Source organism: Dermacentor andersoni, chromosome 2 (assembly GCF_023375885.2).
Source record: "Dermacentor andersoni chromosome 2, qqDerAnde1_hic_scaffold, whole genome shotgun sequence".
Taxonomy (NCBI): domain Eukaryota; kingdom Metazoa; phylum Arthropoda; class Arachnida; order Ixodida; family Ixodidae; genus Dermacentor; species Dermacentor andersoni.
Genome location: NC_092815.1, coordinates 198,621,412 through 198,728,617, shown reverse-complemented (window position 1 = coordinate 198,728,617; position 107,206 = coordinate 198,621,412). Strand labels below are relative to the sequence as shown.

Below are 107,206 nucleotides of genomic sequence, written 5' to 3'. Positions count from 1 at the left end.
GTTGCAGCGTTTCCCACTTGAACTTTGCCGGTTTTGTATTAACCACATCAGCGACGTGGGGACGAGCATTGTTGTAGAGTAAGATGACCCAATTACTCAATTTTCCACGTCGTTTGTTCTTGATTGCGACACGGCAGCCGTTTCGGCGTTTCACCATATCAGAAACAATTGATAGTCTCTGAAGGTTTAGCTTATTCTATCAGTAATGGTCCCTGATGATCAAAAAAAATTCAACAATACTTTTCCTACAAAAATGACCGCCTTGGCTTTCTTTGGGTGGGGTGAATACGAATGTCTCCACTGTAAGCTTTGCCGTCATGTTTCAGGCTCGTAGTAGTGGCACCATGGTTCGTCCACGATCACAGTTGCAGACAAGAAGTCGTCACCCTCATTGTGATACCGGTTCAGATGAGTGAAGGCAGCGCCGAACTTGTCCCTCTTCTGGCGCTGGTTCAAAATCTTGGGCATCCATTGCGCACACAAGAACCGATAACCGAGATGTTCATGAATTATGGCGTGAACCGAGCCGTGACTGATGTTCACACGCTCTGCAAGTTCATCGATGTTTATTCTCCGTTCTTGTCTCATCAGCTGATCAACCTTTGCAATTTTGTTAGGGGTGATTGCACGATGGCTTTGGCTCCATCTTGGATCGTCTTTGCAACTTGCACGTCCTTCTTTGAACCTTTTGCTCCAACGCTTCATAGTGGCCAATCAAGCGCAATGTTCAACGTATACGGCAGCCATACGGCGACTAATTTCTTTTTGGGAAGTACTTTCAGCTGTCAAAAACTTGACGGCACCACGCTGTTCAACTTTCGGAGTGTCATTTATGTTACGAAACCATGTTCAACCCAGTGTATGAGAGCATTAAGGAACCTTTATCGTCAGACCTGCGTGTCACTTTTGTAAATGAGAGATGCCTCTGTGCTACGCGCACGCCTCGCAGGTAATGCATCGAATCATTACTGCGCGGGGCAGGTAGGCTTACTTTCATTTGACTTGCCCTCGTACATTAGAAATGCGAAGATACAGCTTGATAAAGGGCAAAAAAGTGTCACTGGAAACAATGTTCACTGCACGTATACACAAAACCTCGCAACAAGATATTTAAATATACGTATAAGTATACAATAAATCTACGTATCTAAGAAAAAGTCGCTGTAATAATGCGTCAAACAAGGCAAATAAACATGTTGCGCAATCACAGATGCACAGAATCCTAGATCTTGCCCCCATTCCATCCACTCCCCACGATGTATCGCGCGGGACGGAAGGCAGTGCGCTTGCTCCCCACTTTTCCCATTTGCGCACACAAGACTGAGTCACTATCGTCGGCTCGCCCATTCAACCTCCCACCCCCAAGATTTCACTGACACATACAGCTTGCGGCACTCGGTCACGATGTTATCGCCCTTGGACTTTACACTAAACATGAGGGCGACTACCCGCCGTGGTTGCTCAGTGGCTATGGTGTTGGGCTGCTGAGCACGAGGTCGCGGGATCGAATCCCGGCCACGGCGGCCCCATTTCGATGGGGGCGAAATGCGAAAACACCCGTGTACTTAGATTTAGGCGCACGTTAAAGAACCCCAGGTTGTCGAAATTTCCGGAGTCCTCCACTACGGCGTGCCTCATAATCAGAAAGTGGTTTTGGCACGTTAAACCCCATAATTTAATTTTTTTTTAATGAGGGCGACTGCGACGGTAGGAATGCGCCTGGTGTGTCCATATAATTGCTATCGCAATAATATAGTAAGAGTATCCGGCAACTGAAGCGTCCCGTGGCCCATTACTTTCCGCAAAAGAAGAAGTAACAAAATCAAACTTTCAGCAAATCACAATTCACCTCGCCAAAACATTTTATTTATTTTCCTTTGTGGGGCGGAGGCACCGAAATAAAAAAAAACAACGCGAAGGAAAGTACGTTGGCTGCAATCGAATGCCTACTTTGTGCACGTAATGTTGCTACCGAAGGAATATCGAAAAAAAATGTGAGACGCTTCGTCCACCGAGAACCATACGCAAACTGCTCGGTATCCTACACAGGCGAGACAAGACTTTATTTATTTATTTATTTATTTATTTGATACCTGCTTCGCCTTTGCAGGCATTACAGCAGGGGGGTACATAAAAATAACCATCATATTTGACACCAATAAAGAAACTAATTACACAAAGCGCGGTAAAAAGCATCATTCGACACATTGTATACAATCATAGGCGGAAGATCATTCCACTCTCTTATACATCTAACAAAAAATGAATAGCGGAAGACGTCACCTTTAAAGGAAAATTCATTCACTTTGAGACTGTGGTCCCTTCTTTGGGATATATAGGACGGCTCTTGAATGTACTTCTCCTTATTGATTCCCGGAGAGGTTGCGCTCAAGCGAATGGGGTGCAATCCGTCGAGTTCCCACAGTTATGGCAGCGAGCGACTATTGTTTCTTTTTCTCGTCTGCTATCGAGAAAGTGTCCAAAACTCTGCCAGGTGAAAATCCACTGGGCCAGAGCAAACCGAACGCGCATCAAAGTGCGCCGGGCGGTGCTCGGGGCAACACGAGAAAAACGTATGCGTTCAGGCTAATTCTGGCAGCCAGCGGGTAGGGTAGCGAGAACAAAAAAAAAAAAAAGTGAAGAGGTTCAATGTGTCCTCGCGAATAAGTCAAATTAGAAAAAAATAAATAAGAACGTCGTTACCTTGGCTGGCTTTAGTGTGCTGACATGGAGGCCTTGGTGTAGGTGAAAAAAATATTGATATTTTTTTATGTGACATGACGGCACAACTGAACCACCACAGCGCTTCGTCTCATCAAACCTCGCTGCGTGCTTTGTCAGCTTGTCTGATAGTGTGCTGTTTTGGCTTGTTTCGTTGTATGTTCCGAGAAAAGTAAATGCACCATTCGCGTCGAATGTTTAAAACAGCATTAAACCCACAAAGTTTGTCAATTGAACACCTAAAGCACAACCTTGGAAATGTCAGTGCACTTTTCACATCAAAAGCTTAGGAGACTAGTAGCTCAAGTTTCGGAATTGACATCCATGCGCTCCGTAGATTCCGCGGCCTCCGCGAGATGCCGCGGCGAGCCCGTTCGTCATAAAAACGCCATTGAAACTTTGTGCTCGGATGGGGATGCTTGCGTTATGTGACTTCCGGTACATGGGCGTTCCCGCGAAATCCAGCCTGAGTTCGCAATTCGCAACGTTCGCCGTCAAATGTCTTTTGTAGCGAGAAAAAGACATTCTAGACAAAATGCAGAATGATTGCCGGTGCCCGGGGTTGCTGGACAGTGCCGATGGACAGCGCGAAAAAATTTCGGGGGGGGGGGGGGGGGGGCTGATGCCCCATAGCCCCATCACAGACATTTTGGTTGCAGACTGGTGTTCGAAGTTCTCACAGTGCTGGAAAGCGCCACCTGCGTCATTCATTTTCCGCATCAGAAACATTGCTATTGCACCCCCGCCCCCCGCATCTCCACCTCCATACACCAAACAACCAACCATTCCGCCGCTCTTTATCTAAACACAAATTCAATATCCGCGGCGTGTCCTTCACTGTTGCAGGATATGAGCAGGTGGTCTGATTTATATTTATTTAGTTATTTATTTATTTCAAATACTCTCATGGCCCTGCGGGCATTATTGAGGGGAGTGGAACAAGACAAACAATAACACAGATAGCAAGAAATAGAAATATATTCATGGGTCACAGCATTACATATAGCTCACTGCACTGAGTTTTGCAGATTTCATCAAAAATAAAAAAAAACAAACAAGGCAAACTAGAAATCAGCAACACATAGTTCACGAGGGACCACGAAACGAAGGGCACACATGTCATGAAGAAGAAATGCAGACACTTCACGTTTTCTTAATATGCTCGAGATTGTCGGCGAGTGGCACATCTGCGGGCTAGTGATTCCACTCGGATGACGTAGTTGGAATGAAAGAAGTTAAGCGAGCGGTAGTGTGACAAGGTGGAACGCCCACTTTGCGTGGATGGTCAATGGGCGATGAATCATAGGTGGTTGGAAGGAGCAAAGCGTTTTTCAAAACAGGATTCAGATTGTAGATCTTTAAAAAAACACAGAGTCGTGAAATTTTTCTGCGCAATGAAAGTAGTGGTAGTCACAAAGTGTTTTTCATTAGTGTGACACTTGATGTGTGGTCATAGTTGTGGAGGATAAAAAGAGCGGCACGGTTCTGAACAGCTTCCAACACAGATATAAATCCCTTAGCTTGAGGGTCCCATTCGACGTGGCGTATTCAAGCTTTGAACGAACCAGTGTTTTATAAAGAAGGAGTTTGACTGAAATGGGTGCATTAGAAAAGTTTCTTTTTATGTAACCGAGCATGCGGTTCTCGTTTCCAGTAATGTAGGTGATATGCTGGTTCCAGGACAAATTTGATGTCAGATGTACACCGAGGTATTTATACGAGGTAACCGGGGCTAACGAAGCAATTTTGATGCTGTAAGAGGTTGGTGGCGAGACGCCTTGACGTGAAAAGCGCATGGGTTTGCATTTTGATGCGTTTAAAACCATTTTACATTTGTACACCAGTCAGTAACGCAGTTAAGATCTGCTTGCAATGAGTGAACATCATTAGTGTTTTTAATTTCACGGTATAGTATGCAATCATCTGCAAAGAGTTTGATAGAAGATTTTATATTGTTAGGCAGATCATTAATGTACACAAGGAATAACAAGGGTCCGATTACCGATCCTTGTAGTACCCCAGACGTAACCGGCATTGAAGATGATTGAAGACCGTTAACGTGGACAAACTGCGAACGATTAGATAAAAAACAACGAATCCATGCTAGAACATTCGGGTCGATATGGAGATGAGAAAGCTTATAAAACAGCAGCATATGATAGCGAACCAGCCGCACGCTCCGAAGCAGCCGCACGTTCTTGCCGCCAAAGCGTTTTCTTTGTTGACAGTCAGCAAGTCTTCAACCCAACACCCCACCGCTCCAGAGCATTACGTTTAGCAGGCACCATGCCGGCATTCGCATGTCATGGCGAAATCACGGCGAAGTAAATAAGATACGTGCCCGAGGTCAGTGGGCACACTGCCGACGACGAACGATAGTCGAGCCGTGATATTTCTTAGTTTACGTCGCCGATCTGGCGCCTGGTCTTGTAAGGCACTGTGTAGTGCGGGAGCAGTTCTTCAGACAGGCCGGTGCGGACTCATGTCGATAAAACTAGAGACCTAGGGTTGAAGTCGGCATGTAGGGTATACCCCGAATGCGGGACTGCATCCAGGACTCGAGCGAGTCTACGCATGGCGATGTTAATGAGCAACGGGGAAAAGTTTGCTCCTTGCTGTGTTCCCTTGTAGGAATAGAAGGCCGACAAAATATTGCCGTTTATTAAACAGGTGACTGAGTTGATGTCGCTGCTACCATCGTCGAGCTTATATGCCTAATGGCGCTACTCCAGTCTCTCCTTCTTCCACCGCGGGGCTCTATGAGTACTGTCCAGTGCATGGCTCTTCCTCCCACCCCACCCTAGCGATGAAGGCACTGCCGTTGAGCGGTTTAAGTTGTTGAGATGGCACTGCCAGAGTATAGATGAGCTGACTTCAAGCGGTCGATGGAAATCGTCTTTTCGCGCCCATTGAAAAGAAGCGCGAGAAACTTGGCATCCCGCTTGAGGAACTTCAAGGTACCCTCGTAAGGTGCTTGTAAAGGAGCACGAGTAACGTCATGACGGATAAATACGTGACTTCTTTGAAATTGGGCTCACGTAAACATTAGACAACTTTAGTGCGTCCGGTATTCCGGCAAGCGCGGGCGGTTTGCCAGTTGAGCTGGACTGTAAACGTAAGCGGCCAGATTGGCGGTGCGTGCTGGTGGTGCAGCGCGCGCCGCCATTTTGTTTGGCTGCTGGGGTAAATTTTCGACAGCGGCGTAATCGTGTTCCGCTGTCGAAAATTTGCATCAGAAGAGAAGCAGGATATAGTGGGTTACTCCAATTTTAGGTCGGGTTGAACTCTATGCTATCAGGCGGCTGCAGCGCTCCGGCCGCTCACGTTTACGCCCCCGCACATCTGGCAATCCGTCAAGATCGCCCCCGTTTGCTGGAATAGCGGACACGCTAAATGTCTCTATTTCTGCGGGCGTTACGAGCGGCGAGGCTATAACAGTGGCCATGGCAATGCGAAGGCGGTCGGCGTAGGACTGTAGGTCAGAGGATGAATGTTCCGAGGCGAAGAACTCGCCGGCTACGCGAAGTGTCGTGCCGGAAACGAGTTCAGCTTAGGAACACTGTGCATCTACTTTCAGGGCTGTGCGAAGACCTAGTAGAACCAAAGGCAGGCGTTCTGTTCATGGAATCATGGAGTCCTGGGCACGAAGTGCTGCTTTTAGTTGACGATGGAAGCTTTCTATTGAGCCATCGGAATTGAAACTCTGTTCCTATACCCTTATTAGGCATTAAAGGGCCCCTCACCAGGCACCGTAGCAAATGTTGGTTATACGCTGGAAGTTGTTACGTGTCCTATACGCTGACAGCCTATACGCTTACAGCCTATACGCTGCCACGAGCTGCTGACTCACCCCTGAGACCCTTCGATCGCGACCGCCGTTCAGACAGTCGCCATTGTCCTTCTCCACGTCGACGGACGTTGTCACCTATGCGTCGTCGGCCACCAGTTCCGGAGGCAAGAACAACAAACTCATCGAACTATCTGAGGCCTAAATTTTCACCGCAGAATGTTATTGACGTCCATGTCGAGGGAGCGTCCGCCCAAGCGCTTATCGATACCGGGGCCGCCATTTCCGTCATCCACGAGAATCTTTGTCGCAAGCTGAAAAAAGTCATGACCTCTCCATCTGGCATGGCACTCTACACTGGTAGCGCACAACGCATTCATCCTACAGCTGTATGTACGGCCCGCGTAGTCATCCAAGACGTTTTGTACATCATCGAGTTCTTTGTGCAGCCATCCTGTTCTCATGATCTCATTCTCAAGTGGGACTTCCTGTGACGTCATAGTACCATCATCGATTGTTCTCGCACGCAAGTGGCCCTTTCGCCGCTATTTGACTCGCCATCGGTCGGCGCCCACCTCAGCGTTCGTAATGTCTTCGTTGATGATAATACTGATACACCTCCGGAGACGTCGTTGCTTGTGACTTTGTCGTGTACTGCTGCACCAGACTCAACCGTGGCGTCTACGCCATCTGACATGCTTGGTCGCCGCAAGGACTTATTTCTCCCGTTCGCCGTCCAATTACTGTTAGATCTGAATCCGCATTGATCCCCATCTGTAATGCGCACCGGTATCCAATGACCATACTGCGCGGTGAGACCTCAGGATTCGTGCAAGCTGTCACGTGTATTCAAGACCTTAACGTTGACGATGGCGCCACCCGTTTACCTCTGAACGCCATAACTTCCGTCTCATCAACACCGCCTTCGGCAGTTTTCGACAACGCCATCGCAGCAGACCTTTCGCCGTCTCACCGCACCCAACTTCTTACTCTACTGAACGAGGTCGTTTCTTCGTTCGACTGCATCGAACCATCCTTGTGTCGCACGACAAGTGTCTCTCATGCTATCGACACCGGTTCCCGTGCCCCCTTGCGACAGCGTGCGTATCGCGTTTCCGCCGAAGAGCGCCGGGTTATCACGGAACAAGTGGACGACATGCTGCAGCGCGGCGTCATTCAGCCTACACAAAGCCCTCGGTCGTCACCTGTCGTTCGAGTGCGCAAAAAGGATCGCACCATTCGGTTTTGTATCGATTATCGCCGCCTAAACAGCATTACAAGAAAAGACGTCTACCCACTGCCTCGGATCGACGATGCTCTTGACTGTCTGGAAGGTGCCGAATACGTTTTGTCGCTAGATCTCCGCTTTGGCTATTGGCAGGTTTCCATGGTTGAGGCTGACCACCCAAAGACAGCTCTGATCACTCCCGATGGCCTGTACGGGTTTAACGTTATGCATTTCGGGCTCTGCAATGCTCCCACTACCTTCGAGCGCATGATTGATACCACCCTTCGCGGACATAAGTGGAAGAATTGTCTATGTTACCTGGATGACATAGTTCTTTCGTCGCAGGATTTTCCAACACATCTCACCCGTCTACATGACATCCTGACCTGTCTCACTCCAGCTTGTCTACAGCTGAACCTCAAGAAGGGTCGTTTATCTGCCAGAAAATTAGCTATCTTGAGTCACGTTGTCTCTAAAGACGGCATTCTTCGTGATCCCAACAAGCTTCGCGCAATCGCCGAGTTTCCGAAGCCCACATCTATCAAGGCCTTGCAATGTTCCATAGGCTAGTGCTCTTATTTTTGACGCTTCGTGCGGAACTTCGCCTTTATTATCGCCCCCTTGATGAAGCTCCTTACCGCAACCGAAGGCATTTGCGCGCATTCATCAGCATGTGATGAAGTCTTTGAGAAGTTACGTGAGTTGCTGACTTTATCACCGATTCTTCGCCATTACGACCCAACTGCACTGACAGAGGTTCACACCGACGCTAGTGGTGTCGGCCTTGGGGCGGTCCTGGCCCAACGGAAAGCCACGAAGGAAGAGTACGTCGTGGCTTATGCCACCCGTACCCTTAAAAAAGCTGAGCTTAATTACACTGTTACAGAGAAGGAATGCTTAGCCATCATTTGGGCATTGGACAAATTTCGTCCTTATCTCTACGGCCGTCCTTTCAGCATCATCACTGACCATCACGCCCTTTGTGAGTTCTCCTCCTTGAAAGACCCGACACCTCGGCCGTTGTGCGCTTTGCCTGCAGGAATATGATATTCGTGTCCTACACCGCTCTGGTCGAAAGAATTTCGACGCTGACGCGCTCTCCCGCTCGCCGATGACACCTGATGTGGCTTCTCTTTCCGTTCCTTCTCCGACCTCAGACCCGTCACTACTGGCCACTACTGACATGCCGTCCGAGCGACGCAAGGACCCGTCGTTTGCCCTGTTACTCGACTACCTTGCCGCTCCATCGGTCGTTCCTTCAATGAGGACGCTACGCTGTCAAGCAGCCCACTTTGCAGTGCGAGAGAACACCCTATACCGCAGCAACTATATGCCTGACGGTCGGAAATAGCTTCTGGCTGTCCCTCGTTATATGCGCTCCGATATGTGCGCGCAATTTCATGCTGAACCTCAAAGCGCCCACGCCGGCGTCGTAAAAACCTTCACAAGGCTGCGTCAATGATATTACTGGCGCAGAATGTATCGGTTTGTTCAGCAGTACGTTCGATCATGCACCGCCTGCCAACAAAGCTAAACTCCCTCACTGCGTCCTACTGGCCCACTGCAGCCGCTACCGTGCCCTGCTCGACCGTTCACCCGCGTAGGCATCGACTCTATGGCCCGCTACCATACAGCGCATGTGGAAACCGTTGGATTATTGTTGGCGTCCATCACCTGACGCGTTACGCGGAGACCACCGCTCTTCCCACCGCGACCGCGCGCCACATTGCGATGTTCATTCTTCGCAACTTCATCCTTCGCCACGGTGTCAGAAGCGATACAATCCCTCCTTCACGAGTGCCAGATCATTCACCGGAAGTCGTCCGCGTATCACCCCTAAACGAACGGTCCCACGGAGCGCTTCAACCGAACACTGGGCGACATGTTGAGTATGTACGTCTCGTTCAACCACACCAAATGGGACGCCGTACTCTCGTTCGTTACTTTCGCTTATAACACTAGACACAAGTGACCACTGTTATTCCACCTTTTTTACTTTTTTATGGGCGTGAGCCTTCGTCTCCTCTGGATACGATCCTGCCCTACCAACCTGACGCTTCCGAGTGCACAACTTATTCAGAAGTCGCCCAATACGCTGCAGATTGCCGCTAGCTGGCTCGTTCGTTGACCAGCGAAGATCAGGGGCGTCAGAAGACAGGACGCGGCGGTCATCATACCACGCCCACCTTCTTTGCTGACTCGTTGTTTGGCTATGGATACCGCCTCACATGCCCGGCCTTTCTTCTAAACTACTTGCGCGGTTCCACGGTCCGTACCGGATCATCGACGCCTCCTCCCCTGTGAACTATATCGCTGAGCTCGTCACACCATCGCCGGACCTTCGTTGTCGAGGTCACGAGACAGTACATGTTAGCCGGCTCCAGCCTTATTTCGACCCCCTCATCTTCCATTCTCCTTGAGCCGCCCTGCTCCCTGAGTCGTTTTACACCCAGGGCTAATGTAAAGAAGCGGACGCGCCTCGTGTTTGCGATAGCAGCTCGGAGACGACGACGACTACCCGTGCTGTGATTTGCAAGAGAGCTCGGGCTGTTCGTTGATGCTAGGCTGCACTTGATCTGTTGTTTCTTAGCTTTAATTAAACACCATTACAGCGCTATTACCACAGGAGTTGGACTCCTCTGTGTCGCTGTGGCAGGCCTTGTGTTGTATACTATTTTTTGCGGTTGTGGCGTTGGTAATTGCCCTGTTCAATGCTGCTATGGCTCAGTTAACATATTGCATTTGCGCTTGCAGTTCATCATTATTAAATTGCCTCTGAAGCTGCAGCTGTCTTGTTAGCTGAACTTAGATTTCAGAAAGCATTCGTTACATCTGCTGTCTGGTACCTGTAGGTCAATTGGAATCGCATTTCTTGTATTGCAGTTTGTAACTGCGGTTGCAGCTGCTCATAAATTTTGATGGGATTCGTAATAATATCGAAATTAGGTATCTCTATTTTTTATTGTTCCCCCTTCCTCCCAAATGCATTTGGAGAACGCATTCCACTTTCATCAACACTATCAGCTTTCCCCTTTTGTTTCTATGGCGCTAAGCCGCTTTTCCAATTTAGCTTATGAAACTAATACTGCCTTTTCGAACCATCGGCGTTGCTCCATCATTTGACTGCTAAGTTATTTATTCTCTAGGGCTAAGTACCTCTTTTCTTGAATGATTTTCTGACATTCTTGGTTTTAGATATTAGGAGTATTCAGAGGCACAATCCTCGCCAAGCTGAGTTTATTTGTTGTCTGGCGGGCGGCTTCCTCTTTCTGCTCGCTGGGTGGGGTAGAAGCTGTGCTAATCTTCTGCTCTGATCCTTTCTTTGGTTGTTCTTAATTTGTCTTCCCACTGATGGTGGTGGTCGACTGGGTCCCCGCTGTGGCCGGCGTTCGCAATCCTGATCGCTATCTTGATCTTGGCTTTGAGATCGATCTCCAATGTAGTGCAGCTTCCCGGTCCGAGCTGAACCTTGTTTCTTAATCGGTTACGCCGCTCTTGATTTCCTTGGAGGGACGACATCGGGCTTCTTTTTTACACTGTCTCCTGCGATGTGTTCGTCGTTTGAAGTCGCGCACTTCGGGGCACACTTATGTTCCTGTTCAGGTGCACGTGTTCCACATTTGGAGCACACGTTGGCGTTAGCGGTCGGGCATACGTCGGTGTGATGTTCCGTAGAGTGGTACACTTTATGCACTTCTATCGTTGGCTTATGCGGGTAACATATGGTTTCTGAGGCCATGCAGTAGACGCATCTTAACAGAATGCTTCACGTGAATGCGACTATTGCGGTTTTCGACAAACCTAGCATTCTGGATCGTTCCTGTCAAACACTGGGCGCATATGCATAGTTTGGCCATAAGCACCACTTGTAATGTCCCGGATGGTATCCCGTTGATTATTCCCCACAGAACGTTCTCTGGGTCTGCCACATGTGTGTGGAACGGTGGTATTTAGCCCCTGATCTTTAACTGAGTTATCTCTTTCAGCTGACCTGCCACTTGCACTTGGGGCATTGATACTATTACGACGTTTGAGCCCTGATGAACGTGCAGCACGTAGTTGTTTCCGCCGAATTTTTTCTGTCATACCTCCATCCCCGCGACAGAAAATTCCGATCCGAGCGAATGCTTCACTGCAAGGCCCTTGTGCGGTCTCATGGTTATCTTTATGTCATCTGTCGGCAGTGGCGGGAAGTAACGACGTCTTCTGAGGCGGCGTCTCTGCTTCACCTGACGGCTCTGTTTCGTCGGTTGGTCGCTCGCGGACTGGTTGTCGTTTACAGTTTCATTTTTGGTCTCCTGCTTTTTCTCCTATTTCTTCCTCTTTTACCGACGCGTTAGGACTATGTGCCAGCCGTCCTCAGTCCACGTGTAAGCAGCCAGGCGCTCTGTCTCGGCCGAATCGTAGGCTCATCCGGTTGTTTACTGCTGCGTCTTCGCTTGTATGTCCATTGATACTGGATCCGTGGACGGTTCCTCGCATTTTGGCGTTGTCATAATGGCCTAGGAGGGCCCAGGAGTCACTTCAACATTCATATGTCAGCCCGGGGCTAGGCCTTGTTAGACCTCCTCACCACTCTGAGTTGCGGGCGCTTTAGGCCTATAACTCGCTCTTTGATCGTTCCGTCAATTGAAATTTCGCGAGAAGTGTTACTCACCACCGAAAACTTTCTTGCGGGCCTTGCGGGGCCCGTAAAGTCCGACTGACATCTTGTTGAATTCAGACACTTGTTTCGCGCCCCACACGGGCGAAAGTTCGAGCTCGCCGGCGCACCCGCCGATGGCGTTGACTTTAGGGTTAACAGGCTCGCACTTGTGGGCGTTAGTTTTTCGCGCGTGGAAATTCAAGGGTGGCTCGTACCTTCTTTCGGATGATCTCGAAGGGTTCGGTAGTACTTGCAATAGATCATTCAAGCAAAACCTTTAAATGAACTTGCACTTTTTTTCTCGAAGATTTTTGGGGAGCCCACGTAAGCGCGACCTTCCTTGCCGGCGCCCCCTAGCGTCACCCGTTTCACTCAGTCTTTGGATCTGTGAAAAATGCCGCTTCAAGTTTTCTCGTTCAATAATTGCTTCGATTACTTTGCCAAGATTTTAATTTCCTTTAGAGGCGGCTTACAGATGAATTCCTTGAAATGTCATGCCTAATGGGAAACCTTCCTATAGCGACCACTCATGCACTCTTAATCTTTCATTTAAGCATGTTACCTACAGCACACTTAGCAAATATTGCGCGCTTTTTTTCACACCCGGGATTACTGTGATTATAAACGGCCTATGTGCGCTGGTGAGCGAGCGTACGCTGTAACGAAAAAAATTGGCAGAGGCTTAGCTTGGCTAAGCCTAGTGTATTGCGAAAGCAATCTTCTGTTCAGGTTGTAGAGTTCCATACTGCTCATCGAGCGTGTAGATGCAGTCTCGTCGCCATTTAAAGCATCCATAAGGCTTGCTGTCGAACGATCAGGTGTCGCCAATGTCGCGTCAGCATTGAGAGCATGCATGATATTTGTAGATGCACCCAGATTAAGAGATGTTGAACGCATTCGCCTGGCTGCATAATATGGACGCCGTTTAGCTAAACGTTGTTCCCGCTCTTCATCCGTTTCTTCCGCACGCCGCCGCTTCTTAGCTGCAGCACATCGTTGCAGCTTCACCTTATACACATCATCCGACATACCGTGGAGGATTCGCTGGGACGACTGCGACGATCCGAGTTGGGGGGGCCGCTTTTCCATAGCTGGCATGACGTCACGTAGAGCGAGCGCCTCCCCCACGGCAGCGGCGCGTGGAGGATTCGCTGGGACGATCGCGAAGAGCCGAGTTCGGGGGGCCGCTTTTCCACAGGTGGCATGACGTCACACATAGGTCACTCTAAAGGTCAATGGCGGATTCTCCGGGACGACGGCCAAGAGCGGAAACCTTGAGCAGTATTGCTTTCGCAATAAAAGCAATTGGACCGCCGCTGTAAGCGACACTCTAAGCGAATAATCTTTGTCCGGCAGTAAAGGGGGCACAAGTTGTAAAAATATTATCTGTAGCGGCAATGGCGATTAAGTACATTAGAGGTTGGATTGCGCAACATTTTTACGAGACACACAGAAGAGACACACACCACAGAGCGCTACTTGCAACTATCGTTTTATTCCCTTGTCAGTGGAATAAATACAGGAAGATACTCAGGGGGGAGGGCGGTAGGGACCAAAAATTAAACAAGAAACAAAAATAGTTTTGACGAACATTGCGGATGTCGGCCACTCTTTCAGAGTTGTAAGATTGTGAGCAAAGATGTCAGCCAAATCACAAGGGAGATAATCGAAGCCGCTGAGATTGCGCGTTTGGGAAGTATGTGCGTGAGCACGCCTTCAGTATCCCTTAGTGCAAAGGAATTAGATTTCCTCAAGAGCTAATCTTAAATTTCGTATCCTGGTCTTTTTTGTGTGATGTCGAGTGCATCAAAAACGATCACGTGACAAAGCCGGCTTGGCATTGGTAGATGGCAATGTTCGTCAAAACTATTTTTGTTTCTTGTTTAATTTTTGGTCCCTACCGCCCTCCCCCCTGAGTATCTTCCTGTATTTATTCCACTGACAAGGGAATAAAACGATAGTTGCAAGTAGCGCTCTGTGGTGTGTGTCTCTTCTGTGTGTCTCGTAAAAATGTTGCGCAATCCAACCTCTAATATGCTATACCAACACGCCCAGTCGTCAGCCTTGATTAAGTACACCACTTCAGCAACTATAAGGGCGAAACAATAAAATCTTCCTTACCTCAATAAGGAAGCCTTCATTGCGGTGAGGCTATTTTATATCACTCTGAAAGCTTCCTTACTGAGGGGCCCTCGGTGAAGGCTTCCTTGGTGCTTCCTCAGCGTAAGGTAGCTCCGAAGCTACCTTCATGCGTCCTTACGCCGCTACTGGCCATGAACGAGCGCTTCACGTCAACGCATAGCCACGTGACGTTTCCTTGCGCATGCGCGCTGTCGTCCACCTGCGGAGAAGCGCGAGCACGGTACGTCTTGCCAGGCATGTTCGTTTCAGTCACGCGTGCGGCATGAAAGTGTTGCTAGGCGTTGCTAGGCGTTGCACGACGCCGGCGTGCCAGCGTTGCTGGAGCACATCAAGTTTTGCACTGTAATATGGTACTTTTTTACGTTTACTGAACAAAGCTAGAAAAAAAAAACACCCACGCATCTCTATATTGGCTCTTCAATTTAAACATTGTGTAACATACATTTTTTTATTGAATAATGGTGTTCACGTAAAGCTTTTACGAGATCATATCGAATCCAGGCATGCGACAACCGTTCCTTACGTGAGGACGAGCGAAGGGAGCTTTCCAGAGTACGCTTGCTTCCTCCATCGTTCCTTCGCTGTAAGGAGGCCTCACATAAGGTTAGGAAGCACTCGAAGGAAAGGAACGTTTCATTGTTTGGGCCTAAGGTAACAAGAACAGAAAAATTAAGTTACTCGAAATGCCGCCTCGTCAAACAGACCTCTTTACGCCATCAACACAAACAACCGTTCCCCCACCCCGGTCTTTGAACATATCCGACTCGCCTCATCCTGCACTACGTATGTGCGTGTTTTGGTCAAGGTCATTCTTTCCCTTTAGGTGGATAGAGTGAGATGAAGGCTCTCAGGGAAACCATTTGGTACAATGACAAATACAAGTCCCTTTGTTGAAAATTTAGTTCGGCTCTCAGTTCATGCTCATCTACTGCACGGACACACCACGTAGTTCAGATTTCATGTGGTTGCTGTGACGTGCGTGTTCTAAGTGTGTAGAAATCTCTTATAAAGAATCAAAGCACCTCCGGTACAGAAAAAGTGGAGGGCCAACACTGCGCGACCGCTAAAGTCCAGGAAACATTTGCATTTCGTGCTTGCGCAAAATAGCTTTCGTTGTTGAGGCCTTTAAGTTGGCGCCTCAGAGCGATGGCATCTGATAATCTGGCGTCGTCTGCTTTATTTGCTTCCCTGCGCATTTGACGTCACTCTCTCAATCTAACGAGAAAGGTGATCACATTTCGATTCTGCCGCAGGCCTTTTACTCTGTCTCGTCTTACTATGTTTCGGGAAAGAAAGACCTGAGGTTTCACGAATGAATGGGGATTCAGAGTATTTATAATCCTAGAAGCCGGCACAGCGCCCCGGAAATACCTGACACTGTACGTTTCGCGTAAACATGCTAACTTCTCGTTTTAAGATAAACGAAAAGTTATGTAAACATATTAACTTCTCGCTTTCTCTAGCTTAATCAGCAAGATCTTTTCGTTTTACTGATCAAAGCAGACCTGTCCTAGCAAAGCGAGTTCGAGCATGCATTTTGTAGTATGTCCAGGTCCTTCGACTCAGTAGCATAACACGCTTCAAGCATTTCTTCTATTTGTTTAACTTGTTTGACTTCTAATAGACAAGTTCATAAAAAACGTGGAGATAAGCGCTGCAAGTGAAGCACAAAAACAGGGACAGACGGAAGGGGCAACTTATCCGCTCCATCCGGCCGTGTTTCTTGGGTTTCTCTTGCAGTTTGTCGTACACACAAGGCCGAATTCGTAATCGTTTCAAAGAGATAAGATCTGATAAGTTTTAGACAGCCAATATGGTGTTCGCGTTTCCATGTTCTAGTCCGCGCGCTATCGTCGTTATGAGGCCGCTACCGTCACCGCGTACAGCCTAAATTTAAAACACATCAGCTAGACATGTCGAGTCATGTGTTACGTACTCCTTTACGGTATGTTTTTGTTTTATGTGTGATTTTATGTTGCACTGCACAGTTATCATGAACCACTGTTCTGTAACTAAACCACTGTCGTCTTCGTTGTAGTCGAACCGTAGTCACTATACAGCGGCCGGAACCCTGTTAAGTGTTATGCGTGCTGAACAAATGAAAACTATGCTATTGGCACAAGAGTCGCGAAGTGGCAACTGCGCAGTTGCAATTATTGCGGAATGAATGGAATCGGAATGCAGTGGCAACCCAAGACTCTGGAATGGAGTTGAAATTGAACGGGCAGGAAGTGCTGGAGCGATAAGTGCTCATATTGTGGCGGCCCTACGGCCGCACCGCAGTATAACAACGCTACTTAAACGCCCTCTTCCATTTTTCAGGATTGCTCATGCGTCATCCGGAAAGGTAAATGGTGCGAGGCTACGCTACCAAGCTTCCGAGGTTTGACTATGGCAAAAAATTGTCAGTTGTGGTTTGTTCCTGTAGGACGCACGCCTCGCTTCTGTCTGCCTTCTTCAGCCGCGCTCGTGTTCCTCACGCTCTGCGCCCTACACGCTCGGAAGGTGGCCCGCACACGGCCCGTGAACGTCGTAAACTGGCATGGATCCCCCGTTTCACGACAGGCATGCGCCACGTAGAGGGGAGAGGCAACATCGTGGCAGACGGCGCTTCGCGACGCCCCATATATGCTGTCCATGCACCAGAAGGAATTGATTTCGATGCCCTGGCGGCATCCGAGCGTGTAGACGGAGTGCTAAAGAGCCTGATGACGACCAAAGCGGCTCTCAAGCTGCAATGAGTGCAGATTCCCTGATCAGGCGACCATTTTTGCTGCAACACGTCCACAGCCAACCCACGCCCATTCGTGCTCCACAACCTACGTCCCTGTGTCTTCCTCTCTATACACAAACTATCCCATCCAGGAATGAAAGCTACGCAAAAACGTACTAACAGCAAGGTTTTTGTGGCCAGGTATGAAATCCCGACGTTCGCTGCTGGGTAAGAGGATGCATGCCGTGCGGGCGCGTCAAAATCTATCGTGATGCTGTGACTCCGTTGGCAAAGTTCGCGCCTCCTGACGCTTACCACTAACCCCTACTGTGCTAACTGACAACTTAGAGACAATGGAGCACATATTACTAGAATGCCCCGCGTACCGCGACGAGATACATTTTTTTGAGGAACAAATGGACGTCATTTGCCATGATCCTTTCACATTACCCAGCATCCGAGGTCCAGAGCCCGGCCCTTCAATATAGCGGTGGGTTTTGGATTTATTGTTCAAATACCTGTCAGAAATTGGGCTAATGGGAAAAGTTTAAAGATTCTACATTTCATATAGAAAGCCTAAATTTACCCGCCATGTCACCTGCGACTATCATTATCAGGTCCACTTCCACATTTCAGATTTGTTTTTATCTTTTTCTTCCATTCTCTTCTGAAATCTTTCAATCCCATTTCCTATCCCTATACAGAGTAGCATGCCAGCGGTTGCATACGCGCCGGCTAAATTCTGTTTTTCTAATAAAGAATCTCTCTTTCTCTCTCTCTCTCCCGAGGCACGCTTCGACCATGTACATCTCGAAATTGCCGGACCGCTACCGCCTTACTAAGGAAATAACTATATGTTGAGCTGCATCAGCAGGTTCGCGCGCTACGCTGTGGCCATACCTATTATAGACATCACCGCTCGCAGGATTTCCCATGCCTTTCTGCACCATTGGGTTAGTGATTTCGGTACATCCTTCTACAATGACGAAGCGCCGTGGCAGCCGGTTCGAATCGTCACTTTTTGCCAGCATCCCGCGTATTATCGGTGCTTCTTACATAAGAACAACCTCCTACTTCGCCATCAGCAACGGCATGGTGGAGCACTTCCACCGCCTGCTGAAGCCGGCGCTCGCTGCAACAGAAGAGCTCAGCTGAATGGAGTCACTGCCAGTCACTCTCTTTGGAATACGGATGGGCGCCAAGACAGACATCGGTTATGGCACGGCCGAAATGGTCTACGGAACGACAGTCCGCCTTCCAGGAGAATTTTTCACGGGCAGTCCACAGGACGCTTACACGGCCAGCGCAGGCTACGCGCTTTTACTAAGAGACGTAACGAGCAACCTTCGCGCTACCTTCCCGCGGCGGGCAGCGCCACGCGTGGTGCACGTGCCATAAGAACTCTCTTCGCGCGCTCGTGTGCACGTGCGCCACGATGCAGTGCTTCCGTACAACGGCCCGTTCCGAATGTCTACCTCGAGTTCACGATCGACGTGCGCGGTAGCCGCGAAGTAGTGGCACTCGATGGCTTGAAGCCGGCGCAAATTGAGGAGGCAGACCCCATTTCGCCTGCCCCTGCATTTATGGCCCCACCAACTAAACGTACAAAAGTGTAGACACTCTAAGCACCCAGCACACACGCGTACCACACACAATAAACACGCAATCGACGCCTGTCCAGGGCGCCCCGTTGTATAGAGCTTTGATGCTCCGTTTTAAGGACATTTGAACAGCAACCTAATAGTTCTATTATATAGACGTTCGCTAACTCATTAAGCGGGCATCACGGCCGTACCGCAGTTTACAAACGTAGCCAAGACACGCTGTCTCATTCTTCAACACCGATGAAGTGTTATCGCATTGCGTGCGGGAAATGGGGATGCTACGGGGTTACCGAGGTTTTACTACGCCAAAAGTAAAGTCAGCTGGGATTTGTTCTTCAGGGACGTACGCGTCGCTTCTGTCTGCTTTGTTCAACCGGGCTCGCGTCCCTCACAACAATTTTAAGCGAGACCGCAGAGTTTTCAATACTGGTACATCTTCGATTCAGACTTAATTGGATTTAGCCAGTATATTGTATTTTTCGAACCATTTCTTTCAGTAGCTACCTCTGGGTGTCTGCTTCTGCCACAGTAATCATAAACAACACGGTATTCTCGGTTCCCATTCTACACTTCTGAAGACACGAAAACCTTTCCGTGCTTGAAGGTTCAAGTTAGTTTAAAGAAAGCAACTTCTAGTTGTGAAGAATTATTCGGTTTCGCAAAACACGCAAGAACTATGCTACAATTATGGAGGCCAAGAATGACGTCGCAAGACGACGCACCCTGGGCGAGTTCACGTAATTTGGAACGTGCACTACGCTTTTTTCGGATGCTATTGAGTATCCCGAATGCACGATAACAGCGATAACAGGAGGTCTGAGAGACGTCGGGGAAAATGTGCCTGATAATTTGCCACTAGATGTGGCACGAAAAAGAATATGGTCCTGCAGTACACATCGATTAGTTTTGCATGTTAGTCATAAAAGTGACTAAATAATCTAGTTTGACGTGTAGCATGTACACTAGTGAAATATCTTTTTGTCGTTTGCTTGTATAAAAACACTTTTGGAAGACTTGCAGGCTTCTTGCACATAGGGGAATATTTACAAGGGAAGTCCCGCTTATATCGCAGCGTGCGATGAGGTCGTGAACCGCCTAATCCATATGCCGCCAAAAAGAAGCTAACCTTAGCGTTCGAGAAAGCGTATCTCCAGACTTCTTGTGCAGCCACCTTTTGATGTGCATTTGCTTGTTCTTTTTGCTTGGTATGTGCATGTGTGACAAGATGATATTGTCACGTACGAGTTTGTGCCGCTGTGGACAAAATGACCTTCACAGGTGAAGAGGAGATTGAGGTGCCTCGAAGTTCGGCTGATGGTGTTACCTTGGTCACGCGCTCCACCCTTGTAACTGTATGTATTGCAAATACATGTATTTCCTCCCCGTAACATTTTGGTGGACGTGCGGGGTAATCTCGCCACAAGCCGGCCATGGATCTTCGCAGCGGGCGTCTCATCACTCCCGCTGTTACGGCTACTGACGCTGCCACCGCTGCTCAGACACCAGCGGAAGTAGTGCTAACCCAGCTACTTCACCCGGGAATTTTCGTCGGCACTGGCAAGGTCGACGTCGAAGACTGGCTGACGTCGTATGAGCGCGTCGCTAAGCGCAACAATTGGGATGCCACACTTTTGCTGGCCAACGTCATATTTTACTTGGGAGGAGCCGCGAACGTATGGTTCAAGACGCATGAAGGAGAAATTGGAAGCGGGGACTCCTGCAAGTAATAGCTACGCGATCTTTTTGTAAGACCTGTGGGACGTCAAATGGAGGCCAAGCAGGAGCTAGCTTGTCGAGCCCGGACATCAAACGAATCGTACGTCACGTATACTCTAGACGTTTTTGTTGTCTGCCGTAAAGCGGACGCGGACATGCTGGAGACTGATAAAGTCGGACACATATTAAAGGGCATCGAGAACGATGCGTTCAACCTCCTCCTTTGCAGGAACTGCTCAACCGTCGAGTCCATCATTAAGGAATGCCGGAATTTCGAGCACGCGAAGAGCAAACGCATCGTACAACGCTTCGACCGACTTTCGAATACGGCTGCCACTTCCTTCTGTAACGACCCTCCAGCGTCACATCCGCCTACAACGCCAAGCTTCACACAGGTCATCCACCGCGAACTTGAGGCTATGGCTCCAAGTTCTTGCTGCCCCCATACGCATGACAACATGACCATCTCGCTTATTCAAGCTGTTGTCCGCCAAGAAATTGCAAACATGGACATCCAGTCTGCAGTCCGCCCACGTCCCACCACTACCGCTCCTGTCATTGTCTCTGCTGCCCCTCCACAGTCGTTCCCGAATCGATATCGGTACCTCCCTGAGTGGCGAACACCGGATGACAGGCCAATTTGCTTTGCTTGCTCCCGGGTCGGTCACATCTCCCGCCAGTGCCGTAGTAGCCGCTGGCACTTCTCACCTCGACATAATGCTTGCTGATCGCCGCTTCAACCGACACCCTCGGCCTCTGTCGCCCCTCTCTGAACCGTGCCATGGCGGCCTTCCCTCTTGGGGAAACACCCCTAGCCGCTCGCCCTCGCCACAAGGCCGTCAATCCTATTTACCTACACCTCGACGTCCCTCGTTCCCGTCCTACTTAGGCCGCTTCTCGGGAAACTAAAGAATGCAGCCTCCGGAGGTGAGGCTGCATTGACGACTCGGACTGCAAAACATCTGCTGACCTCTGCTGCTCGACCAAACATTGACGAAATTTTTGTTGATGGTGTACCCGTTTAAGCCATCATCGACACTGGCGCTCAGGTGTCGGTTATGCGATCAGATCTTCGCAGCCGTCTCCGTAAAGTCCTGGCACCTGCCGAGTCGCCTGCCGTCCGAGTAGCTATTGGCAGTACAACAGCCGTGATGGGTATGTGCGCTGCCCGTGTTGCTATTACCGGCCGTCCTGTGTTAGTCCTGTTCACTGTACTGGCAGAGTGTCCACACGAAGTGATTCTTGGAATCGGCTTTCTGACTGCTCATTCAGCACTTATTGACTGTGCAACCGGCACCCTTCGCCTTGAACTGTCCCATTACTTTGCAACTCGACCGATGACCACAAATCCAGACTACTGAATTTCTTCGGCTACAACCTGATGCTGCGACTTAAGTCCTCATGTCGCATTCTCCACCACTTCGAGTTGGTCCTTACGTGATGTCCCCGCTTTGCGACGTCCTCCTGGCACCTCAAATGGTACTACCAAGCTCAATTGTAACTCTTGCCAACAACCGAGCGTGGCTTCCTCATCTGAACTTTCGTTCGTGTCTGTAAATGCTTCCTGTGGGTGTATCTCTCGCTGTCCTATCCCCTTTGGAAGGCTGTCGAGTAGCTGCTCTTACGCTCGAACCACGATTCGACACTGATGCAGCTTCTGCCCCGCCTACTTCACGCAAAGACAAGTTTATGCCTATGATTGCTACTGATCTACGACCTGCCTACGCCGACGCCCTTCGCTGCATTCTGATGTCCTCTGAAAACATTTCTGATTTTGGAAATCGTCCGCTAGGTCGAACCCGTGTCGTCACCCATCCAATCCACACTGGTGACGCTCCTCCTATACACCAGAGGCCCTACCGTGTGTCTGCGGCTGAACGCCAGGTGATCCAAAGGTAGGTGGACAAAACGCTCTCCAAAGATGTTATCGGGCCTTCCTGCAGTCTGTGGGCGTCACCTATTGTTCTGGTTAAAAAGAAGGACAACACCTGGATATTTTGTATCGATTACCGTCACCTTAATTAGATTACCAAAAAGGACGTGTATCCGCTTCCGCGTATTGATGACGCGCTGGACTGCTTACACAGCGCCAGTTATTTTTTGTCGATTGATTTGCGCTCTGGCTACTGGCAAATCGCAGTGGATGAACGAGATCGCGAATAGACTACGAATAGACGCCTTCGTCACACCAGACGGTCTATACTAATTTAAAGTGATGCCTTTCGGACTGTGTAATGCCCCTGCTCCCTTCGAGCGCATGATTAACTCTCTTCTGCGCGGACTCAAATGGACCACATGCCTCTGCTACCTTGATGACGTTATTGTTTTTTCACCGACATTTGAGAGCCACTTTCACCGACTCTCAGCTATCCTTGCTGTTTTTCGATGGTCTGGCCTACAACTCAAGTCCGCAAAATGCCATTTCGGCCACCGCCAAATACGAGTACTTGGCCACTTGGTTGCCGACTCTCAGCTATCCTTGCTGTTTTTCGATGATCTGGCCTACAACTCAAGTCCGCAAAATGCCATTTCGGCCACCGCCAAATACGAGTACTTGGCCACTTGGTTGACGCTGCTGGCATCCAGACTGATCCTAATGAAGTTCGTGCCGTCGGTGAATTTCCTCTTCCGCGTTCTTCTACCGATGTCCGAAGTTTCCTAGCGCTGTGTTCCTATTTTCGGTGATTTATTCGGAACTTTGCCGAAATCGCTCGTCCTCTCACAGACCTCCTCAAAAAGGACGCTACTTTTGGTGGGCGCCCGACGACGCTGCAGCACTTTCCACCCTTATCAGTCGTCTTATCAATCCACCCGTGTTGGGTCATTTTGATCCGCATGCCTAAGCTGAAATTCGCACTGATGCCAGCGGCCAAGGCATTGGCGCTATCTTGTCCCAGCGACAGCGGAACATCAATCACGTGATCGCGTTTGCTAGCCGACTTCTTTCAGAACCGGAAGGCAACTACTCCATAACAGAACGTGAATGCTTGGCCCTTCTTTGGTCCGTTGCTAAGTCTCGCCTTTAGCTGTTCGGTCAACATTTCACCGTCGTGACAGATCATCATGCCTTACGTTGGCTATCCTCTCTCGGAGACCCGAGAGGCCGTCTTGGCCGTTGGCCTTACGCCCGCATTAGTACACCGTTTCCGTTTCCTACAAATCTGGGCGGCTACATAAGGACGCCGACGGCCTGTCCCGCTATTCTGTCGACCCACCCCATGGCACCGAAACCTATACAGATACCTGCGTCTCGTCAATCTCCGACTTCTCACGCATCGCCTACGAGCAGGGTCGTGACCAATATTCGCGATCCATCATCGAACGCCTTACCCCGGAGCAAGATGATGTTTCTCTCCATATGTTTGTTCTCCAGGACGGGACTTTATACCGACGCAATCTGCATCCACGTGATGCTGAACTGCTTCTCGTCGCGCCTCGGCATCTGCGTTCGACAATTTTCTCGCAGTTACATGAAGTGCCCACCGCTGGTCACTTGGGTGTCTCCCATACATACGACCGTGTGCGCAGGCGATTTTTCTCGCCTGGGCTGTATCGCTGTGTTCGAAGCTACGCCGCTGCCTGTGAACTTTGCCAACGCCGCAGGAAACCTCCATTGTCTCCCGTTGGGCACCTTCAGCCTATAGATATCCCCAGTGAGCCATTTTTCCGCGTCGGCCTTCACATCCTTTTCCCATTTCCAACTTCATCCTCGGGCAACAAGTGAGTGGCCGTGTGAGGGACTATACCACGCGTTATGCCATAACGCGGGCCCTCCCATGTGCTGTGCAACTGATGTGGCTTATTTTCCCCTCCATGAAGTTATCCTACATCATGGTGCCCCACGTCAGCTACTGACTGATAAAGGCCGCTGTTTTTCTTTCTGAAGTTGTCGACGACCTTCTTCGCTCTTTCTCAACGTCCCACACGTTTATCATGGCTGACCACCCACAGACAAACTGACTTACCGAGCGTCTCATCCGTACACTCACGGACATGCTCTCCATGTACGTGTCCGATGATCACCGGGATTGGGACTGCTCCTTACTCTTCGTGACGTTTGCATACAATTCGTGGCGTCACGATATTACTGGTTATTCTCCATTCTATCTGCTATATGGCTGTGACCTACTCCTGCCTCTTGACTCGCTGCTCTCTTCCGATGCCTACGGTACCACGTTCTACGCTCACGAGGCCATTGTTCGCGCGGCCACAGCACGTCGCATTGCCCGTGATCGTTTGCTGGCGTCTCAAACTATCCAAAAGCATCGTTACCACAGTCGTCGTCGGGACGCTCATTTCAGCCCTGGTTCACTTGTCCTTCTTTGCTTATCCACCCGTCGCGTCGGCATCTTCGAAAAACTGCTGCCGCGATACGTCGGACGATACCAAGTTCTTCGTTAAGTCACCAGCCTCACATATGAGATATCACCTGTGACTTCGACGTCTTCTGCCCCACCGAGAACTGATATCGAGCAGAATGCGAGCCCTATAACTCGCATGCTGATTCACCGCCCTAAAAAGCATCGAGACGATGCTTCTGCCGCCGGGGGTTGATGTCACCTTCAAGTTTGTGCCGCTGTGGACAAAATGACGGTGGCATGTGAAGAGTTGATTGAAGTGTCTCGAAGATCCGCTGATGGTGTTAACCTGGTCGCGAGCTGCACCCTTGTAACTGTATCTATTGTGACTACATATATTTTCTCCCCGTAACAATATATATGTACGATTATATCCTTCTATTAAACAGTTGTGGGTGTAGGGCTTGTCTTTGTCCGCCTTGCTTGTCTCTGTGATTCTTATCGCGCTAAGTTTCTACTTCAATTATGGAAAACCAACTAGCCCAACAATGAACACTTCTGGAATGCATTAGCTCAGCCACTCCAGGAGGGGAAATTCCGAACAGTTAAAGCAAATGAAAGGAAGGGGCACTCCAATCTTCGGAATGGAGTTGGAAAGTGATGGACGGCCCCACTCAGCAACTTTTGTGCTCACCCAGTGGGGCAGCTCAGTGGCTATGGCGTTGTGCTGCTGGGAACGAGGTCACGGGTTCAATCTCGACAGTGGTGCCTTTCTTACAACGCGGGTGGAATGCAAAAACACTCGTGTACCATGCATGAGGTACGGGTTAAAGAACCACAGGGAATCCATACTGCCATGCAGTACTGCGTTTTTCGTCACCCGTGTCATGAGCAACTTTGTTGATATAGTAAAAGCAGCAGAAGAATTCCATACTTAGTTGTGAAGTGCTGCAGAGCAGCCACGCTAGCTTTATTCGATGTAGTTATGAACAGAATGCAGATGCTGCTCCTATAATTAGCGATAAAGTTAGCAGGAACTTGCAAGATATGACCAGGGGAATACTGGCAGCAAAAGATGGAATAACAGTAGATTTACTCAAAGATGGATGCGATATCATGCTTGAAAAACTTGCGCCCCCTTATATGCAATGCGTCACGACTTCAAGTGTACCAGAGAGCTGGAAGAATGGCCAAATTATACTAATCCATAAGAAAGAAGGCGTTAGATAATTGAATTATCGGCCCGGTAACTTGCTTTCACCATTGTATAAAATATGTTCCAAGATTATTTTGAATAGTATGTGAGCAAAACTTGAAATTCAATCAACCAAGAGAACAGACTGGCTTCAGGAAGGGATACCCTTCAATGAATTACATACATGTCATCAGTCAGGTAAACGAGAAATACGCGTAGTACTATAAACCTCTCTCCATGTCCTTCATAGATTGTGAAAAGGAATTTGATTTCGTGAGGATAAGAGTATCCGTTGAGGCATTGCGTAATAAAGGAATACAGGATACACTTTTGAATATCTTTGAAAATATCTACGAAGACTCCACTGCTACCTTAATTTTCCACAGGAAAAATAGGCAGATACCTATAAAAAAAAGTCAGACAAGGAGACAATCTCTCCAATGGTAACCACTACATTCTTAGAAGTACATGTGGAACTCTGGTTGGGCATTACAGGACTGGACTGCACAGTGGGTTTAGAGGGACGGAGTCATAATTATGATGAATATTTTATTTTAGGTCCACACCTTCAGTCTATTTGACTAGCAATAATTAGGACTCAGGATAAACGACCAATATCTCAGCAACCTTCCAATTCCAGATGACAATGGCTTGTTTAGCAACACTGCGGATGAACTACAACGAATGATTGAGGACCTTAATCAGATAGTGTAAGACTGAGGTTGAAGATTAATGTGTAGAAGACAAAGATAATGTTCAATAGCATGGGAAGGGAACAATAATTCAGGATCGCCAGTCCACCTCTCCAATCTCTATAGGAGCAAGTTTACCTAGGTCCATTACTCACAGGGGGCCCTGAAGATAAGAAGGAAATTTACAGAAGAAAAAACAATGAGCTCGATTGTATATAATAGCCATCAGCAATCCTGACTGGGAATTTACCACTGTCGTTGCAAAGAGACGTGTACAATCGCTGGAGTCTAGCGGTGCTAACATTAGGGACGGAAACTTGGACGTCAACACAGAAACTCAAGAACCACTTAAGGGCAGCGCAAGGAGCGATGAAACGAAAAATCTTAGGCGTAATGCAAAAGGATAGACAGTTGGGCGAGTTGGTACGGTAACATGATTTTGGCTTCTAGCGCGAAGTGAAACACGGACACAGAAAGGAGCGCTCGTCCTGTCTGCTCCTTTCTGTGTCCGTGTTTCACTTCGCGCTAGAAGCCAAAATCTTAGGCGTAACTCTAAGAGGCAGTGTTTTTCTCGTTTTTATTTGTCTGTTGTCCCAATTCACGCTGAACTGCACAGCCTCATGGAAAACCAACTAGCCCGAACCTTTGCCCTACTAAGTTATGAGCAGGAAGACAGGGGTATGTATTAAAGAGTAAACGGAGATAGCCGATATTCTAGTTGACATATAGAGAAAATAGCGTAGCTAAGCACCCTTCGTAAGGCGTAGGGTAGATAACCAGTAGACCATTAGAGTTAGGGAATGAGTGCGAAGAGAAGGAAGGTGCAGTCATGAGGGCAGAAAACTAGGCGGAGTGATCAAATTCGTAAACTTGCTGGCAAAAGTTTGAATCAGCTAGCGCATGGCTAGGGTGATTATGGATAGCAAGAGGAGGCCTCGGCCCTGGAGTGGACTTAAAATAAAATATTGATCATAATTATGACTCCGTTGCTCTAAACCTACTGTGCAGTCCAGTCCTGTAATGCCCAACCAGAGTTACACATCAAGAAAAATAAAAACAACCTATCCACATTTATGCCTGGCCAAGAAGAGTACATTTGTACAAGAATAAAGCAATGAAATGTTATTTGAGTAAAAAAATGTTTATTACATTCGTTAATTAATATTTCGTTCTATAAGATATCCCCTATTGACACTTGGCACCACAGAACTATTAAAAACGCCACTATCAAAACGGTACTATCTAAAACGCTAAACGCAAATTTTTGATGGGGCAAGGTTTGCCTTGCCTAAATAAAAAAAAATGCGTTATCAAACTATGCCTGGCGTGAATGTTCTGCGACGGGGCTCTTCCACGTTGGATATTAGAGAGATAACGATACTACACGCCACAATGTATTTTTATGCCTGCCAATGACGTCTAAATTTGTTTCTATCTGCATATTTGTCCAGACCACCCCGCAACCTACGGCTCGTCGCTTCCGACGGAGGACGTGCGCCCTTCGCCTTCAGTGGCGGAGAGTCCCGTCTCGTCGCTGACTTCTGCTACCTCTCTTACGTCACAGTTGTCGGAGGAACGAGAAATTTTCGGCGCCAGCATTTCTGCTGGCGGTCGCTTCTTTTTAGAGTGGCCGCCAGAGCCTCTGCTGCCTTCACCCGTCAATATTTTGGCCAAGGCGTTCGGGAAGCTCCTGCGTGAGTGCAAGCACGGGACGCCAATGAGGTTCGGGGCGGTGCTAGAGGAGATGTGAGTGGGCACTGTTTTTTTTTTTTTTTGCTGATCTACATCCTGGCTAGCATGCGTGGCTGCGACTAATATTATACGCACTTAACCTGTGATCACTAACTGCGCATAAAGCACGCCGGATATTTTTAAAGTTTTTTTTTTGTGCACTTTGTCCCTCTGTCCCTCTTTCTTTCGTCTCCTGGTAGATGTCGGCATCATGACGCACAGCATACTTGGCACCCCTCGTCGTACAATATTTAGAACAGATTTAACAGATGCGGATTAGGAGCTTTTGTTGTGGCCAATGTATATTATAGTGGCGGGGTGCCAATGTTTGGCGGCGGTCACGTTCATTTCGTGTTTGTGGTTGTGGCATGCTAAGTGTGTACCTAAGTTATGTTATCTCTTGTATCGTAGGCCATGGTACTATGCGTTTGTAGCAGAATAATACGCTGGTACGCATTCACAAGTAAGGACCAACGGCACGCAGGAGGTCATATCCTAACGCGACTACCACGTGAAGGCACTCTCGCGAAGGAACATTCTAATAATGGCCTAACTAATGAGATTTACTCGTGTACTTTGTGAAAAGCAGCGCGACTTGTCATACTGATGGACCGTAGAAGCCCAGGAACAGTGCTAGCCCCTACGTTTTTTTTTTGTCCGTCGGTCTTTCAAGACACAGTGCTTGGCATGATGCCCGCAGATAGTCCCGCAGGCGGTAGCCCTTATATAAATGGCTTTTATGAAGACTGAGTCTTTTGCGCAGTTTGTTGTAATCAATTTTACATCATCACCGAATGAGAGTTGGGAGCTGAAGATAATGCTTTGATAATTCATCGATGGCACTTTTTTCTATGCCGATGTCATTCATTTGTAAGGTTCGTAAGTATCCGAAATTTAAGCGAATTTCAAGCACTTTGTGTTATGCCTATTAATTTCCATTTTCCACCTGTTGCACCATTCAGTTAGTTCTCAATCGCATTTTATTTTAATATTATCTATTTTTCTGGTGCTTTTTATAGATGGCAGTATTGCTTGCAAAGATGAGTATTAACGAAGTGGTGCAACTGATTTGTCATTGAGGTATAGTAATAAAGGGGGCCGAACACTGGACCTCGTCGCTCCCCTGATAATCGTCGAACAAAGTTGGATAAGTCATTGGGAAACTTAACTGCTCGAGAACGGTTCGACAGAAAATGTCTCATGCGAATTTTAACCTTTCATGAAGCTCAACGGCGCCGATTTTTTTAATAAGAAGCATTTATTACGTGCTTTATTGAGTGTTATCGAGAACACATCGAGCGTACCCCCAGTGGAGAACACAACCGGTGATTATTGCTTCTTCGCCCGTGGTCTTACGCGTGGCGTTCTGCAGTGGAGTGGACGGCTGTGTCAAGCTGCACGAGAGCGGAGTGTACTCGGAGGTGTTCCGCACGAGCGGCAGCCGCGGCACCGCCGTGCTGAAGGTTCTGCACCCCGTCTATTTGCGCGAACATTGGCCGGAGTTGCTCACCGAAGTGCGCGTAGCAAGGCAAGCACATCGATTGTTCTGCTCACTCGTTTACGCAGCCATATACTTTCACAAAGGGTTGACGTTCACTCTGAAACGATCTCACACGGGCACTGATGCACTCCTTTTATAGGTAAAGTACAGTCTATGTTTCAGGACTCTAACGTGTATCCTAATCGCAAGGTTAGGTACATTTTCGGAGTTATAAGGAAAATAAAGCTACGTCGATTTTGATGTCGCAAGAGATAAACCTGGAGGCAGAAAAAGAAATAACTTGCGCACCCAGAAGTAATTGGCTCTTCAGAAGTATGCTTTATAAATGCGTCTTCGTAAGAATCGTACGACACTGACGACTCTATGTTAAGGCGAAATGTTCCGCGTCAATTGAGCCAATTTCATGTATTAAACGAATTATAAAGAATAAGCTATGCCTACAGTTCTCATGGCCCCAGTGATTTTCATACTGTATTGCGGTCTGCACAGGAGTCTGGTCTTATGTGCTAATATGCTGGTGCGCGCTTTTCCAGAATAATGCGGAAAATGAGCATGAACGTCGACAACAACACCGGGGGATTTTCGGAGCTGCGAGCGTAAGGACGCTGCATGTATTTTCTTAGCTTTCGTTGCTAACTATAGGAAGCGAACAATACGGCGAAATAAGTTGCTGCCATTGTTGATACAGAAACAATGGAGACCACTAAGCTAAAACGGTTCTAGGCAAATTCATGTAGCGTACCAGTCAGTGAACATTAGGCTTCCCACTGTAAAATGTATGTATGTATGTATGTATGTATGTATGTATGTATGTATGTATGTATGTATGTATGTATGTATGTATGTATGTATGTATGCATGTATGTATGCATGCATGTATGCATGCATGTATGTATGTATGTATGTATGTATGTATGTATGTATGTATGTATGTAAGTATGTATGTATGTATGTATGTATGTATGCTTGTATGTATGTATGTAGACAACATACGGGGAATTATTTCTACTAGGGAAATACATATATATATACATATATATATATATATATATATATATATATATATATATATATATATATATATATATATATATATATATATATATATATATATAGCAGCGCGGGTTGTGTTGCGATATCGTTTATGACAAGTTTCCGTGCAATTCTTGTTTTCAGAGTGTACGGCGTATGGGACATGTACCCAAGCATGATGCGGAACGCCTGCATCAACTATCACAGCCGCAAGAAAGCCTCACTCTTCACCGATGGTACGCAGACACAGTATCCGATAGCATATTGTCATCCACGTCCCAAATATGTATACCGACAAGTGAAGGTCTCTAATTTTTCCTTTTCTACTTTTATGCCCCAACCACACCTAGGCTTAGCACTCGGTCTCGCTGTACTCATAATTCCTTCTGTCACTTAACTCTGTGCCATCTTTTGCTGCCTAAATTTGTTTCTCTTGTGTAACTTTTCATGCTTACTTAATTAAAAATAAAACCTTATCTACAAGTGTGTGAAGCATAACATCAGCAAAAAATTACTATATTGGTAAACTTTGCGAAAATTGGGCGGTTCATCGCTTGTTACGTCATCTTTATCTTACGTTTTAAGTTTGCTAGCTTGAAAGCTTGGTCTTCGTAGGTTAGCACAGACAAAACGAAAAGATTAAGTAATTTTTACTTTCAACACAGCATGTAACCTGGATCTGAGGTAATGCAAGGCTTAGTCAAGTACACTGCAACGAGGGTTTTTTGTGGGAAATTGTATTTTGGCTTCAGGTATGCCCTTGCCGAGCTACATTGCTAAATGCATTTGTTTGACGCTCCTAGTTGGTGGGTACCAATAAGGAAGTATTGCTATCTGCAGTATTGCCGGTTTTAGTGTTCAAATCATGGGCTAGACTTGGAAGTTTTTAAGCTAAATAGTTAATCACAAACTTGTGCGTTGTCACCAGCCGGATTTATACTTTGATCTTGCACTATGTAGTATGAAATCAGTGGGAAAGAAAAGAACAGGCAGACGAATGGTGCACGAATCATGCAATTCATTCATCTGTCCGAGTCTTGTCGTACTATATAGCGCAAGATGAAAGTATGGGCTGCCGTGACTTGGCCCTTTTTCTCCCCCCTTCAAACCAGCAAGGTGCACAACACTTACCTAAGCTCAGGAAGGATGGCTTCAGCGGAAATTCAGCAATTTAGGTTTGTGTTCTATTTCCAGAAAGGCTGCTTTTCTAAAAAAGAGTATGTTTGCTTTTCAAAGGCACTAATAAGGCACCGATACGGGCTCCTCGAAAGAAAAGTCTCGCAATTGAAGGAAAATCCGTCCTTGTCGGGTACTCGAACCCGGGACCACCGCCTTTCCGGGGCAGCCACTCTACCATCTGAGCTAACCAAGCGGCTAGCAGATGGCCGGGCGAAGTCGAATTCGTCAACAACTCGCAGCAAAGGGAAGAGTTTGACGATATAGTTCTGCGGAAACCCGTAAGGTGGAGAGAAATAATAAATTAAGGGAAAATGGGACATCCACCGAATTGTGTGGAGGCCACCTTGCTGAATTACGCAAAACACCCCCCCTTCATATCGAGAACATGCTTCGCATATATTTTCAAAATATAGTGTCGTGTCACCGTCAGCAAACTTCGCTTCGGTATACTATGCTACGAATTGATATTTATACATATTCACATGAGTAGGGTTAATATCTTCGCTGTAGTTGCGCTGACGCGATTCTCAAGCATTCTGCACTGCGTAATACGCACGTTCTCTAGCACCCTCTCCAAGTGAACTTATTCAGTGAATGTATTCCTATTTATTATTGCAATACGTTCATCAGATCGTATGATTCCTCCGCTCCCACTGCGCCCATCAGATAGGGCACTGCAATGTTTGCGTCAGTGCACAATTCAATTATTTCTTTATTATTGGTACGTTTAGAAACATCAACAAGCTCTACGTGTGGCTCAGGGCGTCATATATTTGCAGGGTTATATAAACGCCCTTTTTACTTCCGAAACCCTCCTTGCTTTACAGGTACAGATAATTCTTTGCGACAGTCAGCCCCAATGAGGAGAAGAAGTGCTTGCTTAATAAATAGAAATTCAATGAAGACAGAAGGTTACAGGAGGATTGAGTTTTTGTGATGAAGAGTGGTATATGAAGAAATGTGCTTTGAGCAAATGTTTCGACAAGGTGACTTATCCTCATCAGGGCAACAACTGCTTCTCCTTCAATTGCATCTAGTCTTTCAGGGCAGCATTTGCTGCCCTGAAGAAGGCAAGATACAATTGCTGAAGAAGAAGTTGGTGCCCTGACCGAATTAAGTCTTGTTGAGAAGAGGTTGGCTGGAAAGACATCTCTTATGTGATCACTGTTCATTGCTACAATGGTAGCAAATCAGAAAGTGATGTTTCTAAAATCATACTGTATTGTTCAGAACTCATATTACAAGAAATAAAAAATTGGATTTAGTATAAATTATAGCGTAAGACGTACTAAGAGTGCTGAAATAACAAATATAAGACGATTTGAACACGTATACAGTTATTTTACATTCATTTCGACGCTTCCATGAGATATGATGATTATTACACAGTAAAACTGCCCATTAGGAAACGGAAATTCGAAAGCACTGCCAACATGATTTGATGACAATAATGGTCACATGGTTACTGGGACGAGCTCCGCCCGCAAATAAATATATAATATGGGAGATGGTGACCGGAACTATATTGACACGTGTACTTGTCTTTATCGGGCGACACGTTTCACCGCCTAACAAATGTTATCGCACAGCGCAGGACACGTCTCCATGCATCGGAAGTCTCTGGAATGTTATCGGTCATTCCATCCGCTGTCTGTGACCGAACCTTGTGTAATCTGATTGCATGTGTGCGCGACGCGAATAATGTAGAACTTCGTGGAAGGCACGCGGCTCCCAGCGATTACTCTGGATCATACGACGACTGATGTGTAAAAGCCGACGCGCTTGACATGCTCATCAGATTTTCGACGATCGCTGAGTGTATTCGCCGCTATCGTTCTTTGAGTGTAGCCTGCTTTTCAGGCCACAAGATAGCCCAATAAAAGGTTTTGCTTCCATCTTCACCGTCACTACCACGTGACAATATGAATCTGCCACAGGACAAGAAAGCGCATCTTAAGATGCTTAAGGATTTTGAATATTTTGACACCATGTAGCCAATTTTAAAATATAATTTTTCTATGGCACCTGCTAATAGGTTGGATTAAACTTTCCCTATGTTTAGAAAATATGGCAAAGGGCTTTTTGTTACGCACGGGCTTGTTAAGAATGACAACTCGCTGTCTTATACTTTTCTGAACACCTCTGCTCACTCTACAGTTCGCGCTCACGCAAGGAGATTTCGCCGCTTTACTCGGCCCAAAAGAAGCTTGTCTAGACCCCTGTAGCCTTCATATGCCTTCAGGCGGCGTTCGTGAGGCCTTCTTTTCATATGGTGCTGAACTACTTCAACGAACAGGTTGCAGGAGCTACGTTGCGCCGAGAGTTCTTGGTAATAATAGTTCAGGCCCTTCATAGAAAAGTGAAGGGCAAGCACGATTCTGAGCAGCTAGGGCAAAAAAAAAAATACTGCAGGTCGTTGCTTTTGCACACAAAGCGACCGACAACCGGAAGAAAGTGGTTAACAGGCTCAATGTACCTATTGTTTTGTCGGTAACATGGAATCTATCTTGCTGTCGAAATTTGGCTACGGTATCTAACACGGAATTTAGCGCCGTGAAATCTGTTCATGTGTGGGAAGGAGCATGCAAAGGAGCATATTGCCTTGGCCGTTCTTTTGGTTTATGATGTCCCGCCGATTGCTGCTGGGGATATATTGGCGAAGGAAGACACTGCACTAGCGATAGTGCAAGAGAGAAGAAGCCAGGGGTAAATTGCCGCAAATTACCCTATGAATCGTGGTTTATGCATGTATGAACCAAGCATTTTGAACATCTGGATAGGCGGCAAAAGGAAACATGCCTGGGAAGGTGAGGTAATGTGGCATATTACATTCTAAATGCGACGTTTGTCTCAGCGACAAGTTTGTGGATCTGCGCAGCAGTGGACCCTTTTGGTATGTTATAATAAGTATGCTTTCTCGCAATTTCTTTACGGTGGACTGCCTGCGTTGCGCTATTGTGGTAGGGAACTTGGCATGCAGCTTTCTCCTGAGAAGGTGAACATGTCTTCACAGAATCAACTTAGTTGCGAGTTGCGCGCTTTGCTGTCGCCTTCTTATTCCATATTGTTTCGCGTCATACTACAGCATAACAAGTATGAATCAACTAGTCAAGCAACAAGCAGGGACACATAATACTAGTGATACCAAAACTGATTATTCATGCCCTGTATTTTATTGAAGTATAAGCATGTATAGGTAGTTCGCCGAAATTCTCGTTCCTTACAAAATTTTAGAGTGAGAGGTGTGCCCTAGTCACCGTATATGAAAATGCGCCTGTGGCTGCACTTTCTTTAAATTGTTTTGTTTTCCTGATATGAGCACTAGTTGCCAGCGTAGCATTCATTTGGTACGGAATTAAATGCAATGCAACGAAGCACTTGTCTCCTCTACTCCATTTTCTTTGCCCTTCTCTTGGGTGTAAACAGAGCTATGAATTTGTAACCAATGTTCGTGCCATCATTCCTGCTTTCTTTGTCAGGGAGCTGATTGCATCCATAGCTCACCCATGACAATGAAAGAAGCGCGAGCGAAATGCAGTCTGCTATATATTCAACTGCATAAACTGAAGTAACCTCGCTCCATGAAATTGACACATGTTATCAAATATGCTGTGAACAGCGAGAAATAGAAATGGCACGCAGATAAAACAGCTAACCTTCCTATTTCTTCCAGGCATTTACTAAACATACCAATACTGATTTTATGTATTCTACGATTGCTATGACGATATTTGCAACATCAAGCATATAGGAGGAATAAAAGTCAATGCGCAAAATATAATTTTTATGAGTATTTTTTTGCAGAGAGATGGTACGCCTCGAGGCCTTACCTTGTCATGTACATGTCCTACGCCGGGAAGCCACTGAGCAAGGTTCAGGTACGACACATATACGAATGAGCCGTAGCTGAAAATGTCGTGGTGCGGTCACACCTTTTTGTAATATATTGCACTACCACATAGTAATGCAGGGCGAGTCAGCTAAAAGTTCTGGTGGTTTAATTTAGAGATGACTAAAAAACATTTTATGGTTAAGAAGACCCAAGAAAATAACACCTGCAGTGTATTGCTCATTTTTGGCTTTGTTGAATACGAAAAAAGCGATGTCAATGTCTTCGGAAATATAAGTACTTTATCCTTTAGGAGTTTTCTTGCTCATTAATCATATCTGTTGCATAGTAAGAAGTGAAAGCCCTTAAAGGCTCTGGCAGGATAGCTAGACAAAATACAGGAGTCTGGAAAGAAAAAGAGAGAAAAGACATTACAGAATAGGTAAACAACCAATGCAGTATAGATAGAAAAAGATAATTTCGATACATACATTTATTAACGCGCATGCAGAGTAGACTTTCTGTAGAAGGCCTATATTAGGTATTATCAATTTTTGATCATCACCTAATAACAGAACGCGCAGCGTGGGATGTAACATAGAAAAGCCGCTAACAGAGCTGAATATGCAGCTGTATGTATTGACGTTCTGATGCTGGCGCACCTGCCGTTACTCTTCTGAGAGCATGATTTGCAGCACTTTCATGGCATGGCCTACCGAGTCTGCCAACAACGTGGTCTGTATTACAGACTACGCTGAGACTTTATAACTTCCGTAGAACTCGTTTTATGGCGAAACACCAGAATTATCGACGGGTTTATTTTGTATGCCTGCGAATTGTGTCGGTAGTTTAGTATTCAGCCATACAGTGCTATGTTTGAGTAGACATGGTAATAATTTTAAACGTCTGGAATACTTTAGGCCCCGTGACAAGAATAAAAGTGTTCCTTATGTTAGCCACTTTAACATCAAACTGGTTAAGCTCATCAAGAGCGCTAGCAAAATATAAACGACTGAAGCTCACCGAGGAAAGGTTGAAAGCTCTGTCTGGAAAGAATCTTGGACAAGAGGAAGAAATTGTAATGAAAATATGTCGAAATTTTTTCATTATTATTTAATTATCTATAATGCGTATATCTGCTGAGAAAACAATCCGTAATATAACATTCCACTGCACAATATTTTTCGGCCTAGCATGAGGATTCTGGGATTTTTCTTCATTCGCGTTGGAGCCTTATTTCTGTTTTTTTCGTCTTGTTGTTGCTATTATAAATGCTTTGAAATTAACATTAACCAACTCATCTGCCTAGAATTATATTGACCAACAGCTGGTGACCATAAAGCTCGGGTACTAGAGCGAACGTTTAGACGAGGAGGCTAAGTGAGGAGGCTCAAACAAAAAAAAAAAGAAAACCTGTTGCGCAAGCGTTGGCTCAAGTTGTCGTGAAGTCCGCTTCTCAAAATGTTGGCTCCATGATGACGATTCCTTTGTTGGCCACTATTGATTGCTTTAAAGTCAACTACGGCGATTTTTTAACCATGTCAAGGTAATGGATTGTTCAGGTCCCCGAGACCACTTTGTGAGGCATACGGTAGCCGAATTGCACCTCAAATTAGAAAATAAATTCAAATAAGCAAAAAAACTCAAGAACGAAACCGGAACCTGACCAAACAACCGAGCGAACGCCTTCGTGTGTACCCAGCGGGGCAGGCGCGCAAGGCACGCCGGTCTCGCCCGCTGGGCGAAAACCGGCCAAGAGCAGACGCTCATTTGATTCGTTACCACGCTGCACCTTTGGTACCATGTCCTCAGATGGCAGTATGAGCTATACCAGGGGCCCTATAACCTAAAACTATTCCAATATATTTTTATTTCATTCTCCTGACGTCAAATTTGCGTAACCGCCGACGCGAGCATCGGACGGTCACCTGCAAGGTTATCTGAACAGACCAATCAAACGCTCTCCTCGTTCATAGAAGGTCACATTTGTTTCCTTGAAAAACAAATAACATTGACTACACTGAGCGGCTAGTCTTATCTAATTGGCTAACAAGAGGCGAGTAGCACGCTCAAGTGGAGAGGGATTCGATGGGGCCGAGCAACTGCACTAAAAATCGATAACCGGATGAAAGAGGTGGTGCCAGCGCCTGCGATTGGTCCGCTTTCACTTACTTGGCTTGAGGTTGCTGGCCGAAAATCGCGGCAGCGTGCAACGGAAGCTTACGAATGCCGCTAAAACGGAACCTCAGCAAAGAAGAGTTGGCAGAACGAGGTCGTAAAGGTGCCGAAAGAGCTCGAAAACGTTATGCGGCCACCCAAAAAGTTTTATTATACGCAAATAAACCCATGCTCTCCGGCAGGTGCGAGTAGCCAGTGCCTGAGCGATCGGCGGAAGCCATCTTTTATTCATTTCGGAACGGCGCAGCTTGTGGCGATACAGAAGAAAATTCAGTTTTGTTCAGCATATTAGGGCATGTTTAACTCGTGCACGCCACTTAGACGTGGTGAATTCTCGCAGGTTTTGTGACGTCGCGTGACAGGCAGGTGAAGCGGGTGCAGCCCTAAAACTTTTGACCAATAGCCGAGGTCTAACTGCGAAAAGGCGTCGAATCTGAAATAACTATTTTTCTTTTGTTCGGTCCAATCATGCAAAGTAAGTGTGCACGCATCATAAGAAATGGGGAGCTATAGCGGTTTCCGTGACGTTGCGCGACAGACAGGCGAAGTGGGGGTGTTCCAAAAAAGTTTTTGACCAATCGTGGAGGCCTGATTGCTGAATTGGAATAGAAAAGTTTGGAATAGTTTTACAATATAGCGCCCCACCTCCTCGGATTTGTCAAACAGCGACAGCGGCGAATGAGGGGAATACTGCAGCACTGAATCGCCGTTCGCGTTCGATCCGCCAACACGGCTGCCAGCTGCTGGCCCACCGCAGCACGTCCCGCTCCAATGTGAAGAACAAGGGTAAGAATTAGCTTCGAGTGTAATGTGACTGTTCCGAAATCACTCATGCCATCGCGACGCTGTTACAGGGGCACTTGCGGCGAATGCCAGACCGTCCTTAGGGACGAGCAGATATGCTGCCGTGAAATCCCAGCTATTCGGCGCCTTCCCAGTACCGACCAGCGGATCTGGATCGCACAACATCGCCTGTTCCCTTTGTTGTGTTTGGATGGGGAGCTGATTGAGGTAAACCGGCGGAAACTGCATTTCGATAATCCGACGTACCTAGAGCACGCTGACAGAAACAGGTGAGTAATGAATTACATATATTTGGTTACTAAATTGTGCGTCGTTTTTTTCTCTTTTTTAACGTTTAAAATGGCAGTGACTTCACACGTGCACCGGCAAAATAGCACCACGTGAAACGTGACTTTAACGCTTGCCCACGCTTACGCTCGTTGAGATGGGGCGTGCAGCATGCTGCTCGCGGCTACCTGAATCACGCGCTCGCCCAGACGCGAGAACGCACTTCTAGGATAGCAGCGGTGGAAGAGCTAGAAGTAAAGCAATTACGTAGACGTCCTGATAATATCAGTCTCCCGCTTAATTAAACAGCCGAATTGCCGGTTTTGCTGCAATGTATGAATATAAATGAGCTCTTCGCGAATTTTGTTTCGAATTTGGCGTTATGGTTTAACGCGGAAGTATATTTAATTAAACAATACTGTTTTCACCTACATGGGTGAGGCACGTAAGAGTTATGTCCGGCGCCCTGTCCTTTATTTTTGCACAGACAGAATTGTAACGGCATTGTGTTCCCAATGCACACGTGTCGCTCCTGCCACACGTTCAATTCCAATGACATCGCAGCAGGCAAGGAATGTATTTATAAAAATAATTTAAAGCATCAAGGTGGATTCAGAATTTGCAGGCGAGCAAGCACGCGCAGTTTTTCCCACCCTAAATAACAATAGGGGCTGCGTGAGCACCCCACTAGTTCTTAATATTGGTGCTTTCTTTTCTTTACACTACTTCAGATCTGTCAGGTACAAGGCCTAGAGACTGGTTGTTTGGTGGGTGTGCAGTCTGCTTGGGAAAGAAAATCGCCAACCACTGCCTGGTTGTGTGCTCCGAAAAATCAGGAGCGCGTTACCATCAGGCAATTATGAGATGTCTTCCTAGATATAGGTGAGCACTGGTTTTGCAATAAAATGCATGTATGTCTATTTGAGCAAGAAATAAAGAGACCAAGTATTGCACTTCTATTCAAACTAGTCAGTATAACATGCTCGACTATAACAAAACAGAATAATGCCTTTATTTTGAATTTGGAACGCTTTTTTCTTGCTACTGCGGAAGCATTGCCGGTGAAAGCACTGAAAGACAGGAACATGTTTTGTTCCAAGATGCACTTATACAAACAAATGTTAGTGAGAATGAGACACCTTTAAGAGTAGGAATGGTCACGAATATGAGACCATCGTAATGGCCAGGCTGGTGCATATAATTGCTGAAGAAAAGTTCTGCGTACAGATATGAACAACATACAAGACGACACAGAAATGGGACCACAGCACTGTTTTGTGTGAAGCATAGCGTGAAGGCTAGGCCTCTTGCTTTCAGTCTCATATTGGTTTCCATCTCTATAGGTAATTCAATTATCAAATATGTTGATGTATGATTAATCTCAAAGGTTTACCAATTTTTCTTAACAAAGCATTATTTTTGCCAGCAGGTTTCTTTAAAATATGGCTGCATACTTTGATTAATTTTAAAGGAGCAAAGAAACACTTTCTGATCATCGTAAGAAAACATTGAGTTTTAGTTTATTTTTTATAGGCGGAATACATGCTTGCATAAGTATACAGAACCATGGATGATCTGTACAAGAGGGTCCTGTGAGCATGCAAACCGAGTATTATTGCATTGCATGCAGCAGAGCAATAACAGTATTGTGTCGAATACAGCAAATTTGATTGCTCTCACCTCCGCCATGTTGTCATGCATGATGCAGCATCATAGCAAGCAGCTCGACTCACCAACAGCTACTGGCTGATTTCGTGATGACAAGAACATTCTCGGCATTACATAATTCCCAATTTTTAGCTAAATGAATGAAATATACATATGTCTCGTATGTCAAAGAGTCAGAAAAGTCATTTCATCTTTGCTCTGTAGGTTTACGCACAACAGTTACACGTAGCTGCGCCTGCTGCAGCTGTCCTCTGAGATAGAAGCAGCATGCTGCACAGCATAGTCTGCCACTGTTGCCATGTGGTGCCGCGATGAGCCCTTTTGCCACCGAGACGCTCACCTTTTGGGCAGGACTTTGCCCTGTTGACTTGTCTCCTGTGCAGCTTACAGTGCGCTAGTAGAGATGAAAAGAGAGAGAAGGCTGTGTATCTGTGCCATTTTCCCACTTATATTTGAAGGATTTGAAAAAAATGTTTGTCACAGAAGATTCATGAGGCGATGCCCTTCAATAGCAAGACCATTGTATGAGTAGTTAGAAAATGGTTTCATGGCCCCATTAAGTTAACCACTAGTACCCAAGCCACCGTTGCTATAAACACCGGTGCGTTGCCCTCTTCCTGCACTGAAGGTATTGGCTGAAGGGCATGGTGCACCTAAGGAGACAAAAATGTTTAATCGCTAGTGCATGCTTGCACACCACAGTGTACCTATTACTAAAACAAATGTATTCGTCCAGTTTGTGAAGCTAGCGCACTCACTGTAATTTTTGGAAGTGTGCTGATGCAGTTTAAACACAAGAGAATGCGTAAGTAGCATTGCACATAAAGATCACTTTCCTGCCTAGCAAGTTTCGAAATTCAGGAATTGTGAGAAAGCAATGGAGGTTGGCACATGTACACAAATTATATGAGGTAAGACTCTATGTGATTGCCAAAGCTGAACATTAGAGATAAAGAGTTGACTTCTCCAGTATTAAACTATTCACGGTGGCCTCAAAATTACGAATGATATAGTCTGTGAACCAAAATCATTAATTCATTTCTTTATTCTGTGGGCATGTTGCAGTCATAAAATTCAAAACAATCTGTCCACATAATGTAACTATCTGTTTGAGCATGCAGGTGGTCATGAACGAATTCAAGCCACATGGTTCTGATCCATACGTACGGCAGCTGTTGTCAGATTGTTTTTTCTTACTCTGCAACACACTGTTCACAAAGGTGGTGCTGGATGTGCTGCTGTATCAGTTACGCGAACGCAAAACTGTTTGTAGTACTTGATACTAAGTGTATGTTTGAATCCAGTGAGGCTAATGAGAAACATACAGCACAGGAGGGCAGAATGAGATCGTTGATCTCATCACGCCGGCCAAGGCAGCCAATTGGTGGCCCTGAAAAGGGCCGTTTAATAGTGATAGCGTGTCTGTCTGCTGGTTGAGGTGTTATAGTGGGATTCTAAATCACGCTAAAGAGGACAAGGACAGACATAAGAATGACAGCACATGGCACAACATCATGTGTTGTCGTTCTTACGTCTGTCCTTGTCTTTTTTAGCACTATTTAGGATTTCTGCAGGACTGATGCTGCAGTTGTGAGGCGCAAAGCGTGAGTGCTCCTTTGACACTTCCTTTCGTGGTTTTGGGCCATTCTTAGATGAAAGCGTCCCATGATGTCTTCGAACAGGTGCTTGCTCAGCACTTGAGAACGATGGCCACTTCTCAAGACAGTCTATCACGTTGCTTAACAGGACAGATACGTATCCTGAAAAATATACACACGTTGTCTACATGCACACAAATGTTTCTAGGTGGTACTACTGTGTAAGGTTAAACATAACCCTATAAACACGGATGTGGGGGAAGTTAGGGGGGCTTTACTTGGACATGGACATAAATTCAGTATGGTGACAGAACAGTTATGAAACAAGCCAACAGTTCAGCTGTCCTCTCACTGAAGGACTGTATTTAGCACGTATTCTCATTCTTTATTCTGTTAATTTAAATTATGGGGTTTTACGTGCCAAAACCACTTTCTGATCATGAGGCACGCCGTAGTGGGGTTCTTTAACGTGCACCTAAATCTAAGTACACGGGGGTTTTCGCATTTCGCCCCCATGGAAATGCGGCCGCCGAGGCCGGGATTCGATCCCGCGATCTCGTGCTCAGCAGCCTAACACCATAGCCACTGAGCAACCACGGCGGGTTCTCTATTCTGTGTCATCGCTCTTTAGGACATCGAATAACTTTTTGGAATCGGATTACAAAATGCGCATGTTCGCATGCACTTGGCCTGAAGAACCCTTGCAATCTCCTGACGGTACAGTACCAACAACGTAGATATGTTTTTGTCCACACTGCCCTCGAACCCTTAGAGCATGTTAGAAAAATCACCCCCCTTGAAGGAACAAGTGGCAGTCTCTTTGAAAATAGCGGCCCATGCTTAGCTATGGTGATGCCATTACTGGGCAATGGCAGAAGCTCAGCCAAAGAATAACGATTTAATCCTATCAAAAATAGATTGGCAGTTCCCATTTTTAACATATTTACTTTTAAGTTTGTCTTTCTCTTTTCAGCTCCAAGGCATCCGAAAGGCAGTCCCTGCAGCTTCTACCAGCAGGACGCATTTAGCATCACTCCTTTAGGCATTGAAATTTCTTGTGAAAACTTCTTACAGTATAATGCTTGCGCAGTATTTGAGTGCTAAACACTAAAGTACTAAAATAAGTATTACTTTGCTTTTTTGCACCAGTTACTGTAGCATAATTTTTTTAAACAACCTGCTCACCGTAGCCTGCATTCTGTTTCACTGGCACCACAGTCTATTCTTTTTCACCCCGGGAGAATCTCTGTGAAATTCTCTTTGCACCACTGGAGTCGGTGAGTATTTCTCTGCATCTGTTCTCATTGTAATGTAGAGCAGCAATTTTTTTTCTGCAATAAATATAGTCAAAAACAAATATTGTGCAGCTGTTCTTGTTTTATTGCAAACATGCACCTGAACTCTAGAATTCAAAGGGACAGACAACCGCTAACGAGAAGAATTGAGATAGCCTTACTGGTGGAAAGAACATGCTTCATATTGACTGAAGCTAGCACTGTTTTCCTTATTAAACGAGCTTTAATATTTTAAGGCACTGAGAGCGGTTAAGGGGCCTTATACGATTCAGTCGCATATTGGGATAGAAAATTTATTTTGTTCTATCGCACAGACCAGTGAGGTCACTAGGGCAGTTAAGTGCAAAAGGCAACGTTTTCCTTTGTCATCTGCTGATATACTGAAATTTGAAGAATAACTTAGTGATTGTGCGCCATTTCCATAACTCATTTTGCGAAGTTATCAGTACTCTAATAAATGCAGTCTAGCCCTACAGAAGGCAGTCAAATGGTTACGATCTCTCCCGTCACTGTCCAGTGAAACTTGTTTTGTACCAAATGTATCCACCCTTTGACTGCTTCCATTTGTCACGAATCCAGTCCATTGCATTCATCAACCACTGTCTGTCACATGCATTACCTACAAGCACATTCCGACTAGCCGTCTTTTTGCACCCCAACTAAGGTATCTTTTACTCAAATGTGTTCTATGGCCCACGCTGGGAAGTATTTGAGATATATTTATCTGCAATCATACATAATCCTAAAGACTGTTCTGAAGGCTCTCACATTCTCGGATCTTTCTAGCGAAAAATTGTTTACTGAAAGTATGGTTAATTAAGATTTTTATTAGTCCCCTAATTATATTTGTCATGTCATGAGGCTTAGTAAAATGCAAGAATTACCGCTATCATGCAATCAATAAATTTAGGGAAGAAGTTTTTTTATTGCACTTTGAAACTGCTAGTAGTTCGAATACTTGTTAGTGCATTTTTATGCCACCTTTGTCACTACTGTTAGTTGCACTCAAATATCTGTAAAGATTCAACTTGCCCAACAGTGGCACAGACAGAATTGACTTGGTTGAGTAGCAAAGCGTGTTTAATAAAAGATGGGGTCAAATGTCTGGACCTTGTGTGGTGCCCGGGGAAGGCATCGCCTAAGGCGTGGTGCTGCCAAAAGTGCTTTCAGGCGTTGCAATGACTCTGATCCTTCAAAAAAAAAATATGAGTGGTTGCATTGGAGCTTCACAAAGAGCATAGTAACGGCTAGATGTGTGGCCTCTTGCAAAAATAATGCGGCCTGTTGACACGAAATAGTATTTGAATGTAAATGCTCCTGAATACTACATCACATCAATGAACGAGGATACACAAAACATTAATTAGGTCAATATATTTTGCCACTGCAGTAACAATACCATGATCATGGTAACAAGTCATGGAATATAAAGACATTGTTGCCAGGTCTAAGTAGTAAAACGTAGCCGTGAACTGTCAAACAGTAGTCAGTTGGCTACCAATGCTTGAAATTAAAAATGGCAAAAAAGAGAAATGTCTCCCAATACCTTTGTGGTAGTATTTAAGTTCTTACCTTTAACCAACCAGTCACGTTCTCGCATCTCGCCATGAAAAGAGGATGGGTGCAACGGGTCAGGGTGATCATGCATATTCACCATGTGGCGAAGAATAGATAGCCATCTTGCCAGAAACAAATTTTCGTTGCCATGACTGTTTACCGCACACCAATAAAGATGCCGAATTAGTCTTTCGCCACCCTATCACAGTCCCATGTTGTTTGAGCCACCCAAGAGCAATAATCTTCTTTAGGACTACAAGAGATAAGTCATTGGAATATCCAACTTCTATTAACAAAAAGACGAAAGGGATGTACGCTTACCTCCTAAATCAACCAGAAAATACTTTGCGCTTACTGCTGCACACTTGCTACTCAGATTTTGCAGAAACATCTACTTTTGCTGTCTAGATCATTTAAATGCAACATTTGGCGCAGTTACTCATCTAGATATTTAAAAATATGCAGAGGTACCTTCATTTACGGAATGCGAGTTACTGCTAAGGCCTCGAGGCACTAGCATAAACATGTGTCACCACCTGCTGGCAGCTGCAGAAAAGTGTAGTTCAGGAAATGTTTAAGAGTTTTAGGCAGCACGTGGCAACCCCACCTGAATTACTGGTTTTTCAACGCAGTTTGCGCTCCTATAAATAAAGTCAGCTTTGAATTTCTTTTATAACCAGAGAAGTAACATTGCCAAGTGTTTCAATGAGTGAAATTGACAACAGCATGAGGTCTTTCTGCGAAACCTGAGCAAGAACAGCGCAGCAGTAGGCACAAATTATTTTTTTAAGATTTCATGTAACATGTACACATCATCCCTGTGCAATAATAATGCCTACATTAGGAAGTTGTGTGCCCAACCGTATTTGGGCCACCTCGAAATGACACGTGGATCTAACTTTCGTAATATGCCACACGTAAAACAGGTGGTATATTGTTGGGTGCTGCCTTCTCATAAACACCTTAATTTCAGAATGGCTATCCGTCACAAGTGAGTCAATGTGAAGACCCAGCTCAATCACATGATCAAGGGCTCTCTCCAGGCCTTCCTTCTCCATTCTGTTGCTTGAAGTTACTTCTGTTCACTGCAATATCACATAGCAGCTCTTCAGTTTTTCCTGCTGCAGCCAAGTTTCACAAATACACACCTTAAACATAAGCCACTCCATACAGTGATCGTGGAATTTGCACTAACAATTACTTTCCCCTATTTCTCCATAGACTGGCCATTGAAAAGAACTTCATTGCTGACAGTGTGATTACTTCTAACATTGAACAGGTGTTACATAAACATAAGAAGCCAAAGGGATACACGATTTTGACCCAATTGTAGCGTTTATAGCGTATCATGTTATAAATTCAATGTCCTAAAGAAAGGAGTATTTAGGGCTGTATTTTTTAGAAACGCGTTGCTGTGGTGCAGTATGCATGCTTTTGACCATAATACTAAGACTTAAAGACCCTAATAGTGTCACGGACAAGGCAAAAGGTAAAAAAAATGAGCTTTTCACACATGGCAATGAAACATATGTAATCTCAAATATGTAACCACCTGTCATGGGCAATACTATGGGCAATATTAATGCTACCAAATCTCCACAACTGTTTTATGGCCTAAGTTGCAGAAATTGAGAACTAGTAGCAAGGAAGATTTTATACAGTTTCTTTTTCTACTCTCGCTATTTATAATAGAAACAGCAAATTATTACTTCCATTCATGCCTTTCCGTGGTGTTTCTTTGAAGTTTAAGAAAAGGTTGTCAAAAACTCTGAACAATCATTTCTGCTTTACTTGCATTAAAAAACACGAATGATGAATATATATTTCATGTGTCACAATATATGTTACAACTCATAAGTCTTCAAATGATGAAACATAAATGTAGCAAAAATAAGCATGTTTCTAGTGGTGTGGAGAGAATTAAATACCTAATGTGCTTTAAGAACTTGTAGAACACACATTGTCCAGGTATTCATTCTTAGCCGAAGAAGGCATGACGTGCATGTCTAGTTTGCCTTGCACCGCAGTTTTTGCCTTGCACCGTAATAAAATTTAGGAGGAATTGAACTGATAAGGACATGTACAAAAAAATTTTCTTCTTATATCAAAGATACTAACCACTTCCTGTCTGATATCGCTGACTTGCGTGTTTCAAGCGATGCTCTTCTAGTCAAACTAGACGTGACGTCCTTGTACACCAATATTTCCCATACAAATGGGATTCAATCTGTACTCCGGGCATATAACGACTCTGTAGATGACAAACCGATCGACGATTCTGCCCTTGGCATAATTCCAACACTAATCCTTGAACTTAACTTTCAATTGGACGGCGAACATTATGTTCAAACTAGTGGTACCTCCATGGACACAAAAATAGGTTCGAGTTATGCTAAAATTTTTATGGGCATGCTAGAAAAGAATATCCTCGCTATTCGTGACCTCAAACCATTCTATTTCAAACGCTTCATCGATGACATTTTCCTAATTTGGCGCCATGGTGAAGCTGCGTTACTTTGATTCATTACTGATTTTAACAACGACGTACAGTGAATTTCCTTTTCCCATTCCTGTTCATCACTCAGCATAAACGTCCTTGACGTCTCGGTATCTCTGTGCAATGGCAACTTAACGACAAATCGTTACAGAAAGCCCACTGACCGACAACGATATCTGCATTTCAAAAGCAGCCATGTCAAACACTGCAAAACGAACATTCCCTACAGCCAAGCTAGCCGGCTCAAACGAATTTGTTCGGACGACAGTGAACTCACTCGCAACTGTAACCAGCTTCGTAACGCACTATACGTACAGAAATACCTTTCACAAATAATTGACGATGCCCTTAAACGGGTCGACTGTCTCGACCGTAAAGAACTGATCTGCACGGACAAGCGATTGATGCCAATTTCGCGAACTAATCTTATCCTAACACACTATGCGTCTATTCCTAATGTGTCGGACATTCTGAGAAAGCACTATAATTTATTGACACAGAGCGACGGTCTTAAAAACATTTTCATGGAGTCAACAAGAGTGGTCTATCGTCGCTCTAGGAATCTGCGGGACCTAGCAACTTTTTCCAAGACTAAAGCGATTGCTCCTGCTTGTTTTCATCCCTGCAATAAGCCCCGTTATAAATTCTGTACACATATGACCACATCAAAGACTGCTAGAAGCAAAAATCCCATTTTTCTGTTAAAATTAACCGCGAGTTCACTTGCGACAATACTAACATCATCTATCTGTTTGAATGTTCAGTGTGTCATATGCAGTACATCCGTCAGGCCGAAGCATCTTTCCTATCAGATTCAACAACCACAAAGCACACGTTAACAGCTTGCCGCACCTTCAATTATCTAACGATGTTCGACTGCCAGGTCATACGCTTGACAACATCAAAGTAACAGTAATACAATCAGGTTTGAAACCGCACCATGATCAAGGAGTACGAGAACCCTTTCTCATTCATAAATTCAACACTTTCATCTGGTATCAATGAGAGCGCAGGAAAAATGTCGTGCCTTTCTGCCATATCTAGATGTGTACGTTCTTGTACAGAATTGACAAACCATGCCAAATCAATTTCTTCCTAGTTTTGCCATGTCGCAGTTGATATCATTCTGTAACTTCATGTACAATCATCGTGATTCCATAATGATATTTTATACAGATCATTTAATATGATTAAGTTATACTTACTGCTGCACTTTTTCTGTTATTATTTGCAAGTGCACACGTGCATGTACTGCTGATTATGCCCAGGTGCGCATGCCCATATAAGCGGGTGCGCACTTGCATCTGTGTTTATTCTGACGAAGGCAGTGCCACGGCGAGAACGTTAAAATATTAAAAATGCAATTTTCGTAAGTGGGCTCCTCCATTTCTTAACTACCTATACAGCGGACCTACAGAACTTTTCCTTGAAATATATCAGTTCTTTATATCACAATTAGTTCTTTTGGGCGTTTGCTATAGACCCTATCACAATAGCCCAGATTTTGCCTGTCAACTTTGCAATTTACTATGCAAACTAACCTTTCGATACCCCAGAGCTGACCTCCTCCTCTTCGGAGACTTTGGCTTTCCAGATATCGATTGGCACAATATAGCTCCGTCTTTAGTAAATCAGACAGAAGCAAGAAAATTTCTTGATGTTTGTTTTAATTTTAACCTCGCTCAACTTGTATCTGAACCAACGCGCGTCACACAAGACACAGCTAACGTATTACACCTCATACTAACAAGTCGACCAGACAGTTTATCATCAATTACCTATCTGAATAAAATTAGCGACCACAAGGTTATTCACGCTTCCTTTCACTTTGTGCCAATTCTGCGCCACAAACTTCAAGACTATACATCGTTTTAAGAAAAGCAACTACGAGGCCATACGCGATAACCTGTACGATTTCTTTATTTCACTCGAGGCATCCCTTAACAAACACGATATCCATACTAACTGGTAAAAGTTCAAAGAAAAAAATAAATCATCTAGCTGACAGGTTCATTCGAGAGATAACGTTTCGAACGCAACTTCAGAAGCCATGGTTAACCAATTCATTTAAGAGACTTCAAAGTAGAAAAAAAAACATTTGTATCATGCAGCAAACGGCAGGACAAACACATGTGCCTGAGATAAATATTACGTAGGGGAATGCGCATATTTATCAGCTATTCGGGAGGCAAAACAGTCATTCTTTCACGAAGATTTACCAAAAATGTTGGTCACTAATCCAAGAAAGTTTTGGCAGGTGATCAATCCTAGGGAAATAAGCAGTATTGCGTTAGTCAACGAGAATGGTGAAACGGTCGACGATGACGAATGTGCTAATCTTTTTAATACAGCTTTTCTGTCGGTCTTCTTCTATGAACCTAGCTTGTCATTTCCCTATACGGTTAACAACAACTAGTGTCATGGCATCAGTAATATTCTTTGCCGATGGTATTTTGTCTCTGATTGAGAATCTTAAAATAACATCCTCAGCCGGAGTAGACAACATAAACTCAAAAGTATTAAAAAAACGCTGAGGACATCAGTGCTGCTTATTTGTGCTTGCTGTTGTCGCACTCAATCTCAACTGGCATCATACCACATGACTTGAAAGTGGGGAGGGTTGTTCCCATCTACAAATCAGGTGACAAGAACTCTCCACTTAACTATCACCCCATCTCACTAACAAGCAAACCTTGCGAAATCATGAAACATGTCATTTATACAGAAATTATGAAATTTTTAGACACAGGAAACTTTTTTCATTTTTCACAGCACGGGTTTCGCAAGGGAGTTTCCTGAGAAACGCAATTGGCAGTTTTCCTTCATGATCTTCACACTAATCTGGATGCTAACCAGCAGACAGACGCAGTATTCCTAGATTTCGCGAAAGCATTCGATAAGGTGCCATATCGACTATTACTAAAACTCTCTGGCGAACGTGCACCCCGATATATTGCGAGGAATTGAAGCCTTCCTTAGTAACCGCTCACAGTTTGTCCTTATTACCAACAACCCATCTCTTTCCCTACCGGTAACTTCTGGGGTTCCACAAGGATCTGTCCTCCGGCCTCTCCTCTTCTTAATATATATTAACGGCTTACCTCTGCATGTATCCTGCAATATTCGCATGTTTGCAGATGACTGCGTCGTTTACAAAACAATTACTAACAGGTCTGACCAAATCTCCCTTCAAGAGGATATTAACCGCTTGCAACAATGGTGCGATTGCTGGTTAATGACACCTAACCCCAAGAAATGTAAATTAATGGCAGTCTCCCGCCGACGTAACCCTCTAGCTTACCCATACACAATAAATAACGTAGACATAGAAAGTGCGCAGTCTTACAAATACTTTGGTATTACCCTTAGTAATGACTTGACTTGGAGCACACATATTACTAACGTCATCACACCTTCTAATAAATCTCTAGGTTTTTGAAAACGAATCCTAGAGCAAGCGCCCAGGCATGTGAAATTGCTAGCCTATAAAAGCATAATCATACCTAAACTCGAATATGCATGTGCCACATGGAGCCCTCGTCAAGCATATCTAATCAACGAACTTGAATCGGTGCAAAACCGTGCCAGAAGGTTCCTCCATTCAACGTATTCCTATGATGTCAGCGTTTCGTCATTGAAAAAAGAATCCGGTTTGGTCACACTCGCTAATCGCCATCGCATTTGAACTCTCTTTTTCCTAAGTTTTATCATACTTCACTTAATCAAACACCATACATTATTCCCGCTGCCCGTATATCACATCGCACTCGGCACGCGTACCAAGTTGACCGTCCTGGCACTCATACTGCCACTTTTTCAGGCTCATTCTTTTTTCGCGCAGCTACAGATTGGAACAACCTGCCCCACCAAATCGCCGCCATAACCTGTGCACCTACATTCATACAAAAAGTAACAGACCATTTTTATGAATAAAAAGAAATGTATTGGATATGCTATGTGTGTACAAGATGGAATTATGTACCTAATTCTCACGTGTGTTGTATTTAATACTTGTGCTCTGTTATCCTTAAACTGATGCAGAGTACATTTATGTACGCCAACCCCTTATGTATGCCCCTATGGGGCATTTAAGGTAATAAAATGAAATGAAAATGAAAGGAAGGGGAGAAATGGCAGTTGAGTGGAGATCCCCCCCCCCCACCTCCAAAATAAATTTCTGGCTATGCCACAGCTCAGTAGTCCCTCTGCCACCCAAGGATTTTGGGGGAATTTCTACCTTTCTTGCATTTTATCTGTTCTGTGCCAGCCACACAACATTCACTATCAATGTGAAAAAAAAGTTCTAAGAGCTAGTTCAGTGTCGCACCGAGGCGTTAACTGGGACCACTGGGTTTCCAAAGTAACTTTTAAAGCATGCACTCTACGACAGTTTCCATGCCTAAAGCATCTCAAGAAAAATTGGGGTCAATAGCGCACAACAAATATTAGGCAGATGTAATTACAGAGATAGGGCAGCTTTGAGCAACAGCAAGCATCTATGTATTTAGTACTATGTCATAAAAATTTTTCAAGCTCTGAAACAAAACATTGGACAATGTTCACTTACAACGCTGTCTACTGACGCGGTCATGTCCATTTGGTCGGAGAGTGCATCAAGTTTACATTGATGTTCTCAGCAGGCTTACATCTGCTTATCAAGCACAAGTTATGTGTCAAGGAGGTACATTTTGCGAGGCCTAGGTGTGTGTGGAGTGTGAATTACAAAGAAGAATAAATAAATGAGGTATCCTAAGGCTCACATGATATCTTAGTCGGAGTCATCCCAGCTGGACATCTCATGACTGAAGTAGTCAGTCGTAAAAAATTGGTGAAACTGCATACAATGCCTATTGTTATGTGCAACCACTTGTACATTTCATACAAATTATGAATCAGATCGCACAACTGTATAGATTGAGGCCTAGTGCATAGACATCATGTCTCGGCGTAGATCAGAAAGGCACCGATTCTGGTGGTGCCTCTTCACTGTATACCAGCCTGTCTTAAGTTTGAACAGAACTGCCACAAACATATAATGGGCTGGCCGGGAACCCTGTACAATGAAAACATGTTTTTAACGCCCATTGGTTGACTGCTGCTTTTTTTTCTAAGGAAGAACAAATAGCAGTGGTGCTCTCACCAACAGATAGGTTCTTGACGCACGCCTGTAGTCTTTGACTTCTGTGCATGAGGAACTGTTTGCACATAAACATCGCGCATCTGCGGCTCAGCTTCCGGCTCATCACTGTGCTGTGCGGTGGTAGAAGCTTGGCGACTCAAGTCATGCTGATTGCTACTCTCCGCATGGTCGTCCTCCAGCTCGTCGACGCCGAGTGCTTCTTGCACATGATGCTGGCGCACGAAACAATTGTAAGCACTCTAGATGAAATTGTAGGAAAGCTAAACATAATGCCGATAACTGTTTGAGCTGAAATATACCAGCGCGTGCTTAGGCAAGTAGTCTTACTGATTTCAACCATCCGCATATTTTATAAACTGCCTAGAGTAATTTGCTGCAGGTGCACAAGGTATATGGCTTCCTGTGGGACTTCCTGTAAAGACTGGCATTGTGTCGCAAGTTTAATAACTTCACTCAGACATAGATTTCCTTGCTCCATAGCACACCACACTCAAGCGCTGGTATTCAAGTAATCATGTAAATATGGCAAATTTTCAATATTGTGGGCAAAAATCGAAATGGCCCCATTATCGTTTCCTTGGTTTTCTGAGCTGAGAATACAGACCAACACAGCATCACAATAGAGGAACACGGAAGCAATTGTGCAATGGTGGTGAAATGCGCTCCGAGCTTGGACACCTGTTTTGCACAGTGATGATCCTACTGTGCTGCAGCACGTTGTTAAACATTGTGACATACTGCCATACAGCGCAAATTAGCTGTTTTCTGAAGTGATACAGGTGTCACACGATGCACTTTTGATCGCAATAAAGCCCGATGCGGATCGAATTTCTCGGTCGCGATTCGTTCCTTTGCGCAAGCTTCACGAGGGAGCCAATCGGGGTCGAGAATTTGGATCGGCATCGGGCATGATCGCGATTGAAAGTGGCCGTGTGACACCAGTATAAAGCTGCGACTACTACTAGTCGCCTTGACTGGGCTTCGCGAAGTAATGCGACCAAACCACAACGGCAGTGAAACCTGTGGTATTCTATGGTATTGCCGACTAGTTGCGAGGTTGTACATATACCTCTGTGACACGGGCATACAGCTTCGATCACGAAGCAGCTAATGACTTGGATAGAGTACATCTATACGTGCGCACTTTCGATCGCGATTTCGCTAGGCCCGGATCCGCGCAATCGCAATCCGTCGCAATTGTGCGCTGTCTCTACCTTTGAGCTCAGCGAGCTCAACCAAATCGATCACGGCAGTCGCACTGTGTATTATACAGTAGCCATAATTTTCGATTTAAAAAAGATTTCATTCGGATCAAACATCATGGTGAACAAACGAGCGCTAGTGATACCAATGCGAGGAATTATTATATCACATACTCGTGCGTAACTAATAAGATGCGCACTTAGGGCTGCAATGTGCTACCATCTTGTATTTACATGATCGTTTAAAATTTTCTGCACGTACCTCCGCTCTCCTTTTGACGGATTTTCTTGGTGCTGGCAGCTGGCTCCGCTTTGTCTCGTCGAACACTGTCGGCACGGCGTCCACCTTCAAGCACCTATGATAATGTGGTTTTGTTAAACCGAAGGAACAACCGATCAGAACACACGCTCGCGTGTTTGCTCCGCGACCAGTTGCCACACTAATCCAGTGCTCGCGAAGCGCATTGTCGCAAGAAAATATGTGATAGCAAACTATTCTTAGTTGTTGCGACTTGTGTGAGTGATTCGTGCAGCCAACAACGCAATACCACTTGTCACCCCCCATCACTTGCCCGTCCACAGGGAACGCAAATCCTCGTGTCAGCAACTTCTCACGCGAAGTACCAGCTTACGATTGTCAACTCCTCCACGCTCTCGTCACTGTCGTCTGCATGATCCCGGCATGCTCCGAGTGGCACCCCCTTGGCGTCATACACAATGTTGCCTGTAACTGAGGGGCAGGTGAGGTAGGGTGTTCGAGTCACTTTAATAAATTCATTTGTAAAAAATGTGTGCAACTGCCAAACCTGCTTTTTGAGCACATGACGAGAATGTACAGTTTAACGTATCCAGTGAATTTCATCAACATCCGTTGACATCGAAAAATTGCCGGAGTTGCCCTTTAAGTAACTTACTTCCAATGGACAAGCAAAGCTTCTTGTTGCTGAGTTAGTCTGTGTTCAGATGCCATGGTACAATCATTGGTAAGAATTGGGATCAGGACTAAAACAAAGATGACACGAACAAACTCGCATAGCCACTGAAGTTTATTTTGAGCACAAAAGATCATTTATAGAAGAAGGGGACACGTGCCCATCCTACGTACAAAAGGCGCTAGCAAGGACGACGTGACGCGGTGTCAAGTCAGATATCACTTCGGTAAACAAATCGAACTGCATATTGCTATTTCGCAATAAACGCCTTCAGCGTTTTTCTTGCGACATCTTTTCTCCTGCGCAGAATTTGCCGATTCCAAAGTAGCCGCTCACACGAAGGCCGAGTAACATGCGTCGCCAATTGTGCGGTATCAGCCTCATCAAGTTTTGTGCGTTCTCTCTCATTATGTCATTCTCGAAGCTCCCAGTATACCTAAAATAGAATTTTTCGCAGGACAAAACTATGTCATACTGCGCTCTTGCGTAACTTTTTCCGAAGGCTATGCCAAGTTTTGTCGCTTACCCGCTTCTTGCCGCCGTTCGTGCAAATGCGACAGCAATACTTCTCAACCTTGATGGTGCCGGAGAAAACCACATATCGCGTCTGTCCACCGCACTTTTGATATTGTTGCCAATCTTGTGCAAATAAAGCACCCCTTGTGGCCTCATCTTTCTAGCAAAACCTCTACTGTCTCACTCGGCGTTGTTGTTGGTGTTGACGTACGAAAAATTGCTTATCGAGCTGCAGATTCGAACAGTCGACCTCCGGTATGCGAGACCACCACGCTAGCCGATTCAGCCACTGTCGGTTCACCATACGCGCCCTTTAAAGCGGGATTTTATGTGCACGAAGAAGTAGACGTAACGCAAGGCACGAGCCAATCCCAGGCGCAGGAGGGAAAGGGTGTGGTCGCGTGTTCTCTCGCCTCGCGCCTGTCGTTTCCCGCGAGTTCAGCCCCGTTGCGTCGAAGGAACGGCAGCGGCAGCAGGCCTCGCGTCATGCATACGGGCAAAGAACAGGCGGCGTTTCTTAAACGCCTCCGGGAACTCGCTCGAGAGAGGGCTCGTCGTCACCGGTCTGACCTCGCCGTGAGGGAGCGCGAAGACAAGGCGTTACGACGACGAAAAGCCGCGGATCCGGAACTTCGCTTGCACTCCTCTTCACAGTACTGGAAGGGCGATCAATATTTTTTTATAAGGGCAGGGGCCTTTAGTGCTACTCCTGCTTGTTCCAGGTTTTATCATCTGCCGGAGTCTTTTAGCAAGTGACACTATTACAGAACGGGGGAAGCCAGCGGAGAATAAATAGCCTGCATACCAGATTTTGAGAACCGAACGAACTGTGATTTCTGGATGGCAGAATTCAGGCAGTCAGCAGCAATCGCCCTTTTGCCCATATTCGATTATGCATATTGATACCGTGCCATGCCTTATGTCACGCAAAGGTCGTAGACACAACAAATGTGATACCCGGAGAAGCGCATCCAAATGCCTCAAAACTGAATGGAGCTACAGAAAGGCAGTTTACGTGTAACGGCATGCGCCATCTGTGTTGCTGAAAACAGATGTAATACATTTGTTCGCGGGTGCTTTTGTGTTGGTCCTTATCCGCATTCCTTGCACCGGCTAGACCTTGGCCGCGTCTTGTGGACCCTTTGTGTTGTTTGGGGTTGGTCTTCTTGTGCAAGCACGTTAATTTGGGTCTTTGCAGTTTGAGAGTGCCCTCCAGATCCGTTCGGTGGTGCAGCAGCTAGCCCTGACGCTTGCCATAGGTGAGTCAGCACTGGAGTTTGAGCACCGCGCCCTGACGCCTGCCCACGTATTGGTCAATGGGGCAGAAGATCGATTGGCGCCCTTCTGGTTAGACGGACAACGACTGCTCGTTGACATGTTCGACGTCCAAGTGACGGTGGTGGACTTCTCCACAGCGCGCCTGAAGCCTCCCGGTGAAGGTAAGGATCAGAGCTTAGCAAAAGTGACTTTTTTATATTCGTTTCCTTTAGGGTGAGGTACGGTAAAACCTATTTTCGTGAATAAATCTGTGCATTCTTCAATATTGCGAGGCCGCTTGTTACCTTTTTTACATTTTGAACCAACTGAAAGGGACAATGGCGAGAAGGAAAACGTATGGAAAATTCGACTGGGGAAATTACTTGTTCATTTACCTGGACAGCTGGTCAGTTTCATGAGACATTGATACAGGATGTGTATTTGACATTTATTATTTTTTTAATTTTTGGCACATTATGCACACGGGACTGAACAGTACTAAACTGCTTTTTGATAATAAAGAAAGCCATTAGTAAACGGTAAAAACTTGTCAAAGGTCGTCGGGCGGTGGCAATCTTACGAAAGGTGTTTTCTTTGCGACATTGATTAAAGCCATGCAAGTATATTAATACAAATATATTTATTTACACTGCAATTAGAAGTAAAGCAGAATTATCCCGCGGTATTTTGGAGATTCGTAAATAAAGTAACCGTTGTCGAAAATTCTCGAAAATGCTACATTTTTCGAACTTGCATATCTTCCAGAATCTCTTCCTACTTCTCTGTATATCCCAAGTTGTTGCAACTTGCAGCAGCGACAGGCCATTAGGTGGGTAGCAAACCTGTGCATTTTTGTTCTGCTAACTTTTAAAGTAAAGTAATATGTTTACTCAGAACTTCAAAATTAGAAAAATGTTACTTTACTGACAAATGCTTGTGACCCCCTCCCCTTCAACTCTCAATCTCCTTTGATGTCACCCAAATTGTTCTCTGCGGACTGTGCAATAATACGGAGAACGAATATGTTACACCATTTTATGCGAATAATGTTACAAATGTTCGAATAATATTATTTGCCAGAGTGGTCTATAGTGCGGAAATCAGCATTTGTTCGAAAACACAATGCAAGGGCTCGCCGTTTTTCTTCTTAGCCTTATCAACGGCAGGAATGAGGCAGTCAGGGTCGGTGGAAAATTTTTTAGGGAAGGAAAGTCTGAATGAAATCTACTCGCGTAGTTCGGGACTTCAGTACAGCCGCCGCTATTCCTCGTCAGCCGGGAATGAGCGCATTTACAGTCCGCCATTTTTTTTTTCAGAACGGCACCAAAATGAAAGCTGTGGAAGTAGGCAGAGTTCCAACGATATATTTTTCTGCAATATGTCTGTGTGCCCGTACAGTCGCTATCTAAGCGCTGACGACAGTGAAATGCGTATGGGCCGAAATGCGTATTGCCTTGTGGTTGCCGCTTTTCTGTTATGCTTGAGACCTGGTCACCGTCTGCGGCTCTGCTTGGTTTCAGGCATGGTTCGCGTTAGCGGATACAGCCGCCTGAGTTACAGCGGTCAGAGGTAGTGAAAATGTTGTGCGACGCCACGGTAATTGTATAAGCAGAAACCGATGAGGATGTTTGAACGGGGCATAGCACTTAGCTGCGAAAGCAAGCTTGATTTTGGCTCTTTGACAATCATGCGCTCAGAAGGTAGCTATAGCTAGGCCTTAAAGCCGCGACCGAGTTTTTGTGCGAACTACTTTAGGGAAAACAAAAAAGAAATTGTTACAGCTAAATTTCCCTTCCAGTGAAGGTTCCGTAGTGTTGAAGATGATGTCGTGTCTCTACACTGGAAGGCCTTTCGTCGAGGTGCGCGTCCAAATGTGGGTGGAGGTCAGATCTGTGAATACTTCTTCAAGCCGCACAAGGGTCTGTTATCAGCCTTGTCGGACTCTGGTAATACCGGTGACGCTCTCGTACCCCAGGAAGGGGCGGTCGGCGAGTTGAACAGTCACATGAAGTTTACTGGCGTTTAACCCTTGAGGCCCTCAAGTCGTGCTTCTCAAATACAATGAGCCGCTTATGCAAGAATGACACAGGGCAAAATTGAAAGCGCTGTTGCAATGAAAATTAAAACGGAGGTCAGCGCTCTTTGGGCGAAATTTGGTAGCCCTGGACCATCGAGGGCCTATTGCGATGACTGCCTTGAGTGATTGCGAGCTTGAGGAAATCGTACGCAACGGCTACACCTTCTGAGGAGCGTCTACAATTGTTGACATTCCTGACAGCAAATCTTGATTCACGAAAAATCGTTGTCCCCATGCCAATTATCTCAATGTACATGACCTGCAAAGCACGAAAATGGTGTGAGAGCCATGGCCTGTGGACAGCCCCAACTCTGCTGTGGAGGTGTCGTTTAAGCCCTTCGGGATGTGCAGGCTGCCATGGCCTACTACACAAAAGATGAGTATGCGTGCTCAAGCCAGAGCCAAAACAAGAAATACCTGCGTGTTGCTGACGGGGAAAAGCAGCACGTGTTCCCAATATTTCCGACTTGCTCAATACGAGATACGTATCTTGTGTTCAAGGCGGCGAATGCGGACATATAAATGGCGTTGTCGAAGTTTTACTTGCTTCGTCAGAACAGGGTTCTGCTTCCTCCCCACGAAGAAGTGTGCCTTTGTGTGTATTGCACAAATGTCGATCTCAGTGTTCCTGCCCTAAAAATGTTGATTGGTGATGTGTATAACATCGAGGACTTGAAAGAACTGCGTTTTAAACAGTGAAATACCATCTACGTTATTGTGACCCGCGTCCTATAAGCGATGGAACTACAAGAACAATGGCGGTAATATACAAGACTGAGGCCAACATATATATATATATATATATATATATATATATATATATATATATTGTCGTGATGCAGAACAGAATATCTATGCCATTAAAGAAAATGATGAATGGGGTGTTTTGTGCCGCAAGGGCGACATGTCGCCAAAGAGCGCTACGCCGGTGTTGATGACTTCGCAGTTGAGCTATGAATGACGAAGGGCAGATGTTAAGTGGCTGTAAAAGGGCCTAAAACAGTGGCTGTAAAGTGCATAAAGCCTATATGAGATGAAATTATGCCACTGGTTAATGATCTGTACAATGGACACGAAAGATACATTGTAAAATAATGATGATATAGTGAAATATGTCATAGATGAACATTTGCAATAAGCACTACTGCCTTAACATGCTTAACATGTGCTTAACATGTGCTATACGAAACTACCATCACAGCGGCATCCTCTGGAAAGAGTATGCGCTATGAATTTATGGGGCTAAAACTTGCAAGTCGACATCGTTAAAAAAACCTAGAACTGCTTTGGTGTCAAAGAACGGTTCTCCACCAAGAAACATTGCAGGATGGAGAGGGGTGTGCTGGCGATATGCACGAGGAAAAGGTTTCTTTCGCTCAGCTTCGGCTTCCCGACACTGCAGGAGGACATGGAGGATGGTAAACCTCTCGCCGCATCTACCACAGGTTGGAGGCTCATTTCCAGTCAGTAAAAAATTGTAGGTGCCATAGGCGTGACCTATCCTTAGTCGACAGAATAGGACATCACTTTGTCGTATTTTCGCTTTCGCGGGCCAGAAACCAAACTGTGGCTTAATCAATTGAAGCTTATTCTTTGTTTCCAGGTCCCACAAGTGTTGCCAGCGGCTTCGCAGTTTCTTTCGTTAGAAAGGTTTGAGGTCTGTGAACGGTACAGCAGCCGTAGGAATAATAGCTTGCGATGTGAGTGATGTGGCCATTTAGTCAGCTAATACATTACCCTCGATGCCTCTAAGGCCAGGTACCCAGCATATAATGGCATGCCGGTTAGATTATATGCTCTACAGAGAATGGAATTGAGCTCAGTATGTACCAGGTTTTTGTGTCTGCAGGGTGATTTCAAGGCTTTTACGAGGCTTAGCTAGTCTGTAAATATAACAGTTTTTTGAAGTTTTGATTTTCTTATGTGCTTCACAGCCCACAATAGTGCATGAGCCTCAGCCGTAAATATACTAGTTTCCGGGTGTAGTACACCGGATTCTGAGGATGGACCAACGGCTGCATAAGACACTCCGGATGCGACCTAGAAGCGTCTGTCTAAAACTTTGTGCACGAGTACTTGTACTGGAGTTCTATGAAATGCAGTTTAATATGTGCCCATGGCGCATGTTTAGTGACCTCTGCAAAGGTTGCGTCACACTGTATCAGATCCCACTGCCATGGCGGTAACAGTTTCACTGGAGCCGTAAGACAATGTTCAAGCACTTGAACACCCGTTTCTTCGATAAGGTTCCTCGCACGCTCAGTGAATGGCCTTCTCGCTGCAGGTCGGTTATTGAAGAGTATGGCAGCGATAATATTCTTATGCATGAATACGAGGGATATTCGCGGTTTGAATTTATAATAATGAAATATGTAAAACTGTTAAATGGTCGCTGAAGATGGAGTGACCATACATGTGCTTCTGCATAAAAGCTTTGTACGAGGCTTGTCCCGAAGGCTCCGGTCGCGAAGCAGGTTCCCAAATGGTGGACAGGATCCAACATCTTTAAAGCACTTGGTGTAGCGGACTGATATACTATCGCGCCGTAGTCAAGACATGAGCCGACAAGACACCTATACAAGTTCAAAAGACATTTCCTGTCACTGTCCCATGTTGTACTTGATAGACGTTTCAATAAGTTCATTGTTTTGAGGCATTTAACCTTCAAGTATTTGATCTGCGGGATGAATGTGAGTTTCGAGTCCAATGTGCCGAGAAACTTGTGCTTGGCACTTACAGGTAATATGCTACCATAGAGCTCAATAGCAGATCATGGCACTATTGCTCTCTTATTCGTGAAAATAAAGCATGTAATTTTCTGTGGGCTCATCCTGAAACCGTTTTCTTCAGCCCATTTTCCACTTTAGTTAAGGCATGCTGGGCATGTCGTTCGCATATAGCAAAGTTGCGTGATTTAAATCCATTCTGCACATCATCTACATATACCGAGTATAACATGCTTTGCGGGATAACAATGCGCAAAGAATTCATTTTCACAATAAAGGGTCTGCAGCTTAGCACACCACCTTGCGGAAAACCAGTTTCATGGGTGAAAGACCTGGACAAGGCATGGCCCACCCTTACACGAAATGTGTGGTTAGGAAGCTAACTTTCGATGATACTCAACGTACTATCGCAGATACCTATAACGGGTAGGTCTCGGATAATACCAAAGCGGTCATGTGGTGTCATATGCTTTCTCCAAATGAAGAAATACGGAGAGAAAAAACTGTTTGTGTATGAAGGCATCCCTTATAGTTGCTTCAATGCGGACAAAACGGTCTGCGGTCGACCAGCCTTCTCTGAAACCACACTGGTAAGGAACAAGTAGTCCGTTGCTCTCAAGTTTATCATTTTTTGAAAGAGCTCGCAGAGACAGCTTGTCAAACCGATAGGTCTGTAACTACTAGGTAAGGGCGGGTCCTTACTTTGTTTGTGTATTAATATAGCTTCTTTCCAAGAAGACGGAATAGACCCAGCGGCCCACGTGACATCAACAAGTGAGAGGGGCATTTTCTGTGTGGTTCAGGGTGGAGGTACTTAATTATTTCATATATTATACGTTCATCACCTGGTGCTGAGCTGTTGCGACAAGCAAGAGGAGTCTTAAGCTCAGCTAAAGTGAACGGGCGGTTGTAATCTTCATTTTGGGCACATTTCCGATCAAGGCGCTGTCGCTCTGCGTGTTCTTTGAACCTTAGGAATGATTGTGTGTAATGAGATGCACTGGAGATATATTCAAACTGTTCAGCCAGGCAGTCTGCCTGGTCTTCCAAGCCATCTCCTTGGGTACTTGATAAAAGCAGGGGGTTCGTCGCCCAGCCTTTGATTTATTCACCCAATTCAACACTTTGCTTCGTCTTTCTGAGAATTTATCCCAGATACGTACCGCTCCCAGCTAGCTCACTTTGCACGTGGACCTGTTGTCCAGCCTTGTGATTGGACCAGTCTGAAATTAATGAGGTTTTCTGCTGTTGGAGAATTGCCATGCAATCCCAAGCTTTGTTTTGAATATTGCGGGTTTTCCGACATTCGTCATTCCACCATGGGTTGCGACAATTCTTTTCCAGTCAGTTAGTTTGCTTAATACATCTTGTTGCAGCGTCAATAATAAAACCAGTTAGGTATGCCACAGCATCCTTGACATTAAAATCCGAAATCTCGTCCTCGCCTAAATATGTGAGTTCTCGAAACAGTTCTCAGTTCGCAGATTCGGGGTTCCATCGATGTAAATGCGGCGAGCATGCATCTGGTTTTGTAAGCTTTAATGTAACTGGAAAGTGGTCACTCCCATAGGGGTTCTTGAGAACAGACTACTCCAGGTACAAAAATAGTGAGCTCGAAGCTATACTCAAGTCTATGGACGAGTATGTATTATGCGTAACATTGTAGTTCTTCGTTGGTTCTTTTTTGTTCAATAAACATGCACCTGACGAGAACAGAAAATTTTCTATCAGGTGCCTGCGCGCATTTGAACGCAAGTGGTCCCACAGGGGGCTATCTGCGTTTATATCACCAACGACTATATATGGCGGAGGAAGTTCATCGATGGAGCTTTGAAACTCTGCTTTAGAAAGTTGACAGGAAGGGGAGGCGTACATAGGAACTAACTGTGATTAGCTTACCAAATAGCACAGGTCGGACTCCAACTGCTTCGAGGGGAGTTCGGAGTTTTATTTGCTGACATGCAATGCCCTTATGGGCTATTACGGCTACACCCTCCGAGGAGGTGAGTGAATCATCGTGGCCTTTGCGGAAAGTGGCATATTGCCTTCAAAAGTAGGTCTGTGTAAATTTTAGGTGTGTTTCTTGGACACACATTACCTTTGGAGTGAATGTGCGGAGGAGGTCTTTAACATAGTCAAGATTGTGGAGAAGTCCTCTCACGTTCCATTGCAATATTTGGCTATCCATTATGCGAACGAGGTCAGTGATGTGTGTCTAACTAGAAAAGTTAGGTTACACGACCTCTTGCGAGTCCCGTAATGCGATATCTCTCTTTTTCGGAGCGCTTGAGAGATTCTCGCCGCTCCTTAGGCGTTGGTGGCGCCATTTGACTTGGTGTCGCGTCCATCGCCTCCTGCGAAGCGCTGGACATCCGCTCTTGTGAGCGATTTGTTTGTCGAGAAGACCTCTTCTCAAGGGATGGGGCCTTTGAGGCCACCGCTTCGGAGGTCGGTGGCCCTTCTTGGACGGCGGAGCAGCGCCACCCGCAACCGCCGAGGGGGCGGGTGACGTCAGTGCCGGCTTACTGTGTAAGGGCCGGACAGCCGCCGGAGGCCAATGCAGCGCTGGCCCCTGACGCGCCACTTCGGCAAAGCTATTCTTTGACAAGAAGGATACGCACCTGCATGCATGTTTAAACGAAATATATTCCCTTTCTTTTTGATTGCCACTATTTCTTTTTCTTTATTCCAAGATGGGCAGGACCGCGAGTACGCGTGCTGCTTTCTATCACAATTCACACAGTGTGGATCTCCCATGACTCGGACGGATGATCATGGTCGCTACATTTGGCACAGGTTAGTCGGCCACGGTAGTTCTGCGAATTGTGGCCGAACCTTTGACATTTAAAGCATCTGAGGAGATTCGGGATATACGGCCTGACCCTGATCCTCACATAGCTTGCCTCGATTGTTTTGGGCCCAACGCTTGAACTGAATGTGAGAATAAGATGCTTAGTCTGTATTTCTTTACCATCGCGCCTCATTTTGATTCGTTTTACAGTGATCACATTCTGGTCACTCCAGCCTGTCTGATCAATCAGGTCACTATCAGATACAACACCACGGCTGGTGTTCATGGCGCGATCCGGTGTCACATTCACTGGAACGTCCCCAAAAGACGGTAGCCTTTCATATTGGTTTTTATCTCAGAGTTCCAAGAAGCAATTTCCACTTGCAAGTTTGGAACCTTTATAGCCTTGACCAAGAACATCGGTTATCGATTTCGACACCACAAAGGGAGATATCATTCTCGCTGACATTGCGTTTTTTTCGGAGTGTATGACGGCCATAGAACCTAAATACTTCTTCGGTGCGCCTTCCTTTGAGGGCATTCAGGAAGTAGTGGAAAAGAGCTTGCCATAGATATATGCGGAAATTTGGCAGCACCGCCAGCAACTGACCATGGAGGGCACAAGGGCACGTTGCAAGACCGTGAAAAGACACGTCCTGCAGGCGCCAGCTGTACTACACTACTATAAACAAATCTGCTATAAGCAAGGTTGGCTATACCACACAAGGTTAACCCTTGCCGTGTGGAAGTATCTGGAAGTAAAAGGAAGCCAAGAGAAGACAGGAAAGATGGAAAGCAAGAGAAAGACGAAGATTAGAGAGGAGGAGTGGGAAAGGCAACTACCGTTTTCCCCCGGGTGGGTCAGCCCGGGGGTGCCATCTACGTGAAGCCGAGGCGAAAGAGGTGTGTTGCTGCCGCCAAGGGTCGGTGAAGGTCCAAACACCCGGATTTGGCTCAGCCTCCAAGATCCCCTTTTCCCCGGACACGGCTAAGCCACGCGTGGTTAGACGCGGGAGGGTCCAACCCTCGTGTGCTCGAGTACGTGGTCTTGCAACACACCAAACGTGTGCGGACGCAGATATTCCTGTGGGGATTAAAGAAAATCGAGAGTTCAAAAACAATGAAAACACCACCCTGTGACCGATTTCGTTAAGCCGTCCAAGAAGACGCGCTACCCAGCTGGCTTCTGCTTGTCGCGCGGGACTGGGATCATAGCCGGCAGAGGCGGCGTATCACATTGCTCCAAAACAGGGAGCGGTTTCCCCTAGCCTATGCGCGCCGTCGCGCGCTTTTCTGAGAATGCACATTCTGTTGCAAGGTGCCGACCGGCAAACGCCACGTTTTGTACAGCTCGTAATAACCAGTTGCTTCCTTAATAAGACCTGTCAGGTCATATATGCGGCAAAGAAACCATCGCAGCCGACTTCATTTGCGAAGGACCTATAGTCATGTGGATCTCTAACTGGGTTTCCCAATATACACGGACACAATCTGCGACCATTCGTGAAGCAATACACTATGAGTGGCAAGCATCCCTCGTTTTGCATTTTATGAGCGAGATTGACTACTTTAGGGATGAAAAAAGGACGGAGAGGGAACTCGCGACCTGTGTGCTAGGCATCTGTTCATGGCATGTTTGTCTATTCAGATAACACGCGACTCGCTCCCAACGTGTTTAGTCACTGGTCAAAAGTGCTACCACAAAATTTCACATAATCTATACTTTTTAAACGCTGGTTGGTCGCATCTGTTGCGAAAATGAACATGTTAACTAAACCAACACTCTCGCCGACTGGTATTTTGACCGGGAAAATCATTTTCGCCTTCGATAAGGACCTCTTGTATTTTGGAATAACGTGAGATCGCAACACATGCATTGAGTGATTACATTGATTAGCATCCAACACGTAAATCCCGTTCCATGCAGTCAGGGCGTTGGCGTCCCTCGACGTAACCGCGGGAACACTCTCGTGCCACTGCTGGCGTGTTCGTCGCCGTGGTCTTCTACCACAGCTGGCTCCTACGCCATTCATCATGCCAGCGTTTCCATACTGCCCCTCCCTCCGCGTAGGCACTAACGGCACTGGCCTACTGCCAGTCGATGCGGTGATTTCGGTCGCAATTTGTTTGCCATCGTATATAGCGAAATAAAAACACGCATCGAGCCGCGCTCAAATTTCGCATTAGGGAGCATCGTAATCATCGGGCACATTTATTCCTTTTTGCTTTTTTAAAGCGCTTCTCCACCGACCGCTAATACTCCATTCATGACATTGAGCAAGACTCAGAGGAAAAGGAGGCATGTCCTTGTAGTGAATTTTCGCAGGAAATGCTCATTTGCGAACTATGAACCGCTCCCACGAAACAGAATATTCGAACGTTTCTAGCAATGTTCCAGTAAAAAATGATGCCAAATGCTCTGTAATAATGTTATTCCACACTCCCCAAAGAACAATCTGGGTGACCATGAGCTAGATTGAGAGGGAGGTTTTCTGTATAATCATTTTTTCAATGAAATAGAATTTTTCTTATTGTTACATTTTGAGTAAAAAGCATCCTACTGTGAAAATAATAGAAAATAAGAAATGCACACGCTCGCTATACACTCAAAGGGCAATCTCTGCTGTCAATCACAAAAACTTGGGATGTACGGGGAAGTAGCAATAGAGTCCCAAAAACGAACAAGCTTGAAAACAGTAGCATTTTCGTCAAATTTTAAAGAGGTATTTGTTGACAAGTCTGGAAAATGCCGCAGGCTACTTCCGCTTTACTTGTATTTGTGCTGTAAATAAAGATATTTGCTTTATTGTACTTGCATGGGCTTAAGCAATGTCGCAAAATTATAAAGAAACACATTTCCTAACAGTGCCCTCGCCCGACAGCTTTTCATGATTTCTTTCCCATTTACGAGTACCTTTCTGTAAAAGTCAAGTAGCAGTTTAGCATTATTCAATTACGCGTGTGTAATGTGCAAGATTATCGGGGAAAATACTTCAAATGTGCCATCTCTTTTCATCTCTCGTGGAATTCACCACCTATATATTCTCATGTTGTAGATCCTAATAGTGCGACATGTGTATGTTAGGTGCATAACACTGTAATCGGGGTAAACCTGGTCTAAAGGAGGATTATACTTGCTACTTGGACTTCTTGGAGTGGCATTAGTGCGTGTACTGTTTCGCGTAAAATACACGGATGGAAGCAAGGAACGAAGTTACACACAGTGCTACGATTCAAAAATTTCATTGCGAAACCATGGCAACTTTTCATATATCGCTGTACATCGATGCGCGTGCACCTGTCTTACAAATTCGAAATCTGTGCTTCTATAATCAAAAGCGCCGATTTATTTTTGTCTTTTGCAATTACTGTGCACCGGTCGAGCAATGCTTTGCATCCGCACTTTTTGCAATGAAAGATGAATGGCTAAACATTTATTCCAACGAGTGCCGACTAAAAAGAAGTCGCACATTAATTACCCCAACTAATAGTCGACATGCACCAAGGCTGACGCTATGACTCCTAAAATAGCCTACTGCTCTTTAAGAGAGTGTGCGCGCGTACAAAAACAAACACCGACAAGAAAAATATGTTCATTGGCAGCCTTAGCTTCATCAGCTTGTCGTACTGACTAATTTAATAGGTGCGGTTAACGCAAGCAGGCAATCAAAAACAAGCTTGTGAATCGGTCGTAGCACCTAACTTTCTCCCATAGTTGGTGACTGATTTGAAGGGTAACTTGGCGGCAGTGACAAAATTTCTTCGCCGTAGCGTGCGCTAGATACTCGCGTCAAAGCAGCACTCATTTTTTATTGTACTTTGTGTTCATTACGCTTGCCATGGGCAGACAATATTTGTTAAATTGGCGCTTACTCATCGTCGTCTCGTCATCACAATTTCATTTGGCAAGGAAAATTTAGCACCATGGCACATTGGTCGTGCTTTCCGGTAGTAATTTGTGCAGAAGTCATACTTTCTTTTACCTGAAACATAATAGGTACTTGCCTCTGGTGCGATAAGGAGCATCAAATTCCTGCTTGCAGAAGCTATAAGCTGTGGTTCGCATACAAAACAAAAAACAGCGTCTTTCGACGACACTAACGTTTGGAAACATCTTTGTTTATGCGCTTGCCCAAGTTCACAAAGGAGGACGCAAAAGTACGTAACCAGAATATCGCTTTTCTAATTCGCACGTTTCTTCTAACATTCAGAAAGCATAATCACCTACAGAGTACTCTCGATGAGTTACAGGGGATGTGTTTGTGTCTGTTCAAGGCAGTTCTTCAGCTCTTGCAAAGTAATTACCCTGAATACCTCCGCGCTGCTTTCTTTTCAACCATTGCCACCTCGAAAACGATACTTTGGCAGCGCTTTCGTCCATAGATATTACATAATAGGGGTGCAGGGGTGAGGGTAATGTTGACAGCTTAGGTTTCTCTGGAAGGTCTCTTTATTGAATGCGTTGTAAACCAAAGCATAGTTGAGGTCTATAAACCGCTCGCCTGCAGTCCACAGATGCGGGCATTTTTTTGCGCACTGTATCGCAGAAGCAGCTGGAGCAATTACCGTAAAAAAAAAGCTCGCTGACTTTCTCACTTTGCAGCACAAATTTAAAATGTATATGCTCTCGCGTGTTTTGTTGCCGTAAAACGGATCGAGTTTCACGCACAATGTTCACGTCCACCATCGCAAAACCGGCGCAAATGGCGGCAGAGGCTGAAAAGAAAGCAGTGCAGTGCAGACAAAATTTTACAGAAGGTGCCAGCTTTGTCAGCTTGACGTGGACGGTAATATAGTACTCGCGCCCTCTGGCAGCCGTTGGTGTAAACAGCCTTTCCGCCTAAAAAAGTGTTCTCGCTATTGGGTCATCCTTACTTGAGAAAAGCAATCAAATTAAAAGCAGAAGTTGGAATGGCATTTATCCTCTAGTTGAAGCCGGTGAAAGACAATGTCTATCTGAGAGGGTTAAGGGCGAGACTGGGGTGATGTCACTATGCACGGCATTCTATTGTCTCACACCTAGCGTGAGGGAAGTAGGAGGAGCGTCGGACTGGTTCCCGTGTTTTGTTACTGCCCTAAGTTCGGGATTGGCACAAGTTCTTACGTGGCACTTCTCCGGAATCGGCCCCTGCAGAAGGCTAGAAACAGACATACGCAATGCGGAAAAGCAAAGGTAGCTCGCTAAGGCCGACACTCTCTAAATTTTCCCCCTTCCTGTCATATGAATACTCTTTTGAAAATGAAATTTATTTGCAATCTCTTTATGGGGAAGGTCACTACGTCGGGGAGTTTCGTCAATATGTCGGTCTTAAACACATTAACGTGACAACGTTGGTGCGCCTCTTCACTACATCAGTATCAAGCAAAATGAGAAGAGCCGGTGCAATGTAAAAAGAAGTGATGCATTAAGTTAATTAAGCAACCGAAGATATATGTGCCGATAAAAAGAAGTTCCGTTGACCGAGGAAGACGTGCAGGGGTCCAACACTGTATGCTATACGCCCTCTTACCACTTTTGCCAGAAATGAGAAGTATTAAACGTGAAAGAAGCACCCAGTTGAATAAACAACAAACAGACAGCGACAAGGTGCTTAGCATTTATTGCGGAACAATTATTGCTACCGACCTGTTAGGCCGACCTATTGGGACCTAGCAGGGACTTGCTGCGCATCCAAATAAACGAAAGTACCAAATAATCGTTTCAGCAGAAGAGGCATTATTATTCTCCTATTGTCAATAAAAAGAATAGCACAGGAAAAAGGCTGCAAGACAAGTTGCTGCTTGCATGCATATATGTTTCCATGCAAAATAGCCAGTACGAATGTCGGCTATAGAGCTGCCGATACATCTAGACCCAAGTAGAGGGCACTATAACATTGAGGTTGGAAGCATGGTATATTTAATACGCAAAGAAAAGCTTTGAACACCTGACGCACGCCGCGTGTGCAGTGGAATCACCTTATTTACTAAAAACGGTTGTAGCAAAAACAAAACGAAAAAGGTTAGATCCTGATTTTCCCTGAATCAAAAAGAGCTGCTTGAGAATTTGATTCTGCAGTTAAGTTTATAGAAAGCTGCAAAAATGTTGTTTCCCGTTAGAGAAGTTTCTATATATATTGTTCGAATACAGAACCAACCGATTCAGAACCTTTTGTTCCGCTTGATCTGCACTTTCGTTTAAGGAATTCCCGCTTATAGAGCTTCTACTGTATTCATTTAGTAATCTTGAATATGACGCATACCCGTTGTGCACTGCCCATTAATTCGTATCGCAATAATTTTTGATATGGCGCAAATTGGTGGGACCGGCACTAATAAAGCTTTCAAATTCTCTTGGCAACGACCATGTTGATTTATAGATTCGCAGGCTATGTTTGCAGACCTGACTAAGATGCCGGAGGAGAAGCGGGTGTCCCTAGGAGGCACTTTCGCCACAGTGTACAGCATGGTAAGGTAAGGCTTTCTTCAGTGTACTGGGATAATGCCGATTAAGTTACCTGGGACGATGAGTCCGGAATCGTGCTCCAAATATTTCCTCTCTTGGTGTTTCGCGTGTGTGAATTTTTTTCCGTACTTCTCCACTCCACCGATAGCAAAGGACTGGGAGTGCATTTATGAAATAAGTGGGACATAATCGCACCTGATTACATCTGCGATGAATCTGTGGTGCCCGAATGCAGGGCAAATGCAGGGCACATTCATTCGACAGTTCTTAAATTGCCGGGAATATTGTATGGCACCCACCCCTACCGCAATATATGATGATCTTTCGCAGTCGTGACATCTACTTCCTGCATCATTTAGACGGGACGAAGTGCAAAAAGAAAACGCAGTCGTGTACGCCAAAAAACGTTAAGTGGTCAAAATAATCCGGAGCCTTCAATTACGCAGTTTAGCTCCCACTAACCCAGTGTTGCTGTGGGCGGTTGATGTCAAAGATTGCTGTCGCTCCTGCAAGGTGTAATCAGTAACAGTTGGAAAACACAGCAGAAGGCGCCTTGCCAAGGGAACAATGCACATGCGCCATCGGATGACATCATCTTGTATATCATTCTTTCGTTATCGTAATTATGGGCGCTATTCTCGACACGCATGGCGGCTGCACGGCCGCCATGTTGACTCTATGATTGGCTGTGGAGAGCTCACGTGCCTTGAAATTTTTGCCGGGAAACGGATGTTTTGCAAAATGGAATATTGCGTTTTCATCAAGATGATGAAACGGGACGTGGAGCTGCAAATTATATTGGCTAATACATTTTTTTTGGTCCTTGGAAGCTATATTGCGACGTTAGCGCTTCAAAAAGAATGTGAGCGGCAGTGTTCAGAAGCCAGTGCAATGCATCTGCAATTTTGCGAATATGTGGTGGCGATCCAAGATATGCGCCATGCCAGCTTGCTGATTGGCTGAAGGAATATCTCGTGAGGAGCGTCACAGGAAGGGCTGTTCCGTAAACGTCATTTTGACGATGCGTGACGTTGCGCTGGGCCGCCATTGCTGAGATTTTCCGCCATAATTTGTGGTGGGACGAGCCGCGCGAATTATGCTAATGAGCTGCCATATGCCATGGCAGCCGAGAGGAATGCGTATCGCCACATTTTCCCCGTCGTTTGGCGCCATGAAAATCTTTTTCATAACGCGTGCTCATAGTATTTGCATCGCTCTCGGGTGGTATTGGCATTTGTGTTTGGGGCCATCATTCTTTAAGAGAACGCGTTTATAGAAAATAATATTGGTTTAACATAGCAAACTTTCGGCAATATTGTCCAGTTTTCACTACTGCATTTGTATTGTAATCAATATTAATGCCTTTTCGCACCATCAAATAGTATGACAACGGCTTCTTTCTAATTAATAAAAAGACATGTACGCAAGGCGGCTCCTTGAAGGTTCCTCCTTCAGTGCAAGTAACCGGCGAAGTGAACAAGAGATGGCAGCGCCGGCGCTTGCGTCGCGCTAGTGGATATCTCTGGCGCGCGCAACGCTATCGGTTATAATTGGCCGTTTCTCAGCCAGCCGAGTCGGGCTGAGTCAATTGCGTTTCACGAGGTAGCGACAGCGTGGCCTAGAACGTGCGCGCATCAGCACTGGTAGGCCGCGTATGTTGTCTCAAGGTAGAAAACAAGCGCGGAGGCGCCAACGTGCGATGACTCATTCCTTTTTCCGGGTGCACGCATCGTAGCTAATAAAGCAGACGGCGGCTTGTAAGCAGCCCACGACGGAAGCGAGAAGCGTTTTCGACGGAATAATCGTGCGCTTTGAGCTAGCTGCTTTATTTTTATTGCGGAAGAAAACTCTTTACCGAGAACCTTACGTTCAGTGCCTTCAGTTCAGTTTCTTAGGCAAAACGTGAAATAGGCGTCACGTTACGAAAGCAAAATGGGGCCATTAGCACCATTTTATTTGCGTCGCGTCTACGTCACGCATCGAAGAAAATGGCCGAATGTCCAAAATAGCGCCCTATGTTTGTCCTCTCGTGTGCCTGTCACGCTACTGGTGGGAACTTTTGATCGCGATACGAATTATATCGAGACTCAAGGCGGACACTTCGCGGTCGGCATCATCGTGGCTTTGAGGTTCTTTACAACGTCGGAGGGCCATAAGAGTGCGCTCCGCGTGCTGTTCGCTGTGGATGCGAGGCAAAGTGTGAGAGGGGGAGCCGAGAAGGTCAGTGACTTGATGCGCGCCTTCCTTCCGCGTGCCCATTGTTAGAGGTCACAAAATCGAATGCGTTCTATGGCGAGCGAGGAAAGTACAGATGCGTGCGCACCTGTTTACCCCAGCCGTGTTTGCACATGCCTGTCCGCATGGCTGAGCGCATAGGCGGGCTATGCGTCGTGTAGTGGAGGCAATCTGCGGCGAGCGCAAAGCTTGGGTGTGTCGACGTTTGGTCGTTCAACGTGCGCTTTCTTCCCACGTACCTAGTGCTGGGGATTGCGTGTTTCAAGCACCGGACACGCCTTGAATCGCGATGCAACCCGACGTGCTCTGTCCTCGAAGCCGGCGTTCGTCATCACGCCAGAGTTCTGGCAATGAATGTTTGCGGTCGTCGAGTGAAATTTGTTCATGCTTGTCTTAGCAAGCGCCACACCATGGTTTTTAATTTATGGAGTAAGCGAATATTTACTGCGATTTTGCCGGCCGAAAAAACTACGAACCTTACGTTCCTGGCAAATCTGCGACATTCGGTTTGTATAGGGTAAGGGGCAACAGTTACTAAGACATCGCCGTCTTTGACACTTCCATTAGTTATTCAGCGACACTTCAGATCAGTGAAAACGTAATTTGACAAGGATATAACCAAATTCTGTAGTCGTTCCGGTGCCGTTGGGAAGCGCAACCAAAGTTTATTACTCTCAATCTTTAGGTGACGAGCTTATTCCCGGGCCCATCTATCACTCCCTTTACATCCCTCGAGCATTAGGTTTAGTCCACTTGCAGTGGCATCGATTCAGATTTTCCTAATATATTTCTGGCAACTTTATGGAATATCTACGAATTCATTCTACGAATATCGCATCAACATTCGATTAATGTTTGTTGGCAACTCGATGCTTGCCATTTTTGTTGTGATAGGTCTGCCTACTCCAAATTGTATTACCGAATTTGTTCCGGTTCTGCGCCATGTATACGGTGTTTTTAGTTAACCAAGGTATCTTTTCTCCGCATTTTAAAGTTTTCGATGGTGCTTTGGTTATTTTAGGTTAGCTGTCTCACTAAATAGTCCGGTTTTCGCTTCTGTGTCCTTGCGATATCTTATTTCGACAGCATTTATTTAGACACTGCAGGCGTGTTCGCTCCGTTGGCAAGGCTTTCGCATGGCTGTGTTTGTATTGATGGTGCAAGCGCGGCTCCAGCGTGGAGCATCAGAGAAGCCTGGTCTACAAACTAGACCCGCAACGTGTTCGCCGGCGAAAAACAACGAACCCATCTCGGCGCAGCCACCACACGCTCCACTCAATCCTCGGTGCAGTCGAGCCCGGGTACCGTGTGGGTTTCCGACACTAGCACAAGAGTTATACACACGACCACTAGCTTGCTTACTGTGCAACTGTGGGCATACCACGTCCTGGCGCGTTCAGAGGACTGAACCGAATGGATGCACTTGAAGCTGCGAACACTGACGGTTTTCCTTCTGTCTAGTCTCGTACGCCGCTCAGGTGCACCTACAACAGCGGTGGCCGCGCCCCTCATCACACTAGCGTTGCCAGATGCCCAATAGGTGCCAGGGCGTTGTTTTGCGCTGCGTAGCAGGAGGTGCCTTGCGTGCTAGGTAGAGCCAACAGGCGCCGCCCCCGGAATTCTCAGCTACCCTCGGAGGAATTTCAGCTTAACGCTAAACTTTGGTGTCATATTCAATTTTCCGTCCTTCAGCCGAAATTTACAAAATTTTGTATGTAGCTGTACGTTGGTCCTTGGTTTTAGTTTTGGTTGCCTGTTTAACATAGTGTGATGTGGATTTTTCGTTCATGTTCACATGCTCATCTTTTGCTGCATATTTATTATTACACTGACATGCTATTGCCCACTCCCGTCAGTCATGCGCCGATGATTATTTAGGCTATATATATCTCGTGGCTCAGCGAACGCAGTAGCAAGTGCCGGATCCAAAACAAAAGCCGCGTCTTTCTTGAAAAGTTCTGTGAGGGACGTGTAACGTTAGCGAAATTCTGTAGGAACCGGCGGACGCATGAGCAGAGGCCCGCAAAGTTTCGAACGTCGTTGGCACACTCGCCGTGGTTGCTTAAGGCCAATCCACACGACGGACCAAGTCTGCGGGCCGATCAGTCACGTGATGCGACGTCACGGCCCGCGGCGGTCCGGTCCGGCGCAGGGCACATTCACACGGCGGACCGCCATAGCAGACGGCAGAGCAGACCAACCAGCCACACTAACACTTTTTCGCGTTATCATTGTAATCATTCCGGCTCGAGTCCCACAAAGCCGGGAACTGCTCAACGAGGGATGCGAAATAAAAGACCACCTCGTCACTCCGAGAGGACATGGTGTTTAACAAATATATCTGCTGCACGCACGTGTAGGGGGAACGGCGGACGCGAAACGACTGGCTTTTGCTGAGCCGAAACCTAGATTGGATTTCAATGAAGACACTCTGTTGCCGGAAAACATTCGTTGGCTACGCCAACATCACTGCGGTTTGCATGCAGTCCGCCGCCAAAAGTGAAGCAGGAACAGCCTCGGCGATTTGTTGGACCGCGTGGGCCGCGGTCTCGCGCGGGCCTACGGCGGTCCGCACGAACTGGTGACGTCCTATCACGTGATGTGCGGACCGCGGTCCAAAAGAGCAATTTGGTCCGTCGTGTGGATCGGCCTTTAGTGGCTATAGTGTTGGGCCGCTAAGCACAAGATCGCGGCATCGAATCTCGGCCACGGCGGACGCATTTCGATGAGGGCGAAGTGGGAAAAGGCCCGTGTACTTAGATTTAGTAGCACCTTAAGGAACCCTAGATGGTCCGAATTTCCGGAGTCCCCCACTACGGCGTGCCTCATAATCAGATCGTGGTTTCGGCACGTAAAACCCCATAATTTAACGTCGTTTGCAGAGGTCAGCACGGGTAAAGTCTTAACGGCGCGAACTTTCTCGGGATCGGGAAGGGCGCCGGAAGAATCGACGAGGTGTCTGAACACAGTAAGTTTTCAGCTTCCAAATTGAAATTTTGATGAATTGAGCTCAAGCCCAGTTTTCAACAAGAAACAGAAACAGAAAACAGAAATGTCGAAAGGCGGTCGAGGTGCCTGGCAAAAGTTGGTGAATACAGCATAACGTAATCAAGGTAGCACAGGCAGGCGGACGACTTAAAACTGTGAAGTAGAGCGTCCGTCATAAGTTATAATGTAGCCGGGCATTACAAAACCCGAACGGCATGAGTTTAACATGACACATGTCATCAGGTGTCATAAAAGTGGCCATTTCATGGACCATGTCGTCAACTGCAATCTTCCTGTACCCGGAGCGAAGGTCTATCGAAGGAAAATATTTTCCCCCTTATAAACAACCGAGGGCATCGTCTATCCACGGCAGCGGAAACCCGTAATTTTTTTGTTACTCTGATGAGATGGCGATAGTCGACACAGAAGCGCCAGCTGTCATCCTTCTTTCTGGCGAGCATGACCGCAGAAAAGCCAAGGGCTACAAGAAAACTCAATTATACCTCGTGTGAGCATCTTGCACACTTCCATCTGCATGACTTGGCGATGAGTAGGGTAGACGTCGTAGGTCCGCCAATGATTCGGGCTGGCGTCGCCGGTGTGAATGCGATGTTTCACAATGGCGCTTGACCCAATGGCCGGTAATCGGAATCGAAAATGTCCGGGTACGAGGCGAGAAGGCACCAATGTGCGTCCGTATGGTAGGCCGGAAGGTCAGGAGCGATCACTGTCGTGAAAGGTTTTAATGCACAGGTTGTTGAGCGCGTACCAACAGAGGTAGGCGACGGAATATCACTAGTGAGGGTAAAAATATTGTACTCGAAAGCCGGGGCCAAGGTTATGAGACATATGCCCCGAGGTAGCACTTGAGGGCAGAAGGCAAAATTCACCACAGGAAGACAGGTGGCATTGCCTGTCATACGGATGACCGTGTGTGGGAATGGGACGTTCGTTTACAGAAGGACGGCAGCGTTCGGCGATACTATGTAATCACTCTCGACAACAGCTGGATTGGGTGAAACAGCAATATAGGCCACGGCTCGGTGAAGTAGGTGGACCTAATTGGTGGAACATAGGCGTCTCAGTGTAGGATCAGGAGGGTCAACGGCATGCGGTTGGGTGAGTTGGACAACACCGGCAGAGCAGTCAATAACGACCGAATCTCTCGATAGAAAATCAAGGACTACTAAGATTATTTCGTGTGGGCATTGCTCCAAGACGCAAAAGAAAAAAAGTATGGTGTCCGGCTACAGTGAAACGGGCGACATACATCCCTGTGACAGCTGGAGTTCCACCGCCTGCGACGCGGACGGCATGGAGCGGGGAATGATTTAGGACTATCTTTAGGCGTGTACGGAGGTTCGAGTTCATAAGCGACATGTGTGCTCCAGTGTTAATCAGTGCTATTACAGGTGTAACGTCCACGTCCATGTTGATGAGGTTGTGATTACCAGGTACTAAAAGCAGGGGCATTTCGGCTCGGGTCGTCATAGCAGGCTCACCTGTCGAAGCTGCGCCCGTTAGTTTTCCGAGGAGTGACGAGAGTAACAAGCAGATGGATAGCGACGAGGCAAAGGGGAGCGCGGAACACGTGGGCGTGGCATAGGGGAGCGGTTGGGCTGTGCGAGCAAAGATGTTTGAGCGATGCCCTTTTCGATATGTGTGGGTGAGGCAGGCGGGCGCCGGGTATTTCAAAAGCTCGGCGAAGGCTGCGAGTATTAGGAGCTCCGACAATGGCGAAAAATATGACCAACGTGTCCACAACAGAAGTAGGTAGGCGCCATCAGGAGTGCGCCATTCTTCCGGGTTTCGATAACAAAAATGGGCGCACAAACTTCGTGGTAGATCGGGAGCGCCGGGTGAGCGGTAGTCGGGTACGTTAAGTGGGCAAAGTTACTGGAGTCCGACATTGGCTAATTGCCGTAGAACGGGCTGGATGAGCGATTTTGTTCCGTAGGAACCGTCTGGGGCGCGACCATTGGAAGAAACTGAAGGGGCAGCTTCAATTTCCCAACGGACGATGCGCACAATACTGCCAGGTGTAGCCGGCACGGGTCCAAAGCGGAGGTTGTCGCATGTAGATGTTGCAGCCGTGTTAGAAGGCGAGAGAAATGGCAGGCAATGCGACGGCGTTTGGATTCTTCGAAGCGACGGCCTTCAGCAATGATGTCTTGCGATGTAGAAAAATTCTTGAAGTCAAGGAAAGTAAATGAGTCGTGCGGAATTCCTCTGAGTATATGGGTGACCTTTTGCGCTTCCGGCATCTTCTCGGCAATCTTGTGACAAGGCGCAAGGACGTCCTGAATATATGTCACATAGCACTTACTGCGAGTCTTAACTGGGCATGTAAAGTCTCTCTGCGCGGCAAACCGGTGGCCAATTGGTTTGAAAATAAATCAGTGAGCTTTTGCTTGCACAAGTCTCAGCTGGTGCGTTGCTCTTCGCAGGACCTAAACTAGACGCGTCTCGTTCCCACGAGGGAACTGCACGCGCTCTGTCGCCACCTCTGTAATCAGCGGAGTGGCGGCAAAGCAGTTGCAGCATATGGCGTTCGCCGTTACTTCAATTTAAATAAATTAATTTTGTTCTTAGTCGCTGTTTATGAATGCGCATAATTATATGGGAATATTCTTTGTTCATTTAACAAAACTTGAAGAGTCGTTAATGGGTGTTGTGGAAGAGCCTTGGTATTGTCGCGGTACAACGCGGACAGAACACAGGGAGACGTTCTTCACGAACAACAGGACAATCTCTTCAAAAACAATCAGAGCAGAGACACGTCTTCTTCGTCATCACCCAATCTCAGTCTGACTCACTAGGCGGAGTCCGTTAGTGCTTTCATCGTCGTCGTCGTCTGCATAGAATACACGCGTAATTTGTCCCTTCCTACGAGAGCATCGTCCCGATGCTAGACAAAAAATGTCACTTGCGGGAGTAAAGGCCGCTAGCATAGTGATTCCCTCACATACGGCTTCATGCGGACAACGCGCACAAGTTCAGGACGGTGTGTGCGGCACCGCGTACAGTTGGGATTATCGGAAACGACTTCCTAGGTGACATCACTGAGTCGCCGCAATACCCGATATGGTCCGAAGTATCGCCTTAACAGTTTCTCGGAGAGGCCTCGTTTCCGTATGGGTGTTCAAACCCACACTTTGTCGCCGACTTCATAGGTAACTATTCTACGGTAAAGATCGTAGCGGCCTGCGTCGTAGTCTTTCTGCTGGCAGATCCGCAAGCGCGCGAGCTGCCGAGCTTCTTCTGCGCGTTGCGTAAACACATCGGCGTCAGTATCAGTGTCGTCAAAGTCGTGCGGCAGAATTGCATCCAACATCGTTCGTACATCCCGTGCGTGAACAAGGGTGAAATGAGTCATGCGCGTCGTCTCTTGTTTCACCGTGTTATATGCAAAGGTGATGTAAGGTAGGATGTCGTCCCAATTTTTGTGTTCAACATCCACGTACACGGAGAGCATGTCTTCAATGGTTTTGTTTAGGCGCTCTGTTAACCCATTGGTTTGCGGATGGTAGGCGGTGGACTTTCAATGGGCCGTTCCACTTAGTAGCAAGACGTGATATAAAAGTGCAGCCGTAAATGCGGTTCCTCGGTCTGTTATTACGACGGCTGGCGCGCCGTGTCGCAACACCACATGCTCAATGAAAAAGTGCGCTACCTCGGCTGTTGCACTACCCTGGATTGCCTTTGTTTCAGCCAAACGTGTAAAATTGTCGGTTGCGACGATAACAAAGCGATTCCCTGCAGTAGAAGTAGGAAGTGGGCCCAAAATATTCATTCCGATTTGATCAAATGGTCTTCGAGGGACCTCGACGGGTCATAGAAGGCCGGCTGGTTTCTTCGGAGGCGACTTGCGACTCTGGCTGTCGAGACAAGTGTGAACGTAATGTTTCACGGCGGTTGTAAGTCTCGGCCAGTAGTACCTTTGCTGCACTCTGGCTAATGTTCGTGTGTATCCTAAGTGACCAGAAGTCTCCTCGTTGTGGCAAGTTTGAAGTACTCCCGTACGAAGAGCTGCAGGAATGACAAGCATATAGGGGGACCTGGTCGAAGGAAAGTTTTTTGTAAAGGACCTTGGCCCGTAAACAAAACGATAACAATCCTCTTGCGAAAACTCTAGGTGGTTTCGCAGATCTTCCCTCCCAGTAATTGATTAGTTCAAGCAACTCAGGGTCGTCCTGTTGTTGCGCGATGGCGGATGTGTCCATAACACAAAGAAATGCCGAGTCTTCTTCGGGCGGAGCAGGTGACTCTATCCGCGATCGAGAGAAGCAGTCAGCGTCCGTATGTCGTTTCCCCGACTTGTACGTGACAGTCATGTCAAACTCTTGCAGCCTTAGGTTCCAACGTGCCAGCCATCCAGAAGGATCTTTAAGGTTTTTCAACCAGCATAGTGAATGGTGATCGTTGATAACTGTGAAGTGGCGGCCATACAAATATGGGCGAAATTTCATAACCGCCCATATCACGGCGAGGCATTCTTTCTCAGTTGTTGAGTAATTAGCCTCTGTACGTGAGAGTGTTCTGCTTGCATAGGCAAGCACTCGTTCTGTGTCCTCCTGCCGCTGTACAAGAACAGCTCCCAAGCCAACATTGCTGGCATCAGTGTGGAGCAATGTAGGAGCGGTCTCATCAAAATGAGCAAGCACTGGAGGTGTCTGGAGACGTTGCCGCAAGTCGTTGAATGCACTTCCTCTTCGTCGCCCCATACGAAAGCGACGTCGTCTCTCGTCAGACGAGTTAACGGCGACGCAATGGGCGCAAAGTCTGCAATAAACCGCAGGTAATAGGCACAGAGGCCGAGGAAGCGCCTGACAGCCTTTTTATCGGATGGTACGGGAAACTGTGTGACGGCTGCAATTTTTTCAGGATCCGGCCTGACACCTGCGTGGCTGACGACGTGACCGAGAAACTGCAGTTCTGTGAAGCCGAAGTGGCACTTCTGTGGCTTCAGGGTGAGGCCGGCGGACCGTATGGACTGCAAAACCGCTTCAAGCCGTTCGAGGTGTTCTTCAAACGATGCGGAGAACACGATGACGTCGTCGAGATACACTAAGCAGGCTTTCCCCTTCGGACCCGAAAGTACAGTATCCATGAGGCGTTGGAACGTAGCAGGGGCAGAACACAAGCCGAAAGGCAAGACTTTAACTTCGTATAGGCCATCTGGCGTCACGAAAGCAGTTTTTTCACGGTCTCTCCGGTCTACTTCGATTTTCTAATATCCGCTTTTTAAGCCCATTGAAGAGAAGTAACGTGCCTGTCGAAGCCTGTCGAGTGAATAATCTATACGGGGAAGCGGGTATACGTCTTTCTTCGTCACCTTATTTAGATTTCGGTAGTCCACACAGAAACGCAAGCTACCGTCTTTTTTCTCGACGGGAGATGCCCAGGGACTCGTTGATGGTTGGATCACGTCATCTTCAAGCATTTTTGACACTTGTTGTATGGCTTCACGTTTTCTAGGAGCCACACGATATGGATTTTCGTGAATTGGTCTTGCCGTATCCTCTGTAATTATTCGGTGCTTTGTTAGGGGCGTCCGACCGACGCTGGACGTCGACGCAAAGCAGTCGTTGAATTTGGCCAATAGCGTAAGAAGCCATTCTCGTTCGTGCTGCGACAAAGCAGTGCTAACTTCAAGTACAGAAGGTGGCTCTTGCCTAGGCGCTTCTTCGAGTAGTGAACAGCAGCCACGAACATCGGCAACGCCGTCAAAATAAGCCACAGCCATGCCCTTGGGAAGGTGCCGTCGTTCCCTGCTAAAATTTGTTAGCAACAGGTTTGTGCGCCCGTCGGTCGCCTTCACGATTCCTTGTGCGACCGAGAGACCGTGAGCAAACAACAACCTGGTTATTTGGTCGGCAACTCCTTCGCAACGAAATGGTATGTCACATGCTACGGAAACAAGAGCACACGAGCGAGGGGGGATGATGACGTCGTCGTCTGTTAGACGAAAAGAGTTGTGTTGCGGCGATAAACAATGGGCTAAACCGGAGCTCTTATAAAATGTCACCATGCGGTCCGGGATGTTAATCACGGCGCCATATTCTTTTAGGAAGTCCACTCGAATAATCAAATCATTACAGCATACAGGAAGGACGATGAAAGCGGTCACGAAAGAAGAATCCCCGATGTTAACTCTAGCAGTACATCTTCCAGTAGGCATCAGTGATTGGCCGCCTGCCGTCCTTATGTGAGGTCCCGTCTATGGCGTCTTTACTTTCTTCAGGCGGAGGATGAGTTCCTGACTCATTATAGAGAAGTCGGCACCAGTATCGACTAACGCTGTCACCGGCTGCCCATCCACGAAAACATCAATGTCGGCGCTCACAATTTCTTCAGTGTTTATCGGCTTCACATCGTTCTGCAGCGAGAATGTTGGGGGCTTTTTAGTGTCTTGCGGCGGGCCTGCAACCCTGCCCCCAGAGGCCACCGCCTTCAGGTTCTCCGACGGGGGCTGGGCGACCTTCGTCCTCGGAGCTCCGCAAAAGTACGTCCAATAGATGAAGCCATGTGACGTGGAGGGGTTGGAGAGCGCGACCGACGGCTGAAATCGGACCGATCATTGGGCACGGATTCGTCACTCGGGTGCGCTATTGGGGGTCCGTGAAAAGCAGCGTCGTCACGGCGTAGCAAGGCGTCGTCATTTGCACGTCGACCATAGGACCACGGACGAAGAGGTCGAAATGATATGTCATGATGCCAGCAATGACGCGAAATATGGCCGGGGCCTCCGCAGTGAAAACAGATTGGGCGCCTATCGACAGTGCTCCATACGTTGGTTCTCCGAAGTCGCGGCCGTCCCGTAGCGTCGTTTTGCGGCGGTGACCAAGACGCGGCGAACGACGGCTGGCGATATGACTGAAGCGGCATAACGGCTGCGCGCTTCGAAGCCTCCTTTGGCGGCGTCGACCAAGGAGCGGCTGTCGGATGCTGGTGGTAAGGCGATGTTATTGCAACCGGCAGTGTACATCAGACAGCGGCGGCGCAACTCAGGGGTCGCTGGTGGTCTTGAAGATCGGTTACCGAAAACGCCAGCCGGATTTCGTCACGCACCACTTCGGCGATTGACGCGACGGGTCTACCTAGCGTCGGTGTCAGAATCTCTTGAATTTCCTCTCTGATGAGCTCTCTGACCAACTCACGCAAAGAGTTCCGATATTCGGCAGTCACTGCGGCGGCATTGATTGTAGTGCTGGTGGACAGTCGATCGTATTGCCTGCATCTTTGATGAAGGGCCCGCTCAGTAGCCGTAGCCTCTTTGATAAACTCAGCGACAGTGACTGGCGGATTGCGCACAAGCCCCGCGAACAACTGCCCTTTTACACCTCGCATGAGGTAGCGCAACTTCCTATCTTCGGTCATGTTCGGGTCGGCTCTACGAAAGAGACGGGCCATGTCCTCGGCGAAGATTGTGACCGACTCATTTGGTTTTTCACGCGTAGCTCTATCATTTGCTGTGCGCGGCCGCGTCGGTCGGCACTCGCAAAAGTATCCGTGATCTTCTGCCGAAAGTCATGCTGGCTCGTGAGGCTACCTTCACGGTTCTCGAACCAAGTACGGCCAATGTCGTCAAGGGCGAAATAGACGTGGGAGAGCTTTTGCTGCTCAATCCACTGATTAATCTGTGCGACGCGTTCATACTTGTCCAGCCAGTCTTCAATGTCTTCGAAGAATGCACCGCGATAGCGATCGGGAACCAGCGGATGCAGAACGGTTACCTGTTGTGGACTGGGAAACCGACTGCTTTGGGGTGCTTGTGGTGGACTGGTTTCCGCCATTGCGAGGTGTGTGCAGCTCCCGGAGAGAGGTGGTTGAAGAGTGGAGAACTCCGGGGCAAGGCCTAGCAGTCGACGCCTAAAGCGATGCACGGGCGTCGTAACTGGTGACAGTGCGTCCGGGCTAGATGAACGACTCCCAGAAGGACTCTGGCGCATGAGACGCGGTCAGTACCCTGCACCTCCACCAGTGTCGCTGTACAACGTGGACAGAACACAGAGAGACGTTCTTCACGAACAACAGGACAATCTGTTCAAAAACCAACAGAGCAGAGACACGTCTTCTTCGTCATCACCCAATCTCACTCTGACCCACTAGGCGGAGTCCGATAGTGCTCCCATCGTCGACGTCGTCTGCATAGAATACACGCGTCAGTATCAATTTTAGATTGTTGGTTTCAACAAAAAGGTGTTGTCTCGTTAAGTACGCGAACTATCTTATGTCGGTTGCACACAAAGTATTTGCCATGATTGAGCATTGAAGAAATAAATGTCACCCCCGTTATAATATATCCCTTGTGTGTATTAGAACTACCGGCATAATCCATATCAAGTGAATGCCGACGTTAATGCGATTACCATTGAAGCAACGTAGCGGCAAGCGGTACTAACGGTAAACCTAACGGTAGACCTAGCGGCAAACGGTAAACATAACGGCACCGCCGAACCGCGTCCTGTATGAACCGCGTTCCTCCCTCACCCTTTCCATTAATACCACTGTGCCATCTGGCCGCGATGCCATGCGTTAATATATATTCAGACAGGATGACGTGGGTAAGATTGCGGGTGACACCAGAAAAATTATAACGGATTTTCTTTGTCATTGAAGAACGGCACATACCTAGCGGAGCAAATCGCGCGACCCCAGTTGGCGTCAAAGAGGTTCACTGAAGGGCAGCACATATCCAGTTCGCAACTACCGAGTGAATCAAGTTAACAGGAAATACTTTCATTCTAGTGCGGACCGTACCCCACGGAACAAACCCAGCTACCCAAGTTGGGCGTAAAAAAGTTTAGTTGAAGAGCGGCACATACCCATTTACCAAAGTCGACGTCAAGGAGTTTCATTAAAGTGCGGCACATACAGTGTTGGACATAGCAGGAGCGGAAGTTTGTGGTAAGTAGTTTCATTGAAGAGAGGCGCGTACCCACTGACGCTTGCCCAGTGACGCAAGTTGGCGTGAAAAAGTTTCATTGAACGCTGAAGCAAGGTACCATCAGCGCGTTAGCCCGATGCTCTGGCCGTTAGATTATGAACTACTCAGCAATTATGGGGTACTGAAATTGGTGGGTAACCGGTTAGAGACAGAGATACAAAGCCAGCCAGACAAGACCCGGCAATGTGCGTGAAATATCAATAAGAATAACTAATCGCAATAAAAATATCCGAGAGAGATGTTCCTGCGAGATATGAAATGGCATGCACGCTTAGAGTGTGTTTTGTATTTGTAATGATCTGACACGGGAAACAAGCACAGTCGGATAGGATGAGTCTGGTACCGACAGCTTCCGAAGCCCTCGTCATGCGAAATATATTAACTGTTGCTGAAATTTTCTTCTTCTCTACATGAATATATGGAAAAAGGTTGTAGGAATTTGAAGGTGTCAGCACGACCGAGGCGCTACATAAGCGAAGTGCACTCCGATGTGGCAACAAGCTTTACGGCCATATGTGTCTTCCGCGCAGCCGATCAAGGCGTTGTAGCGTGCTTTGGCCTTCCAACGACATCTCGTGGATATTATCGCAAGACCTCACTGGCATGCGCAGGAAAATAAGCAAAATACTATGAGTGAGCAGAAGCGGGCAAGAACAGTATCTATTTACTATATGATTCAACCAAATTAGTCGGAGCACAGAAAACCTTCGGCTAATGAAATTCAGGGGACAAGTGCCGATTGAATTTGTGCGTACTCCGGGGCTACGCGGGAAAAAAACGAAACATATATGCAAGAAAATGCATGAGGTTCCTCTTTTGCTGCAAGCACTGGAAACGTCTCAGATGTGCAATTTCCAACTACGCTAAATTTTCCCGTTGAGTCTGTGCGTGAGCACCTTGCAATGAATGTAACAGGAAAGGCGCAGCAGTGAGTAAGAAGCGACGCCTTTGTTTTGTTGAAATACAGTTTTTGGTTCCGATTCCTGCCTGAAGCGCAGGAAAAGGAGGGGTAGAGGGCCATTTATTTCTGGGCACTCGCTACAACGGCATTGTTCTGGAAAATCTGGAATCTAGCAGGTAGTGAAAAGCTTCTGAGCTAAAAAGGTTTACAATGTAATCCGCAACAGCGTGATTACGTTGTAATATTTTCCGTTACTGTAGCGAGGAAGTTCAGCCCCCTAAATAACCAGTACCTCATAAAAAGATAGGCAAATCAGCACAATATTCCTTCCCTGACCTCGACGCATCATTTCCATTTCTGCGTTAGGTTTGATTAAGGTACAAGCGGCAAATGGTATAATTGTTATTGAAAACATAGGGCTTTTTTTCGTTCTTTACATTTGCTTGCATGGTTGCAGCGAGGACCTGTCCCGGTTCTACCAGTGGACCAACCTGATTTACCTTGAGATGCTCACCAGGATGCTGGTCAAAGCGTACGAAGAACGCTTCGCCGGTGCCACTGACGAGGCCGAACGGCAGGCGTGGAGTGATGTGTGCTTCTGGTTGAACGAGATGCCCCACTGCGGCACCACGTGGAACTTCGCACGCGAGCTCATCGTACCTAGTGCATGGTCCACTACGTCGCTGTCATCGCTGTGATGTCACCTGTCGGCAAAATAACGCGGAGCGAGTCATAGGGCAGCGAGCCACGTCAGTTGGCTAGAATGATGCAGTCCTGAGATTATTAAAAAAAATTCTAAGCAAACGAAGTCGCACATAAGAATATTTATAACTTGTTCGTTATGACATACGGAATTTGTTAGTGCGACAGATTTCGGTAAGTTCGGGATAAAGCTCCTTATACTTATACTTATACGGATAAGCTCGATAATACAAAGCAATTAGGTATTATAATGCGTGCGCATACATCCTACCCCTGGATATATACGAAGGATACGAACAATCAATTCGTGCTAGAGAGTTTGATTTTGTCGTGTTTCAGCTGGGTTTATGACTTGAGCATGCGGGACAGAGACAAATGTCAATAGGCGATTCCTTATAGATTATACCATTTCTTGTGATGTGCCGATGTATGAGTGATGCATGTTTCGTCTTTAGTAAATTGTGTTTTGTACAAGGACGAGTCGATTGAAAATTCAAAATATTAGCTTTATCGTTATTTACTAACTCACCCTAGACGTGTAGCTTACGTTCTGCCGACCCGTTTCATCTTCTACCTTTTGAATAATGCAAGAAAATAAAGTTCGCAGAATTGTCGTCATCGCATAGTGAATAGCCCTAATATTGGACTTGTATCGCTTTACCTTCAGCTACGATTGCTGCAACTCAGTTTTAAAGGTTGTTCACATCCTCAGTGTAGCCGGCAATGCTCGCTGGCGTGCACGCTGCATGGTGCGATGCTTTCTTGCAGCTGGGTAGTGAAGGGAGAGCAGGCAGCAAATTCTGAATGTCTAAGTGTCAACAACTCCCGAGTGGTGTCGATCGTAACGCAGTGCATCAGAAGAGTAATAAGATTAAAGAAACTATGGAAGGCGCTACCGGAAAACGAAAACGAGCATCGCATATTACGGCGACGAAGTTAGAAGAAATTGCTGCATAACTCATTTCACAATCACTGTCGACGCTAATGCAATCAGCATTCCAACAATATAGGCACCGCCGAAACGTGTCATGTATGCACCGCGTGCTAATGCCCGGCTCCTCTCTCGCCGGTTGTCTCCCGACATGGTTGGCCATTTAGTGGCAGGTGCCCCAATTCCCCCGTTCTTCTCCATGGCCTCCTAGATTGCACCGGTAGTGCAGTAATGCTTGCTAATGATGAAAATTATTCGCTCGCTTCCCGCGGGCACTTGGGGCGCAGTGCTTACTCTATGGGCTCCTGCGTTTGATGAACCCGTGTTAAGCGGGTTTGAATTGGCTCACTACTAAAAACATTACGAAGTCTTTTAATGCGTTCACATTCCTAGGGCGTTTCAGGCACCTTCAGGGGGCCAACTGTCTGTTTCTATGTAATCGTCTTCCGGCCTACATGGGTCAGCGTGTTGCCCGTGGTAGAATGGGTAGCGCATCGGGTACCTCTACTGAAGCAACATGATTCTAAACCAGTCATTGAAGAAATAAAACGAAGTACACCGACCAACATAGAAGTGCTAAAAAATGAAAAATCTAAAAGACGTTTCGGCTTCGCTACGGAAAATCGCGTCTGTATCTGGAATCACTGGAGATACAAAAAACACGTCACACGCTTAATCGAAATGAGGGAACCCTCCCCCCGTCATACACGCGCTGCTTACGTCACGTTCTAAAGCATACATAAGCTTCTATGAACCTGCCGTCATCCCATTGTGAACAAGGCTTCCGTAGCGAAGCCGAAGCGTCTTTTAGATTTTTTCATTTTTTAGCACTTCTATGTTGGTCGGTGTCCTTCGTTTTATTTCTTCAATGCTTCATCCCGACCAGACGGGCTTCCGTCGAACCCTCGATTTCATAAACCAGTCATTGGACCAACTTGGGTCACTGAGTACGCGGGAATGTGTATGTACGTGCGACTCTTCAACAAACTTCTTCCACGCCGATATTGGTCACGGTAGATGCGGAACTGGGTACCGCTGATGGAAGAAAGTCTTTAACGGCAACTTGGGTTACAGGGCATGTGCCAGTTGATGTTCCCCGCCGACATATGTCATGGGGCATGTGCGAGTAGAGGTTAGCCGTCGACTAGGTTTACAGAGCTTCTGCCAGTTGATGTTAGCTGCCGAATTATGTTACTGGGCATGTGCCAGTAGAGCTTAGCCGGCGACTTACGTCACTGGGTGTGTGTCAGTCGATGTTAGCCGCCGAATTATGTCACTGGGCATGTGCCAGTAGAGGTTAGCCGCCGACTTGGGTCACAGGGCATGTGTCAGTTGATGTTCCCCGCCGACTTATGTCCCTGGGCATGTGCCAGTAGAGGTTAGCCGGCGACTAGGGTTACAGGTCATGTGCCTGTTGATGTTCCCCGCCGACTTATGTCACTCGGCATGTGCCAGTAGAGGTTAGCCACCGACTAGGGTTACAGAGAATGTGCCAGTAGATGTTAGCCGCCGACTTATGTTGCTGGTCATGTGCCACTAGAGGTTAGCCGGCGACTTGGGTGACAGGGCATGTGTCAGTTGATGTTAGCCGCCGACTTATGTCACTGGACATGCGCTAGTAGAGGTTAGCCGGCGACTTGGGTGACAGGGCATGTGTCAGTTGATGTTACCCGCCGACTTATGTCACTGGGCATGTGGCAGTAGAGGTTAGCCGGCGACTAGGGTTACAGGGCACGTGCCAGTAGATGTTAGCCGCCGACTTATGTCACTGGGCATGCGCTAGTAGAGGTTAGCCGGCGACTTCGTTGACAGGGCATGTGTCAGTTGATGTTACCCGCCGACATATGTCACTGGGCATGTGCCAGTAGAGGTTAGCTGGCGACTAGGGTTACAGGGCACGTGCCAGTAGATGTTAGCCGCCGACTTATGTCACTGGGCATGCGCTAGTAGAGGTTAGCCGGCGACTTGGGTGACAGGGCATGTGTCAGTTGATGTTACCCGCCGACTTATGTCACTGGGCATGTGCTAGTAGAGGTTAGCCGGCGACTAGGGTTACAGGGCACGTGCCAGTAGATGTTAGCCGCCGACTTGTGTCACTGGGCATGCGCTAGTAGAGGTTAGCCGGCGACTTGGGTGACAGGGCATGTGTCAGTTGATGTTCCCGGCCGACTTATGTCACTAAGCATGTGGCAGTAGAGGTTCCCCACCGACTTTTGTGACAGGGCATGTGGCAGTTGATGTTACCCGCCAATTTACCTCACTGGGCATGTGCCAGTAGAGGTTAGCCGGCGACTTGGGTTACAGGGCATGTGCCAGTTCATGTTGCCCGCCGACTTATGTCGCTGGGCATGTGCCTGTAAAGGGTAGCCGGCTACTTGGGTTACAGGGCATGTGCAGATGAAAGTTTGCAGATATTGTATAGCTCATGCACCTTACTTGTAGCAAACTGTCATAAGGACTTGTAATTGTCATCCTGATCTATTAAAAAAACTACACAATTAAGTGTGTGCACGTAGTCAGATTGTCAGCACATTGCGACACGTGTGTAACTTTGGTAATTTCTCCCTTTGGTAAAAGAATGCACCATTCAGAGCAGACAGCGGGACCTCCTAATGTAAGGATTCACAATACCAAAAAGATATCACATTGACGAGATTAGTGTGTTATCACTGTGTCGATATCTTTATTAGAATTATGATTTTTTAGGCATCGGCGTGATAGTTGGCTTGTGGGGATCTCTGTAGTAAATGTGAACAAATCCTTGTATATTAGTGCCGTGTCTCGTCACTTCTGTCTGTTCATTTTTGTGTTTGTTTCATGCTGTACCGTGACTGTACCGTGCTGTACCATTCATGCCTTAACGCTAGCCATGCCAATACATATACCATGGTAGAAAGACTACCCAGCAATTTTACTAACAAGTCAAGATCTTCGTAGCATACAGGTGCTTTGCACGCCGCACCACCAATAAATGCAGCATTAAAGCAGCACACTCGTCTGAGCTTTGTTTTCTTAGCAGCTACCAGCAAACACCAAAGCAACAGACCGTGGAACCATAGACTATGGCTAAAGTTTCGCAAGTGTCTATAAGGTAATCGTAGATGTTTTACGGAGTCACAGAAAACCAAGAAAATCATATTATAAGCCGTAGTGCTAAATTGTTTGCATTGCTCTTCTGAGCGCTATCCTACTCCTGAGTTGGCACCCTCTTAAAGCTGCTCAGCCACCAGCTCACTGAAGTATTGCCATATTAACTGTCTTCTTCTAGGTGTAGATTTCAATCGCCATGCGTTGTCTGAAAAGCAAAGCAAATGTTCAAACCTACGCCAGTTGCCTCGATGAGTTCATTATGCAAAATCAGGTTTACTCGAGTTTTCTGGTTTATTTTTTTATGAAGAAAGAAGATGAAAGGGCAATACAAGCCTCAGCTAATCCAGGGACCAGCACCTTCAACTTTGCGGCCACTCTTTCTCTCTACCCGCCCCTTCTCACCTCGAAACTAGCCGATGCTTCCCCACACATTTCTTTGTACCAAGGAAATGTCAGAAAATGTGGTTAGCTCCCTTAGCTACTGCTGCTATTTACTTCATAAAGAAAAACAGGGCATACTTCCATATGCCATTAAGCATATGGAAACATTGGGGCCTCTCCTGTCTTCTTCCTTCTTCCGTTGGCCCAACACTGTCCATATATATGCATATGTTTACGAAACAGCCAATCTAGGCTGTAGATGCAAACAGTCCCATTTCACAAGATTCGTCGTGGTGCCCCTGCCAAGCTCTAGCCAGCAGTAGGGTTTAAAACAGCAAGTCAAACAAAACTGGTGAAAATCCTATGATTACCAACACATTTCACTTTGTGTTCCTTTATTTTCACGGAAAGGTGTCTCTTTCAATAAGCACCAGATGAATTATGCAAAGAAAACACTGATAAAACAAATTCTTATCACTCTGTAGGCGCTGATATGATATATACTTAATAAAACTGCCAGCATGACAGCCCGTGTATGAATCATAGATATAGAGCAAGCACAGTCACAATGAAGTCGATTGCAGAAGACCTCCCTCCGAGATAGGCCAGAGCAAACCAAAATCGCATATGAACAAGCTTCACAGCCCATTTATTACCGCAGCGATGCTGAGGAACATAATTCTGGACGAAAAACTTATAAAAGGTAATAAACAAACTATAATGCGTGCTACATCACACTTTCTGGAGTGATTGTTTTCGAGTGCTTGACTAAAAAGTGGCAAATCATTTCAGCAGAAATGCAAAAGGGGTGAACATTTTATAGAAGCAAGAAGTCATCCAACCAAAAGTAGCATAAAGCTTCATGCTGAATTCAATTGAATTCTGGGGTTTTACTTGCCAGAACGACGATTTTATTATGAGGCACGCCGTAGTGGGGGATTAATTTTGACCAGCTGGGAATCTGTAGCCGAAGCTTCATGCTACTGGCGGGTGGGCGACTTCTCTCATTATGCAAAAGACATGATGTGGCACTAGTCGGTGTTACAATATGATGAGTGGTTTGGTTCGTATTCTATTCTTGCTAAAAAAGTTATAATACTATTGTCTTGAGTAGAGAAACCCACTAAACACTGATCTCGGAACAAAATTTTCTTCTACATCAATTCTTGCACTTAATGGCGACGTTCAGTTAGCAATATCAGGATTCAAGTGAATAATTCATTCTCAAAAATATGTCTGCTCCTTGAAAATAGTTATTTTACATATTTTTGTGATAAAAGAGACGTTGACATGCACGATGCCTTTTATTATACCTGGTCCTCCTGTACAGTCTTTGAGTGTTCAAAAACTACCTAAATGCATTTCTCTACTGCATCTGGCATACTGCGCAAATCACACAACGAGGTGCAAGGCCTGACTAGGTTTCTGTTGAAGCCATAAATCTACAACCCTGTCAAGCAACACGGCTTTTAAGTTGCCGTTGTGAACGACAGACGGCCAGCCACTGGACACAAGGTCACCTACACCACCGTGCTCTTTATGTTTGGCTCTGTATTTCTAGTGGTCCCCAATCAAATTGCACATGCCCAACTACTGCTGCATGCAGCTATGCAAGCAGTGCACTGCCGTCCTCAGACTTAACACAAACAGGGGGGCAAGCGGCCGGTGTGACATGTCAGCGTGATGAAGCGGAACCAGCTGGAATCGAGACAAGAGTGTCGCTGGGTATACGATTCCTGTTGACAGTAGAGTAAGCTGGCGATAATTCATACTTATATTTCGTACTCTCAGTTCATTCAACCAAATTAATAAATTTTGCTTCGCCCGCTGTGTTTCCCAGTTATTTAAAAGACAGTTATTTCAAGCTGCGCCATTCGGGTAAATGTATTCATTCACACTTCCTGCTTGTCCATGTATGCAATATCAGGTGGTATAGTCACTTCTACTGAAAATGTCCGTATATATATCTTTAATACAGCCCAAAATAAAGCCATGATCCTGCGCTCGTCAAAGCGGCAAAAACCACAATCAAGAAAACTCGCCTTGCGGGAATAGAAAACTTTGTTTTGAAGCCGCATGTTGCAAGAAAGCAGTCACAAATCTTCAATTTACTTTCAAAATATGATTTAATGGATATTTCATTACAGATAAGCTGATATTAGCCTTGAACGGATATAAACCTTCACGCATGATGAAGGCCGTCTTCTCGCGGTTCATTTCATCAACTGAAATCTGCCACTAGCCGGATCGAAGATCAATGGACGAGATGTATTTAGCTTCATACAAGCAGTCCAAGGCGTTGTCGACGCGTAGTAGTGGGTAGACGTATTTTCGAGTAATCGTGTATAAGTGGCGATAATTGACGCAGAAACGCCAGGTACCACGTTTCTTTTTCACAAAGACGACAGGCGAGGCCCAAAGGCTGGCTGATGGCTCGATGACCACTTTGCGGAGCATTTTGTCCACTTCTGACTGGATGACTCTACGTTCAGCGTGCGATACACGACAGAGACGCCGACGAATAGGATTCGTTTCTCCAGTGTTTATACGGTGGTTAACAATAGATGTTTGTCTTAAAGGCCTGTCGCCGAAACCAAAGACGTCACTGTACGATTCGAGCAGCCGACGTATGTCGGTGGCCTATGCAGAGGTGAGGTCAGGTGCAATCATTTTCGTGAAGTCATCTGTTAGGCAACCAGAGCTGTGAGCTGCAATTCGTGCTAAGAAACAACTTTTGCTATTCAGACTCTCAATCTTAAATTCGGAACTACTAGAAACTCTGGCTAAGAACATGCGGCTGGAAGCGCTTGAGGATACAGGCTTAAATTCAGAAGCGCTAGAAACACGTCGTTATTGGTAACAATGACCACCGTATGCAGAATAGCAACATTCCGTTTCAAAAGCGCATCGACAATACGGCGAAGCACATAATCACCGTCAGGAACCTGTGGCGGTGCGGTCAAATTGAGCTAAGCGACTGCCTCGGGTGACAGACGCACATCGTAATGCGAGCACAAGTGCGGTGGGCCTGTGCTCGGAGCATCGGCGAATTGAGGCAGTTCCTACTGAAGAACGCCGGTTTCGCAGTCTATGAGAGCAGAATAATTAGATTAAAAGTCCGATTCAAGGATAACGTCGTGAGGGCAGTTGTTGATAACAGCAAAGAGAAGAAAAGTAGGGAGGCTGGCTATACGTAAACGCATGGTGCACATTCCAAGAACAACCAGCTCGCCCCGTTGGCCACACGAAGCACTCGGGCACCTGCTAGGGTGAGGACCTTCCCTAGACGTCTACGCAGGCTTGCACTCATCACAGATACGTGGGCTCCAGAGTCGACAACTGCTTGGACAGGTGCGCCGTCTATTTTAACGTCAATTACACTGCTCTTTGTGGGCATAGAAAAGCTTATTTGCTGCAGTAATAGGCAATGCAGCACCACCTCGGAGGGCTACATTTTTTAGTTTTCCGAAAGGGTGCGGCAAAAACCCACAGCGGACGAAAAGGGACGTGTGTGCGAAGAGCGGCAAGATGGGCGACATGTTTGCTGCGAACGAGACTGGTGTCCGCACGGCGATGGTGAGCGACTGTACCATGTCTTCCTAGCAAAGATGTCGGCGCTGTTAGACTCGGTGGTGGTAGAAAAAGTCCGGGAATTTTCATCAGCACGGCGCAGCTTGGTCGGCATGCGAAGTGTTCAGGGCTACGAGTTGCGACAGTATCGGGAGACATGACCAATTCGACGATAGGTGAAACATATGGCCTGGTCGTCCGCAGTTCTCCACTCAGTCGGGTTTCGATAACGCGGAGAGAAGCGTAGGGGTAGAGAGGAAACAGTAGAAGGGCGTTCGTTGGCTCTGAAGTTCTCTACAGCATAGACAGAATGTACACCAATGTTTTCATGTTCCTAACGAACGATATCTTGTACGAGGGGAACTGAAAAAGGGCTAGGATCAGGGCTACGCGAACAGAAAGCTGCGGGTGCCATCGAATCCAGCCCACGTCGAACGATTCGGACCACGTCCTCTGATAGCGACGCATGCTGCTGTGCGGGCTGATCTCCACACGTCGACATTGCGGCACTATTGGAAAGTCTGGCGAATGGTTGCAGGATGCGTCGGCTTTTGGCCTGCTCGAATTGGCACTTTTTGATGATAGCATCAAGCGTAAACCAGCTTTTGCACATGAGAATATTAAAGGCGTCGTCAGCAATTCCCTTCAGCACGTGCCCGACCTTCCCAGCTTCTGTCATATCGTGACCGGCTTTATGACAAAGCGTGAGCACGTCCTGGATGTAGGAGACATCCTCTGTGGGGGATTCGGCACGATATGCCAATTCCTGCTTTGCGCTAATCTTACGGCCGGCTGGCTTGCCAAACAGTTCTGTCAGCTTCTCATTACATTGGTCCCAGCTGGTTAGCTCTCCTTCGTGGTTTTTGTACCGTACCTTTGCCGTGCCTCTTAGGTAGAACAACAGCTTAGCTAGCATAAGCGTAGGGTCCCATCTGTTGATTCCACTCACACGTTCCTACATAGCCGCCCACTCTTCAACTTCAGCGTCATTGGTCCCGCAGAACGTTCCAGGGCCCTTGGGTTGTACAAACACAACTGAAGGGGAGAGCGACGTAGCTGGAGACGGTGACGTTAGCGGTGGCAGCGACGTTGATCCCGCAAGCTCACCTATATTATTGGTGGAGGCGGTGATGTGACGTCCATTGTGGAGCTCCGTTTCCAGACGTGGTACCCCACACCTCCACTAACATGTAACAGAGATGTTGGGAGTTATAAAGACTCTATTTAGAATATGTATAGAAGCAGAGTCAGAGTAACTGGAAAGTCTGGCGAATGGTTGCAGGACGCGTCGGCTTTTGGCCTGCTCGAATTGGCACTTTGTGATGATAGCATCAACCGTAGAGCAGACAGAATGTACACCAATGTACACTCTAACAATGTACAGCAATGTACATTGTACATTGTTGCCTGGCCAGCAACAACACGCAGCAGCCAGCGTCTCGCGATCTTCCTTCTTCTTCTATAATCCTTCCGTAACAATATGTTGCCCCAAGACATATTCACACCTGCATCTGATAATTCAAACAAAATTCTGGGGCATCCTCGTGCTTGAATTATCTGAAGTCTACTGTATACGTAAGTTGTCACTCCGTTGATCCACAGACGGATGGCGAAATCTAAATTCGCCAAACGTCTCCACACAAGCTTGCTTGCCCAAGCGAAATCCCTGAGGGCGTTCTATGGTGCGTGCCGAAGAACATATCGGCGGCTGAGTCCTTTGAATGTCCGGCTACTGTGCTGGAGGCCATCTATTCAAACACAGGCAGGTGGAACTATCGTATAAATTTATTTAATGATAGGTATTAATAGGCGCAGTGAATTGTTTAGAACACGAAGTCGCGATAAAGTGTAAAGCAAAAAAAAAAAAAACAAAACGAATGTGTTTACAAATCCAGATAAGCAACTTTCCCACACTAGGGTCTTGGTGCAGCTCCCGCATCCACTACTGTCAATTATAGTCTAGGGTCGCGACAGCCAGTGTGCACTAGCGCGAACGGTCTGATGCAACATGTTCATGCCGCCTCATCAAGAAATCTTGAAGCCATTGGCGAATGTGACGACGAAATGGAGTTGCTCACGGGCAACCGCCTTTGAGTCTGGGCCACGACAACTGACTACGCATACTGTCAACAGGTGTTGGATGCCCGGCCACTCACTCGTGATAATTGCAGCCACACGATGCAGCTTCGTGGCGCTAACGGTCATGCGGGCCACTGGCTCCCGCATTGGAGTTAAGTCTCCCAACGGCTCTACATGCAGTTTCAGCTGCAAGTTGCGTAACAAATGTTCAACATTCAATACGGTGTTGAGAGCATTAATTTATCTGTGAAATCAACCACCGCCTGATTATGGCGATCACATTCTCTGCATTAAAACTAACTGTAACAATAGGTGCTGTAGCTTTGATTTACCAGTCACTAACTATGCTTAAAGGAATGTTTACAGAACACACGACTCGCCAGTGAACTTGGTCGCTGCATGTCAGTGGCAACCGCCTTATCTGTACGTGACACTAATTGTAAGAGTAAAATTCGGTAGCTTTGATTCACCAGTAACTCCCTAGGCGCAAAATCACGTTTACAGAAACGACGACTCGTCAGTGAACTTGGCTGACTTGTGGCCATGCCGACCACCGTCCCTGCACTTCACACTAATAGTTAAAATAAAGCGCGGTAGCTTTCATTCACCACTCACTTCCTATGCTTAAAAGTAGGTTTACCGAACACGCATCACTCGCCAGGGAACTTGGTGGCTGGATCACCATGCCGACGACTTTGTCTGTACTTCACACTAATTGTACCAGTAAGTGCAATATATATATCAAAACGTTTATTTAAAAGAAAAAAAATGCAGAAAGCGAGTGGGTGGAGCCCTTAGTCCAGGGCCCCACTGGCTTGATCGGTCCGCCATGCTTGGTCGAGGAGTGCTAGTTGCATCTCCCGATCCTCGCTGGCGAGCCAAGTCTCCCACTGCTCCCTTCCGGAAAGTTTGCTGGCTATTTTTGGTGTATTAATTTTCGGTGGCCTGTTCTGGCAGTCCCACGTAATGTGGGCGAGAGTTGGCCGGCCTCCGCACCAAGGACAGCGAACGCTGTACAGCGTTGGCTGAATGACATTTTCAAATAAAGGTTTGGAAATGTGTGCGTCTCTATTCGGCGCCAGTCATAACAGTCCTGCCTGGATAGGTCAGGGTGTGGTGGACTGTACTTTCTTCGCTCGCGCCGCTGGTGCTCAAGGATGTCTCGTGGTAAAAAGGGGTTTTCGTCAGAGTGGTCGGCCGCTCGGTTGACAAAAGCACGAGCTGCGCCATCCGCTCTCTCATTGCCCTCGAGTCCTGCGTGACCCGGGTACCAGATGATCATGTGTTTCTGCGTTAGGTTGGATCCTAATAGGTGAGTGGTGCTGTGTGGTAGCCTCCCGGTGAGGAATAGTCTACATGCGACTTGGGAATCTGTAAGAGTTATCGACGATTGTCCCAGAGCGTCCTTAGTTTTAATAGCTAGCGCGTTGGCTGAAGCTTCTGCGGTATTCGCAGATGCAACTCTAGCAGTGGCGCAAGTCACAAGCCCTTGATTTGCGGCCGCTCCTACCACTGCGAGGGCGTATTTGTAAGCACCACATCGAGCGACATCTGTGTAGACTGTATCCGGGTTTCCACCGAATTGCTGCATTAACTTTCGAGCTCGAGCAATTCTACGTCCCCGGTGGTATTTCGGACTCATGTTCTTAGGGATTGGGGCTACTATGATCCTTTCACGAAGGACTCTGGGCAGAGATTCGAGTTCTTCTCCCGCATACTGGGGACGAGTAGAGTAACCCACGCGGCAAAGTAATTTTCTGCCAGAGGAGGTTAAGCTAAGCCGCTCCAGTGGAGAATGAGCGTCGCTGCCCGTAGCTCCTCGTAGTTATTGTGAATCCCGAGGGCCAGCAGGCGTTCAGTAGAGGTTCCCTGTGGTAGGCCGAGAGCCGCTTTGTACGACGTTCTAATCAACGCATCTAGGGCCTTTAGTTCTGTTTTCGTGGGGTCCTGGAAAGGGAAGCTATATGTGAGACGACTTAGCACAAAAGCCTGAACGAGCCGGATCGTCTCTGTTTCCTTGAAACCTTTTCGGTGATAAGTTACTCTACGGATCATACGGAAGATCTGTTTCGCCGTAGTCCTAAGGGTTTTAATGGTGTGGTCTACTCGTTTGTTGCTTTGCAGCCACAGTCCGAGGACTCGCATATTCTGGACCTCCTTTATCTGGCTGTCTCCTAGAAAGAGGTTCACCGGCTCGTGAGTTTGACGGCCTCCACCTCGTATCCTGATAAATTCTGATTTATCGGCAGCGCAGCTCATTCCACTGCTGCGAGGGAAGGTTTCAACAACGGTCGCTGCTTCTTGCAGGATTTCTTCTTTTTGTCCTAACGAGCCGCTGGTTGCCCATAGGGTAATCTCGTCTGCGTATAACGCGTACCCTAGCCCAGGTATGACGTCGAGTGTTTTGGCTAAGCGTCTCATGCCGATATTGAAAAGGGGGGAGAGTATCGCCCCTTGCGGTGGACCTCTATTGGGCATGGGAAAAGGGTCTAAGCGCGTAGTGCCAATGCGTATTGTCGCGATGCGAGAGGTCCGGAAAGAGCGGGCGTAATCATAGATTCTTTATCCACAACCGATGTCATTTAGCTCAGATAAGATAAGTTCATGTGAAATAGTGTCGAATGCGCTTTTTAAATCAAGAGCCAGGACGAGATGCTCCGCACCAACCGTGGTGTTGCAAAGAACTTCTTCGCGAAGTAGCAGGAAAACATCTTGTGTCGACAAATGTTGGCGAAAGCCGAATATGTTTGTGGGAAATAGGTTGCGGTCTTCAATGTAAGACGTGAGACGTGTGTGGATCACCTTCTCAAATAATTTGCCAAGACAGGAGGTTAGTGATATCGGCCTGAGATTTTGTAGATCATGAGGTTTTGCTGCTTTCGGAATAAGCACGATTTTGGCCTCTTTCCACTGTTGTGGAACTACGCCCCTCTTCCATATCTGTTCATTAAAATACCGGGTAAGCTGTTCTAGGTGCTCGTCGCTCAGATTCCGAATCATAGCATTTGTGAGCTGATCTGGTCCTGGAGCAGTATTTCTCTTCGCAGCTTGCGCTGCCGCGAAGAGTTCTGCCTTAGTTATCGGAGCGTCTAGCACCGCTTTTTCTTGCCCTTGGTATGGCAAGGTGCATGGGGCAGTGATTACTGCTCCTACGTATTTTTCTTTAAGCTTAGTGAGGAGGGCCTGATCTGTTCCTGAAAATTCTCCGGCAAGCTTTTGAAGAGTGTGGTTATTGGCCGTTTTTGTTTTTCCTGGTTCCATTAAGCTGCGAAGTGTCGCCCATGTCTTGGAGGTGTGTAACGTTTCGCGAAGTGAGTCGCAGAAGCTCGCCCAACTCGCTGTCTCTAACTGCTGTGCGTAAGCGTTTGCCCGCTCTGATATTTCAGCAATTCTGTGGCGCAGTTTGCGGTTAAGTCGCTGTTTTTTCCATCGTTTAGTTAGCCCCCTTCTGGCTTCCCACATATGTAGCAGATGGTTGTCAACTACCGGCGTTTCCGCTGTGAGCGCTAGCCGCTTAGATGTTGCTTTATGAGCGCCTCGTATGTGTGTTGCCCACTCTTCAGCGTTCTCAGGTGATATCTCCGGCATGGGGATTTTGCGATAATTTACCGAATTCGTGATTACCACATGGCCACAGGGTCGCCGAATTTTCGGGGAGCCTACCGACACGCTGATAATGAATAGGTCACTGCCTGGATTCTCTCCTAGATTGGTCCAGAATACCTCGTTGACATTATTTGTGAATGTGAGATCTGGAAAGGTGTCTGCACTGACGCTGTAACCTAATCTTGTCGGGTTTTGAGGGAGAATGGTGAGTTGGAGATCATATGCTTCGGTTGCTCGCTCGAGCTCCCGGCCTTTGGGGGTGTCTGTTCGGTAACCCCAGCTGGTGTGAGGAGCATTGAAGTCCCCAGGAAGCAGTAGTCTATCCTGGGTGCCGGAGTGACACATGACGTACCGAATGCTGGCCTCAAAATCGGCCCTCCTTTCTTTAGGTGGGCTATACACGTTCGTGATTATGGTTTTTGCCTTGCTACGCTTCTGCGGTAGTATTGTTACAATTTGATGGTTGATGCTGCTAGTCGCCAGATAATCTATACTGATTGCTATGTCCTTGAGCACCATCGTCGCGACCTTAGGGTAGTCTGGGTGGGATATCGTGTAGTAGCCAGTCAATCTGACCGGCTTGTTACCGATCTCTTGCAAACAAATAACATCAGGTTTGACTGGCACCGTGTTAATGTATTGTTGTAGAGCTGCCGCCCGTTTGTGGAAGGTGCGGCAGTTCCATTGCCAAATTTCGAGATATTCGTGATGTACTCGCGTTCTAATCGCCATGAATAGTGCTTTCGCTGTCCGAGGTCGATATGGGTCGCGGACGGCGGTTAGATTGAGCGCTGGGGCTAATGCTGGCTCGCTTACGAGCCGCGCTCTTTGCACTGGCCACAGATGCATCGACGTAAGTTTTTAGGCTTTGAAATTCTGCGTACATCTGCTGCTGAAAATTTTGCATACTTTGTAATTGATGCAGAACTTGTTGGAGTGTGACCTCCACAGAATTCGGCGTTGTTATAACCTCAAGAGGCGTGCCTGCTGCTTTAGTATGTGCTGTTTTGTTCGTTTCGGTACAGCGACTAGCTTTGAGGGAGGCCAACTCTCGCTTAATTTCTGCCAAGCTCTCGCGGAGCAGCTTAACTTTGATTTACCAGTCGCTCTCTGTGCTTAAAGGAATATTTGCCAAATACACGACGTGCCAGTGACCTTGGCCGCGGCGTGGCCGTGCCCACCGCCTTCTTTTATTTCACACTGATAGTAAGAATAAAGTGCCGTAGCTTTTATTCACCAGTCACTTCCTATGCTAAAAAGCATGTTTACAGAATACATATGTCTCGCCAGTGAACATGGTGGCTGCATGGCCCATTCCGACCACTTCCTCTGTACTTCACACTAACTTTATCACTAAGTGAAGTAGCTTTGACTTACCGGCCAATCATTAGGCTTAAAGGGAAACTAACGAACAATATGATTTCTTCTGTATCAGCAAATTACCCTTCTGCCAATACCAACAACACCAGTCTTAGGCGAGATAACGCTTAGTAAGCCAGAAAAGGTACACAAACAAGATAGGTCGCAATGCTGTCCGGAAGTTTTGCCGCCAACACACTGACGACAGGTATTTTGACGGTATATAATAGGGCCTAGTTAATTCTTTATCAGCAAGAAAAATCCTCCATAGTTATTGTTTTTGTCAAAAAGCACAGAAAAGCGAAAAACGCATGCATTACCAAAGATGTGTATATGCGTATTAATAAACACAATCGATTATTCTCTCGGTTCATAAAAACTAAAAAATCTTGATAATCTCGCCGAACTGAAAAAAATTCGCAACAGGCTCAATATTGACCTCAAGAAAGCACGGTTTCATTATTACGAAAACAAGTTTTCATTAGTAATCCACAACCCCAAATTGCTTTGGCAAGTATTTAATAAACGTGTAGCCGGAAGAAAAGACTCTTTGCCTTCTGGGTTCATCATAAATCGAACTGTTTGCTCTGTCCAATTGCTTGCCAACCAGTTTAACAAGCACTTCTTGGATGCCGGCGCTATCAATAACCCTGAATCTGTACAGTCATTGAAGTCTATCCACTCGTATATTTTTCCGACTTACAGTGATTCGTTGTTTCTAACGCTTACATCTGAAGAAGAAATTACAGATCTAATAAAAGCGTTAAAAAACGATTGTTCGCCTGGAGATGACGGCATTAGTACCATTCCGATAAAAGCCGCTATTGCTTTTATTGTCAGTCCACTTACCTATATATGTAACAAAACGCTTCTTACTGGCATATTCGTCACATGCACGTGTTACAGTGATTTTTAAAGGTGTTAACAAAAACGATTTTAGCAATTATAGACCAATTTCTGTATTGCCACTTTTTTCTAAAACTGTTGAGTGAGTAATTTACAAAACAATCGACTGCTTTTTAAAGAATAAAAACATAATTTCTAAGCAGCAGTACGGATATCAAACGGGAGAATAAACTGAAACAGCTCTATTAGATATTAGGGATAACATACTTTCAAACTTTGAAAAGAAGCTGTATACTCTTGGTATTTTTATTGATTTTCGAAAAGCTATTGATTCCATTAAACATGACATACTACTAAAGAAATTAGAAATATACGTCATTCGGGGACTGTCTGGCAAATTTGTAGAATATTACTTGCGTGGAAGAAAACGGTACATAAAACTTCACGAAACTCGGTCTGAGACCGGCAAAATAAAATATGGTGTTCCTCAGGGATCAATTCTTGGTCCTTTGCTCTTTATTGTCTACATAAATGATATTGTAAATGTACCTTTAACCCCAGATATCGTTATTTACGCAGACGATACAAATGTTTTCTTTTCCTTACCTGACCTTGCTTTGCTGTAATCACAAGCTAATGCTTGGCTTAGCGAGTTATATGTGTGGCTGAATAATAACGAAATAGCACTCAATGTAAACACAACAAAATTCGTGATTTTCGCTCTGAAAAATAAACCTATACACCATAATCTCAAATTAAGCATGAACAATTCGGAAATCATGTTAACGAATGGCTGTCGATTCCTTGGGGTTTGCTTCAAATCAGAGTTCAGGCCATGTCGACCATGTACGTTTGAAGGTATCTAGGTCCATAGGCTTCATGTACCAGCTGAAAAATCTTATACCGATGCGTTTGAAGAAACAATTGTATTTTTCACTAATTCATTCACACCCTGGGTACTGTCATTTAGTTTGGGGATTAGGCAACAAGACTAACTCGGACCGGCTCTTCGCATCTGTACCAGACAGCTGTATATTCCAGATTCTAAAAATGGTACCTTACGCCGAGCTGTACAGTTTCTTCCTAGGAATTTTTGTTTATTGTCAAATCAAGAATAACTACACACTTTTCTTTGAAAAATATTTAAAGCTGGTGAGTAATTTAGTATATAATTTAGTATATAATATACGTAGTATATAATTTACGTACGCATATTTTAGTTGGACATAGACCCCGGACCAACTACAGTACCCAAACAATACATACTCAAATAATATCCCTTTGTAACAGACATCCTTCTATAATTGATAACGCTCTCAACAGTAAAACTATTTGGTATTACAAAAGGAAAATAAACTACTAATGTTAGAAATACCCGATCCTGTCTGATTTTATTTGGGGCTTGACCTGTGTGTAATAGGTATTAGAATACACAATCGTATACACAGTACACAAAAGTAGTGCAACACGCAATCGTATTGCACTACTTTGTATGACTTGTTACTATTTGTGTCTTATTCAGTTCATTACAACTTATGTCAAGTCTACATTTGCTTGTGTTCCCTATGTATTATATGTTTTGTTATACTGATTTGGTATTATATGATTGCAGTGGGTTTCATTTAGTGCAAATGCCGTCTGATGTGCACTCCAGAGGCGAAGGCCCTGTCAGGAAACATACGGGTTTCCTTTTGCCACGCCTCGTGGGCATGCCTACTACGCTGTATTTATGTCCGAAATAAAGATTGATTGGTTGATTGATTGATTGATTAATTGATTGATTGATTGATTGATTTAACTAACTACATATGTTTTAAACGTGCCAAAGACTGACGATGGAATGTTTTGCAAACTTTTACAGAGCCAACGCGGTCTATGTACGAGAAAAGTTTTCAATCCATGACGTCACCCTGATGTACAAGAGTTGTGAATTCCGCACGAGACTAAACAAAAACAGACATTTGAACTTCCCTTCCTCTTATGTAGCGTATTATCAAAAAATTGCAGCAGAGGTTTCGAAGAATTCTTTTCGAGGCTAAACTGATTTCATGTTTCAGTATAGTGTTCCCTTTAAAGACATATTTACAGAAAGAACATGTATTGCCTTCCAGTGAACGCGGCCTGTGCATGGCCAAGTGAGTACTAATTTTTTTTCGAGCCTATTAGGAAACTCGCACAAGTACGGCTTATTAGACACACTATGGAAGACACATTGGAAAGACACTTCTTCACAACAATACAAGAAATTATTCACAGAATTAAGTGGAAGCTGGCCCTCTAATGTGTGCAGAGCATCAAATGCACCTGATGTGGCGAGCGACTGCTGACAATGAAAGTACAACTGCCTACCTTCGCATAAATTCCTAGAACGCAGCACTAAGTTCCATCAAACATTGTAACAGCAAGAGCAAGTGTATTAGTGTATCAAGTGTATTATTAGTGTAGCAGGTGTAGAACTGTTCGGCCGGAATGGATCAGGGAGGTAGAGGCGTCAGCCTGCTGTCGATGGTTGGCGGGGACCACTTAACGTTAAGTGTGCTTATGAAAGCGTAGAACAGTGCATAATCATGGTGCCAACCGGGGCTTTCAAATACTTAGACACTTGTGGAATCTTCTCCGCAGGGGCGTCTGCGTCAGGAGGTGTTTGGTGTGCTGCGACGCCACGTACTCGAACACACGAGGGTTGGACTCTCTCGCGCCTAGCCGTGCGTGGCTTCGCCGTGCCTGGGGAAAGGGGGAACCTGGCGGTTGACTCGATTCCGCGTGTTCAGACCTTCAAGGCACCGTGGCTTGGTAACACACCTCTTTGGCCTCTGCTTCACATAGACGGAATCCGCGGACTGACCCACCCGGGGGAAATCAGTATTTGCCTTCTCCTGTCTCTCTCTCCCTCCAACCTTCCTCTTGCTCTCACTTTCAATGTTTCCTGTCCTCGCTTTGATTTCCTGTAGCTTCCAACTTCGTGGGCAGTTCACCTTGAATAGAGCAGCAAACGTTGGTTGCACATATTTGATTATGGCAAGATGCCGTGACGATGACGACATGACGGGATTCGAATGTCGGAGTTAAAATCACGGCGACAGAACAGCAACGCCATCGCTACGACGGTATTACAAAGAATTCATAGCGATGACTGTATGACGAAGAAACAATCACGGCAATGTCATGACAATCACGACGAGTTCATGACGAAAATGACATGATCACGACTGTAACAAGAAGCCTGTATGACGATGATGGCGTGAAGCTGATGGCATCACGATAGCCAGATGATAAAGTTGGAGTGGCTATAGTGGCATGACCACGACCGTGTGACAACGACATGACAGCGTATGCATGATGAAATTAAATTATGAGGTTTTAAGTGCCAAAATCACTGATTAAGGCGCACGCTGTAGTGGAGGATTCCAGAAATTTCGGCCACCTGGGGTTCTTTAACGCGCACCTAAATTTATTACGCGGGTGTTTTCGCATTTCGCCCCCATCGAAATGCGGCCGCCGGTACTGGCATTCAATCCCACGACCTCGTGCTCAGCAGCCTAACACTATGGCCCCTCAGCAGCCACGGCTTGTCGGATGCATGATAGTGACTGTTTGACAACAGTGTAATCATTATAATGGCATGACAATGGCGACGTAGTCATGATTGAATAACAGTATAATTAAGGCAGAATAACAGAGAAGGATGATGTTATAAGGACGAAGACGGTATGACGACGATGATATGACGACATTAGGATCGCAATACTGGATACGTGAAAATAGTAAAACAACAGCGTGGTCGTGACGGCATGACGACAGTTGTATGACAACGACTGTGTGACGACGACGAAATGACTAGTGTTGGAAGACAGAGATGAATTAAAGACGATTCAACGGCTACGACAGCATCACGACCACGAGAACAAACCTAGTGGCTCTACACTGAGCCAGCGGCCCGAGTTGGACCCCTGACTCGGTGCAGTAGGCGTGACGACGACGGCATTCCGACAGTTATATCTTAAACACGATTGACGACGATGAAACGACCTCGAGTGTATTATGACGACGAGCACATACCGAGTTGGTGAAGCTGCTAGAAAACTTGAGTCCATACGTTGGCGTAATTGATAGATAGATAGATAGATAGATAGATAGATATATAGATAGATAGATAGATAGATAGATAGATAGATAGATAGATAGATAGATAGATAGATAGATAGATAGATAGATAGATAGATAGATAGATAGATAGATAGATAGATAGATAGATAGATAGATAGATAGGCTTAAAACGACAGAAGTAGGCAAAAAATGCCAATCGCTTGAAACAAGTACGCTACGTTTTGGTAAAGGCGCTATTAAAATTGTTGCCTAGGTTAAAGCTCTCGCAGTTATCAGAGCCGATGTCAATATATGAGAAAGAATAAAAATGCCCGATAAGGTCAAACGTTTACGGTACTCATTGTGGTGTTTTTATCGGACGTTCATCAGGTTTGCCGATGTTCGGGGCGTCGAAAAAATCACGCAGGAGGCAGTTGGCGTGCTTATAGTAAAACACGAAGTTTCAGGTGAGGACCGAACTAACAAACAAGAAATATTCTTGAACAAAACAGACACCAA

The 107,206-nt window shown here is 46.3% G+C and overlaps 1 protein-coding gene across 1 annotated transcript; it reads left to right on the top strand.

The window, feature by feature from the left end:
• The first annotated feature begins 30,500 nt into the window (after positions 1-30,500).
• LOC129387180 (serine/threonine-protein kinase haspin-like) lies at positions 30,501-87,443 on the top strand. The gene is made up of 6 exons (XM_055075920.1): positions 30,501-30,569; positions 31,150-31,241; positions 35,989-36,062; positions 56,866-57,106; positions 70,878-70,971; positions 86,495-87,443. The coding sequence occupies exons 1-6, from the start codon at positions 30,511-30,513 to the stop codon at positions 86,733-86,735; spliced, it is 801 nt and encodes a 266-aa protein (XP_054931895.1). The 5' UTR covers positions 30,501-30,510; the 3' UTR covers positions 86,736-87,443.
• The last annotated feature ends 19,763 nt before the right edge of the window (positions 87,444-107,206 follow it).

What these genes read in the sequence shown, in the direction of transcription:
- LOC129387180 (XM_055075920.1), top strand. Translation starts at nt 30,511, where the DNA reads ATGCGGAAAATGAGCATGAACGTCGACAACAACACCGGGGGATTTTCG. An exon ending in AGCCACTGAGCAAGGTTCAG is followed by an intron (nt 36,063 to 56,865) that starts GTACGACACATA and finishes GGGTCTTTGCAG; the next exon opens with TTTGAGAGTGCCCTCCAGAT. An exon ending in CCTGAAGCCTCCCGGTGAAG is followed by an intron (nt 57,107 to 70,877) that starts GTAAGGATCAGA and finishes GTTGATTTATAG; the next exon opens with ATTCGCAGGCTATGTTTGCA.